This window comes from Dipodomys spectabilis, unplaced genomic scaffold, assembly GCF_019054845.1.
Source record: "Dipodomys spectabilis isolate Male_0828 unplaced genomic scaffold, ASM1905484v1 ptg000148l, whole genome shotgun sequence".
NCBI classification, from domain to species: Eukaryota; Metazoa; Chordata; class Mammalia; order Rodentia; family Heteromyidae; genus Dipodomys; species Dipodomys spectabilis.
Genome location: NW_024870825.1, coordinates 2,427,599 through 2,553,866, shown reverse-complemented (window position 1 = coordinate 2,553,866; position 126,268 = coordinate 2,427,599). Strand labels below are relative to the sequence as shown.

Sequence of the window (126,268 nt, the reverse complement as noted above, 5' to 3'; positions counted from 1 at the left end):
AGAGCAACTTTAGCCTTACTCAGGAGGACTTGAGCATTCCCTCTGCCTTGCTCCCTATTTCTGTCCTCAGAAAAGCACAGCAAAATCAACCACAAATACGATAAACTTGAAATACTTTAAAAAAAAAAAAGTACACAAACTAAAACAGTCTCTCAATATAAAGTCGGCTCTAGAATTGATTTATCAGCATTTCTTACTGCAGAGTGAGACTGGTGAGCTCTGAGGACTGGTCCTGTATCCACTGCTTTCTTAGCAACCATTAACTGTAGCATCTGCTTCCGGTACTTGCTCATGATAAGCTCTAAAGCATCCTGGTGTTCCTCCAGGGAAATCCACAGCTCTGACAAAATAATAAAGCACAATGGTAGTGATGTCTGCAAGAGAGCTCACACAGCCAAGCATACTAGGAACACTCCCAGCCTCCAAACTAAACAGTTGGGAATTTTATGAAATCACACGAGTTACTTTTAATTCAAAGCAGTAAGTCAGAATTTAAGTCCACAACAATACACAAGCCTATATAAAAAAATAACATTTTAGGAGAGGCAGCCTAGTTAGAATACATGGATTCTGTGGTTAACACTCATAAGCAACTGATCCTTCAACTTTTTCCAATCCTGTTTTTCTTTTCCAGTGTTGGAGACTGAATCAGGGCCTCATTCTTGCTAGGCAAGTGCTGTGCCACTGAGCTGCATCCCACTGCTGATCCTATTTCTCACCCGCATTGTGTAAATACTTGCTTTGTCTACCTTGAAATGAAGACACAAGAACCTAAGCAGAAACTTAGTGGAATGATAGATGTGAAAGCTGTAAGCGGATATACAACTATTAAATCATTATCAGCTCTAAGAATATATATATATATCTGAGAACACAATTCTGCTTTTCCATCTTGCAAAAGACTGCATAAAACTTTTAATCTTAACTACAATTTGTATTCTAGTATTTAAATTCTGAGTCTTTGAGAATAGGAACTCTTGTTATGCAAGCCTCCACCTTAAAAAAAATTCATCCAGCTGGGTGTCCATGCCTTACACTTGTATTCATGGCTACTCAGGAGGCTGATATTTGAACCATGGTTCCAGGCCAGGAGGAAAGACCATGAGACTCTTTATCTTCAACTAAGCACAAAGAAGATGGGAACTGGAGCTGTGGCTCAAAATGATAGAGCACTAGCCTGGAGCAGAAAAGCTCAGGGGCAGAGCTGGGGCCCTAAGTTCAAGCCCAGGCCTGGCATGCATGCACATATGCATACTAAGCCATATGGGATGTGTGTGAATGCGAAGCAGTCAGATAATCATAACAGTGACAGACATAGTTATTAAAATGCATCTAAAATGCACTAATCATAGAATGCACATTTGTGAACTGTTTAGGCAGTTTTGCAACAACTTTTAAACTATTGCCAGATACGGAAGGGGGAAAAAAAGCCCAATAGGTCTCACTAACCTCTATTTTCCTGCTGCAAGTCTCTAATCTGTGTGTTTTCTTGGGACAGCAGAACGTGAGGTTTGTATTTGGCTGTGTCTTTCACGTCGGATGTATCCTCTTGATACTGGGTAGACAGACGGGCAGACAGAAGAGCGTGGTAAAGAGCCAAGGTGGAAGCACTGGGATGGAACTGATGGGCGTTGATGGGAAGTGGTAGGCGTGCTGGGGACCAGGGCCGGTCACGGCCGAGCCCACCGGGTCCCCGCCGCCGCCGCGCCGCCCCCGCCCCCGCCCCCGGCGCACGGGCACCGGCACTCGGGCCCCCGCCCGACCTGGTCCGGAAGCGACGAGCCCGCCTCCCGCATGGCGGCCACTCGCCGGTGCAGCGCCGCGGACTGGTCCACCAGGGACTCCGCGGCCGCGTCGTGCTCCCGCAGCCTCTCCAGGAGCGTCTTGGCGTCCGTCAGGATCTTCTCGATGGTGCAGCTCATCGCGCCGAGCCCAGCAGCCCAGCCCTGCTCGCCGACGTCAGACCTCCGCACCCCGGCTCAGCGCTCCACGCGTCACTTCCTGGACCCTTCGAAAGGCGCTTCCGCAGTCGGGGTTGCGCGTGCGCAGAGGCGGCTTGCCCTTCCCTGGGCGACCCCGGGACACGCGCTGGACCTAGATGGGAGGGTTGGTTGAAGGACCTGTTCTGGCACAGGGCTTAGTTTCTTAGGATGTGTGCGGGTGCAGCCTTGGATGTTTTGGTCAAGGCTACAGTTCTACCACTTGAGCTACATCTCCACTTCCGGCTTTACGCTGGTTCATTGGAGGTGAATCTCCTGGATGTTCCTGCTTGGGCTGGCTTCCAACAGCTACCCTCTGAGCCCAGCCTCCCGAGTAGCTGGGATGAGAGGGGCAAGTCATTGATGCCCAGCTCACAGCGTACTTTAATAGTAGATTCTCAGCAAACATTCCCTACCCCAAACCTGTTGTCCTGACCATGATATGGGTCGTCTACTACTAAAGGAATGCAAAGATAAAAATTTTTTTTTTTTGTCGGTTGTGGAGCTTGAACTAAACATTTCCTTTTAGGTAGGAAATCACACTTATATACCTAAGGACTGACTCATACTCTATTATCCCAGGCGAGAAACCAGGTGTGTGGACATGCTTGATGCAGGTAGGACAATCTGACCAAAGCCTGGTTGGAAACATTCCACTGTGGGCCTAACTGAAAATCCCCACCTCCTTCAGCCCTAATAGTCTTTAGATAACCTCTGTTTCCTTGCTCAAACTCCATAAAAGCTTAACTCCAACCCTACCTCCTTGCACAACCTTCATCCCCTGAAGGTTGCTGCCCGTTGCTGCTGTGTCTCCATAAACAGTCCTGGCCTGTTGAGAATCGAGTCCACCCTGTTCTTTCTCCTCCAGTTTTTAACATATATAAGTAATGATATGCAGGACAGAATGTGATGAGAGCTGGGAAGCTGGGTGCTGGCAGCTCACACCTGTAATCTCAACTGCTCAGAGGATGAGATCTGGGGAGTAAGGTTCAAAGCCTGCTTGAGCAGGAAAGTCCCTGAGACTCTTTTTTTTTTTTTTTTGGGTCCGGTTGTGGGGCCTGAACTCTGGGCCTGGGCGCTGTCCCTCAGCTCTTCAGCTCAAGGCTAGTGCTCTACCACTTGAGCTACAGCGCCACTTCCGGTTTTCTGGTGGTTTATTGGAGATACGAGTCTCACGGTCTCTCTTGCCCGGGCTGGCTTTGAACCACGATCCTCAGATCTCAGCCTCCTGAGTAGCTAGGATTACAGGCGTGAGCCACCAGCGCCCAGCCCTGAGACTCATCATCTTCAATTAACCACCAAATATCTGGAAGTAGAATTGTGGCTCAAGTGTACAAAAACCTTGCTCTTGCAAGGTTTTTCTGCGAGCACTCTACCACTAGAGCCACAGCTCCACTTCCAGCTTTTTGGTGTTTAAGTGGAGATAAGAGTCTCAGGGACTTAAATCTTGGGTTGGCTTCAAACCCAGTCCTGGGAGTGCAGCCTCTTGAACTGCCATGATTACAGGTGTGTCCTTGGGGGCCTGTTCTAGGTGTCCTGCGGTGGTCTGGGGCCCAGTCCTCTCCCTGTTGCTCCTTTCTCTGCTTCCTGGCTGCCAGGGCAGGAGCGCCTCCACTCCCCACCATGACAGATGGATATGTCACCAGTCTAGCTAACTCTTCTCCTGAGGCTGTCTTCAGTCCTGCAGGCACAGAGATAGAGCCAACTAATGGCACTTTCGTTCCATTCCACACAGGCGGTGACAACGCCTTTAGATGATTACATGGCGCCCAGTGCTCTGCACACACGCACACGCACACATTCTTTCTGGGGCTGGAGCCAGGGGTGTCTGACCCGTCCCTGCGCGCAACCCACCAGTGTGCTCCGTGCCTCGCCCGCCTGGCCCACCGTGCGCGTCCACGCCTGCCCGCCGTGCGCGTCCACGCCTCACCCGCCTGGCCCACAGTGTGCATCCGGGGCCGCCTGCAGAACGTTGGTCAGCCTGGGGGGTGTGGGGAGGGTGTATAATGCGAGAGTATCGCGAGACGTCGCGGTCTCGCAGGGGCTGGCCCGGACCCAGCCGTTATTTTTGAGGCTAACCGTCGCGCTGCCAGCCGCCCTCAGCTCTTGGGAGCGCCGTTCGTTCCCCGCCCTTTCCGAGGCCCGAAGCCGAGGCCTGTGGCAGGCCGAGGCTCGCGCGGGTCTCTCATGTCCCGGTAGTGGGCAGCCCGCGCGGGCCCTGCGCCGTGCTTCCCGCTGGTTCTTCGAAGGTGAGGGCAGGCATCCAAGTTCCTTTTCCTAAGATGGAACCCGGAGCGGGGCTGCGGGGCTGGGAGGGAGGGCGGCACGAGGGCAGCAACGAGGACCGCACGAGGGCGGCACGGGGGGCCGGGGCGGCGCCTGGGGCCGGGCGGCGGGGCGGCCCCGCGTGGTGGGCCCCTCGGACGCCGGCGGACGGGCTGCGGGTGTGTGAGGCCCACAGTGCTGCCGCTGGGCGCGCGGCCTGGGGGGTGGGGGGAGCGGCGGGCGGGGCGGCGGGCCCGAGGCCCGGGGCCCGCCGCGACGCCAGCACCTTCATTTTATAAAGCCTCTGCGCGGTTCTCAGGTTGCAGTTACAACGCTGCCCACCGTGTAGCGACACCAGAGAAAAATGGAAAAGCAAAAGCCCTTTAAGCTGTTTGTGCCGCCAAGACTAAGCAGCAGCCAGGTGTCCGCTGTGAAACCTCAGACCTCGGGTGGAGAGTCCAGCTTCTTCAAGGTAATTTCATTTTTTTGTTGGTCGTGGGGCTTGAACTCAGGCCTGGGCGCTGCTCTTCAGCTCAAGGCCAGCGCTCTACCACTTGAACCACATGGCCACTTCGGGTTTTCTGGTGGTTAACTGAAGATGAGTCTCATGGACTTTCCTGCCCCTTTTTTGAACCTCGGTCCTCAGATCTCAGCCTCATGAGTAGCTATGATGACAGGTGGGAGCCACTGGAGCCCGGCTTTCGTAATCCCCTCCCCCCCACCAAAATAATACAAACATAACTGCTGAGCTTTACTGTGTGTACATATCGTTTACTTAAATACGTTGTAACAATCTCTGGAACTCTGTATATAGTAGGACCTGTTTACTTAAATATACCTTCTTTCCTTAAAAGGTTCGAGGCCATTTATAAGATACATAAAGTAAGATAGGAAAATTTCCGAAGAATTGGACAAATGCTGACATGGGCAAAAATTAGTGTTCAGAGTGAGTTTCAGGTTTTGTCCAGTGCTTCCTGGGAGACAGGATAAAGAGGAAAACCCACCTATAAAAGTGAAGCTTTTACCAAGTTTCTCAGGTGAAACAAAGCTTTTGATACCAATGATTTATTTTTAAAAATTCCTTGTGTATTTATATTGGAGGCAGGATAATGCAGGTTGTTGTTGTTGTTGTTTTGGTCGGTTGTGGGGCTTGAATTCTGGGATTGGGTGCTATCCTTGCATTCTCTTTTTTCTTTTTTTTTTGGGTCCAGTTGTGGGGCCTGAACTCTGGGCCTGGGTGCTGTCCCTCAGCTCTTCAGCTCAAGGCTAGCGCTCTACCACTTGAGCCACAGCGCCACTTCCGGCTTTTTTCTTTTTGCTTATGTGGTGCTGGGGAATCGAACCCAGGGCCTCATGCATTGCAAGGCAAGCGCTCTACCACTGAGCCACCTTCCCAGCCCTATCCTTGCATTCTTAAGCTCAAGGCAAGTGCTCTACCACTTGAGCCACCCCACCACTTCCGGTTTTCTAGTGGTTAATTGGAGATAAGACTCTCGGACTTTTCTGCCTGGGCTGGCTTTGAACCGTGATGGTCAGATATCAGCCTCCTGAGTAGCTAGGATTACAGGCCTGAGTCACCGGTACCCGGCAATGCAGTTTTGTTTTTTGTTTTTGTTTATTTTGTGTACTGGTCCTGGGGCTTGAATTCAAGGCCAGGGTGCTTGTTCTTGAGGGTTTTTGCTCAAGGCTAGCACCTTACCATTTGAGTCACAACACCCACCACTCTGGCCCTTTGGTGGTTAACTGAAGGGTCTCGCTGACTTTTCCTGCCTAGTCTGGCATGAAACTGTGATCCTCAGAGATCTGTCTCCTGAGCAGCTAGGATTACAGGTGTAAGCTACCAAAAGTATTTTAATTTATATGTTGTAGATTTATTTTTGTCAATTGTGGGGCTTGAACTCTGGGCCTGGGTGCTGTCCCTGAGCGCTTCAGCTCAATGCAAGTGCTCTACTGCTTGTGCCATAGCACCACTTCCAGTTTTCTAGTGGTTTATTGGAGATAAGAGTCTCACAGAGTTTTCTGCTTGGGCTGGCTTTGAACTGTGATCCTCAGATCTCAGCCTCCTGAGTAGCTAGGATTACAGGCATGAGCCACTGGTGCCCGGCACTGTCCCTGAGCTCTTTAGCTCAAAAACCAGTGCTCTACCACTTGAGCCACAGCTCCACTTCCAGTTTTCTGGTGGTCAAGTGATGCTAAAAATCTCACAGACTTTCCTATCTGGGCTGGGATCCTGATTTGAATCAGGATCCTCAGATTTCAGCTTCCTGACAGGTGTGAGCCACCTGTGCCTGGGAGATTTCTTTTTTAAATTGGTGCAACAGCTAAGATAGATATTTAAAAATTTATTCAGAGCTGGGTATGGTAGCACAAAACTATAACCGAACACAAGGGAAGCAGAGCCAGAGGATTTTATAAAAGTTTCAAGCCAGTTTAGACTACATAGAAAGATCTTGTCTTAGTCACACTCCAAATGGAAAACAACTGAAAAAATGATATTAAATGAAGACAATTTTTAATTTGAGGGAAAGATCACAAGGAAATCTAAGGAAACTATTTTATGCTATTACCTAGTAAAATTATTTTTGAATATCTAGAGAGCTTGTGTTAAATAATTTATAGCTATATATTAGTTATATATAGTTTAGATTTTTTAAAGTGAATATACTTTGTTTTAGCATGTTTTATTTGCATATCAAAATAGTGTGTCTGAGGGGTTGTGTGTGTAACTGGAGTCTGAACTTAGGTGTGTGCTAGGCAGGTGCTATGTTCCTAGCAATTTTTAATTTTTTTTGTTTTTTTATTTTATTGTGAAAATACCACACAGAGGGGTTACAATCACATGAGCAAGGTAATGTGTACATTTCTTATCAAGCATTGCTGCCTCCTCCTTTGTTTCCCCTTTCCATCCCTCCCCATCTCCCCCCTTAATTGGTTATTTTTGAGATAGTGTCTCTATTCATGCCTGAGCTGGTCTGTACTGTGTAACTGGGGATGGGAGGCTCATGCCACTATGCCCAGCCTTTAGTTTAGGACATTTTTGCCTAGCTATGCCGCTCAAACAATTCTCCCATCTCAAGTAGCTAGAGAGCTTTACTGTGTGTAAAGCAAAAGCCTTAAAATTATAGTGGCTTCTTTAAGCAGATAAGTAGATACTTATTTATATGTTAACACCGCTAGGTTTCTAGGTGGTTTGGAACAATATATTTAAGAACTTTATATTTCCAGAATTTCAACAAATGTATTGAAGATGAATTTGGTTTTCCATTTGCAATGACCAGTATCTCCAAAAATGGGAAAACTATTGATTCAGGTAAGAGCCTAAGAGAAGCAATGTATTGGTTTACATAGAATCATCTTATTACGTATTTTGCAATTATTGAAAACACAATATAATAATTGATGTCCTTCACTTAAAGCTAGACATAATGATACAAAAATGAAATATTGGCATATTTAATAGCAGTTGTCTCTTTATCTTGCAGATCCTGCTTTACAAAAGCTTAATCTTTTGCCCATACTTGAGAAGGTCAGTTAAGCATAACATGTGTAGATATGATTGCTTATTTGAAGAAGAAAACAAAAGTCTTTAGTTGTTGTATTATTTGTCTAGTAGTCTTATGTATTTTGCTCTTATTTGGAAAGTCTTACACATATTTTCTTATAGAAAATACTCATATTTTTAGGTTGACAATTCTGGAAGTTGCCACTACCAGGAAGGACTCAATGACTCTGATTTTGAGGTCAGATTTCCCATTCTTAATATTCTCATATGTGGAGTATCATACATATCTTTCTTTTCAGGCTTCCAAATGATTATTTGGCTAGTTTTTTAAAAAACAACTTTCTTGCTGGATTCTTGTGGCTCATGCCTGTAATCCTAGCTATTCAGGAGGCTGAGTGAGATCTGACGATCACAGTTCAAAGCCAGCCCAGGCAGGAAACTCTGTGAGACTCTTACCTCTAATAAATCACTCAGAAAACTGGAAGTGGCACTGTGGCTCAAATGGTAGAGTGCTCACCTTGAGCTGAAGAGCTGAGGGACAGCGCCCAGGCCCAGAGTTCAAGCCCCACGACCAATAAAAAAAAAAAAAATTCTTCCTTTCTTCTGTTTTTCCTTTCTTTCCTTCCTTATATACAATATACATAATAAATAATCCATCATTTTATATATATATGTATATATATCAGCCACTGTTGTGGCTAATACATAGTATAATAATTTAAAATTTTGGAATCTATTCATATTTTGATGACAAGTAGATATCAATCTACCCCCCCCAAGAAAAAAAAAAGTAGGGATTGGAGGGGAAGCTCAGTGATACAGTGCTTGTGTTAGAGCCCAGTCCTGCAAAAGCACAAAATAAACACTCAAAAACTAAGAAAATCCTCTGGCCTTTACAATATAATGTGAAAATTAAAAGAAAGGCAACACATCTGAGTAAAACATTTGTCTCAATGAAAGTCATATTTTCTGTTCACTATTTTCTTGTCATGTTTTAAATTTCATATTCTTGACATTGTTTCTACAAATGTTTCAAAACTGTTGTTAACATATAACATGTCTTGCAGGGTGATTTAGTTTTTTCCTCAGCCATATTCTTTTATTTCTAACTACTAGTCCAGTGACCAGTAGCTTTTTTTTTTTTTTGTTGTTGTTGGTTATGTAGGGCTGGGACTCTGAGCCTGGGTGCTGTCCCTCAGTCTTCAGCTCAAGGCAAGTGCTCTACCACTTGACCACAGTGCCACTTTTGGTTTTTGGTGGCTTATTGGAGATAAGAGTCTCACAGACTTTTCCTCCCTTGGCTGGATCCTCAGATCTCAACCTCCTGAGTAGCTAGGATTACAAGCATGCGCCACCAGTGCCAAGTCACCAGTAGCTTTACTGGAGCAGCTAGTACTGCCTTAATAGTTTACAGAGTTAATCTAGTTTTTATTATACTGCTAGAGCCTAAGTGGATTGGAGAATTGGTCACCATTATCTTAGGATATTTTTTGATAGGCAGTTGTAGTTTGATTTTATTATAATTTTGAAAAATTAATTTTGAAAACTCATTTTAATAGAATTCAGAGCCAATGAGCAGACTGTATTCAAAATTGTACAAAGAAGCTGAAAAAATAAAAAAATGGAAAGTGAATATAGAATCTGAATTGAAGCAGAAAGAAACAAAATTACAAGAAAATAGGAAGATAATTGAAGCACAGCGAAAAGCCATTCAGGAACTACAGGTATAATGAAATTCTAAATTGTAAATATAATAATATATTGTAAATATTATATATTTCCAGGTAGGTTAATATTGTTTCTGTGATAGGAATTTCTTTTCTTTCTTTTATTATATTTTTTGGGGGGTCTGGTCGTGGGGCCTGAACTCTGGGCCTGGGCACTGTCCCTCAGCTCTTCAGCTCAAGGCTAGCGCTCTACCACTTCAGCCACAGTGCCACTTCCGGCTTTTTTTTCTTTTTGCTTATGTGGTGCTGGGGAATTGAACTCAGGGCCTCAGGCATGCAAGGCAAGTGCTCTACCACTGAGCCACCTTCCCAGCCCCTGTGATAGGAATTTCTTTTGTCCTAGTTCTGGGACTTATGTTTGCTCAGGTTTTTTCCATTCATGGCTGGTGCTCTACCACTTGGGCCATGTCTTCAGTTCCAGATTCTTTTACTGGTTAGTTGTAGATAAATTGTGCCTAGGATTTGTATACCCAGGCTGGCTTCAACCTCAAGATTCAGATTTCAGTCTTCTCAGTGGGTAGGATTATATATAAATATAAAAGTTTTGTGATGGGGATTGTGAAAAGAGTTTCATATTAACATTTGTGATTCTGGGGTGTGGACGTAATGCCTAGTACCTGACTTTAGCCAAACCCTTAATCATTTTTACCTTATTTTTCAGATAGTATCTTACTCTCAAGTTTTTTCTAGACTGATCACAATCATCCTACTGCACAGCTGGAAGTACAGATGTGAACTACCACACCCAGCTTTGTTCTTTGAGATAGGGTCTTGCTAACATTTTAGATGGAGGCTAACCTTTAAGTAGCTAGGATTACAGGTGTGAGGTAGCACACCTAGCTACAAGGTTAGGGATTTTAATATTAATTTTAATATTGACAATTGTGGTTTATCTTTTAGGAGTGAGCATAGGACAAGTTGCATAAAACAAGGCAAAATAGAGAAATAAGTTGTTTCACATAAAGACTGATTTATTGATAGTAATTTATTGTTTAAATTTTTGTTACGCATGTTTTACTTGATATAACTGTCTTGGCATTATATCAGAATAGGATATTTATGTATTTAACTTTGAAACTAGTTAGTTAACTAGTGAGAAAATTCAAAATTTAGATAAGTATTACTTCAAAGTATTAGTGGAGAGATAACATTGCATTAAAATTGCTTTTTGGCTGGGGCTGGGAAGTTGGCTAAGTGGTAGAGCGCTTGCCTTGCATGCACGAGGCCCTGGGTTCGATTTCTCAGCACCACATAAGCAAAAAGATAAAAAGCCAAAGTGGCGTTGTGGCTCAAGTGGGAGAGTGCTATCCTTGATCTGAAGAGCTGAAGGACAGCGCCCAGGCCCAGAGTTCAGGACCCATGACCGGACTCCCCCCCCCCCCCCCAAAAAAATTGCTTTTTGGAAATTTTATGATCATTCAGCAAATTTTAGATTGATGAAAATGAGACCAATATTCTTAGAGTATATCCATATTCCTATGGCATACCAACATTCTTAAGGTATATTCAAGGCTATGACTTAAAGTTCCTCTTTGTACAGAAATAATTCTTACAGACTATTGTAGTATGCAAAGAAATGCTGCTTAATGACTATACTTATTTATGTTGCTAAGCAAAATGTGAACTATTCTTCTGTTTTATAAATTAGTTTGAAAATGAAAAAGTAAGCTTGAAATTAGAAGAAGAAATTCAAGAAAATAAAGATTTAATAAAAGAGTAAGTAATAATGAATTTGTAAACTTATTATAAATTAAAAAAAAGTTTTCAAAAATTTATTGAGCTATATACTGTCAATAATTTTTACTTGAGTGCTATGGAGAAAGGAGGACATACCCATTCTACATTCCAGGATTTGGCAAACTGGTCATTTTAAAATTTGAGATATCAGGAAAACTCATTGCTTACTATCAAAAAGGTGATTTCAATTCTTTGTGTATATAACTGACTCACTATGTATGTTATTTGTTTCACTAGGTACAACAGTTGAAGAATAGAGCTCAACTTAATTTCAGATTGATTCTCATTCTGAAATTCCTGTTGTTGCAAAAGCGACAGCTCATTTCCCCATAAAAAAATTTGAAAACTAAAATCTAACGGCTGTATAATTTATAAATGTTTACATATTTTTCATATTTTATATATAACAATATATAGTTATTGTATATTATACATTACAACAGATGATACTAATATAAATTTTACATAATACTATATACAATATTTAGTTATATGTAAGTGTATGTAATATAATTATTACATTATATATAATGCATATAATATGTACTAATCACATACATGTCATGTTATAATATATTCTTGTTATATAATTATAATCTTATAAAATATGTAACAATATATAATATGTTATATCGAGTATAGAAATATAAAAGTACATAAATATATAAAAATTACATGTAAATATACAAATATAAGTGTATAAGCATCTAAAATATATGAATGTGTTATATAAGTACATAGAAATATAAAATATTACATAGTAAGTACATGAATATATGTTGCATATAAAATATATGTTATAATGTTTATTCTGTGTATATTATGTGATGTATATATTTATGTATATTATGTGTATATATTTTTATATATATATCAGTAACTTCACCAAGAAACAAGAGGTTTAATAGTTACACAATTAATGTCTCCTTAAGAAATGATCTTATTTTTGGTTTTGAAAGTTAGACCTCTAGAACATCTTTGGGTAATTAGTAAAAGATAAATCAAGCTCTCCTTTCACTATTTCTCCTTAGGCAAATCTGGAATGTTTATTTATTGTAATTTGGGTAGACATTTCTTAAGGAGTTGTTACTTTTCCTTAAAAACATAACATTTACTGAATTATGTTTGGTAATAGTATAGTTTATTTTTCTTCATTGTTACATGTGATATGTGATATTTACAAATTTATGAAATAAAATTGTTATAATTATAGTTCAATAATGTGATTTTTTTCCTTGAGATCAGCTTGTACTTAGGCAAAATTTTTCCTTATTTCAGGAATTATGCTACAAGGCATTTATGTAATCTACTCAAAGAAACCTGTGCTAGATCTTCAGAAAAGACAAAAAAATGTAAATATCCTTTCTGTTCTATGTGGTTTTTAAAAAATCAATTTATTGTTTACTCAGTCAGTGATGATGACAGGAGAAGAAATTGGAAATCATTTTGATGTGAACACATGTCTTTTTTTGTTGTTGTTGTTGGTCATGGGGCCTGAACTCTGGGCCTGGGTGCTGTCCCTCAGCTCTTCTTTTTCTGCTTATGTGGTGCTGAGGAATCGAACCCAGGGCCTCATGCATGCAAGGCAAACACTCTTCGACTGAGACACCTCCCAGCCCAACATGTCTTGAATGATTTCTTTGTATAAATTAGTAACTAGTATTCTCCTGAGTTCTGTCCTTTCTGAAAGCTCAAAATGCTGTTTAAAAGATAATATATTTCAAGAGTAATATAGTTGGCATTTGTAGTTGCTTCTCATTTTAGTGAAAAATTTTTTGGGACTGTTTTAAGTACAAGGAAATTGAGTAAAAAGGAAGAAGACATTTGGTTATGCTGAATGAAATCATGTGTTGTAATGTATACTTCTGATCCTGTCTAGTGAGGAGGTGAAGATTGGGAGAGTAGAGTTTGAGACTGGCTCTTGGCAAAAATGTACCCATCTGAAAAACAACTAAAAGCAAAAAGGGCTTCAGGCTTTGAGCCTATTTCAAACCAAACCCTGGGACCACTCTCTGCCACACAGAAAAATGAAATTACTGCTAGGTGGCTATGCTGAAGGCAAGGTTAGCCATATAATGTAAAATGATTGACATTTGAGTCAACAGTGGATGCCATATGTGATGTTGGGCCCATAAATTTATTTATTTATTTATTTTATTGTCGGTGGTGGGGCTTGACCTCTGGGCTTGGGCGCTGTCCCCACGCTCTTTAACTCAAGGCCAGCGTTCTACCGCTTGAGCCACAGTGCCACTTCCGGTTTTCTAGTGGTTTATTGGAGATAAGAGTCTCAAGGAGTTTCCTGCCTGGGCTGGCTTTGAACTGTGATCCTCAGATCTCAGCCTCCTGAGTAGCTAGGATTACAGACATGAGCCACTGGTGCCCTGCCTGGGCCCATAAATTTATAATGGAGTTAAAAAATTCCCATCTCTTAGTGATACAATAGGGAGATTGGTGTAAATAAACCTACTATCACTTGTTTCAAAATATATCACATTTTATTCAGTAGATAATAAATGTTGTTTCTTATTTCTTCTGCTTTAAAAATTATTTTTATCTTTAGTTGTACAATGGAATTACCATTGAACAAAATAGTATATGAATATATGAATACAATGAATATTTATCAGTGTCATCCATTTCATCATTCTTGCTCATCCCTCCCAATCCCACCCCTTCTCTCAATTTTCTCAATTTTGTAGAATATGCATTGAGTTTTGTGATTGCATCACTCCCCCTTCCTCTCTGTCTACTCCCTTCACCTTGATCCCATCCCTACTTATGAGTACTAGATTCTTGGCTTACTATGCATTTAATAATTTATTTTTTTTACATTTTATTTACTACCTTTTTTGCAGTACTGGAAATTGGATCTGGGGGCCTCATCCATACTTTTCATTTGTACTTTTATTTTTATTTTTTAGTGTGTTGCTAATTTTATTTGCCTAGGTTGGCCACAACTCAACTTTGATTTTTTTTCTTGGTAATTAATTGGAGATAAGTATCTGTAGTACTTTCTTGCCTAGGCTGGCTTCAAGCCATAATTTTTAGATGTCAGCCTTTTTTTTTTGTCAGTCATGGGGCCTGAACTCTGGGCCTGGGTGCTGTCCCTCAGCTCTTCAGCTCAAGGCTATTGCTCTACCATTTGAGCCACAGCACCACTGTGACTTTTTCTGCATATTTGGTGCTGAGGAATTCAACCCAGGGCCTCATGCATGCAAGGCAAGCACTCTACTACTGAGAGCCACCTTCCTAACCCATCTCAGCCCTCTTAAGTAGCTAGGATTGCTGGTGTGAGCCATTGGTGCCCAGCTTTCCTAGTGTTTTGTTGAGAATTTTTATATCTGTTCATCAGGGACTGTTAATCTTTAGATTTGTTACTGTGTCTTTAGCTGGTTTTGATAACAGAATAATGCTAGCTTTATAGAATGAATTTGAAGCTTCAGTTTTTGAAATAATTGAGAAAACCTGGTATTTTGTAAAAGGTCTGTAAAATTTAGCAGCAAAGCCATATTTGTGCATTAGCTTTTCTTTGTTGGGAGACTATATTTTTTAATTAATTTCTTTTTTTTTGTTTGGTTGGAGGATTTTTATTTTGTCAGTAGTAGGGTTTAAATTTAGGGCCTTGTGGTAGGTAGGCAGTTACTCTACCACTTTACTCATGCTTACATTGGTTGGATACTTTTTTTTTTCCCGTCAGTTGTGGGGCTTGAACTTTGGGCTTGGGCGCTGTCTTTGGCTCTTCAGCTCAAGGCAAGCGTTCTACTGTTTGAACCACAGCACCACTTCCAGTTTTCTAGTGCTTTATTGGAGATAAGAATCTCACAGACTTTTCCTGTCTGGGCTGGCTTTAAACTGTGATTCTCAGATCTCAGCCTCCTGAGTAGCTAGGATTACAGGTGTGAGCCACCAGCACCCGGCTTGGTTGGATACTTTTTATTACTAATTATATTCCTTGTTTTGTACAAATTTTTGTCTGATGCTTAGAAATTTGTTTCTTCTAAGTTTTCCTGTTGTTGGTATATAGTTCACAGAAGTCCTCTAAAATATTTTGACTTTTTCTTTTTAGCATACTGAAAGAGTAATCAATTTTGTGTAGAAAATCAACTTTTTGCTTTATATATGTACATATATGTATATATATATAAGTATATATGAATATATATATATACACACATTGTGTGTGTGTGTGAGTTGGTGTACCGGTGTGCAGGTGTGCTGGTCATGGGGCTCAAACTCAGGGCCTAGGGGCTGTCTCTGAGCTGCTTTTGCTCAAGGCTGATAGTGCTATGCCACTTGAGCCACAACTCTACTTTCAGGTTTTTTGGTAGTTTACTGAAGCTAGAGTCTCACTGATATTCCTATCCTGGTTTTGAACTGTGAGCCTCAGACCTCAACTTCCTGAGTGATTAGGATTACAGGTGTGAGCCACCAGCACCTGGCTTTGTATTGGTTTTTAAGTCTCTGTTTTATTTTTGTTTTGATCTTTATTATTTCTTCTGATTTTGAGTTTGATTTGTTCCTGCTTTTCTAGTTCCTTGAATTACACCACAGCGCTTAGCTTCCTTAATCTTTTTTTCTTTTTATTTAAACACAGGAATTTCTTGCTGTATACTTCCCTCCTAGTAATATTTTTGTTAAATCTTATGGGTTTGCTATGTTATGTTTTCTTTCTTTTGTTTCAGAGAAGTATCTAATTTCTCTCTTTAATGGTCAGTTATAGGACTTGAACTCAGGGCCTGTGTGCTGTCCCTGAGCTCTTTTGTCCAAGGCTAGTGCTCTACCACTTTGAGCCAGAGTGCTACTTCTGGTTTTTGAGTTGTTAATTGGAGTTCAGAGTCTCACAGGGACTTTTCTTCTTCTTTTTTTTTTTTTTTTTGGGTCCGGTTATAGGGGCCTGAACTCTGGGCCTGGGCACTGTCCCTCAGCTCTTCAGCTCAAGGCTAGCGCTCTACCACTTGAGCCACAGTGCCATTTCCGGCTTTTTTCTTTTTGCTTACGTGGTGCTGAGGAATCGAACCCAGGGCCTCATGCATTGCAAGGCAAGCGCTCTACCCCTGAGGCACCTTCCCAGCCCCGGACTTGTCTTCTTGAGCTGGCTTTGAATCATGGTCCTTAGATCTCAGTCTCCTGAGTAGCTAGGATTACAGGCATATGAGCTACCAGTGGGTGGCTTTATTTCCCTTTTTAATTTTTCTATAGGCCAATAAATTGGTGTTTAATTTCCACGTGCTTTTTACAATTTCTGTAGTTCCTCCTGTTGAGTTTTGGTTTTATCCTATTGTGAGGATAAGATGATGTGTTTGATTTTTGTTGGATTTGAGATTTGTTGTGTAGTCTTAACATGTCCTGAAAATAGTGCATGTGTTAATGACAAGAATGTGTGTTCTGCGGTCTAGTATAACTCTAAAGTTCTTTATTCATTTTTTGGACCCTGTGTAGTAATGAAAGTGAAAGTGTAGTGTTAATATTCCTATTAACTAATAATAATAAATTAATACTAATATTGTTTGTGGTGTTCGAGATTGAAGTCCTGGCAAGTTAATCACTTCCTTTAGAAAAGAAGATATAGGGGCTGGGAAGGTGGCTCAGTGGTAGAGCGCTTGCCTTGATCTTAAGAGCTGAGGGACAGCGCCTAGGCCCAGAGTTCAGACCCCACGACCAGACCCCCCCAAAAAATTAAAAAAGTAAAAAGGAAGATATAGGGTCGGTGCCGTGGCTCATGCCTGTAATCCTAGCTACTCATCTGAAGAATCATAGTTCAGAGCAAGCACTAGGAAGGAAAGTCCATGAAACTGATCTCCAATTAACCACCAGAAGTGTCGCTGTGGCTCAAGTGGTAGAGCACTTGCCTTGAGCAGAAGAACTTATGGACAGTGCCCAGGCCCAGAGTTCAAGCCCATGAATGACAAAAAAATGGGGGAGGGGGTGGCGCTGGGAATGTGGCTTAGTGGTAGAACACTTGCCTAGCAAGGATGAAGCCCTTGATTCAATTTCTCAGTACCACATACACAGAAAAAGCCAGAAGTGGTGATATGATTCAAGTGGTAGAGTGCCAGCTTTGAGCAAAAAGAAGCTTCGGGACAGTGCCCAGGCCCTGAGTTCAAGCGCAAAGACTGGCAAAAAACTCCCACAAAAAACAAAAAAGGAAGATATAGGAGAGATTGACTTCTGTAACTTGCAACCTTGGTATGTAGTTGCAGGAGTTGTTAATTCTTATGGATTTTGTTCATAGAAAATGCCATATGTGACCAAAGAAAGATTCTTTCTTCCCAGTTGTATATCTTTTTTTTTTTTTTCTGCCATGACACTTGAACTCTGGACCTGGATGCTGTTCCTGAGGTCTTCAGCTCAAGGCTAGCTCTCTACTACCTGAGCCCCAGCACCACTTCCAGTTTTCTGTGGTTAACTGGAGATAAAAGTCTCACAGACTTTCCTGCCTGGGCTGGCTTTGAACCACAATCCTCAGATCTCAACCTCCTGAGTAACTAGGATTACAGGTGTGAGCACCTGGCTGGAAGTTCTTTTCTGTTTCTACTTTTTTTTCTTATCATGAAAAGTTGTTGGTTTTTTTTTTTTTTTTTTTTTGGGTCCAGTTGTGGGGCCTGAACTCTGGGCCTAGGTGCTGTCCCTCAGCTCTTCAGCTCAAGGCTAGCGCTCTACCACATGAGCCACACCGTCACTTCCAGCTTTTTTCTTTTTGCTTATACGGTACTGAGGAATCGAACCCAAGGCCTCAGGCATGCAAGGCAAGTGCTCTACCACTGAGCCACCTTCCCATCCCCAGTTGTTGGATTTTTTATTTTTATTTACTTTCTTATTTATTTTATTTTGTGATACTGGAGATTGAATCCAGGCCTTGTATATGCTAAGCAAGTACTCATCACTTGAGTCATGCCTCCAGTCCTTCCTAATATTGACTGACTGGCCTTGAACTTGAGATCCTCTGCCTCTTCCTTTTGAGTAGTGATTTTGTTAGCCTGTATTGTGATGGAATACAACTATTTTTAAAATTTTAGTAAGTAGTTATATAAACATGTTTCAATTCCATGCAGAATGCAATAATTTTAAATGATGAACTAACAAATACTTTAAGTCTCACTTGGGTATGATACATAATTATTTTTATAAATTATTCAGTTTGATTTGCTAATGCTTTGCTGAACATTTTTGCATTTAATTTTCTTTGTATAAGATAGTGTTGGTGGGCTGGGAAGGTGGCTCAGTGGTAGAGCACTTGCCTTGCATGCATGAGGCCCTGGGTTCGATTCCTCAGCACCACATAAGCAAAAAGAAAAAAGCCGGAAGTGGCGCTGTGGCTCAAGTGGTAGAGCGCTAGCCTTGAGCTGAAGAGCTGAGGGACAGTGCCCAGGCCCAGAGTTCAGGCCCCACAACTGGACCCCCCCCCCAAAAAAAAGATAGTGTTGGTGTTATAGATGGAGTTATGATATATTCTTTTTGCTTCCATCTTGTGAAAGAAAGATGGTTGAAAAGTGGCATAGTTTTTTCTTTAAACATTGGCAGACTACAGAAGTGAATCGAAGAAGCATTGTATATTGTTTGAAAAAGATTAATGTTGCTTAAATTTATTGAACAGATTTAGGCCTATTATCTTTTTATGGTTTTGGCCATTGTTTTTTGAAAATTATTTGATCTCATCAACATTATCAAATTTGTGGGCATAGAGTTGTTTGTAATGCTTTTTATTATCCTTTTAATATCCAAAGAATCTGCAATGATACCATTCTCTTTTTGTCCCACATTTTTATAGCACCAATTAGTTGTACAGGGGATTTTTCTTTTGACATGTCCATGTATACCTACACATGATGTACCTTGTTTAGACTCACCCTCCTTTACTCTCCCTCATTGCCTCTACCTTCTTCCCAGACTAATTTCAGCAAGCTTCATTGGTCCATTTTCACAGGTATATGTGTAGTATTTTGACCATATTCACCCACCTTCACCCTCTTAATCCTCTTAACCCTCCCATAGTACCCACCCCAATAGCACTTGTTTTATATTCCTGTCATTTATTTTTAGGTGTTAGGCTAATTGTTCAAAGAAGTATTTCACACACATGTATATGTATGAAATTTGTAATCAGATTGATTACTCACTTTCCTCTCCTCCTATCTGGTATCATTCAGCAGGTGGCAGTACATTTTGTTAGTGACATATTTTCTTTCTTAGTCTGACCAAAGTCTTACTTATTTTTTGATCTTTGGAAAGAACTAGCTTTTGGTTTCACTGATTTTTTTTGTATTGATTTTCTGTTTTTAAAATATAACATTCAGTATTGTTCTTTTCCTTGCATGCTTTTGCTCTGTTTCATAAATTTTTATAAGCTATGTTTTCAATGTATTATATTTTACTTTTTTGTGGGTTCAAATCCATGGTCTTTGTATATTAGGCAAGCACTCTACCACTAAGATAAACCATCATTTAATTCAAAATATGTAGTTTATTTTTAAAAATATTTTTTCAATTTTTCCTGAGATGTCTTCCTTGACCTGTGTCTTATTTGGTAGTGTCTATATTTTGTGATTGTATTTTGTGAACTTTTTATTGTCTTTCTTTTCTTTTTCTTTTTTTTTGGGTCCAGTCGTGGGGCCTGAGCTCTGGGCCTGGGTGCTGTCCCTCAGCTCTTCAGCTTAAGGCTAGCACTCTACCACTTGAGCCACAGCGCCACTTCCGGCTTTTTTCTTTTTGCTTATGTGGTGCTGAGGTATCGAACCCAGGGCCTCATGCATGCAAGGCAAGCGCTCTACCACTTAGCCACCTTCCCAGCCCTTTTATTGTCTTTCTGTTTTTCTAGTTTAAATCCACTGTGGTCTGAGAACAAACATTTGTATGGCCTCTGTTCATTTATATCAATATGCCTCTGCCTTTTTGTTGTTATTGTGGGGCTAGAACTCTGGGTCTGAGTGCTGTCCCTCAGCTCTTCAGCTCAAGGTGAGTGCTCTACCACTTGAGCCACAGTGCCACTTCTGGTTTTCTGGTGGTTTATTGGAGATAAGAATCTCACGGAACTTTCCTGCTTGGGTTGGCTTTGAACTGTGGTCCTCATATCTCAGCTTCCTGAGTAGCTAGGATTACAGGTGTGAGCCACTGGCAGCCACCCAGCTGTCTCTTTTTGAATGTTCCATGTGAACATTATTGTTAAAATAGTCATAGATGTTCAGTTGACCTGGTGGTGGTCAACTGTTTCCTTCCTTCCTAATTTTATGCCTATAAGATCTGTCGGTTTCTATTGGAGAGATGTTAAAGCATCCAGCTACATTACTGGATTAATTTATTTCCTTACAGTTCTATCAGTTTAATTACATATATTTCATTTCAATCAATATTATATGATCAGAGGCACAGTTGTATTTTTATTGTCTTTAAGTAGTTCTACAAAGGCGTTGCCATTCTGTTTTGATCAGTGTTAGCACTTTCAACATTCTATTTTTTTTTCTGTATCTGTTTCCCCACATCTTTAATTTTGACAGTAATTGATAACTATATAACATTACTTTTGTACATAAGGAACTTTTTCAGTATGTTTATTTTTTCTTTTGAAGAGTATAATTTCTAAATTTCTTAAATACCAGATGGGATCAAAATTGCTTTTAATGGTATTTTTTTTTTTTTTTTTTTGGGTCCGGTCGTGGGCCCCAAACTCTGGGCCTGGGCGCTGTCCCTAAGCTCTTCAGCTCAAGGCTAGTGCTCTACCACTTGAGCCACAGCACCACTTCCGGCTTTTTTTCTTTTTGCTTATGTGGTGCTGAGGAATGGAACCCAGGGCCTCCTGCATGCAAGGCAAGCACTCTACCACTGAGCCACCTTCCCACCCGCTAATGGTATTTGTAAACACTCAGAACTGAGTTAGGTATCTCAGTGCCCTTTATTAACATAGAATTTTAACTTTTCTATGATATTTGGAATATTTTGTCATTGGTACCATGTTTTAAAATTTAATTTTGAAGTTCTGAAATTAATTTCAGATGAATATGAACGGGAAGAAACCAGACAAGCTTATATGGATCTAAATAGCAACATTGAGGTAAATGTTAGTAAAAATCTAAATAGTTTGAAAAGAATTTCTAAGCAGTGTATAGTATAGCTACAAATATATGGATAACTCTTCTTGCTATAAAGATGATTGCTTGTTAGTAAATGATTGAATTCTGAAGTTTCTGTATTGAGTAATGTTTTGTCACAGCATCCTTTTATTTACACAGGAGTGATACAATTTAACTTACCAAATATTTGGTCTTGAGAAATGTAAAAGTATTATTAATCTGTAGTGAGTTCTTTCTTGTCTTTGTTCTCTGATATCCTATTATTCACCATTTTGCTTTCTCTTATAGTTATTCTTTGCTTTTTTTGTTGTTGTTGTTGGTTGTGGAGCACGAACTCTGGGGCTGGATGCTGTCCCTCAGCTCTTCAGCTTAATCAAAAGCTCTACCACTTGAGCTACAGTGCCACCTCCGGTTTTCTGGTGGTTAGTTGGAGATTATAGACACATGAGCAAGCTGTTTGTTCAGAGTTACAAGGTTTTGATTATTCATAATTTATATGTAAAGATTACATGTTATAATGTATTAATATTCTCAAGTTTGAAGGAAGATATTTAAAAAAGTCTCTGAGTCTTAAAAGTTAAACTTTATATTCCAGAAAATGATAATAGCTTATGAGGAGCTTCGTGTGCAAGCAGAGAATTCCAGGAAGGAAATGCATTTGAAGTGTAGGAATTCTGCTTAATTTTTATATTACTTTGCCACTTACATTTTACTAGATTTTTATTTATCTTTTGTATCTTATGCTTCATATCCTTACTACTTATATTTTGTATTGTCTTTTTTGTAGCACCTCAAAGTTGTAGAATTTGTCAGGAGTAAATGTTAAAATATTATTAAAAGTATGTTATGGCTTTGTTTTTGTTTAGCCAGTCCCTGAGCTTCTTTTTGCTCAAGGCTAGCACTCTACCACTTGAGCCATAGTGCCACTTTTGGCTTTTTCTGGTTATGTGGTGCTCTGGAATTGAACCCAGGGCTTCATCCATGCGAGGCAAGCACTCTACCACTAAGCCACATTTTCAGCCCTGTGTTATGGCTTTGATCGGTGATTTTTTTTTCCCCATGGAATAAGTCTTATTATAGTTTTGTGTTTATTTTTTAGAAGTATGGTTTGTTTTTATTTTTTTGCTAAAACTATACACCATAAACTATATCAAAACTTGTTAATTAGTTGTTATATTAAGTTGTATATATGTGCTATTATAAGAATTGTGGGGTATATGTAAATTCATTGTTTTACTAAATGTTTAAGACAAAAGTACCAGATTGGCTCATTAGAAAATTTTGAGGTTTAATATAGTTTCAAGATAAATTATGCATAATCTTTAAATTTTGTTTGTAATGGAAAAGTTATACAGTTATGTTAAGACCATGACATATTTTATTTTTAAAGTAAAGGAAAATTATGAAAAAATGCAACACCTTGAAGAAGAATTTAGGAAGGAAGTAAATGACAAAGAAAACCAGGTATTAAAAAAACCTCAACTAACTTCTATCTCTCTCTCTTCCTCTCTCTTTCTTTTGCCAGTCTTGGGGCTTTAACTCGGGGCCTGGGCACTGTTCCTGAGCTTTTTGCTCAAGTATAGCACTCTACTACTTGAGCCACAGTGCCACTTCCAGCTTTTTCTCTTTATGTGATACTAAGGAATTGAACCCAGGCCTTCATGCATCTTCATGCATGTTAGGCAAGCACTCTACTGCTAAATCACATTCCCAACCCTCAACTATTTTTTTTGGGGGGGGAGTTCCGGTCCTGGGGGCCTGAACTCTGGGCTTGGGCGCTGTCCCTCAGCTCTTCAGCTCAAGGTGAGCACTCTACCACTTGAGCTACAGTGCCACTTCTGGTTTTCTGGTGGTTTATTGGAGATAGGAGTCTCACGGTCTCTCCTGCCCGGGCTGGCTTTGAACCGCGATCCTCAGATCTCAGCCTCCTGAGTAGCTAGGATTACAGGCGTGAGCCACCAGCGCCCGGCTTAAATTAACTAAACTTTTTTGATCAGCTAATACTTGTGTGCATTTATAAGGTACAGTATAATGTTTTGGATCATGTACATATTGGGTAGTAATCATTCAGGCTAATTAACATATCTATGACAAATTAAACAAAATAATCAAATAGTTGTATAAGGTGTTTCAATTCAGCATACCAGTTTGTGTGTGTACTGTGTCTTGATCATTCTCATCCTTCTCTCATCTATCTCTTTATTTCCTAGTTCTATTTTCCTATTGAACAATTGAATATTATGACTGTTATGTGCCCACCAGTTCTCTTTTCATTCATCTCCTTCTCTCCCCTTAATCCCCAGTCCCCATGATCAAGGCATGTTTCAACTTCCTGGTATTCATTTTGTTAAAACTGTCAGTTCAAAGAGGATGGAAATAAAATCCATTCCTGCATATGCCATAGTTTAAATGTATATGAATATGGCCATGTATGTAGTTTCATATATATTTGTATTTCAATCTAACTTCCACATTCCAGAACCTTACTTAAGTCAATACAATTTTTTGCAGGTCTATCATTTCATTGCAGGTGACATAGTATTATTCTTTGGATACATGTTTTTCTGATCTATTCATTATTCATAGTGCAGGCTATAGTGAATAGTGTAGCAAAGAATGTGTTTGCTGGTGCCTTTATTGTAGCCTGGCTTGCAGTCTTTTTTTTTTTTTTGTCAGCCATAGGGCTTGAACTCTGTTTGAGCACTGTCCCTGAGCTCTTCACATAAGGATAGTGCTCTACCACTTTGAGCCATAGCACCACTTCTAGTTTTCTGGTGGCTAATTGGAGATGAGAGTCCCTGGAACTTGTTTGCCCACACTGTTTTTGAATCATGATTCTCAGATCTCAGCCTCCTGAGAAGTTAGGATTACAGGCATGAGCCACTGAGGTCTGGGTAACAATAAAAATTTTAGAAACTGAAATTAGAACTACTCTATGATCCAGCAATACCAGACTTGGGCATTTATCAAAAGACTTCAAGTGCCAAGCAATGGTGAGGATTGCAGTTCAAAGCCAGCCTGAGCAGGAAAGTGCATGAAATTCTTATCTCCAATAAGCCACCAGAAAACAGGAAGTGGCGCTATGGCGCAAGTGGTAGAGTGCTAGCCTTGAACTGAAGAGCTGAGGGACAGTGCCCAGGCCCAGAGTTCAAGCTCCATGATTGACAAAAATATTGTTATAAAGGTGACAAAAATATTGTTATAAAGGTGATGTACAGAGGGGTTACAGTTACATATGTCAGGTAAAGAGTACAGTTCTTTATTGGACAACTGCACCCCCATCCCTCCTCTCTGTTTTTCCCTCCCATCCTCACCCACCAAATTGTATAGTTCATTTTCAGCATAATATCCAGTGAGTACCACTGCTGCATTTGTTCACCCTGTGTCCCTCCATTTCTGTGCGATCTACCCTTATACTTCCAAAGACCTATAAACAAACAAAAAGAAAACAAAAACAGCAAAAAAGAAAAAAAACCTCATTTCTATTTCCTGGAGTTCATCTTGATAAATACTGTTTGTATGATTAGATGCATACATGCATTGTACCTTTCTGTTCCTCTCGAACAGTATCTTCCTTTGGTCTCTTCACACTGTCTGTGAATGCCTAGAGTCCTGTGTAATTTCTTGTGTCCCAGTGTAGTTTAGATCTAGCTTCCACATGTGAGAGAAAGGATATATTATTGTTTGTCTGTCTGAGCTTGGCTTACCTAACTTAACATGATTTGTTTTTACTTGCAGATGACATAATATTCTTTCTAATGGATGTGTAAAAATCCCATTATATGTAGGTACCACATTTTTTGGATCCACTCATGTTGTAGGGAATCTGGGCTGTTCCCACAACTTGGCTATTGTGAATAGTGCAGCAGTGAATTTTAGTTTTTTGAAGTATCTCCAAACTGCTTTTCTTTTCTGGTGTATTATTGGAGATAAGTTTCACAGACTTTTCTGCCTGGCTGGCATTGAACTGTGATCCTCCCATCTCAGCCCCCTGGGTAGCTAGGATCACAGGTGTGAGCCACCGGTGCCTGGCTATTAATTTATATTCTTTTAAAAAAATTTTTTTTTTGGGTCCGGTTGTGGGGCCTGAACTCTGGGCCTGGGCGCTGTCCCTCAAGGCTAGCACTCTACCACTTAAGCCACAGCACCACTTCTGGCTTTTTTTTTTCTGTTTATGTGGTGCTGAGGAATCGAACTCAGGGCCTCAGGCATGCAAGGCAAGCGCTCTACCACTGAGCCACCTTCCCAGCCCAATTAATTTATATTCTTACCAACAGCATGTTAAGTTTATTTTTTTCCTTCTACATCTTTGCCAGCATTTGTCTTTTTTGTTGTTGTTGTTGGTCGTGGGGCTTGAACTCTCGGCCTGGGCACTGTCCCTCAGCTCAAGGCCAGTGCTCTGCCACTTGGGCCACAGCGCCACTTCTGGTGTTTTGGTGGCTTATTGGAGATCAGAGTCTCACTGACTTTCCTGTCAATTTGGGTTTGAACTGCGATCCTCAGATCTCAGCCTCTTGAGTAGCTAGGCGTGAGCCACTAGTGCCGTATTCTTTAAGTGGCTGTTCTAACTGGAAATGGAATCCCACTGTTAATTTGATTTGTGTTTCATTTATGGTAATGGATGTGTTGAGTATTTATTCATGTATGTATTGGCCATTTGTACTTTTTCTGAGAAACGTATTTAGCTCCTTTATCTTTTTATTAATTAAGGTACTAAGTCTTTGGTGGTTTAATTCTTTTGAGCCCCTTGTATATTCTGGTTATTAGACCTTTGTTAGACCTATAGCTGGCAAAATCTTCTTTCTTTCTTTAGGCTTTTCTTTTTAATTTAGTAACTGTCCTACACTATACAGAAGCTTGATGCAATCCAGTTTACCATTTTTTCCTCCTATTCTCTGAGCCCTTGGAATTCTGTTCAGGAAGTTTCTGCCTAAGCAGGTAAATTCTGGTGTTTTCTTAATCATTTTTGTACTCTTTTCAAGGTTTCCGGTCTTATACCATGACACCTTAACTTTTATCATTCTTTATAATGGGTACATTCAAATTGTGCTCACTGTTCTTAGTTATGTAATGCTATTGTTTTTGCAAACCCTTTGAATTTCTGACTATACAACAAATTTCTATGTGAGAATTTTAATATACATACTCAAATAGTAAGTCTTTTAAAATAAGCAATTTAATTTTTTTTTTTGGGTCCGGTTGTGGGGCCTGAACTCTGGGCCTGGGTGCTATCCCTCAGCTCTTCAGCTCAAGGCTGGTGCTCTTCCACTTGAGCCACAGCGACACTTCTTGCTTTTTTCTTTTTTTTTTATTGTGAAAATACTGTACAGAGGGGTTACAATTACATGGGCAAGATAGTGAGTACATTTCTTATCAAGCATTGTAGCCTCCTCCTTTGTTTACTCTTCCCATCCCTTCCCAGCCTCCCCCCCACCCCACGGCCTCAGCTTTTTTCTTTTTGCTTATGTGGTGCTGAGGAATCGAACCCAGAGCCTCATGCATGCAAGGCAAGTGCTCTACCACTGCGCCACCTTCCCAGCCCTGCAATTTAATTTTTATTGACTCATATGCACTTATAGAATGTTAGCCTTTTTGGCATTTTACTCAGTGAATCTTCTTTAGTATTATCAGTTTACACTGCTGTTAAAATATATCATTTTATGAGAAATTTTCTTCCGACTGAAAGTCCTAATAGAATACATTATCATGGTCACTTAGTTACCGAGTGTGTGTGTGTGTGTGTGTGTGTGTGTGTGTGTGTGTGTGTCCTAATAGAATACATTATCATGGTCACTTAGTTACTGTGTGTGTGTGTGTGAAAGTCCTAATAGAATACATTATCATGGTCACTTACTTACCATATGTGTGTGTGTGTGCGCGTGCGTGTGCGCGCACATGCCCGCGCTATCACTGACCTTTTTTTCTCTTACTACTGCTGTACTCCTTGAGCCACAGCTTTTCTCCTAACCTTTTGGTGATTCATTGGAGATAACACAGTCTCATGGATTTTTCTGCCCAGTCTGGCTTCAAACTGCAATCCTCAGACCTTAGCCACCTGACTAGTTAGGATTACAGGCATGAAATATGCTATCCATGATGTTAATGAAAAGAAGCCAACATATCAAGTTGCTAATTTCTGTTTCACACAGTGGAAGACTTAAAATCATAAGTCTGTATTTTCTATTTTTGCAAGGATATCAATTTCAGATTAATAGCATGTCAGAGTGCTAGCCTAATACAAAAAGAATCTCAGGGACAGTGCCCAGGCTCTTAAGTACAAGCCCCAGGACTAGCACAGAAACAGAACAAAACAAAAAACAAACCAACCAGATAAAAACCAATAAAAAAAAAAAAGAGTCTGAAAACGCTTACTAGGTTTTTGTATAGAACTTACAGTTTCTTTTTTTTTTTTCCTTCTTTCTTGTTCAGGCTCTTTAGTATCATTATTTGCTAGAATATGTTCTGGGCTTGTCAAATTCTTGCCTGGGAATATAAACTTGGCTCATGACATTATGAAGCAGAGTTAGCAAGGTAGCTAAGTCCCACTAATATCTATGATAACTTTTTCATTCTATTCTTTGTCCCTATGCCTCCTCATGTCTGGAATATCCATGTTTAGAGATTATCTCTTTTTTTTGATGTGGTCTGGTGATTGAACTTAACATCTTGCATATACTAGGCAAGTGCTTGTTCTACCACTCAGTATATTTCTAGACCAATGCACTTTTAGTTGATATTCCTGGGTCTCTTGCAAAGACAGGAGTAGTATTCAGTTTTTAACTATATTAGGAGTCTGGAGTCTTGAATGAACCTAGGGGAATTCCGCAGTTTTTTATAGACTTCATCTTCCTTATACTTATATCTGTTTCATACCTGTCTTGTGTAGTCTCTGATTCTTCCATTATACTGTAGTTCTTTGGGGATGAGTTATCTTGTGTGTTATTATTATGTTACTATATAGATTCTTTCTTTTTCCTCTTTCCTTTTTTTTGGTTGTGGGGGCTGAACTCTGGGCCTGGGTGCTGTTCCTCAGCTCTTCAGCTCAAGGCTAGCACTCTACCACTTGAACCACAGTTCCACTTAAAGCTTTTTCTCCTTATGTGGTGCTGGGGAATTGAACCCAGGGCGTCATGCTTGCAAGGCAAGAATTCTACCACTGAGCCAGCTTCCCAGCCCTTATAGATTCTTTTGTAATTGAAATTTTTTCCATTCCTTTTAACTGCTTTCCATCTTTAGAACTTAAACTTTTTTTTTCTTTTTTGTTGGTTGTGGGCCTGGGCGCTGTCCCGCAGCTCTTCAGCTCTAGGCAAGCATTCTACCACTTGAGCCACAGTGCCACTTCTGGTTTTCTGGTTGTTTATTGGAGATAAGAGTCTCACGGACTTTCCTGCCCGAGTTGTCTTTGACCCAGGATCCTCAATTCTCAGCCTCCTGAGTAGCTAGGATTACAGGTGTGAGCCACTGGCGGCCTGCCTATAACTTAAACTTTTGAGAATTAATTTTTTTGTTAATTCCCCCAAGATTGATTTAGGTGTTCATTTCCTAATACCTAAGTCATTTTTGTTCTATCACTATTAATATTTATTTTTTTCTTTTCACTATTAATACTTAAGTGTAGCTACTTGTCTTCCAAACCAGGCTGTGAATTTTGTGAAGGTGAATCATATCATCTATACTATATATATCATACCAGTTTTTTGTTTATTCACTTGGTAAATGCTTATTATACAGCTTGAATTGTATGACATCTGAAAAATCATATAAAATATTTAAAAGAGTAACATGAGGGGCTGGGAAGGTGGCTCAGTGGTAGAGTGCTTGCCTTGCATGCATGAGGCCCTGGGTTCGATTCCTCAGTACCACATAAGCAAAAAGAAAAAAGCCGGAAGTGGCGCTGTGGCTCAGGTGGTAGAGCGCTAGTCTTGAGCTGAAGAGCTGAGGGACAGCGCCCAGGCCCAGAGTTCAGGCCCCACGACCGGACCCCCCCCCCCCCCAAAAAAAAAAGAGTAACATGATAGGAAGAGCTGAAAGTGTCATATTTTTATCTCTGTGATGTTTACATTTATTTCATTTCAGGTATCACTACTATTGATCCAAATTACTGAAAAAGAAAAGAAAATCAAAGACTTAACATTTCTGCTGCAAGAATCCAGAGATAAAATTAATCAGTTAGAGGAACAGATAAGTAAGAATTTATAATAGAAAATATAAGTGTGTCTTATGTATTGCTCCTTTTTAAACTATCAATATAGTTTTAGTATTTACTAAATTTTTAAATATAATCATGAAAATCAAACATAGTACAAACTACTAGCTAATCAGTGCATGTATTTTTCTTTTCTTTTCTTTTTTTTTTGTTGGTCGTGGAGCTTAAACTCTGGGCTTGGGTGCTGTCCTTGCACTCTTCAGCTCAAGGCCAGTGCTCTACTGCTTGAGCCACAGCACCACTTATGTTTTTTAGTGGTTTACTGGAGATAAGAGTCTCACAGACTTTCATGCCCGGGCTGGCTTTGAACCACGATCCTCAGATCTTTGCCTCTTGAGTAGCTAGGATTACAGACGTGAGCCACTGACACCCAGCAATATTTTTCTTGTTATGTTCTAAATCAAAAGTTTTTATACTTTATAGTGTTATAATCCTCACCCTGGGTTGGATCAGCTAGGGGAAGGCATGATAGAATCACTTTTTTCCTTTCCCATACTTTAAACCTTCAGAGTTTACATAATATGCTCCAAAAAGACATTTATTAATTAGTTTTTCAAGTTGTTTTTTTTTTTTGGGGGGGGGTCCGGTTGTGGGGTCTGAGCTCTGGGCCTGGGTGCTGTCCCTCAGCTCTTCAGCTCAAGGCTAGCACTCTACCACTTGAGCCACAGCGCCACTTCCGGCTTTTTTCTTTTTGCTTATGTGGTGCTGAGAAATCGAACCCAGGGCCTCAGGCATGCAAGGCAAGCACTTTACCACTGAGCCACTTTCCCAGCCCCAAGTTTTTTATTAGCACAAAATACATTATTGGTTGATTGATTACGGTGCTAGGGATTGAACCCAGGACCTTCTACCTGCTATGCAAGTGTTCTACCACTGAGCTATATCTTAACAATTTTATGTATTTGTGAGGAGCAATGTGATATTTTGGTTCATATACATATTGGGTTATGATCAACTCAGGTAACTGCCAATTCTATCACCTAAACTTTCATAATTTCTTTGATAGTTTCATTCAAATTCTTTCTTGTTCACTGATACATTCCACACATTACTGGGTGCATATGGATTTTAAAATGTTATATATTATTGCTGAAGTTTTTTGTTTATCATTATGGAGTGATTTTGTTTTAATAATACTATTTGTCTTAAAGTGTTTTTCTGGTATTAATGGAGCTATGTAAATTTTTTCTGGCTTTATTTTTCTTGGATGAATACCTAAAGGTATAGTTTTGGAGTCTTACGTTAATTGCATGTTTACTTAAGAGCTTTTTCAGGTGGCTGTGACATTTTATATTCTCAACAGCTATGTGTGTCACCTGTTTGCATCTTCTTAAGACTGGTAGCAACATGTTTAGCTATTTGGATAGGTGTCAAGAGTCATCTCATGATTTTTTTGGCTTTCCTTTTCATGATGGCAGAGGATGTTGAATATGAATTTTTCCTCTGATGGAACATCTCTTTATGTATTTTGCCATGTTCTTTTTTGGGGTACTGGGGCTTGGACTCAGGACCTGAGTGTTGTCTCTTGGCTTTTTCATTCAAGGCTGATAGTAAACCACTTGATCCACAGTTCCACTACCAGCTTTTTACTGGTTAATTGGAAATAAGAATCTTACAGACTTTTTGTCTGAGATGGTTTTGAACCATGATTCTCAGATCTCAGTCTCCTGAGGAGGTAGGATTACAGATTACCAGTGCTGGGCTCCAAAACATACTCTTATAAGAAATGAAGCAGCACATGATGTATGTATGCTACAACCAGACAGTGATATGAAGCAAAAATGAGGGATAGTGATATATGAGCAAAAGTAAAGAAAAGGTGTGTATGTCTTTCGGGTATGTATTTTAATTATAAAATTATTTAAAAGGTTTGAAAATAATTATTTTGGGCTAAAGGCATGGCTCAAATGGTACAACATCTACCATTTTTTTATTGTGAAAATACAGAGGGGTTACAGTTACCTGAGCAAGGTAATGAGAACATTTCTTATCAAGCATTGTTGCCTCCTCCTCTGTTTTTCCCCTACCATCCCTTTCCTCCCATCTCCTCCCATCCCCCCCACAGGTATTTGTTTTCTGTTAAGTGTTACCTGTTTGTCAATTTCTGTTTTAGGATTACTGGATGAAAAATTAAAGGAATCAAATGAAAAGAAGCATTATTTAACATCAGAACTGGAAGATATTAAAATATCTTTGCAAAGAAGTATGGTATGATTTAAAACCTTAACACTGTGTTGTAAGGCCAACACTGTCAGCAAATACCAATATTATGTACAAGAATATACTAAATGTTTATTTATTAGCTATGTGTTATATAAAACACATAAAAAATTTAATTAATTCACATGACTAAGTGCCAACAGAGTGATTCAGACTAGCAAGTTTTATATGAGATTTAGAAATTGAGAGAGCTGGATGGATTGAATGGGCTATTAAGTCTCAACAGAAGGATTTGTAATTGGAAGTAGAGGGTAGTGGGGGAAGCAAAAATATAAAAGTAGATAAAGTTAGCTCTTTTTGGTTTTTGGATCATTTGTTTTGTACTATATTTCATTTAGAGTTCTCAAAAGGCTTCAGAAGAAGATTTACAGACAGCAACAAAAACAGTACATCAGCTTACTGAAGAAAAAGAAGCTCAGATGGAAGAATTTAATAAAGCTAAAGCTGCTCATTCATTTTTGGTTTCTGAACTTAAAACCACAATCTGCAAATTGGAGGAATTACTGAGAACAGAACAGCAAAGGTACAAAAGCTGAATTTAATAACAATATTTGTAATATTCAATGCCATTTTTGTTTATTGCCAACCATTGTGCAATTCCATACCTGTAGTTTTAGCAAGTTGTATAACAAGTGTCACCTTCCTTTATAAATCTGTATTGCATAAGCATGAAAAGATATAAATGTAGGCATTTTCTTTTTTTTTTTTTTTTTTTGGGTCCAGTCGTGGGGCCTGAGCTCTGGGACTGGGCGCTGTCCCTCAGCTCTTCAGCTCAAGGCTAGCACTCTACCACTTGAGCCACAGCGCCACTTCCGGCTTTTTTCTTTTTGCTTATGTGGTGCTGAGGAATCGAACCCAGGACCTCAGGCATGCAAGGCAAGTGCTCTACCACTGAGCCACCTTCCCAGCCCATAGGCATTTTCTGTCATAGTTCCCATGCCTAGTTTTCCATAGAGTCAAACTAAAAAGAGAAGTTCCTGAGTATGATGAAGTGATTTGACTTCTTTATTTATACTATGGGTATAGGAATAATTTATAGACTTAGGACATTTCTTTACTGGGGTCTGTAACGTCTCTGATTTAAAAATTTAGAAAATATGGGGCTGGGAAGGTGGCTCAGTGGTAGAGCGCTTGCCTTGCATGCATGAGGCCCTGGGTTTGATTCCTCAGCACCACATAAGCAAAAAAAAGAAAAAAGCCGGAAGTGGCGCTGTGGTTCAAGTGTTAGAGCGCTAGCTTTGAGCTGAAGAGCTGAGGGACAGTGCCCAGGCCCAGAGTTCAGGCCCCACGACCGGACTCCCCCCCCCCAAAAAAATTTAGAAAATATCCTGAGATAAAGTAGATTAGTACTCTATATAGTTAGTTGTTATTGTGAAAAAATTGGTTTGCATTTCATATAAACTCTTACTTTTCATGATTTCCATGAAGGAAATATATTAAAGTGTGTTAGGAGACTTCAATAGCTATTTTGTCCTTTTGGCATAAAGCTTGGTGGAGGGTTAAGATAAACAGATTTTTGTCTTGAGAGAAATCAACTTGGTACTTTACTCCAACTACTTGTGTATGATGAGGGAAGAAAAGATTGGGTGTTGTTATTGTTGTTCCAGTGCTTGCCTAGCTTTTTTTACTTCAGGCTAGCATTCTACCAATTGAGCCAGCTTTTTTGCTGGTTATGATGGAGATAAAGAGTTTCATAGACTTCTCTACTCAGGCTGGCTTTGAACATTGATTATCAGATCTCAGACTCCTGAGTAGCTATGATTACCATGTGAGACATCAGTGCTTGGGAAAAGGTAGCTTTTTTAGCTTTTCCCTTTTCTCCCTCTCTTCTCCCTCTTTCTTCCTTTTTCCTTTTTTACCCTCCTGTTCTTTCTATCCTCCTCCTCACCTTCTCCTTTCTCTCACCTTGCTCCTTCTTCTTTCTGCTTCTTGCTCTTCCTCCTCCCCCTCCTCCCCTCCTCCTTCTCCCCCTCTTCTTCCTTCTCCCCCTCCTTCTTTCCCTTCTTCCTCCTCCTACTCCTCTTCCATCTCCTTCTTTATTCTTTCCTATCCTCTTTTCTCTCTCTTTTCTTTCTCTTCCTTCCTTACTCCTCCTCCTCCTCTTTTCTTGACACTACTGAGGATTGAAGTTTTGGCCTCATGCTTGCTAAGCAACCATTCTACCACTTGAATTACATTCTATATCGTTTTGCTTTTTTGTGTTTAATTTTTTTTAATTTTTATTATCTTTAAGTAGTCGTACAGAGAAGTTCCAATTCTACAAAACAGTATATAAATTCGAAGTGTAGGACAACATTGTCCTCTCACTTTTTTCTTTTTTTTTAAATTGAGATTAGGTGATTACATAAATTTCACATAATTCACAGTATTGTGGAATAGTGATATTTAGTTAAAGTCACAAACACATTTTAACCTTCACAAGGCAATTTGTCATTATCATGGTCTATAAAGTTTGTGAATTCTACGAGCTTTGACAACAGTTATTTCTTCCACATCAGGTGATGTTTACATTTCTTTCCTTTTGCTTAGTGTAGGCTGTTTCCTCTTTCCTCTCATTCCTCCCTTCCCATCTCTGTCTTTAGGTTGCTTAGTTCATTTTCATCTATGTCCAGTGCAGATGATGGGCCCCTCTGTTGTATGTTTTCCCATTTCCCACTGATTCTGTGTCCTCCTAGCTTCCCTCCGTTGCATGCATATATATACCATGTATGTGGTCAAGAACATGGAGTCATTTAGCAATGATACCACAAAATGAGGTGTTTACTTTGCCATATCTCCATGTGCCATTTGTCTCTTTGCTCTTGGTTTACCTTGCTCAAAATGATTCTCTCTAGTCCTATCCATTTCCCTGCAAATGCCATTATTTTGTCCTTTCTAATGGCTGCATAATATTCCATTGTATATAGGTACCACAATGTTTGGATCCACTCATCAGTCGTGGGGCATCTGGGTGTTTTTAAAAATTTTTTTGGAGCACTGGTGGCTCATATCTCTAATCCTAGCTACTTAGGAGGCTGAGATCTGAGGATCATGGTTCAAAGCCACTTCAGGCAGGAAAGTCTGTATGCCTCTTATTTCCAATTAAATCATAGAAAAGCCAAAAGTGGGGCTGTGGCTCAAGTGGTAGAGTGCTGGCCTTGAGCAGCAGGAGCTCAGGTTCAAGCCTCAGGACCAGCAAAATAAAAAAAAATTTGCGGGGTGGGGGTGGGGGGATAGTTTCATGCTTTTGCCTGGTTCATGAATTATGATCCTTCTACTTTAGCCTCCTAAGATTATAGACATTTATCCCATTCTTGACTCTAATCTTATATAGTCTTGATTTACTTCTCCTGGCAATTTTTCAGATTTAAAAATTGTGAAGTTAACTTAGATTCATCTGTTCGAATAACCTTTGTGTAAGGAATTTTCTAGACAAGTCAATAAATTACACATATTGTCATATTTTTTTCCTAAGGTATACTTTTGTGTAATATAATATATATATATATATATTCATTCATATATTAATATGATTTCCAGGTAAGAGATATTAACTAGGCCTTAAGATTTTATGTAGATATAATTAACAAATAATTATGTATTTATAAGAATTATCTTTTTTTTTTTTTTGATCGTGGGGCTTAAACTCTGGGCCTGGGCGCTGTCCCTCAGCTGTTCAGCTCAAGGCAAGCGCTCTACCGATTGAGCCACAGTGCCACTTCTGGTTTTCTGGTAGTTTATTGGAGATAAGAATCTCAGGGACTTTTCTGCCCAGGCTCACTTTGAACCATGATCCTCAGATCTCAGCCTCCTGAGTAGCTAGGATTAGAGGCTTGAGCCACTGATGCCTGGCTATAAGAATTATCTTTTATTTAAAAATGTTATACACAGACATAGTACTTACTAAAATGTTTAATAACTTGGTATAAAGATAAGATATATCTTTAAGATATACCTTAAAATATGTCAATTGCTTCATTATAACAATTTTAGTAGATGGATTCTGACTGATTATTTTACATCTTAAACTAACAAGGCTGGAAAAAACTGAAGATCAACTGAAAATACTGACCATGGAGCTTCAGAAGAAATCAAGTGAACTGGGTAAGACATAGAGAATAATGTGTATTTGATAATATTAAGTATAAAAAATTGAATATGGAATATTGCCACTTTATGATGCAACTTATAGATGCCTAAGAGATGTTTGTATTTTTTTTCCTTTTTTTTGTGCCTTTTTATAGTGCTCTTGGGTTGTTAACTCAGTCTGGTGCTTGCTAAGCAGGTGTTCTTCTTAAGCCACACCTCTAGTCTTTTTGACTCAACCAGCCTGGACTGTGATCCATTTGTTTATGCTTCCTAGTCATGTGCCACTATTCTTCGCTTTTTCTCTTAGTATCATAGACTTTTTGCATAGACTGACCATGAACCATAATCCTCCTGCTCTCAGCTTCAAGTAATCGATTATAGTTATGATTCACTGGACCGAGTCCTTTTCCCTTATTTTAGTATTCAGAGGCCTTAGTAATTTTCGGTGAAAAATGCCTGTTACATTTTAATTGATTTTCCCCCCTTTTTATTGGCTCAATGCTATATAATCTTGACTAGCCTCAAAGTTGCAATCCTCTTGCCTTCACTTTTTTTTTTTTTTTGGTGGTCATGGGGCATGAACTCTGGGCTTGGGTGCTGTCCCTGAGGTCTTCAGCTCAAGGCTAGTGCTCTACCACTTTGAGCTACAATGTCACTTCTGGTTTTCTGGTGGCAAACTGGAGATAAAAGTCTCATGGACGTTCTTGCTGGGGCTGGCTTTGAGCCACGATCCTCAAATCTCAGCCTCCTAAGTAGCTAGGATTGCAGGTGTGAGCCACCATTGCCTGGCTTGCCTTCACTTTTAATTGAAATTTTTTTCATTGGTTAGTCATACTGGATTATAAGCTACTTATTGGAAAATTTGATCTGTGTTATCAAAATATATTGTTAATATTCAGTAGCTTCACAGCTAAAAAAGAAATTGAGTAATTATTGTCTGAATTTAGGACCATGTAGTTAACTAATTTGAGTAGCCTGTTATAATTTCTACAAATGGAGGGAATTACAAACATTCAAAATGCTTTTCCAGTGTCATTTAAGGTGTTCTTATAAATTAAATTTCATGAATTGATAGACATTTTGCTAGAATATATTAGTAATTTTTAATCTTGTTAGCTCTTAATACATGTGTAATTAAAATAATTACTAGCATTGCATATTTGGAGTGTTTGCTTAGCATTCAAATATTGTTTGAATTCTTGAACCATGTTTATGCATTTCTTTTTGTAATGCTGAATTTTTTACTCTAGACTAACCCTTGACCATGGACAATTGTACTATCAAAATAGAATAATTTTGTTTTAGTTTACATTAGAATTTTTAAAATACATTCATTACATAATTTTAAATTTTCTTTCAGAGCATAAACCACTTTTGAAATCATTGCATATATAATTCTTTTAAAATTGTTGAATGTTGTAGACTAAAGAATATCATTTGTTAAAATATCTTTGATATTTATAATAAAGAATTATTGAATTGTACACTAGAGAATAATTCTGATCTTTGGTACTTATTTGTAAGTTTAGCATAATGCTGAAATTAAATGGCTATTGTTTATCAAATTCAAATGACAAATTCAGTTTTATGATATAATATTCTCATAATAGAGTCTATACATTATGAGACGTTTGGATATGAAATTCTAGAGATGTGAACAGTTCCTTGTATTTTTTTAGCATTGTTTTAGATGCTATGGGAACATTTAGAAGTAAAATACTCTGTTCTTGATAAATTTCTATTTATTATGTGAGTTTTGTAATGTTGTCCAAGGTGAGGGAGTGAAGAATTACATTAGGGCAAGGAAGAAACTAATAAAACTCCATGTTTTTTAGACTTTTTTGTTGTTGTTGTTCGGTTGTGGACCAGAACTCTGAGCCTGGGTGCTGTTCCTCAGCTCTTCAGCTCAAGGCTAGTGCTCTGCCATTTGAGCCACAGTGCCACTTTCAGTTTTTCTGATGGTTTATTGGAGATTAGAGTCTCACGGATTTCCTGCCTTGGCTGACTTTGAACCTTGATCCTCAGATCTCAACATCCTGAGTAGCTAGGATTATAGGTGTGAGCCACCAGTGTCCAGCTAGGCATGTTTTATATATATGTGTGTGTATATAAAATTTTCTCTCTCTAACACACATATGTATATAGAAAGTTTTTAGTTTGTGATGGTACTGGGGCTTGCACTCAGGGCATGGATGTTGTCCTTCAGCTGTTTTTTTTTTTTTTTTTGGGGTCTGGTCGTGGGGCCTGAACTCTGGGCCTGGGCACTGTCCCTCAGCTCTTTAGCTCAAGGCTAGCGCTCTACCACTTGAGCCACACAGCGCCACTTCCGGCTTTTTTCTTATGTGGTGCTGAGGAATCGAACCCAGGGCCTCGAGCATGCAAGGCAAGTGCTCTACCACTGAGCCACCTTCCCAGCCCCCTTCAGCTGTTTTTGTCAAGGCTGGTGCTCTACTACTTGAGCCACAGCTCAAGAGATTTTGGGTGGTTAATTGGAGATAAGAATCTCATGGGGGCTGGGAAAGGTGGCTCAGTGGTAGAGTGCTTTCCTTGCATGCATGAGGCCCTGGGTTTGACTCCTCAGTATCACATAAGCAGAAAAAGCTGGAAGTGGTGCTATGGTTCAAGTGGTAGAGCACTTGACTTGAGCTGAAGAGCTGAGGGACAGCACCCAGGCCCAGAGTTCAGGCCCATGACCGACCCCTCCCCCCAAAAAAGAATTTCATGGACTTTTCTACTCCAGCTGGCTTTGAGCTTTCCTCCTTAGATCTCAGTCTTTTGAATAGCTAGGATTACAGGTGTGAGTCACTGGTTCCTGTCTGCAAATAACATATTTATCTTACAATTTTGCATAAAGTATATCTTTGTATTTCAAAATTTTGGTATGCTTGTGGTTAATACTCAGGTTTCTTATTTACATAGGTGTGTTAAGGCTGACACCAAGAGTATCCCAAAATATATGGATGATAGGACTGAGAAAAGACAACGGAAAAGAGATTTTAAAAGTAGACTTTAAAGTATAGAAAGGAGCCTTTGGATAGTTGTAGAAGGTGATAGAATGTGGAAAAGAATAATGACTTCACATTAATTTACTTCTTTAGCTCACAGTATCTCAAACCAGAAAACTTGAGAATATTCTGCAGATTTTTCTACCTTATGATTTACTCTTTTTTTTTTCTTTTTGCTGGTCCTTGGACTTGAACTCAGGAACTGGGTGCTGTCTTTGAGTCTCTTTGTGCTCAAGGCTAGCGATCTACCACTTGAGCCACAGCAGCACTTCCAGCTTTTTCTGCGTAATTTATAGGAGATAAAAGACTCACAGACTTTCTTGCCTGGGCTGGCTTGAAACTGTAATTCCCAGATCTCAGCCTCCTGAGTAGCTAGGGATACAGGTGTGAGCCACCAGCACCAGGCCATAATTCACTTTTTTTTTTTAAATTGTGAAAATACTGTACAAAGGGGTTACAATTACATGGGTAAGATAATGAGCACATGTTTTTTTAAATTTTATTTTATTTTATTTGTGAACATACTGTACAGAGGGGTTACAATTACATGGGCAGGATAATGCATACATTTCTTACCAAGCATTGCAGCCTCCTCCTTTGTTTACCCTTCACATCCCTTCGTATCCTCTCCCCACCCCTGTCCCCCCCACCAAAGTTGTAAAGTTCGTTTTTCGACATAACGACTTGTACATCTCATTGTTGCAATGGGTCCTACTGTATCCCTGTTTTAACGATTTGTTTTTTCCCTTCCCCTCCACATATACCAACTTCATATATAGTAAAAGCAGGGGTTATACCATGGAGGAGGGACACACAAAGCAACAAAGACATAATCTTATAAATGTTAGAAACAATCGCATGAAAGATCTCTCTCTCTCTCTCTCTCTCTCTTTTTTGTCAGTCCTGGGGCTTGAGCTCTAGGCCTAGGAGCTGTCCTTCAGCAATTCAGCTCAAGGCTCATGCTCTACCACTTGAGCCATAGCATCACTTTTAGTTTTCTGGTGTTTTTTTTTTTATTATTGTGATTAAGTGATTACATAATTCCCCAAATTTCACAGTATTGTGGGATAATGATGCTCATTTAAAGTCACAAACTCATTCTAACTTTCCTGGAGCAAATTGTCTAGCACAGTCTATAACATATAATAGTGTACACATATACACCATACATGTGATCAGCAGCATGGGGTTATTTAGTAGTGGTTTGCCCAGATGAGTGGCAGTTCTTTGTTTCTTAAGTCCTGTTAATTTCGTCTTATCACCTAACATTTTGGATTTAACATCCACTTATCAGGGAGACCATGTACCATTTGTCTCTTTGCTCTTGGCTTACCTCGCTCAACATGATTTCTTCTAGCTCCATCTATTTCCCTGCAAATGCCATTGTTTTGTCATTTCTAATGGCTGCATAATATTCCATTGTGTATAGATACCACAATTTTTGGATCCATTCATCTGTGGTGGGGCATCTGAGTTGTTTCCATATCTTAGCTATTGTGAACAGTGCTGCAATAAACATGGAGGTGCACATGTCCTTGTATATTGGTTCCTGTTGTTCAGGGTAGATGCCTAGAAGTGGTATGACTGGGTCATAAGGGAGGTCAATATTTAACTTTCTGAGGACCCTCCAGACTGCTTTCCAAAGTGGTTGTATAAGTGTACATTCCCACCAGCAGTGTAATAGGGTTCCTCTTTCTCCACATCCCCTCCAGCATTTGTCGTTGGCTGACTTGTGAATGTGGGACATTCTGACTGGGGTAAGGTGGTATCTCAGGGTTGTCTTTATTTGCATTTCCTTCACAACCAGGGATGGTGAACATTTCCTCATGTGTTTCTTTGCCATTTTTATTTCTTCATCTGAGAAGTCTCTCTTTAGTTCCCTTGCCCATTTAGTAATTGGTTTGTTAGGTTTGGGAGGGATTAGTTTCTTGAGTTCCCTGTATATACTAGATATTAACCCCTTGTCTCATATATTGCTGGTAAATATTTTTTCCCAATTGGTTGTCTTTCTAGCTTGGTTGTGATAGCTTTAGCTGTGCAGAAGCTTTTTATTTTAAGATAGTCCATTTGTCGAGTCTCTCTCCAATTTGTTGTGACCCTGGGACTCTGTTCAGAAGTTCCTTCCTGTGCCTATAAGTTCAAATGTCTCTCCTACTTTGTCCTGCGGTAGTTTCAGAGATTCAGGTTTAATGTTAAGGTCTTTAATCCATTTTGAGTTGATGTTGGTGCATGGTGATGGGCTGGGGTCCACTTTTAGTTTTCTGCATGTGGCCGCCCAGTTTTCCCAGAACCAGTGGTTGAAGAGGCTGTGTTTCTTCCATTGTATGTCTTTGACTCCTTTGTCAAATATCAGCTGAATATAGGCCTGTGGATTTATTTCTGGATCTTCTATTCCATTGGTCTTTGGGTCTGTTTTTGTGCCAGTACCATGCTGTCTTTGTTATTATAACTCTCTAGTAGAGTTTGAATTGTTTTGGCTATTCTAGGTCTTTTGTTGTTCCATATGAAGTTTGGACTGTTTTCTGTATTTCAGTGATGTATGTCATTGGGATTTTAATAGGAATTGCATTGAATTTGTATATTAATTTTGGCAGTATTACCATTTTCACTATATTAAGTCTGCCTATCCAAGAGCATGGGAGGTCTTTCCATTTCCTAGTGTCTTCTGCAATTTCTTTCTTTAACTTTTTATAGTTTTCATTAAATAGTTCTTTTACATCTTTGGTTAGGTTAATTCCTAAATATTTTATTTTTGGGGAGGTTATTGTGAATGGGGTTGCTCCATTTATTTCCCTCTCTGCTTGTACATTGTCAGTGTACAGGAAGGCAACTGATTTTTGTGGGTTTATTTTGTATCCTGCTATTTTGCCGAAGTGACTTATGATTTCTAAAAGTTTGGGGATGGAGTTTTTGGGATCGTGAAGGTATAGTATCATGTCATCTGCAAAAAGGGATAGTTTAACTCCTTCTTTCCCTATATGGGTCCCTTTAATGTCTTTTTCTTGCCTTATTGCCCTGGCTAAGGGTTCCAGTGCTATATTGAAGAGGAGTGGAGACAGTGGGCATCCTTGCCTTGTTCCTGATTTTAGGAGAATTGGTTGTAGCTTTTCCCCATTAAGTATAATATTGGCTATTGGTCTGTCATAAATGGCTTTTATTGTTTTAAGAAATGTTCCTTCTTTCCTATTTTCTCCAGAGCTTTTAGCATGAATGAATGTTGAATTTTATCAAAGGCCTTTTCTGCACCTGTGGCGATAATCATGTGAATTCTTGACTTTGGCTCTGTTGATGTGATGGATTACATTTATTGACTTACGTATGTTAAACCATCCCTGTGTCTCTGGGATGAAGCCTACCTGGTCATAGTGTATGATTTTTTTTATGTGTTTCTGGATTCTGTTAGCTAGAATCTTGTTAAGGATCTTTGCATCTGTGTTCATCAAGGAAATTGGCCTGTAATTCTCTTTTTTGGTTGGGTCTTTGCCTGGTTTGGGGATGAGTGTGATATTGGCTTCGTAGAATGAGTTTGGGATAGCTCCCTCCTTCTCTGTTTCTCTTAAGAGCTTGAGGAGTATGGGTATTAGTTCTTCTTTAAAGGTCTTATAGTATTCTGCTGTGAATTCATCTGGTCCTGGGCTTTTTTTTTGTCGTTGTTGGAAGACTTTTGATTGCTTCCTGTATCTCGTTGTAGGATATTGGCTTATTTAATTGATTTACTTCTTCTTTGCTCAGTTTGAGCAACTTGTATTTCTCTAAAAATGCATCCATTTCTGCCAGGTTTTCTTCCTTTAGAGAGTATGACTTTTGAAAATAGTCCGTTAAGATTGTTTGGATATCTTGGGTATGTGTTGTGATTTTTCCCGTGACATCCCTAATCCTGTTATTATGGGTTTCCTCTCTTTTTTTAATTAGTCTTGCAAATGGTCCATCAATTTTATTTATTTTTTCAAAGAACTAGCTTTTTGTTTGGTTAATTTTGGCTATTGTTTTCTGATTTTCTAATTGATTAATCTCTGCTCTTAATTTGGTTATCTGGCTTCGTCTAGTAACTTTAGGTTCCAGTTTTTCATGTTTTTCTAGCTGTTTTAATTGCAACATGATATTATTTACTTGGTCTGTCTCTATTTTCTTGATGTAGGCACTGAGGGCAATAAATTTGCCCCTCAGGACTGCCTTTGCTGTGTCCCACAAGTTTCTTTGTGTGGTGTTTTCATTTTCATTGAGTTGTAGGAAATTTTTTATTTCTTTGATCTCTTCCATTACCCAGGCATTGCTAAGAAGTGTGCTGTTCAATTTCCATGTATTAGAGAAATTTCTGCGTTATGCTTTGTTATTGAGAACTAGCTTGATCCCACTGTGGTCAGATAGGATACAGGGGATTATGTCAATCCCTTCGTATTTGCTTAAGTTCCTTGCATGAACTACGATATGGTCTATTTTGGAGAAAGTTCCATGAGCTGCTGAGAAGAATGTGTACTGTGTTGTTTTAGGGTGAAATACTCGGTAGATGTCAGTTAATTCTGTTTGAAGTATGGTCTCACTTAATTCGGTAGCTTCTTTGCCAATCCTCTGGTTGGTAGACCTGTCCTTTGGTGAGAGTGGGATGTTAAAGTCTCCTAGTATTATCGTATTGGGATCTATTTTATTCTGTAAGTTTGAGAGTATTTGTTTAACATATTTTGATGTACCAATGTTTGGGGAATATAAGTTGGTGATGGTAATATCCTCCTCTTGGATTGTTCCCTGTATTAATATGTAGTGTCTGTCCTTGTCTTTTTGTATTGATTTTAATGAAAAGTTTATTTTGTCAGGTATCAGGATTGCTACAGCTGCTCTCTTACTGGGGGCATTTGATTAGTAGGTCCTTTTCCAACCATTCCCTCTGAGTTTGTTTGTATGTTTGGCTGAGAAGTGGGTCTCCTGAAGGCAACAGATGGATGGGTCATGTTTTCTGATCCAATCTGCAGTTCTTTTTCTTTTGATTGGCGAATTAAGCCCATTAATATTAAGAGATAGTATAGAGAGATACATTGTGGTCCCTGTCATTCCCTGTTTTCCTCAGTTTTTCTTCTTTCCTTTTCTCCTATGCTTGCTCAGTTAGACTTCGATTAATGCCTGTCTGGGTGCAGGTCCCAGTTCCTGGTTGCTTTCTTCAGGTTGTATTCCCCCTCTTAGTATTCTTTGTAATGCTAGCTTAATGTTGATGTATTCATTTAGTTTTTCTTTGCTATTAAAAATTTTCAGTTCTCCATCGAATGTGAATGCTAGCTTTGCCAGGTATATCAGTCTGGGTTGGCAGTTATTGGCTCTCAGGGCTCGTATGGTACTTTCCCAGGCCTTTCTTGCATTCAGTGTTTGTTTGGAGATATCTGCAGTGATTCTAATTTTTTTTCCCCATTGTAGTATAGCTCCTTCTTCATTTTTGCTGCATGCACGATTGTTTCCTTATTATTCAGATCTATCATTTTTACTATAATGTGTCTAGAAGTGTTTCTCCTGGGATCTTGCTTGTTAGATGTTCTATATGCTTCTATTATGTAGGTAAGATGTTCTTTTTTGAGATGGGGAAAATTTTCACCGATTATCTTGTTGAATAGGTGTTGCATTCCCTTGCTTTGATATTCCTCACCTTCATCCACTCCAGTTATATGAAGGTTAAATTTCTTAGCATTATCTGCTTGCTCTTGAATTTCTCCTTGGCATAATTTGAGTGATTTTTTCCATATCTGTAATTTTTTGGTCCAGTTGGTGTATTCTGTCTTCTGTATCTGACACTCTACATTCCATTTCGTTCACTCTGTTAACTGTGGCTTCCATTGTGGTTTGCATGGAGGAAATGGACTCCTTTATGGATTCGATGTTGGTTCTCAAAGTACTGATCTCACCTCTTAATGAGGTATGTACTGCCTCTATTTTGGCATTTATCTCACTTCTTAGTGATGTATGTACTGCCTCTATTTTTGTGTGTACCTCGTGTTTGAGATCCTGCATCTCTTTTGATAGTTCGCCCCTGTGTTCTTTCCATTTCTGGCCTATTTCTCCCTTTATTTCTTGAGTCATTGCCTCCAGCATCCTTGGATGTAGCTTTTGTCTTCCATTCCTGCTTTGCTCCCACTGGGGCTCTCCCCTGGGTGGCTGCTGGATATTGGGGAGCTTGCTATCCTGGGTGTTGATAAACCTTGTAATTTTTTTCTGTGATTTTCACATGGGGATTCAGGGATTATTGGAGACTAATCTGAAATTTTGTTTTGGTGTGTCTGTCTTTGCTTGGTTGCTTTTTCTGTATTGGTAGAGAGAGTCTGTACCTGATCTGGGTTCTGTTGGGGGCCAACCTCCAGCTGCTGGTCTGACCTACATAGGATTCTTGGCATTCTGCTGTAGATCACTGGCAGTTCCTGCCTTTGGAAGGGTTGAGCAGCTTAGACTGCTCCTGTTTGCTCCTACGGGTGCTCTTGGCAAGATCAGATGTGCTGGATACACTCTCCCAGAAACTGGAGTCTGCTATGGGCTCCTGATGATTTTTTTTTTGTTTTTTGTTTTGGCCGGTTGTAGGCTTGAACTCTAGGCTTGGGCACTGTCCTTCAGCTCTTCAGCTCAAGGCTGGCACCCTACCATTTGAGCCACAGCACCATTTCTGGCCCTTTCTGCTTATGTGGTGCTGAGGAATCAGATCCAGGGCCTCATGCGCCCAAGACTAGCACTCTGCTGCTGAGCCACCTTACCAGCCTGAGCTCCTGCCTACTATCAGGTGCTGGCAGCCTGTGTTGTCCAATTCCCAGCCTAGAATATATATGTCGGGTTCTGGTGGGGTTGGGCTTCTCTTGTCCTGAGTCCCGGGGTCTTTTGTTGTCACAGGCATGCTTCCCAGGGAGTGCAGTTCCCTGTTTTTCTCCTTCTGCTGAGGCGTATGCTCAGCTTCTCACTTCAGTTGGGAGGAGTTGGTTGTGTTGCTCAGGCACCGGATCCCCAGGCCTGGTCCCAGCCCCCCACCTGGGGCATGCCGGTTGGGCCTGTGCTGCTGTGTATACCAACTAGGTTATGCAGTCTGGGGTACACAGTTCAAATTTCTTCTACTGTTGGGTGTCTTGACCCAGGGGCACTGTTCCTGGCTTGGGCGTTTAAGCTCCCTTCCAGGGGCGCTTTTGTTCTAGCCTGGCCAGTTGAGTGTGCTCTGCGGGCTGGTGGAGCTCTCAAACAGTTCCCAGTTTTAGTGAGTCCTGTGGTCCAGGTGTTGGGGTAGGGAGTCTGGGTCAGGGTCTGGGTTTTCCCACCAGCTCTGGTCTCCCTTGAGGGATACACTGTCCCCTGCAGGGTACTCACCCTGGAGCTAGTTGTTTCTGTATGATGTAGGTCGTTGGTTGCCGTTGCAATCAGCGTTCAGTTGGGGTGGTTGCGGGCTGAGCTGGGCGGTGGTGGCTCTGTGTGATTCTCTTCTATCTCTGCCTGGTCCGCACTACGGGATGGGCCTCTGGCCTCTGCCCCAGGGGTGGGGGGCCTCTGTACAGGTTCTGAACGCTGGGGTTTGTCTGTTTGCACTCTCATGGATCAGCACCAGTTCCTTGCAGGTCTTCTGCTCTGGTGTTCTGTGGGTGACCAGTGTAGCTCTGGGGCTCCCGTCATGGGGCCGAGTTCTGGGCTCAGAGGTTTCTCCGTTTGTCGCAACCGACAGGTCTGACACCGGTACCTCAGGCGGCTTCTGCGTGGTTATCTTCAGACAGCCCCCTGTGTCTCTGGGACTCTGCAGCCTTCTTGTAGGTTCTAAGCCCTAGGGTTTGTCTCTGTTTGTGCTCTCTGGATTCGTACCAGTTCCTTGCAAGTCTTGTGCTCTGGTGTTCTGTGGGCATCCCATGTAGCTCTGGGGTTCCCGCCGTGGGGTCAAGTGGCTTTGGCAGGATGGAGCCTCTTTGCTCGAATGGAGAGTGAGGAGTGAGGGTGGGATCTTGGTGCAGACTCCCAGATGGTAGGTTTCTCTGTTCAATCAGCAGGTCTGCAGACCAGCGGCTTCTGCATGGGTGATCTGCAGGCAGACCCCTGTGTCTCTGGGACTCTAGCAGCCCCTGCTGGGCTGGCTGGCCACTGCTTGTGGGGGAGGGGTCTTCACGCTTCTCTGTTCTGAAATTATTCTTTTTCTCTCTTTTTTGTTATTTTCCACCTCCTGACTTTCTCTGGGTGTTCATCTTTTTGTTGTTGTCGGTCTCTTGGGGAGATTAAGCGTTGGAACTCAAACACTCTTTTTGGTTGGGGAGAGCTGTGGCGTTTCCCTACTGCCCCGTTGCCATCTTGGTCCCCCACTTTTAATTGGCATCTAGTATTGCTTCTGATTCTTTTTTTAAAAAATTATTTATTGTTATTTGTAAAGGTGATGTACAGAGGGGTTAGTTATATAAGTCAGATAAATATTACATTCCTTTTGAACAATATCAGGCCTTCCCTTTTTCTCTCCCAATTTTTCTCTCCTTACCCACAGTTGTATAGTTCATTTTCAACATAGTTTGTAGAGAGGTTACTGCTGCCATTTATTCACTATTTGTCCCTGTTTCTGATTCTTAGTATCTTTTTTTTTTGGGGGGGGGGTCTGGTCGTGGGGCCTGAACTCTGGGCCTGGGCGCTGTCCCTCAGCTCTTCAGCAAAAGGCTAGCACTCTACCACTTGAGCCATAGCACCACTTCCAGCTTTTTTCTTTTTGCTTATGTGGTGCTGAGGAATCGAACCCAGGGCCTCAGGCATGCAAGGCAAGAACTCTACCACTGAGCCACCTTCCCAGCCCTGATTCTTAGTATCTTACTTATAAGTTGAAACTAATTGAAGAGCTTCTTCTCTTAGAGGTCTCAGAGCTTTTTTTTTTTTTTTTGTCGGTCGTGGGGCTTGAACTCTGGGCCTGGGGGCTGTCCCTCAGCTCTTCAGCTCAAGGCGAGTGCTCTACCACTTGAGCTACAGCGCCACTTCCGGTTTTCTGGTGGTTTATTGGAGATAGGAGTCTCACAATCTCTCTTGCCCGGGCTGGCTTTGAACCGCGATCCTCAGATCTCAGCCTCCTGAGTAGCTAGGATTACAGGCGTGAGCCACCAGCGCCCGGCCAACTCAGAGCTTTTTTCATCTTCACTGACCCTGAATAGTTCAAATCCAGATAAATTATGTTTTTTTGCTATTAGAATTTATACACATTCTTTTAGCTTAGGTAATAATTGTGAATAACCCAATGGAACACAGAATGTTAAATTAGCCATCAAACCACTCTTTCCTTCTACCTCACTGCATATATTTAGCAGTTTGTTTGATTTGCTTTTACTTTGTAACTTATTATTTTATTCCCTGGTTATTCTCTGCATTTGTGCAAATATGTGTGTATACACACATATGCACTTTTCCTTATATCTGCTTTTAATTTTATGGGATCTAGGTGAGAATATAGAAACATACTCAGTCCATTAACTTTAGTCATTTTTTTTTTTATTTTTTTTGGGGGGTGGTGGTGGTGCAGGTCCTGGGGCTTGGACTCAGGGCCTGGGCACTCTAGTTGAGCATCTTTTTGCTCAAGGCTAGCACTCTACCACTTTAGTCACAGCTCCACTTCTGGCTTGGTTTTTGGAGTTTAGTAGAGGTAAGAGTTTCACAGACTTTCTTGCTTGGACTGGCTTCAAATTGTGATCTTCAGATCATGATTTAAATCTTCAGCCTCCTGAGTAGCATTACAGGCATGAACCACTGGGTGCCTGGCTTAGTCCTTAAGTTTTTAAAAAATATATTAGTGGGCTGGGAATGCGGTTTAGTGGTAGAGTGCTTGCCTAGCATGCACGAAGCCCTGGGTTTGATTCCTTAGTACCATATAAACAGAAAAAGCCAGAAGTGGCTCTGTGGCTCAAGTGGTAGAACCATTAGCCTTGAGCACCAGAGAGGCTCAGGGACAGTGTCCAAGCTCTGAGTTCAAGCCCCAGGCCTGGCAAAAATAAATTATTTTCATCTAAAATGAAATTCTTTGTTTAAATAAACTTTGCAAGTGACAAGTTTTTCTCTTAGATTATGAATGGGCATTATATATTTTATTGGTTTTTCTTTAAACATCATAGACATTATTACAAGTTCTTTTAAATATTTAGACTGAAATTTTTCAATAATTCTGTTGTATGTCCAATTATTAATAATGGTTAATGGTGAGCAAAACTATGTTTCAGGCCCTATACAAACATTCAGGTTATAGGTAGATATAAGAGGGAATTTTGTAGGTAGTTTAAAATTTAAGAAAAAAGGATAGGAGATTTAGTCTGAACAGACCTTTTAATTTATTAGCATAATGTCCTACTCAGAAGTACAGAAAAGCATTGCAAAGCACTATTTTTTAGGGTGGCAGGGAGGAAAGGTGTTACAAAAGAAAGTAGGACTTAGGGAGGAAACAGGAAATGAACATAATGCAAGGTCTTGGTAAAGTAAAAATAGTAGAATGTTCTTAATATCAAATCTTACCAAGCTTCAGATGATAAAGACAGAAAATTACATTGTAAAACAGCTATAATTGATATTTGAGATTATAATTTTGTTAACATAAGGGAGATAGGCAAGTTAATACAATTCTATTATTTTTATTAATATCATAAGGATTCAAGAAAATGTCCAGTTAACTGGAATTTGAAAAAGTGAGAAATCTGACATATTGAATGAGCAGATAGATTAATCAAATATTTTTGTTTTATATTCAAACAGGGTGTTGAGGTGTAGTAGGAGAAATCAAAATTTTTTCTACTTAGAGTTGGTATATATTAGTAATGGTAGTTAAAGTCTCTGAGAAATTGGGGGTAAAGACACACATATAGACTATATTTTAATATATTTTATGTAGCTCATTGCATATTTTGCTTTATGAATTTGAGGCTCATTTGGCTATGGAATTAACCTTATGGAAACATTGCTATTAATATTTATCAGCTATTACTATTGAATTGTTGGGGGGTTTTTTTGGTCAGTTGTGGGGCTTGAACTCTGGGCTTGGGCACTGTCCCTGTGCTCTTCAGCTCAAGGTGAGCGCTCTACTGCTTGAGCCACAGCACCACTTCCGGTTTTCTAGTGGCTTTTTGGAGATAAGAATCTCACGGACTTTCCTGGTCGGGCTGGCTTTGAACCGCAGTCCTCAGATCTCAGCCTCCTGAGTAGCTAGGATTACAGGTGTGAGCCACCAGCATCCGGCTTACTATTGAATTTTTTTGAGACTGTGTCTCACTATATATCTCAGGCTGGCTTCAAATTCCTGATTCTTTCACCTTCATCCTCTGATTTGCAGGAAGGCACCATTTCTTTCAGCTGTGCATTATTACTTTTGCATAGTTGATTTGAAGTTACTATATGTTTATTCCAGGCTTATATGTTCTACTTATATTAATCTATCTCTTTATTTTTTCCCTTTCAGAAGACATTATTTCTTCTCTTTGATTTCCTACTATTTTAATCTAGCTTTTAACATATTCATATTCTTTTGCTTATTTCAGAAGAAATGACTAAGTTTAAAATTAACAAAGAAGTAGAATTTGAAGAACTGAAAAAAGTCTTGGTAAGTATATAGTTTTAAATATATTTTATATATATATATATTATAAAATTATCTTCCAAAATAATACTGAGTTCACTGACTTGGGCTCTTAAAATATGAAGATTTTATACTAATTTTAAGCTAAAATATAAAAATACATTTGGTTTTAAACCTACAGCCATAATGTAATAATTTTTTTACGTGTGGTTTTTGGGTCAAAATATATAATGTTGATGGCACATTTAAATAATGGCTATGCAGGTAGTTAATAAATATTAAGTATTTTTGGTTGGTAACCAGAGTAGATAGTGCTTAGTAGTGTACAGTATTAAAAAGTTTTATAAATAAAACAGAATTACGTCACAAAATAGTTATGTTGATCTTTGAGTTCAAAAAGATTTCTTAATACCTTGGAGTTAGGTACAAGGTTTACTTGGAGATAAGAAAGAAATTTCTAGGAACTTGAAATGAGAAATTGGAGTGTCCAAATTGGATTTTGTTCCACAAAGATTCAATTTTAAAAAAGATATGCAACGTATTTATTCAGTACCTATTTTTAGTATTCATGTAGAATAATATTTAATGATTTTGTAGGATAAGGCTTCATTATAGTTATATTAATTACAGTATATTTTTATTAATATCAATTATATAATTGTTATATAATTGAACTATGTCATCACCGGGGCCTCACTCCTTCCTATTCTTTTTTTTGTTCTTATCTTTGATTGGAGGCTTGAACTCTGGGCCTGGGTCCTGTCCCTGAGCTCTTTTTGCTCAAGGCTAGTGCTCTGCCACTTGAGCCATTGTAGCACTTCCGCCTTTTTTTTTTTTTTTTTTTTTAATTGGCGATTAGAGTATCATGGACTTTTCTGTCTGGGCTGGCTTTGAACTGCAGTTCCCAGATCTCAGCCTTCTGAGTAGCTAGGATTACAGGTCTGAGCTACCAGTGCCCTGCTTCCTTCCTGTTAAGTTGAGATACCCACTAAGATTTAAGCAGGACTAGTTTAGGGATGGAAATAAGGTCAGTTCTTCTCTGAGATGAGAATATAGCTTAGTGTTAGAGCACCTTTGTAAACTATGAAGTTTCAGGCTTTAATCACTATCACTGCATAAGGAAATAGATAAAAACAATTGAAAAACTATAAATAATTATAACAACAATACTAATAAAAAGGAAAGAGAAAAATAATACTAGAATTAATAATAGCTTTGCCAACATTTGCATTCTCTCGTATATATATATATATATATATATAAATATATATATCTCGTATATATATATATATATATATATATATATATATATAAATGTACATATATTTTTTTTGGTCTTTTTGATAGTCATTTTAAATTGGGGTCAGATGACATCTCTTACTGGTTTTGATTTGCATTTTCTTTGTGATTAGACTCAGCATTTTTTCATTATTTATGTTTTTTTCTTGAGTTATTTTCTTAGCTCTTCAGTTCTTCCCTTTCAAATTCATTTTATTTAGTTCTAGGTGTTATTTTTTGAATATTTAGGGTTAAGGACTTAAATTCTCTAATTTACTTGACACAATGAGCTATTTTAGGAACTAGGTTAATTCAGAATCATTTCATAGGGAAAAATGGGAATAAAAACTAGAGATTTTAGAACACTTGAGAAAACTAAGGAAGTGATGACAGCTCTCATTAGTTTTTTGCCATTTATCATGTGAAAGAGGAATTAAACATACATGACTATGGAAGAAAGAACAGTGAGTATTGCATGATACATTTAGGGAAACACATTTTAGTATACTATAAGGATAAAGGAGGATTGATGTGGTAGGGTGCTAGCCTTAAGCAAAAAAAAAACAAAAACAAAAAACAAACCTTAGGGGAGTGCCCATGAAGTGAGTTCAGGAAACACACACACACACACACACACACACACACACACACACACACACACACACACACACACACACACACACACACACACACACACACACACACACACACACACACACACACACACACACACACACACACACACACACACACACACACACACACACACACACACACACACACACACACACACACACACACACACACACACCACCCCCCATCTCCCCCATCTTTATTCCAGGGCTCTATTAAATTCTTTGTCACCATACTCATTTTTTGACTTTGTTAATAAAGGTTTATTTTATCTTTAAAGGAATTTTAGCCAAAAGGAAGCTTACAATTTTCTTTGGGCAGTTTAATTATTTTCAAAATATCTGAAATTTGGATCTCACAATTTGCCAATATTTTTAAAACAGGCAGAAGATCAAAAGCTGTTAGATGAAAAGAAACAAATTGAGAAGATTGTTGAAGAATTAAAAGGAAAAGAACAAGAACTTACTAGCCTGCTGCAAACCAGAGAAGTTTGTTTAAAGAAAAAAATTTGTTTCAAATGTTATATTAAAAGTATAGATTTATGGAATAGATTATGGGGCCGCTATTTGATTTGTGAAATATTTTTTGGCAAAATTCTATTTAAAAGTATATATTCTGGCTGGGCTCCAGTGGTTCATGCCAGTAATTCTAGCTATTTAAGAGGCTAAGTTCGGAGGATAATATTCACGGTATTATTTCAACTTGCTGCAAGTTTTGAAGATTTTTAAAGTAATGTAGTTGAAATTTAGCCTTTATTAAGGTAGATTCTTAATTTATAAAAATTTTATAGGACTTGTATTATTTTTTTTTATTGTAAAGATACTATAGAGAGGGTTACAGTTACATGAGTAAGGTAATGAGTACACTTCCTCTTGAACATTGTTACCCACTCCATTGTTTTCCCCCTACCATCCCCTCTCTCCTTCCCTTCCCCGAGGTTCTTTTTTTTTTTTTTTGATTGTGATTAAGTGATTACATAATTTCAAAGTTACAAGTTCATTCTAACTTTCCTGGAGCAAATTGTCTATCACAGTCTGTAATATATAACAGTGTTAACATGTTATATACCATATTTGTGATCAGCAGCATGGGGATATTTAGTAGTGGTTCAACCAGATGAGCGGGAGTTCTTTGTTTCTTAAGTCCTGTTAGTTTTGTCTTATTACCTAACATTTTGGATTTAGCATCCACTTATCAGGGAGACCATGTATGTTTGTCTCTTCGTTCTTGGCTTACCTCGCTCAACATGATTCCTTCTAGCTCCATCCATTTCCCTGCAAATGCCATTATTTTGTCATTTCTAATGGCTGCATAATATTCCATTGTGTATAGATACCACAATTTTTGGATCCATTCATCTGTGGTGGGGCATCTAGGTTGTTTCCATATCCTAGCTATTGCGAACAGTGCTGCAATAAACATGGAGGTGCACGTGTCCTTGTATATTGGTTCCTGTTGTTCAGGGTAGATGCCTAGAAGTGGTATGACTGGGTCGTAAGGGAGGTCAATCTTTAGCTTTCTAAGGACCCTCCAGACTGCTTTCCAAAGTGGTTGTTTAAGTGTACATTCCCACCAGCAGTATAATAGGGTTCCTCTTTCTCCACATCCCCTCCAGCATTTGTCGTTGGCTGATTTGTGTATGTGGGACATTCTGACTGGGGTAAGGTGGTATCTCAGGGTTGTCTTTATTTGCATTTCCTTCACCACCAGGGATGATGAACATTTCCTCATGTGTTTCTTTGCCATTTTTATTTCTTCATTTGAGAAGTCCCTCTTTAGTTCCCTTGCCCATTTAGTAATTGGTTTGTTAGGTTTGGGAGGGATTAGTTTCTTGAGTTCCCTGTATATACAGGATGTTAACCCCTTGTCTGATATATTGCTGGTAAATATTTTTTCCCAATTAGTTGGTTGTCTTTCTAGCTTAGTTGCGATAGATTTAGCTGTGCAAAAGCTTTTTATTTTAAGGTAGTCCCATTTGTCGAGTCTCTCTCCAACTTGTTGTGACCCTGGGACTCTGTTCAGGAAGTTCCTTCCTGTGCCTATTAGTTCAAGTGTCTCTCTTACTCTGTCCTGCCGTAGTTTCAGAGATTCAGGTTTAATGTTAAGGTCTTTAATCCATTTTGAGTTGATGTTGGTGCATGGTGATAGGCTGGGGTCCACTTTTAGTTTTCTGCATGTGGCTGCCCAGTTTTCCCAGCACCAGCGGTTGAAGGGGCTGTGTTTCTTCCATTGTATGTCTTTGGCTCCTTTGTCGAATATCAGCTGGCTGTAGGCCTGTGGATTTATATCTGGATCTTCTATTCTGTTCCATTGGTCTTCGGGTCTGTTTTTGTGCCAGTACCATGCTGTCTTTGTTATTATAGCTCTGTAGTAGAGTTTGAAGTTCAGCATGGATAGCCCTCCCATATTGTCTTTATCCCCTAGAATTGTTTTGGCTATTCTAGGTCTTTTGTTGTTCCATATAAATTTTTGCACTGTTTTCTGTATTTCAGTGATGTACGTCATTGGGATTTTAATAGGAATTGCATTGAATTTGTATATTAGTTTTGGAAGTATCACCATCTTTACTATATTAAGTCGGCCTATCCAGGAGCATGGGAGCTCTTTCCATTTCCTAGTGTCTTCTGCAATTTCTTTCTTTAACTTTTTATAGTTCTCATTAAATAGTTCTTTTACATCTTTGGTTAGGTTAATTCCTAAATATTTTATTTTTTGGGAGGTTATTGTGAATGGGGTTGCTCCCTTTATTTCCCTCTCTTCCTGTACGTTATCAGTGTATAGGAAGGCAACTGATTTTTGTGGGTTTATTTTGTATCCTGCTATTTTGCCGAAGTGACTTATGATTTCTAAAAGTTTGGGGATGGAGTTTTTGGGATCGTGGAGGTATAGTATCATGTCGTCTGCAAAAAGGGATAGTTTAACTTCTTCTTTCCCTATGCGGATCCTTTCAATGTCTTTTTCTTGCCTTATTGCCCTGGCTAAGGGTTCTAGGACTATGTTGAAGAGGAGTGGAGACAGTGGGCATCCTTGCCTTGTTCCTGATTTTAAGAGGATTGGTTGTAGCTTTTCCCCATTAAGTATAATATTGGCTATTGGTCTGTCATAAATGGCTTTTATTGTTTTTAGAAATGTTCCTTCTATTCCTATTTTCTCCAGAGCTTTTAGCATGAATGAATGTTGAATTTTATCAAAGGCCTTTTCTGCATCTGTGGCGATAATCATGTGATTCTTGACCTTGGCTCTGTTGATATGTTGGATTACATTTATTGACTTACGTATGTTAAACCATCCCTGTGTCTCTGGGATGAAGCCTACCTGATCATAGTGTATTATTTTTTTTATGTGTTTCTGGATTCTGTTAGCTAGAATCTTGTTAAGGATCTTTGCATCTGTGTTCATCAAGGAAATTGGCCTGTAATTCTCCTTTTTGGTTGGGTCTTTGCCTGGTTTGGGGATGAGTGTGATATTGGCTTCGTAGAATGAGTTTGGGATAGCTCCCTCCTTCTCTGTTTCTCTTAAGAGCTTGAGGAGTATGGGTATTAGTTCTTGTTTAAAGGTCTTATAGAATTCTGCTGTGAATCCATCTGGTCCTGGGCTTTTTTTTGTTGGAAGACTTTTGATAGCTTCCTGTATCTCATTATAGGATGTTGGCTTATTTAATTGGTTAACTTCTTCTTTGCTCAGTTTGGGTAACTTGTAATTCTCTAAAAATGCATCCATTTCTGCCAGATTTTCTTCCTTTAGAGAGTATAGCTTTTGAAAGTAGTCTGTTAGAATTGTTTGGATATCTTGGGTATGTGTTGTGAATTTTCCAGTGGCATCCCTAATCCTATTAATATGGGTTTCCTCTCTTCTTTTTTTAATTAATCTTGCCAACGGGCCATCAATTTTGTTTATTTTTTCAAAGAACCAGCTTTTTGTTTGGTTTATTTTGGTTATGGTTTTCTGATTTTCTAATTGGTTAATAATCTCTGCTCTTAATTTGGTTATCTGGCTTCGTCTAGTAGCTTTAGGTCCCATTTTTTCTTGTTTTTCTAGCTGTTTTAGTTGCAACTTGAGATTATTTACTTGGTCTGTCTCCATTCTCTTGATGTGGGCACTGAGGGCAATAAATTTGCCCCTCAGGACTGCTTTTGCTGTGTCCCACACGTTTCTTTGTGTGGTGTTTTCATTTTCATTGAGTTGTAGGAAATGCTTTATTTCTTCTCTGATCTCTTCTGTTACCCAGGCATTGTTAAGGAGTGTGCTGTTCAATTTCCATGTATTAGAGAAATTTCTGCGGTATGCTTTGTTATTGAGGGCTAGCTTGATTCCACTGTGGTCAGATAGGATACAGGGGATTATGTCGATCCCTTTGTATTTGCTTAAGTTCCTTGCATGAACTACGATATGGTCTATTTTGGAGAAAGTTCCATGAGCTGCTGAGAAGAATGTGTACTGTGTTGTTTTAGGGTGAAATACTCGGTAGATGTCAGTTAATTCCGCTTGAAGTATGGCCTCACTTAATTCGGTAGCTTCTTTGCCAATCCTCTGGTTGGTAGACCTGTCCTTTGGTGAGAGTGGCGTGTTAAAGTCTCCTAGTATTATCGTATTGGGATCTATTTTATCCTGTAAGTTTGAGAGCATTTGTTTGACATATCTGGGTGCACCAATATTTGGGGCATATAAGTTGATGATGGTTATATCCTCCTCTTGGATTGTTCCCTTTATTAATATGTAGTGTCCGTCCTTGTCTTTCTGTACCGATTTTAATGAAAAGTTTATTTTGTCAGATATCAGGATAGCTACACCTGCTTTCTTACTGGGGGCATTTGATTGGTAGATCCTTTTCCACCCCTTCACTCTGAGTTTGTTTGTATGTTTGGCTGAGAGGTGGGTCTCCTGAAGGCAACAGATGGATGGGTCTTGTTTTCTGATCCAGTCCTCAGTTCGTTTTCTTTTAATTGGCGAATTTAGCCCATTTATATTAAGAGAAAGTATAGAGAGATGCATTGTTGTCCCTGCCATTCCGTTTTCCCAAGTTTTTCTTCTTTCCTTTCCTCCTGTGCTTGCTCAGTTAGACTTTGAGTAATGCCTGTTGGGGCAGTCCCAGTTCCTGGTTGCTTTCTTCAGGTTGTGTCCCCCCTCTTAGAATTCTTTGTAATGCTGGCTTAATGTTTATGTATTCATTTAGTTTTTCTTTGCTATTAAAAGTTTTCAGTTCTCCATCGAATGTGAATGCTAGCTTTGCCAGGTATATCAGTCTGGGTTGGCAGTTATTGGCTCTCAGCGCTCGTATGGTGCTTTCCCAGGCTTTTCTTGCATTCATTGTTTGTGTGGAGAGATCTGCAGTGATTCTATTTTTTTTCTCATTGTAGTATAGCTCCTTCTTCATTTTTGCTGCATGCAGGATTGTTTCCTTATTATTCAGATCCATCATTTTTACTATAATGTGTCTAGAAGTGTTTCTCCTGGGATCTTGCTTGTTGGGTGTTCAATAAGCTTTTGTGATGTAGTTAAGATGGTCGTTTTTGAGGTGGGGAAAATTTTCATTGATTATCTTGTTAAATAGGTGTTGCATTCCCTTGCTCTGGAATTCCTCACCTTCGTCCACTCCGATTATGCGAAGGTTAAATTTTTTAGCATTTTCTGCTTGCTCTTGAATTTCCCTTTGGTTTAATTTGAGTGATTTTTCCATATCTGTCACTTTTTGGTCCAGTTGGTGTATTCTGTCTTCTGTATCTGACACTCTACCTTCCATTTCATTCACTCTGTTGACCGTGGCTTCTATTGTGGTTTGCATGGAGGAAATGGATCCCTTTATGGATTCAATGTTGGTTCTCAGAGTACTGATCTCACCTCTCAATGAGGTGAGATCAGTATGCATTACCTCTAATTTGGCGTTTATCTCACTTCTTACTGAGGTTTGTGCAGTTTCTATTTTTGCATCCAACTTTTGTTTGATATCCTGTATCTCTTGATAGTTCATCCTTGTGCTCTTTCAATTTCTTTTTTTTTTTCTTTTTTTTTTTTATTGTAAAGCTACTATACAGAGGGTTACAGTTACATGAGTGAGGTTATGAGTACACTTCCTCTTGAACATTGTTACCCCCTCCATTGTTCTCCCCCTACCATCCCCTCCCTCCCTCCCCTCCCCGAGGTTCTTTTTTTTTTTTTTTTTTTTGATTGTGATTAAATGATTACATAATTTCAAAGTCACAAGTTCATTCTAACTTCCCTGGAGCAAATTGTCTACCACAGTCTGTAATATATAACAGTGTTCACATGTTATATACCATATTTGTGATCAGCAGCATGGGGATATTTAGTAGTGGTTCAACCAGATGAGCGGGAGTTCTTTGTTTCTTAAGTCCTGTTAGTTTTATCGTATCACCTAACCTTTTGGATTTAGCATCCACTTATCAGGGAGACCATGTACCGTTTGTCTCTTCGTTCTTGGCTTACCTGGCTCAACATGATTTCTTCTAGCTCCATCCATTTCCCTGCAAATGCCATTATTTTGTCGTTTCTAATGGCTGCATAATATTCCATTGTGTATAGATACCACAATTTTTGGATCCATTCATCTGTGGTGGGGCATCTAGGTTGTTTCCATATCCTGGCTATTGCGAACAGTGCTGCAATAAACATGGAGGTACACGTGTCCTTGTATATTGGTTCCTGTTGTTCAGGGTAGATGCCTAGAAGTGGTATGACTGGGTCGTAAGGGAGGTCAATCTTTAGCTTTCTAAGGACCCTCCAGACTGCTTTCCAAAGTGGTTGTATAAGTGTACATTCCCACCAGCAGTGTAACAGGGTTCCTCTTTCTCCACATCCCCTCCAGCATTTGTCGTTGGCTGATTTGTGTATGTGGGACATTCTGACTGGGGTAAGGTGGTATCTCAGGGTTGTCTTTATTTGCATTTCCTTCACCACCAGGGATGATGAACATTTCCTCATGTGTTTCTTTGCCATTTTTATTTCTTCATTTGAGAAGTCCCTCTTTAGTTCCCTTGCCCATTTAGTAATTGGTTTGTTAGGTTTGGGAGGGATTAGTTTCTTGAGTTCCCTGTATATACAGGATGTTAACCCCTTGTCTGATATATTGCTGGTAAATATTTTTTCCCAATTAGTTGGTTGTCTTTCTAGCTTAGTTGCGATAGATTTAGCTGTGCAGAAGCTTTTTATTTTAAGGTAGTCCCATTTGTCGAGTCTCTCTCCAACTTGTTGTGACCCTGGGACTCTGTTCAGGAAGTTCCTTCCTGTGCCTATTAGTTCAAATGTCTCTCCTACTCTGTCCTGTAGTAGTTTCAGAGATTCAGGTTTAATGTTAAGGTCTTTAATCCATTTTGAGTTGATGTTGGTGCATGGTGATAGGCTGGGGTCCACTTTTAGTTTTCTGCATGTGGCTGCCCAGTTTTCCCAGCACCAGCGGTTGAAGAGGCTGTGTTTCTTCCATTGTATGTCTTTGGCTCCTTTGTCGAATATCAGCTGGCTGTAGGCCTGTGGATTTATATCTGGATCTTCTATTCTGTTCCATTGGTCTTCGGGTCTGTTTTTGTGCCAGTACCATGCTGTCTTTGTGATTATAGCTCTGTAGTAGAGTTTGAAGTTCGGCATGGATAGCCCTCCCATATTGTCTTTATCCCCTAGAATTGTTTTGGCTATTCTAGGTCTTTTGTTGTTCCATATAAATTTTTGGACTGTTTTCTGTATTTCAGTGATGTACGTCATTGGGATTTTAATAGGAATTGCATTGAATTTGTATATTAGTTTTGGAAGTATCACCATCTTTACTATATTAAGTCGGCCTATCCAGGAGCATGGGAGCTCTTTCCATTTCCTAGTGTCTTCTGCAATTTCTTTCTTTAACTTTTTATAGTTCTCATTAAATAGTTCTTTTACATCTTTGGTTAGGTTAATTCCTAAATATTTTATTTTTTGGGAGGTTATTGTGAATGGGGTTGCTCCCTTTTTTTCCCTCTCTTCCTGTGCATTATCAGTGTATAGGAAGGCAACTGATTTTTGTGGGTTTATTTTGTATCCTGCTATTTTGCCGAAGTGACTTATGATTTCTAAAAGTTTGGGGATGGAGTTTTTGGGATCGTGGAGGTATAGTATCATGTCGTCTGCAAAAAGGGATAGTTTAACTTCTTCTTTCCCTATGGGGATCCCTTTAATGTCTTTTTCTTGCCTTATTGCCCTGGCTAAGGGTTCTAGGACTATGTTGAAGAGGAGTGGAGACAGTGGACATCCTTGCCTTGTTCCTGTTTTTAGGAGGATTGGTTGTAGCTTTTCCCCATTAAGTATAATATTGGCTATTGGTCTGCCATAAATGGCTTTTATTGTTTTTAGAAATGTTCCTTCTATTCCTATTTTCTCCAGAGCTTTTAGCATGAATGAATGTTGAATTTTATCAAAGGCCTTTTCTGCATCTGTGGCGATAATCATGTGATTCTTGACCTTGGCTCTGTTGATATGCTGGATTACATTTATTGACTTACGTATGTTAAACCATCCCTGTGTCTCTGGGATGAAGCCTACCTGATCATAGTGTATTATTTTTTTAATGTGTTTCTGGATTCTGTTAGCTAGAATCTTGTTAAGGATCTTTGCATCTGTGTTCATCAAGGAGATTGGCCTGTAATTCTCCTTTTTGGTTGGGTCTTTGCCTGGTTTGGGGATGAGTGTGATATTGGCTTCGTAGAATGAGTTTGGGATAGCTCCCTCCTACTCTGTTTCTCTGAAGAGCTTGAGGAGTATGGGTATTAGTTCTTCTTTAAAGGTCTTATAGAATTCTGCTGTGAATCCATCTGGTCCTGGGCTTTTTTTTGTTGGAAGACTTTTGATAGCTTCCTGTATCTCATTATAGGATGTTGGCTTATTTAATTGGTTAACTTCTTCTTTGCTCAGTTTGGGTAACTTGTATTTCTCTAAAAATGCATCCATTTCCGCCAGATTTTCTTCCTTTAGAGAGTATAGCTTTTGAAAGTAGTCTGTTAGAATTGTTTGGATATCTTGGGTACATGTTGTGATGTTTCCCGTGGCATCCCTAATCCTATTAATATGGGTTTCCTCTCTTCTTTTTTTAATTAATCTTGCCAACGGGCCATCAATTTTGTTTATTTTTTCAAAGAACCAGCTTTTTGTTTGGTTTATTTTGGTTATGGTTTTCTGATTTTCTAATTGGTTAATCTCTGCTCTTAATTTGGTTATCTGGCTTCGTCTAGTAGCTTTAGGTCCCATTTTTTCTTGTTTTTCTAGCTGTTTTAGTTGCAACATGAGATTATTTACTTGGTCTGTCTCCATTCTCTTGATGTGGGCACTGAGGGCAATAAATTTGCCCCTCAGGACTGCTTTTGCTGTGTCCCACAAGTTTCTTTGTGAGGTGTTTTCATTTTCATTGAGTTGTAGGAAATGCTTTATTTCTTCTCTGATCTCTTCTGTTACCCAGGCCTTGTTAAGGAGTGTGCTGTTCAATTTCCATGTATTAGAGAAATTTCTGCGATATGCTTTGTTATTGAGAGCTAGCTTGATTCCACTGTGGTCAGATAGGATACAGGGGATTATGTGGATCCCTTTGTATTTGCTTAAGTTCCTTGCATGAACTATGATATGGTCTATTTTGGAGAAAGTTCCATGAGCTGCTGAGAAGAATGTGTACTGTGTTGTTTTAGGGTGAAATACTCGGTAGATGTCAGTTAATTCCGCTTGAAGTATGGCCTCACTTAATTCGGTAGCTTCTTTGCCAATCCTCTGGTTGGTAGACCTGTCCTTTGGTGAGAGTGGCGTGTTAAAGTCTCCTAGTATTATCGTATTATGATCTATTTTATTCTGTAAGTTTGAGAGCATTTGTTTAACATATCTGGGTGCACCGATATTTGGGGCATATAAGTTGATGATGGTTATATCCTCCTCTTGGATTGTTCCCTTTATTAATATGTAGTGTCCATCCTTGTCTTTCTGTACTGATTTTAATGAAAAGTTTATTTTGTCAGATATCAGGATAGCTACACCTGCTTTCTTATTGGGGGCATTTGATTGGTAGATCCTTTTCCACCCCTTCACTCTGAGTTTGTTTGTATGTTTGGCTGAGAGGTGGGTCTCCTGAAGGCAACAGATGGATGGGTCTTGTTTTCTGATCCAGTCCTCAGTTCGTTTTCTTTTAATTGGCGAATTCAGCCCATTTATATTAAGAGAAAGTATAGAGAGATGCATTGTTGTCCCTGCCATTCCGTTTTCCTATGTTTTTCTTTTTTCCTTTCCTCCTGTGCTTGCTCAGTTAGACTTTGAGTAATGCCTGTTTGGGGCAGGTCCCAGTTCCTGGTTGCTTTCTTCAGGTTGTGTCCCCCCTCTTAGAATTCTTTGTAATGCTGGCTTAATGTTTATGTATTCATTTAGTTTTTCTTTGCTATTAAAAGTTTTCAGTTCTCCATCGAATGTGAATGCTAGCTTTGCCGGGTATATCAGTCTGGGTTGGCAGTTATTGGCTCTCAGGGCTTGTAGGGTGCTTTCCCAGGCTTTTCTTGCATTCATTGTTTGTGTGGAGAGGTCTGCAGTGATTCTAATTTTTTTCCCGTTGTAGTATAGCTCCTTCTTCATTTTTGCTGCATGCAGGATTGTTTCCTTATTATTCAGATCCATCATTGTTACTATAATGTGCCTAGAAGTGTTTCTCCTGGGATCTTGCTTGTTGGGTGTTTGATAAGCTTTTGTGATGTAGTTAAGATGGTCGTTTTTGAGGTGGGGAAAATTTTCATTGACTATCTTGTTAAATAGGTGTTGCATTCCCTTGCTCTGGAATTCCTCACCTTCGTCCACTCCGATTATGCGAAGGTTGAATTTTTTAGCATTTTCTGCTTGCTCGTGAATTTCCCTTTGGTTTAATTTGAGTGATTTTTCCATATCTGTCACTTTTTGGTCCAGTTGGTGTATTCTGTCTTCTGTATCTGACACTCTACCTTCCATTTCATTCACTCTGTTGACCGTGGCTTCTATTGTGGTTTGCATGGTGGAAATGGATCCCTTTATGGATTCAATGTTGGTTCTCAGAGTACTGATCTCACCTCTCAATGAGGTGAGATCAGTATGCATTACCTCTAATTTGGCGTTTATCTCACTTCTTACTGAGGTTTGTGCAGCTTCTATTTTTGCATCCAACTTTTGTTTGATGTCCTGTATATCTTTTGATAGTTCATCCTTGTGCTCTTTCAATTTCTGATCCATTTCTCGCTTTATTTCTTGAGTCATTGCCTCCAGCAACCCTTGGATGTAGTTTTTGTCTTCCATTCCTGCTTTGCTCCCACTGGGACTCTCCCCTGGGTGGCTGCTGGCTTTTGAGTTGAGCTTGCTGTCCTGGGTAGTGGTAAACCTTGTGATTTTTCTCCGTGATTTTCGCATGGGGGTTCAGGAGACTGCTCTTCAATCTTGTTTTGGTGTGTCTGTCTTTGCTTGGTTGCTGATTCTGTATTGGTAGAGAGAGTCTGTGCCTGATCTGGATTCTGTTGGGAGCCTATTTCCAGCTGCTATTCTGACTTACTTAGGATTCTCAGCTCTCTGCTGTAGCAATTCCCGCCTTTGGAAGGGTTGAGCAGCCTAGACTGCTTGTGTTTGCCCCTGCGGGTGCTCTTGGGAAGATCAGATGCTCTGGATGCACTCTCCCAAATACTGGAGTCTGCTATGGGCTCCTGATGTGTTTTTGTTTGTTTGTTTTGGGTTGGTTGTGGGCTTGAACTCTAGGTTTGGGTGCTGTCCCTCAGCTCTTCAGCTCAAGGCTGGCACCCTACCATTTGAGTCACAGCCCCACTTCTGACCCTTTTTGCTTTGTTCAGGTGCCGGTCCCCAGGCCTGGTTCCGGCCCCAGCCTGGAGCGCGCTCGTTAGGCCTGTGCTAATGTGTATACCACCTAGGTTATGCAGCCTGGAGGACACAGTTCAAATTTCTTCTACTGTTGGTAGTCTTGACCCATGGGCGCTGTTCCTGGCTTGGGCATTTAAGCTCCCTTCCAGGGGCGCTCTTGCTCTGGCCTGGCCAGCAGAGTGTGCTCCACCGGCTGGTGGGGCTCTTGAACAGTTCCCAGTTTTAGTGGGTCCTGTGGTCCGGGTGTTGGGGTAGGGAGTCTAGGTCAGGGTCTGGGGATTCCCTCCAGCTCTGGTCTCCCTTGAGGGATTCACTGTCCCCTGTTGGGTACTCACCCTGTAGGTCGTCAGTTGTTGTTGCAATCCGAGTTCAGTTGGGGTGGTTGCGGGCTGGGTTGGGCGGCCCCCTGCCGGGTTGCTGCGATTGCGATTGGGCGGGTGGTCTGCCGACAGGTCCCTTTGTCGCGCTGCTGGTGCCGGGCGGCTTTGGCGGGATGGAGCCTCTCCGCTCCGGTGGAGAGTGATGGGTGGGGATGGGATCCTCGTGGAGACTCCCGGCTGTTAGGTTTCTCTGTTCCTGGCGATCCGCTGTTCTGCAATCCGGTACCTGGTGATCTGCAAGCAGCCCCCTGTGTCTCTGTGGCTCCGGCAGCCCCCGCCGGGTGGCTGGCCGGCGGCTTGGCGCACTGCCGCGCGGCCAGTAAAGGTTGGGGGAGGGGTCTTCGCTCTTCTCTGTTCTGAAATTCTTCTTTTCCTCTCTTTCTTTTTTTGTTATTTTCCACCTCTGGTTTTTCTCTGAGTGTTCGTCTTTTTGTTGTTGTCGGTCTCTTGGGGAGATTAAACGTTGGAACTTGAACTCTCTTTTTGGTTGGAGAGAGCTGTGGCGTTTCCCTACTGCCCCGTCGCCATCTTGGTCCCCCCTCTAAACTTAATTCTTTTTAAAAATGTAATGGTTGGGCTGGGAAGGTGGCTCAGTGGTAGAGTGCTTGCCTTGTATGCATGAAGCCCTGGGTTCGATTCCTCAGCACCACATAAATAGGAAAAAAAAAAGCCCAAAGTGGTGCTGTGGCTCAAGTGGTAGAACACTAGCCTTGAACTCTGCTCTTTCAATTTCTGATCCATTTCTCGCTTTATTTCTTGAGTCATTGCCTCCAGCAACCCTTGGATGTAGCTTTTGTCTTCCATTCCTGCTTTGCTCCCACTGGGGCTCTCCCCTGCGTGGCTGCTGGCTTTTGAGGTGAGCTTGCTGTCCTGGGTGGTGGTAAACCTTGTGATTTTTCTCTGTGATTTTCGCATGGGGTTTCAGGAAACTGCTCTTCAATTTTGTTTTGGTGTGTCTGTCTTTGCTTGGTTGCTGATTCTGTATTGGTAGAGAGAGTCTGTGCCTGATCTGGGTTCTGTTGGGAGCCTATTTCCAGCTGCTATTCTGACTTACTTAGGATTCTCAGCTCTCTGCTGTAGATTGCTGGCAATTCCCGCCTTTGGAAGGGTTGAGCAGCCTAGACTGCTTGTGTTTGCTCCTACGGGTGCTCTTGGGAAGATCAGATGCTCTGGATGCACTCTCCCAAATACTGGAGTCTGCTATGGGCTCCTGATGTGTTTTTGTTTGTTTGTTTTGGGCTGGTTGTAGACTTGAACTCTAGGTTTGGGTGCTGTCCCTCAGCTCTTCAGCTCAAGGCTGGCACCCTACCATTTGAGCCACAGCACCACTTCTGACCCCTTTTGCTTTTGTGATGCTGAGGAATCAGATCCAGAGCCTCATACATCCAAGACTATCACTCTATTGCTGAGCCCCCTTATCAGCCTGAGCTCCTGCTTACTATCAGGTGCTGGCAGCCTGTGTTGCCCAATTCCCAGCCTAGGGTATATGGGTGGAGTTTTGGTGGGGTTTGGGCTTCTCTTGTCCTGAGCCTCCAGGTCTTTTGTTGTCACAGGCGTGCTTCCCGGGGAGTGTTGTTTCCTGGTTTTCTCCCCTCTGTTGAGGCGTATGCTCAGCTTTTGACTTCAGTTGGGAGGAGTTGATTGTGTTGTTCAGGTGCCGGATCCCCAGGCCTGGTTCCGGCCCTGGCCTGGAGCGTGCTCGTTAGGCCTGTGCTGATGTGTATACCACCTAGGTTATGCAGCCTGGAGGACACAGTTCAAATTTCTTCTACTGTTGGTAGTCTTGACCCAGGGGCGCTGTTCCTGGCTTGGGCATTTAAGCTCCCTTCCAGGGGCGCTCTTGCTCTGGCCTGGCCAGCAGAGTGTGCTCCACCGGCTGGTGGAGCTCTCGAACAGTTCCCAGTTTTAGTGGGTCCTGTGGTCCGGGTGTTGGGGTAGGGAGTCTAGGTCAGGGTCTGGGGATTCCCTCCAGCTCTGGTCTCCCTTGAGGGATACACTGTCCCCTGTGGGGTACTCACCCTGAAGCTGGTTGTTTCTGTGTGGTGTAGGTCGTCAGTTGTTGTTGCAATCCGAGTTCAGTTGGGGTGGTTGCGGGCTGGGTTGGGCGGCCCCCCGCTGGGTCGTTGCGATCGTGATTGGGCAGCAGGTCCCTTTGTTGCACTGCTGGTGCCGGGCGGGGCTTTGGCGGGATGGAGCCTCTCCGCTCCGGTGGAGAGTGAGGGGTGGGGGTGGGATCCTCGTGGAGACTCCCGGCTGGTAGGTTTCTCTGTTCCTGGCGATCCGCTGTTCTGCAATCCGGTACCTGGTGATCTGCAAGCAGCCCCCTGTGTCTCTGGGGCTCCGGCAGCCCCCGCCGGGCCGGCTGGCCGGCGGCTTGGCGCACTGCCGCGGGGCCAGTAAAGGTTGGGGGAGGGGTCTTCGCTCTTCTCTGTTCTGAAATTCTTCTTTTCCTCTCTTTCTTTTTTTGTTATTTTCCACCTCTGGTTTTTCTCTGAGTGTTCGTCTTTTTGTTGTTGTCGGTCTCTTGGGGAGATTAAGCGTTGGAACTTGAACTCTCTTTTTGGTTGGAGAGAGCTGTGGCGTTTCCCTACTGCCCCCTCGCCATCTTGGTCCCCCCTGACTTGTATTATTTTTAAATTAATCTACTTTATTATTTTAGTCCATACACAGTTATGTTGTAGCTTTTTTATTATAATAAGGTCATCTTAAGTTATTCAATTCTATTTGAGGGGTTGGGAAGGTGGCTCAGTGGTAGAGCGCTTGCCTTGCGTGCATGAGGCCCTGGGTTCGATTCCTCAGCACCACATAAGCAAAAAGAAAAAAAAGCTGCAAGTGGTGCTGTGGCTCAAGTGGTAGAGCGCTAGCCTTGAGTTGAGGAGCTGAGGGACAGCGCCTAGGCCCAGAGTTCAGGCCCCACGACTAGACCCCAAAAAAAAAAAAATGTTATACAATTCTATTTGATTTCATTGGTTAATATATTTTTCCTTTGTAATGTAACATTTTAGTAAATTAGCTACTTAGGTGGATAAAAAGTATTTCATAATACATAAAAGTCATTTCCCAGGTTGAATCTCAGAATATTAAAACAGAGTTTACTTTATATCATTTGTTAATGCTTTGGAATTAAAATGGTTATCACATTAGGTCTGCTTATATTTAAATACATGACATCCTGGCAAATTTTTGCCAGATACGTGATTTGGCATACTAAGTGTGATTATGCTTTTTAAATGAAAGCTTGGAAAAAGACTTGTCATAGAAATATAATTTATTTTGCAGAAAGAGGTACATAATTTGGAAATACAGTTAGCAGCACTTGCAACAAGTGAGCAGCATTGTTTAAAACAAGCTGAAGATCTGAAAACTGAGCTTGAAAAAGAGAAGTATGTTTTCTATCTCTATATAAATAGTTTAATCAATTACTAAGCTTTTTTGTAATAATAAATTAGTAAATTTTTTCACTATATGAATAAATGAAATTGAAATTTCATTTTGTTCCTAAAGATTAAAATAATTTTATTGCTAGAGGAAGTATATATCATTCCCATAAAAGGATACATATAATAATAAAGTTAAACCATGTAGATCAAGATACAGTTATCCACTGGGAAGGTGGCTCAGTTGTAGAGTGCTTTCCTCGCATGCATGGATTCGATTCCTCAACACCACAAAAGCAGAAAAAGCCAGATGTGGTGCTCAAGTGGTAGACCACAAGCCTTTAGCTGAAGAGCTGAGGGACAGCGCCTAGGCCCAGAGTTCAGGCCCCACTACTGACAAAAAAAACAAACAAACAAAAAACCAGTTATCCATCCCTGCATATTCATTGGGATTGTTTTCAGGACCTCCAAAGATACTAAATTTGCTGATGCAGATATAAAATGATATAAAATATGTTGACAACCTATGCATATCCTGTCATATCTTTTAAATAATCTCTAGATTACTTATAGTATCTAGTATGATGTAGATATACCATATAAAAGTTGTACTACTGGGCTGGGAAGGTGGCTCAGTGGTAGAGCGCTTGCCTTGCATGCCTGAGGTCCTGGGTTCGATTCCTCAGCACCACATAAGCAAAATGAAAAAAGCCGGAAGTGGCGCTGTGGCTCAAGTGGTAGAGCTCTAGCCTTGAGCTGAAGAGCTGAGGGACAGCGCCCAGGCCCAGAGTTCAGGCCCCACAACCGGACCCAAAAAAAAAAAAAAAAAAGTTGTACTACTGTATTATATGGGAAACAATTACAAGTAAAAGAAGTCTGTATATTCAGTACATATGTAGTTTTTTCCTGAATATTTTTGATCTGTAATTAGTTGATTCCATTAATATGAAAATCATGGACAATGCGGATTAACTGTATTTCATTTTTGGGTATATTTACTTTCCCATGGAAAAAAATCATAATTTTAACTGATTTATGTTACTTATGGTATATTTGCTTTTCAGTTTTCATTGCTTAGCAAACAACTTGATTTTTCCTTGAATTTCAAATAATATCAAGTAAGAAGAGAGAATAGTAGCTCCTAAAATTTTATTGTAGGGCCACATATTACTCTTTCTTCATTTATGATTGGTTTGGCTGCTAGTGATAACAATAGTAGTCTCTCCCAGTATATCACATTTTGAGAGCCAGGTGCTGGTGTTTCATACCTGTAATTCTAACTACTCAGGAGGCTGAGATCTGAGGATAGCATTTCAAAGCCAGCCCAGTCTGGAAAGGCCAGAAGTGGAGTTGTGGCTTAAAGTGGTAGAGCACTAGCCTTGAGGCACTAAAGCTTAGAGTGAGCAGGCCTTGAGTTCAAGGCCTAGCACACACAAAAAAATTGTTTAGAGACCTTGTATGAGCAGGGTTTAGTGTTGTGTATAAATATTAAAGCCATTTTTATTTCAGTGAAAGTAATTAAAAGTAGTTCATGCTTCATATAGTATTCTAGTCAAATTATCAGAAATTTAAAAAAAATTCTAAGGTAGACTATAAGAAGTATATATATATGTTATATATATTTATATATAATATATATTATTTATATATATAATATATATTTACTTTTTATAGTTTATGAGAAGTATATTATGTATTTATATATTACATATATATTACATATTTATATATCATATATTATATATATTTATATATGTTTACTTCTTATAGTCTACCTCTTAGAATATATACATATATATATATGGGGAAAGTAATGTATTCTTCAGAATTTGTTGAAAACTATGCAAACAATTGTATTGTTCTTTGGAATGACAGGATGCGTGGGAATGTGGGGAATATGCAAAGAAACACTGATATTTTGAAAACAGTATGGAAAACTTCAAATAGTTACAAAGTAAAGGGAATAAAATAATATGTCAAAATGAATCTTTCACCTTGCTTTGGGAATTATTGGCTAATGACCAGTCTTGTTTTATTTATACTTCTAGCTGTTCTAAGAATATTTCAAATATCACATCATTTCATACATAAGTATTTTAATGTAATATATTTTTTAAAATAGACTTAAGAATACAGAATTAACTGCAAGCTGCAGCAAGCTTTCATTAGAAAACAAACAAATTGCACAAGAAGCAAGTGACAAGACCCTAGAGCTCAAGAAACAGCAAGAAGATATTAATGTGAGTTGACATATTACTAGTGACTTTGTTTTCTTACCTTTAAAATTTGGAAGGTTTAGAATATATGGCCCTGTGAAGATGCCTTCAGTTGTAAAATATCTGTGCTTTCAGGTGTAAATTGTCTGTGTTTTTTTTTCTTTTTCTTTTTTTTTATCCAACTCCTGGGCATGAACACTATCCATGAGCATTTGTGCTCAAGGCTAGCACTCTCCCACTTGAATCACAATTCCACTTTCAGCTTTTTGCATGTGTGTTGTCAGTAGAAAAAGTAATATTAGAGGTTTTGAGATTATGTCTGCCTTGGTGGAAAGGAATACATCAGAGAACAATGACATTGACTTTGGCTTTAAAAGATGAATTATGAGTTTAGTTAAGTAACAATAAAAGTGAAATGTTCCTTGAGGCCCAAATAATATAAACAAAGAATACAAGGCTCAAAGTAGCTTTGTGAAATAAAACAGGTTTTGCTAGGTGCTATACAGAGATTTTTAGGGAAATAATAACATAGCTGGATACTTGTAGCTCACACCTATAATTCTAGCTACTCAGGAGACCTGAGGATTGTGTTTTTAAGCCAGTGTGGATAGGAAAACCCATGGGACTCTGATCTCTAATAAAGCAGTCAAAAAACCCTCCAGAAATGGAGTTCTGACTCAAGTGCTAAAGCGCTAGCCTTGAGCAGAAGCTCAGGGAGTGTTCAGGCCCTGATTTCAAACTCCAGGACCCGTACAAAAAAAGACTGCAGGATAGGGTGGAATTATCCAAAATAAACTATTTTCTTGCAATATATATAACTAAATACATTTTATGATAATAGATAAAAGTATTAAATATTTCTTTTTGTTGAAACAAAACAGTTTAAACAATGATGATTATCTCTTTAGAATACCAAAAAGCAAGAAGAAGAAATGTTGAAACAAATAGAAAATCTACAAGAAAAAGAAACACAATTAAGGCAAGATTAATCATGAATTGGCCTTTTTGGTCTTTAAAAGATTTTTATTATCTTTTCTGATAAGTTACTATAAGGTTAATTTAGATTAAATATGTTGAATATTGTATAAAATAAAATTAGACTTAAATTACTGTATGAAATTCTGACAGGTAAATTATAATAATGTCTGTTTCATACTTTATATTGAAATACCTAGTGCAATTAGATGAAAATTAATTTTAAAGCATTACAAACTTTCTGATTCTTTATTATTTAAGGTATATAACCATATCTAGAAAATTTAGAAAAAAATCTTAGTTATTTCTAATTACATCAACTATTATAATATTTGAATATTAATGCTCACTATTTGGCCTTTGCTTATAATCACTGATAAGCAATTTTATATATGACTCTTCCAGTAATATTATTTACTAAACTGGGTACTGGTGGCTCATGACTGTAATCCATAGCTACTGAGGAGGCTGAGATCTGAGGATGGTGATTTGAAGCCAACTTTGGCAGCAAAGTTCGCGAGACTCTTATCTCCAAAGAACAACCAGAAAACTAGGAGTGGCACTGTGGCTTAAAGTGGTAAAATTCTAGCCTTGAACATAGCTCAGGGACAGCGCTCAGGCCCTGAGTTCAAACCCTATAAACAATCAAATTTTACTAAATAATATTTTTTATTATTTTATTGTAAAGATACTGTACAGAGGGGTCACAGTTACATGAGTAAGATAATGAGTACATTTCCTATCGAGCATTGTTACCCCTCCTTTGTTTTTCCCCTAGCATCCCTTCCTTTCAAACTTACTCAAATGTATTTAAATATCTGGACAAATGATGTTTAACTTTATGACACTTAGTATTTAAATTAATACTAAACGTCATTTATATTTATAATAAATTAGCATTATGTTTAATATAACTTAGTTACATTTACTTATGTTAATATTTGTTATTGATTTGTTATATTCAATATCTACTGATAATTTAAAACAAACAGTGAATTGTTCTAAGGATTTGTAACTTTTATATTTTGGATAGGCTTTAGAATTCTTTTTTTTTTTTTCTTTGGGTCGGTCATGGGGCCTGAACTTTGGGCTTGGGCACTGTCCCTCAGCTCTTCAGCTCAAGGCTAGTGCTCTACCACTTGAGCCACAGCACCACTTGTGGCTTTTTCTGCTTACGTGGTGCTGAGGAATCAAACCCAGGGCCTCATGCATGCGAGGCAAGCCTTCTACCACTGAGCCACCTTCCCAGCCCTGAATTATTTTACTATTGTGAGTGGAAAATTTTCAATTATACAATTCATGAAAAATTACCAAACTATGAAAACCAAAGCCAACAAAAATAATAGTCCTTAAAAACCTCAGAAAAAAAGAAAATGAAGATATAATTTGGATTATAATGATTCTCATTTGTATTTTAACAGGAATGAACTGAAATCTGTGAAAGAAGAGCTAAAACAGAAAGGAGATGAAGTTAAGTGTAAATTGGACAAGAGTGAAGAAAATGTATGTTACATTTAACAATAGATTGTAATATCAAATATCTAAAAATAAGTGACATTGTTTAGCTCGTGATCCTAGGTACTATCATAGGCCATTATTACTGAAAGCAATAGACAAAATTGGATTCATATGATCTGTATCTGCAAGTAATAATTGTATAATTCTAGGTTTATTTTAAATGTTCTATTTAATGCCAATTTATATTTCTGGGTTAAGTAAAAGGCTTTTGCTGTGGTAATACAGCACATATTCTGAAAAGTTTGTATTGAACTTCAGGGAATTTTTCCCCAAGTTCAGATAGCAAGATTTTAAGGACGAATGTCATGAAACTGGGATAGTGCAAAGTATGTGATGTGACTATACACTATAGAACATAGCATACAGAGTTGGAGAAAATCATGACAAAATACAAAGCTAGATTTTGAAGGCTTTGTGTTCATTCATTCAACAATTATTTTTTAGTTCCCACTATGTTCCAGGCATTGTTTTTGGTACTCATTTCAGATTTTATTTGCTTCAGTAGGCAGTAGTGATGAGGTAAATTTTTATTGGGGAGATAGTATCTTTTAATATTTGAAAATGAAGTAAGAGAAGAAAGATGCTGGAATAATTCGGAATATTATTCAAAATAATCTTGAAATTTTTGGAAAAAATCTTGGAGAAGACTCTGGCCCAGTTTTCTTATTATTGAGCTACTATATGTGGATAAGGGGATATAGTAATCTGACAAGTTTGAACTGTAAACTCACTCCTGGAGTCAGTTAGCCCCTGTCACACTAAATGAATCAACAGAATTATTGTGGCTTTACAGTAAAGGAACCCTTGCAAAGAAGGGTGCTGGACAGACCAAAACACTGGTATTTTGTATAGATGCTGTTGGAGCCCATAGAACATTTAATTTAAATTTAAGTCAAGGAAAGCTTACTAGAAATGGCACTCAGTTCATTTAGATTTATAGGAATTAGTGCAAAGTAGAGAGATGGACAACAGTGTAAGAGGAAGAATACTCCTGGTTTGTTTTGTTTTGTTTTTTGGTCAGTCATGGGGCTTGAACCCTGGGCTTGGGTGCTGTCCTTGTGTTCTTCAGTCAAGGTGAGCACTCTACTGCTTGAGCCACAGCACCACTTCTGGTTTTCTAGTGGTTTATTGGAGATGAGAGTCTCACGGTTTTCCCTGCCCAGTCTGGCTTTGAACCGCGATCCTCAGATCTCAGCCTCCTGAGTAGCTAGGAATATAGGCGTGAGCCACTGGCACCCAGCTTTCTAGTTTGTTTGTTTTTTTTTAAAGCACATTATATGGACAGCTCCAAATTAGAGATCATAGTATATTTATTGTGGCTGAATATATAGGAGTAGCTAAAGGTAATGTTAGTAGTGGAGAGAGAGAGAAAAGATGGTGATGGATAGAGGTAAGACTGGAGAGATACGTGGAATTTACTCTAGAGGAGTGTTGTTTAAATCCATATAAGTTGAGTTTAGGAGTATGAAGCTCATATTGAAGAGATTGTTTTTGAGGATTGTTATATTTATACTGTAGAAAGCTACAAAACTACTAAAAAATAATGAAATAATTTTTTGAGGCTTACAACAAATGGGCCAAACACATTTTTTATTTTTTTTTGTTGTGTTATTTTACTTAATTGGAATTTGTTGTTGTCCTAATTTTTCAAATTAAGAAATGAACCTCCATGTTGTCACCAGTGATTCACACCTGTAATCTTGGCTAAGCAGGAGCCTGAGATGGGAGTATTATACTTTGAAGCCAGCCTGGGCAGGAAGGTCCCACGAGACTCTTGTCTTCAATTAACCACCAAAAAAGCAGGGAATAGAGGTGTGGCTTAAGTGGTAGGAGTGCTAGCCTTGAACAAAAGCTCAGGGACAGAGGACCAGTACAAAAAAATGAAAGAAACCTCCAAAGGATGGCTACATGACTACAAGCAAAAGAGCTGGATTTTAGTCTTTATACCATCTTTCCATCAGAAAAGCTGGTTTTGTTTTCTTTCAGCTTTTCATTTATTAGTTAAAATCAACTTGGAAAAATGAACTTAATATACAAAATACATGGTATGTAATTAAATGGTTAAAAATTTGTATCAGAAGCTACATCAAAGCACTAAGCCTGGTGTTTTAATAGGGAAAAACCTGAATTTGATGTTCAGTATAAATCCAAATCATCTTATTAAAAATTGAAAAGTGCAATTTATTTTGCTAATGTAGAAAATATTGATGATAATGAGTTAAATGAAATTGTTAACTTATTACAACTTTACCTGGTTGAATTTTACCTTACCTATTGAAACAGGTTTCTAGAAAGAATTCAAGTTATAAATATTTTTAGATGATTTGTTTGACATTTACTCTTTTTTTCACTACATTGCCTTAGTTCAGATATTTTGTATTTTATATCTACCAAATTTGAACATCAATCTCCTCCTCTTTAAAGTAGATAATATATATCCTATGTATCTCATTGGATTGTTACAGGATTATAAATAACAAATATTTGTAAAAGATTTGAGACATAAACATATATAAGAAATTTTTAAAATTTAAGATAAATTTGGTGATGCTGATAAAATGATGCAAAACGAGTTTGAGCTAAGGTAAGAATGATGAATGTTGGCATATAAATTTAATATATGTACTGATTTCTTTTTTTTTTTTTTTTTTGTCGGTCCTGGGGCTTGAACTCTGGGCCTGGGCGTTGTCCCTCAGCTCTTCAACTCAAGGCGAGCGCTCTACCACTTGAGCTACAGCGCCACTTGTACTGATTTCTTTTTAAATGGACAGATAAATGTCATGTGAATGATATACAAAGTAATATACCATATATAGGCAAAGTAATATTTTGAAGTGTGTATATATTGTAATATAATTAAAACAAGCTAGTTAAAGTATCATTGCACATACAATATGATTTTTTAAAGGACATTAAAATAAGCTGGGAGAGCTGAGAAATGTTTTTATGAAAATATAATACTTGAATAACTTAATTTCTAAAAGAAGAAAATATAAAGGTTAACATTTTACATCTGATGTCAAATACTATCTTTTAGGCTCGAAACATTGAATGTGAAGTTCTAAAAAGAGATAAACAAATGAAGATATTAGAAAACAAGGTATTTTCAAGTTTTAAAAAATTACTTTGGGAGTAGGGGACTTTTGTAACAATGTATGTGTAACTGAATTCTGAGGGTCTAGACTCTATAGACAGTATAGAGTCTCTAGACAATCTAGACTCTATAGACAATATAGGTTCTATATTGTCTATAGAGTCTAGATTGTACAAAGAAATCTAAATTCTCTTTTTGGAGTTTTTGAGATAATACAGTACTTTTATTTTAGATTTCTTTGAAAATACTGCACATTCATTGTTTGAATGATCTCAACAAACTCTTAGCTTTTTCTTCCCTTCCTCAAAATTTCATAATCTAAGCAGCTACTTTCATTTGTGGATATCCTTAAAATGGCGATGTCCCTATATAAATAATTCCTAGATATTGCTTCCATTTTTATAATCGAGATTGTTGCAGAACAGTGTATGCTGTCTTCAAGAGTTTTCACTTGCCTGGCTGCCATCTTAATTTACTTCTTCTTTCTCTAATCTCACTACAAACTTGCCTTAAATTTGACTTTCCATATAATGTCTTCTGGAAAATACAGTTTAATTTCTGAAGTTCTGATTTCAAATAATAAATAGCATTTTCTTTAATCAGAAGGTTCTGGTAAATAAAATACATATATAGAAATTGTTTAACTTTTGAGAATTTCTGGGCATTCTGTCAAATACATTTTAAATGCCTTTTAATTTTTGCATGTGTGTATGTGTGTGTCAGTACTGGGTGTGAATTCTCAACCTGGGGTCTATCCTTTAGTTTTCTCTCAAAAGGCAGTACTCTATCACTTGAGCTATATTTCTACTTGTGGAATGAACTTTTTTTTTTTTTTTTGCTAGTTGTAGGTTTGAACTCAGCACCTGGATGCTATCCCTGAGCTTTTTTGCTCAAGACTAGCACCCTACTACTTGAGCCACACATCTATTTCTAGTATTTTGGTAGTTAATTGGAGATAGGAGTCTTACGAACTAACCTGCTCAGGCTGGCTTTGAACTGCAATCCTCAGATCCCCTGAATAGCTAGGATTATAGCCATGAACTACCAATGCTCAGCTGAAATGAACTCTTAATAACAAAAATGAGCTCTAGTTTTGAAAATAATTTAAATTTAAAAAGGATACAAATTTTTTTTTGTTGGTCATGGGGCTTGAACTCAGGGCCTGAGTGCTGTCCCTGAGCTCTTTTGCTCAAGGCTAGTGCTCTAGCACTTTGAGCCACAGCTCCATTACCAGATTTTGAGTGGTTAATTGGACATAAGAGTCTCATGGGAACTGTTCTGCCTGGGCTAGCTTTGAATGGCAGTCTTCAGATGTCAGCCTCTTGAGTAGTTACGATAACAGGCATGAGCCACTAGTGCCCAACACTTTATAATTTTTATTACCTTCCACAGAAAATATGATAGGAAAGTGGCAGTCATATCATTTTAGTAAAGATGCGTACATCTTGGGGGACTCTAATAATGATAGTTATAAAGATTTTTATTGTTATTATAAAGATTATATACAAAGGAGTTACAGTTACATACATACAAAGAGTACATTTTCTGGACAATTAAATATATATTATATATATATATATATATATTTTTTTTTTTTTTTTTTTTTGTCGGTGGTGGGGCTTGAATCTGGGCCTGAGCGCTGTCCCTCAGCTCTTCAGCTCAAGGCTAATGTTCTACCACTTGAGCTACAGCGCCACTTCCAGTTTTCTGGTGGTTTATTGGAGATAAGAGTTTCATGGACTTTCTTGCCCGGACTGTCTTTGAACCACGATCATCAGATCTCAGCCTCCTGAGTAGCCTGGATTACAGGCATGAGCCACTGGCACCTGGCCAATTAAGTATTTTTTTAAGGGCAAACTTGGCAGTAGAAAAATAGTTATTGGAAGGAGTAAAAAGTTTGACAAGAAATGCAATCACTATCTTACTTATGTAATTGTAACCCCTCTGTACATCACCTTGACAATAAAAAAAAAATTTAAGTAGTTATCAACTTCAACTCTTTCTTCTTTTTTTTCCTAGTCCCGGGCTTGATGAACTCAAGGCCTGGATGCTGTCCCTGAGCTTCTTTTTGCTCAAGGCTAGCACTCTACCATTTGAGCCACAATATTACTTCTGGCCTTTTCTGTTTATGTGGTACTGAAGAATCAAACCCAGGACTTCATGCATGCTAGGCAAGCACTCTACCACTAAGCCACATACCCAGCCCTCAACTTTAACTCTTAAGGGAAATAAATTTTGATGCTCTGAAGAATAGAGGACTAAGAAATACAGGCAACATTGTGCTCGCTCTGGCGAAGTAATACTTGGATGATATATCAGAGTTTTGTTTTTTGTCCCTGGAACTTAAATTAGTGAGCATTTGTTTGACTTGCTTGCTCATGACTGGTGCTTTATCACTTGAGCCATGTCTCCTCCAACCTGGCTTTTGTTTTGTATGGTTAATTGGAGATGAAGTCTCAAGAACTTTTCCACCCAAGGTGGCATTGAACCATGATCCTCCAGGATCTCAGCCTCCTGAGCAGCCAGGATTATTGGGTGTGAATCATCAGCACCAGAGTCAAAGTGATATTCTTTAAATTTGTGCAATATTTATTTGATAAGGTGAATAAATAATTGATTTTTCTGTGCATTAACTTTTAAATTTTACTTAAATTTTGTATTGGTAGAAATTCCAAATAGCTCCTTTTCAAATCTGTTTACTTGTCTTTTATGGTTCCCTTAGTTACAAGTCTTTAATTTCTTCAAATATATTAAATATATCTATATTATATTCTGTATCTGGTAATTCTGATACCTGATATCTTTTCAGGTCTAATTCTATTGTCTGTCCATTCTTCTAGCTTTTACCACTTGAGCCTTATTTTTGGTATTTTCCTGAGCCCTTGGAATTTTGTATATAGGAATTCCTTTAAGACTGTGTTGAAGTTTATATCCTCTCCGAAAGTTTTCCTTGTGAGCACTTTTTCTTTTTCCTTTTTTTTTTTTTGGTCGATTGTGGGACTTGAACTCTGGGCCTGAGCACTGTCCTTCAGCTCAAGGTGAGCGCTCTACCACTTGAGCCACAGTGCCATTTCTGGTTTTCTGAGTGGTTTATTAGAGATAAGAGTCTCCTGCCCCAACTGGCTTTGAACCGTGATCTTCAGATCTCACCTTGGCTTTGAACCGTGATCTTCAGATCTCAGCCCCTTGAATAGTTAGGATTACAGGTGTGAGCCACTGGTGCCCGGCTAGGACTGTTTCTTTTGAAGGTTCTGTATAAGATTGAATTCTTCATTTGCTTTTGCATTCGTCACCGGTTTTGCCTTGGATAGGTTCAAGCTTTAGTGTTAGCCCAAGCCTACTAGTCTCACTTTACAGTGGTAATTGAAAAGAAACAGATTCCTTGCTTTCTTGCCTTTAAAAAAATATTTTCATTAGATAGATAATTCTGAATCTGAGTGGCTTTTCTACAAAAAAGAAAATACTGTTTTAAAAATTTAAAAACACACTCTTGCCTTCTAATATGTTTGTATTAGTCAAGTAGGTATGAAAACATTATATATATAATTATATATAACTATGAAAACATGATTATATATATTATATGTAACATTATATATTATATATATAAAATTATATATAATAGGGCTGGGAAGGTGGCTCAGTGGTAGAGCACTTGCCTTGCATGCCTGAGGCCCTGGGTTCGATTCCTCAACACCACATAAGCAAAAAGAAAAAAGCCGGAAGTGGCGCTGTGGCTCAAGTGGTAGAGTGCTAGCCTTGAGCTGAAGAGCTGAGGGACAGTGCCCAGGCCCAGAGTTCAGGCCCCACGACCGGACCCCCCAAAAAAAATTATATATAATGTTTTCATACCCATATATATATATATATATATATATATATAGAGAGAGAGAGAGAGAGAGAGAGAGAGAGAGAGAGAGAGAGAGAGGGGGAGAGCCATTTCTTCCCTAGTTTGTTTTTGAATTGTCTAAAAGAGACCTTGTTGGCTTGAGATAGGTAAGTCACTTATTTCTGAGCACATAGGTACACATTGTAATCTAAGCACTGGAGAGGCTGAGGTAGGAACATATTGAGTTCCAGGCCAGCTTGAGCTAGCTACATAGTGAGACTTACACTGTCTTTAAAAAAATACTTGAAAAAAAGAAACAATAGTGTTGTTTAATTCAGTGTTTTAGAATTTTAGGTGATTATGACCTTATGTGAGTGTTACAAGAAAAATATTGAGCAGTGTTTTTTGCTAATGGAGAAGATTTAATTATTTTTATGAAATTTCTTTTGTTGGAAATTACAATAATTTATATATGTATGATATTTTAGGCTCGTTAGAAATCTGCTTTTATGATATTTCAAATGTTTCTTCAAGTAGTAACTTTTAATTCACTTCTGCATATGTGTACATAGATGAAATAGTCCCACAAATAAAATATTAGAAAACTGTTTAATCCAGGTACCAGTGGCTCACACATGTAACCTTATCTACTCAGGAGGCTGATATGTGAGGATCATGGTTCAAAGTCAGCCTGGGCAGGAAAGTATGTAAGGCTCTTATCTCCAATTGACTTGAACTCAGGATCTGGGTGCTGTCCCTGAGCATTTTTGCTTAAGGCTAATGCTCCATTTCTGGCTTTTGTTTGTAGTTTATTAGAGATAAGAGTCTCATGGAGGGGCTGGGAAGGTGGCTCAGTGGTAGAGCGCTTGCCTTGCATGCCTGAGGCCCTGGGTTCGATTCCCAGCACCACATAAGCAAAAAGAAAAAAGCCGGAAGTGGCGCTGTGGCTCAAGTGGTAGAGCACTAGCCTTGAGCTGAAGAGCTGAGGGACAGCGCCCAGGCCCAGAGTTCAGGCCCACGACTGGACCCAAAAAAAAAAAAAAGAGTCTCATGGATTTTCCTGCCCAAGCTAGCTACAAACCATGATCCTCCTGAGTAAATGGGATTATAAAAAAAAACGAGTCACTGGAGCCTGCTTTAGTTTGTATTTTAATAAGAGAAGTTGGAGGATATATAGAATATCATGTTATTTTCTTCTTCCTAATAACCTAGTAGTCTGTCATGAAAAAGGGAGAATAATGAGTAAGGAAGAAAACTAATAGTTATTCTTACCTCTGGCTGCTGCTTTTTCACAATAGCATAATTGATAATATGATTAGGCTCTTTGATCAAGAGACATACTTAAAGTGGTTGAATTCATATGGTCTTCATGTAGTTGTAAATGTTGAGGATTTCTTTACATTTATGGAAGAGAAACCTCATTGTACAGTTAATAAATGCTAGTAAAAATTTCCAAAATTTTGGGGCTGGGAAGATGGCTCAGTGGTAGAGCGCTTGCCTTGCATGCATGAAGCACTGGGTTCGATTCCTCAGCACCACATAAGCAAAAAGAAAAAAGCCAGAAGTGGCACTGTGGCTCAAGTGGTAGAGCGCTAGCCTTGAGCTGAAGAGCTGAGGGACAGCGCCCAGGCCCAGAGTTCAGGCCCCATGACTGGAACCAAAAAAAAAAAAAAATCCAAAATTTTAATTTCAAATTTGTGTTAGAATGTTTATTAAGATAATTTTTTACATAATTTTTACAGTAATGGAATTCTTTAACAGCATGATGTTTTAAGTGAGCCTGTCTTACTTTATGTAATATTAGTATGAAGTTGCTCATTTTGACTGAAATATTGAATAAAATTCAGTAATTTCTTATAATTTTTCAGTATAACAATTTAAGAAAACAAGTTGAATCTAAAACAAAGTGTGTTGAAGAACTTCATCAGGAGGTATGTTTATAAATATTCTCAAAAACCTGTATTTTCACTATAGATTTAGAGAATAATGCTTTCATTTCCATTAGTAATTTAATTCTGTATCAGTAACACTATAGGAATCACTTTAGAACTAAATGTGATTATTTTAAACTTTTAACAGAATAAGATGTTGAAAAAAAAGAGTACAGCAGAAAGCAAGCAGCTGAACGCTTATGAAATAAAGGTACTGGACATTTTTATTCTTTTAAATACTAGTATATACATGAAAATTTATCATGTAACAGTTACTTTCAGTGATTATTTGTTTGGATTGAGAGTATTAATACTGTAATATTGTAATAGAAAGCCTATCTGTAATTTTGCTGGATTAGAATCATCTTGTCAATTTAAAAGTAATCCTAGTTACTCAGGAAGCTGGAATCTGAGGATCTTGGTTTAAAGTCAGCCTAAGCAGGAAAGTTCCTGAGACTCTTATCCCCAATTAACTACCAAAAGTGGAGCTGTGGCTCAAGTGGGAGAACACTGGCCTTGAGCACAAAAGGCTCAGGGACAGTGTCCAGACATAAGTTTCAGGACTGGCACCAAAAAGAAAAGAGTGTGTACATTCTTTATTGGGTGTGTAGTGTATTTTTTCTCATACGATGAAAAGTGTGATTTAATAAACTTGGGGAGGAGCTTGGAGTCTAAATTAGATAACCATGGTGGTGTATGCCTAGAATCCCAGTTTCTCAGGAGTCAAGAGTAGGAGGATTACAGTCTGAGGCCAGCCAAAGCCGAAGCATGAGACTCTATATGAAAAAAACCTCCAAAAAGCAGAAGGATTGTGTATCAGGTGACCCATCAACTTTGTAGAAAACAAAGCCCTAGAATGTAAGCTTATGATGCCTAAGCTGTATTTTCCCTAACTCTTTAAATGATTGCCACTTAATACTAATCATCAAGCAGTTTGGAGTCTTAAATGGCAACCTTGCACTTGCTTGACTGGCACTCTACCACTTCAACCATGTCTCCAGTCTGAAAGCAGTAAATTTTTGTTGTTGTTCTTCAACTCCTCCCCCAACCTTTTTGTTTTTGAGGGGTAATGTGAAGACTTCTCACGATTTCTGCACTATTTAGTGTTCTAACAAATACTGCTCACAGATTTTTCTCTACTATCTTACCATCTTGTTGTTGTTGTTGTCAGTCACAGGGCTGGAACTCAGGGCCTGAGCACTATCCCTGGGCAAAAACTCAAGGCTAGCTCTACCATAACACCACATCCCATTTTCTGATAGTTACTTGGAGATAATGAGTCTCACAGACTTTCCTTCCCTGGCTGGCTTTGAACCATGATTCACAGCTCTCAGCCTCCTGAGTAGCTAGGATTATAGGTGAGAGCCACTAGTGCCCCACTTTCATCAATTCTTACTATTTTTTTTTCATTTAGCACAAATTTTAATGATATTCTAAGAAGCCCCAGAACTTTTACGATTTTTTTTGTTTTTACAAATGGATGTGAGTGACATCTCATTATAGTTTTGATTTGCAATGGTTAGTGAGTGATATTAAGCATGCTTTGATGTGTTTTTGGCCACTTGTGTATCTTCTTTGGAAATTGTGCCATTAAATCCTTTCTCTTTTAATCAAGCAGATTGATTTTCCTTTTCTTTCTTTTTTTTTTGCCTTTGCTTATTTTTAAATGCTCATCTCTTCTATTATTGTTTTAATAATTAATGAAATATTATGGATATGTGTCATTTGTCAAATAATTGTTAGTGTTTTCTATTTATATGCATATTGTTTTTCTTTTCTTTCGTGTGTGTCTGTGTATGTGTGTGTATGTGTATGTGTGTATGCGTGTGCAAGCACATGCGTGCCAGTCTTGAGGCTTGAACTCATGACCTGGGTGCTGTCCCTGAGGTTTTCTGTTGTTGTTGTTGTTGTTTTATACTCAAGGCTACTAGCACTCTACCATTTGAGCCATAACTCCACTCCCAATGTTTTTTAGTTAATTCTAGATAAGAGTCTCACAGACTTTCCTGCCCATGTTGGCTTCAAACCATGATCCTCAAACTCCTGAGCAGTTAAGGTTACAGCTGTGAGCCATTGGTGCCCAATTGCCTATTCCCTCCCTCCCTCCCTCCCTCCCTTCCTTCCTTCCTTCCTCCCTCACTTTCTCATTTCTTGCTTTGACTGGTACTCAAATTTGGTACCTGCTGCTTTCACTCATTGACCAGGACTCTACCAACTGAGCCTTGCCTCTAAACCCCTATTGATTTTCTTAATGGTACCTTTTGATACATAGATCTTTCAAATTCTAATGGACTAATTTATCAGATTTTTATGAATATTGTAAAGTTTGCTATAAGAAATCTTTACTGACCTCATGAAGATACTAGTTTCTTTTTTTGGGGGGAGGGGGGTCAGGTCGTGGGGCCTGAACTCTAGGCCTGAGCGCTGTTCCTCAGCTCTTCAGCTCAAGGCTAGCACTCTACCACTTCAGCCACAGTGCCACTTCCGGCTTTTTTTTTCTTTTTGCTTATGTGGTGCTGAGGAATCAAACCCAGGGCCTCAGGCATGCAAGGCAAGCGCTCTACCACTGAGCCAACTTCCCAGCCCTAGATACAGTTTCTTTTGAAGATTTTTAAGCCAGGCATTGGTGGTTCATTCTTGTAATCCTAGCCATGCTGGAGGCTGAGATATAAGGATCATGGTTCTGCCAGAGCAGAAAGCCCATGAGACTCTCATCTCCAATTAAGTACTTAGAAAAAGCCTTAGATCTTGGCCGCCAGTGGCTCACGCCTGTAATCCTAGATACTCAGAGGCTGAGTGAGATCAGAGGATCATGGTTCAAAGCCAGCCCTAACCGGAAAGTCATGAGACTCTTATCTCCAATTAACCACCAGAAAACTGGAAGTGGCACTATGGCTCAAGTGGTAGATTGTGTTTGCCTTGAGCTAAAGAGCTGAGGGTCAGCCCCATAACTGACCAAAAAAAAAAAAAAGCCCTAAAAGTAGTATTGTGGCTCAAGTGATAGAGTGCCTGCCTTGAGCACAAAGAGGCTCAAGGACAGCACGTAGGCCTAGAGTTCAAGCCCTGGGATCTGCAAAAAAAAAAAAAGAATGAATTTAAAATTTAAGATTTTATAGTTAAAATTAATTTTAAATATGCTTAGGTATCTGAAAACAAAATGTATCTTATGGTGGTTGGCTTGCGTGTTCCATTAGCAAGAATACTTATATTATTTTTGTATGCTTTTTAATTCTGTGTTTTTAAATGTCTTTTTCTTATATTTTGTTAGCTACTTAATCGAGATGTGTTGAAATACACATGATTTTTGTGGGTTCCTATTTTTGTGGGTTTGTCAGTTTCCTATTTTAAGGCTACATGAATGAGTGATAATTACTTACGAATCATAAAGCTTTTTTTTTTTTGGTTGTGGCTCTTGAACTCTGGGCTTTGTGCTGTCCCTGTGCTCTTTAGCTCAAAACCAGTGCTCTACCACTTGAGTCACGGCGCCACTTCCAATTTTCTGGTGGTTAATTGGAGATAAGAGTCTCATGGAAGGGCTGGGAAGGTGGCTCAGTGGTAGAGTGCTTGCCTTGCATGCCTGAGGCCCTGGGTTCGATTCCTCAGCACCACATAAGCAAAAAGAAAAAAAGCCGGAAGTGGCGCTGTGGCTCAAGTGTGGTAGAGTGCTAGCCTTGAGCTGAAGAGCTGAGGGATAGTTCCCAGGCCCAGAGTTCAGGCCCCACGACTGGACCCCCCCCTTCCTCCCCCCCCCCAAAAAAAAGAGTCTCGTGGACTTCCCTGCCTGGGCAGGAAACTGCAGTCCTCAGATTTCAGCCTCCTGAGTAGCTAGGATTACAGGTGTTAGCCACTGGCACTCAGCTTCTTAAATAATTTCTTGGACCCAGAAATTCCAATCTTAAATATATGTTATAGGGAAATTCTATATATTTGCCCCAGGAAATGTTTAGATGAACACTTAAAGTATTAAGTATATATAATAAATATATAAATAAATTGTACTATATTCATATTATGGAACACTACAACCAGAAAAAAGGAGTGAACTTTATTGATATAAATAACTTGAATATGCTGTTGAATATAGAAAGACTGAAAATACACATGCTGTGAAAACATTTGTTTAAAGTTCAAAACAAGTATTACTTGCAGGTAGATATTTGTGCAATAAAACTAGAAGAACAGAAAATAGTGAATATTTATAAATAATTAAGATGTAAACTTTTGAGGAGAGAGGGGTAAATAATAAAGAGGGTCACTCAGCACCTTTATCAATATTGGTAATATTCTGTGCCTTAAAGTTATTGGATAATTCATAGATACACAATACAACCCGTTTTATTGTGAAATCACTTAGCTTCCTGTCCCTGCTATATATATTTCTCCCCAGTTCTAATTTATTCCTAAGATAAAAGTTAATTTGGAGAGTAGATGCTAATTCAGGACCCCCCTTTCTCTCTTTTATAATTAATGTTTTTGGTTTTTATTTTGCCAGTCCTGGTGTTTGAACTCTGGGTTTGGATGCTGTTTCTAATCTCCTTTTGCTCAAGGTTAGCACTCTACCACTTCTGGCCTTTTATGTGATTAATTGAAAATAAGAGTCTCACAGACTTACCTGTCGAAGCTGGCTTTGAACCATGATCCTCAGATCTCACCCTCCTGAGCAGCTAGGATTATAGGCATGAGCTTATAATTACTGTTTTTGAAGCATAGTTATACAACTTAATGATATTTATGCACAAAATATGCAGAAGTAATATGCTTTTTCTTAGAAGGTGTGTGTTTTAGTAGGGTGCTGGTAGCTCATGCCTGTAATCCTAACTACTCAGGAGGCTCAGATTGCTGTTTGAAGCCAGCCTGGGCAGAAAAGTCCCCATGAGACCTTTATTCCCAATTAACCATTCAAAAAGTGGAAGTGGCACTGTGGCTCAAAGTGAGAGTGCTAGCGTTTAGTAAAAAGAGCTCAGGGATAGTGCCCAGACTCTCAGTTCAAGCCCCAGAACCAACCAAAAAAAAAAAAAAAAAAAAAAGAAAAAAGTGTGGCTTTTCTATCCATTTGATCAGTTAATTATGGTCATAAGACATATGGAACTGGTTCTAACCAATTTAAATGCTGTTAAGTTCAATAAAAATATGTTTGCATTTGCTTACTTTATATTGCATGTCAAGACTTTTAAATACATATTCTAAGGGATGAGCTAGGCTTTGTGAAAAATGAAGCACATCTCACTTTGAGAAATTACTATGAATAAGTGACATTTGAAAATTAAGAAAATTTGGTCCTGTCCCATGGTTTCCCTTATTTGCAATAACTAGTATATGTTGGAGACAAGCAGAAACGGTCAGATAAGTTGACGTTAGGCAAAATGAACCCCAAGATAAGGACTCAAATGTTTTTTTCTTTCTTGCTATTGTTTCTAACATATTTATAAGATATTTCTATGTCCCTTCCCCACAGTATAACCCGTTTTCACTGTATCACTGTATTTGATGTTGGTATAATTTGTGGAGGAGAAGGGAAAAAACAAATTGTTTAAATAGGGATACATGGGGCTGAGAAGGTGCTCAGTGGTAGAGTGCTTGCCTTGCATGCATGAGGCCCTGGGTTCGATCCCCCAGTACCACATAAGCAAAAAAGAAAAAAATCTGTAAGTGGCGCTGTGGCTCAAGTGGTAGAGTGCTAGCCTTGAGCTGAAGAGCTGAGGGACAGCGCCCAGGCCCAGAGTTCAGGCCCCACGACCGGACCCCTAAAAAAAATAGGGATACAGGCGTACCCATTCCAACAATGAGATGTACAAGACGTTATGTCGAAAAACAAACATTACAGCTTTGGTGAGGGGGGCAGATGGGAAGGGATGGGAAAGGGAAACAAAGGAGGAGGCAACAACGCTTGATAAGAAATGTACTCATTACCTAGCCCACTTAATTGTGTGGTATTTTCACAATAAAAAATTCAGAAAATTATAAAATGAATATGGAATACGTTCAAGTAATCCACAACATGCACTAACATTCATGGTTTTTTTCTTAAAGATCAGTAAATTAGAGTTAGAAGTGGAAAGTTCAAAACAAAAATTTGCAGAAATGACTAACAAGTACCAAAAAGAAATTGAAGACAAAAAGAAGTCAGAAGAAAATCTTTTGGGAGAGGTGGGTTCTAAACTTATTCTATGAACTGAGGGCATAGCTCAAGTGAGGACACTCCTCCATGAAGTTGTTGACTTAGTCCTCAAGAAAAAAGAACTTATTTATTATACTAAAATACTAGACTGGATATTTGTCAACATTTAAGGAAGAAGATAATAAAAGTTGTTTTGAAATTGTGATTTTAGAAAAGTTTTAACAAATTTGTATTTTATAGAAGATAAAACTATCATTCTAAAAATTTAAATATTTAGTAGCATAATATGGGAAATGCTAAGTGTTTATAATTTCACTAGATAAAACACCCTAAAATAAATTGAAACTGTTGAATTTTTACTTGTCTTTTTTTTTCTAATTTTTTGACGTTTGACTTTTGTGTAAGTACAGCACATGCTTTTTACTTTTGGTTTCAATTTTTTTTTTGTGCATCAATTTATTATTAACTTCTTGTGTATTTGATAGGTTGAGAAGGCAAAAGTAACAGCTGCTGAAGCAGTAAAATTACAGAAAGAAATTGATATACGATGTCAACATAAAATTGCAGAAATGGTAGCACTTATGGAAAAACATAAGGTAGGTAATATTAAAAACTATAAATTCAAAATAATGTTCTGATTTATCAGAGGAAATTATTCTCCATATAACCATGACTATTTTGTGTGTGTATGTGTATGTGCCAGAGCTGGAGCTTGAACTCAAGAATCTTGCACTGTCATTGGACTTTCTTGTTCAAGGTGGATGTTCTACCACTTGAGACACACCTGAAGTATGGCTTTTTGGTGGTTAATTGAAGATGGAATCTCAGACTTTCCACCCAGGCTGGCCTTAAATGTGATCAACCAGATCTAAGTTTCCTTAGTAGCTAGGATTACAGGCATGAATCACTAGTGCAAATCTCAATAGTGATTAGTTAGAATCCTTCTGATCTCTATTTCTCTAAGTTTAGATCTTAACCATTGAGTTTGAGTATCATTTTATTGAATAAATTTCTCTCTCTTTTTTTTTTTGCCAGTTCTAAGGCTTGAACTCAGGGCCTGAGCACTGTCCCTGAGTCTCTTTTGCTCAAGGTTAGCACTCTACCACTTGAGCCACAGTGCCATTTCCGGCTTTTTCTGTTTATGTGGTGCTGAGGAATTGCAACAGTTTTGTGCATGCTATGCAAGCATTCTGCCACTAAGCCACATTCTCAGCCTGTAAGTTTCTCTTTAACACCAGTAGTAGATAGAAATAATATTTTTTTATTCTTCTGATACCAGCTTGAACTCAGGGGACCTGGAACTATTCCTTAGCTTTTTTACCTAAGGCTGGTGCTTTACTATTTCCAGATTTTTTTTTTTTTTTTTTTTTTTTTTTGGGTCCGGTCGTGGGGCCTGAACTCTGGACCTGGGTGCTGTCCCTCAGCTCTTCAGCTCAAGGCTAGCGCTCTACTACTTGAGCCACAGCGCCACTTCCAGCTTTTTTCTTTTTGCTTATGTGGAGGAATCGAACCCAGGGCCTCAGGCATGCAAGGCAAGCACTCTACCACTGAGCCACCTTCCCAGCCCCCTATTTCCAGATTTTTGTTTCTTGTTTTTTTTGTTTTTTGTTTTTTTTCTGTGATTACTTGGAGATACAATTCTCATGGTCTTCTTGCCTAGGCTGGCTTCAAACCATCATCCTTACATGTTGGCCTCCTAAGAAGTTAGTGTTACAGATGTTGAGCCATCAGCATGTGGAAGAACTAATCATTCTTTCATGAAGTTTTCTAGTTCTCTTACACTTCTTTTAGGGGGCAACAATGGGGTTTGCTCTCAGAGTTTTTATGTGCTCTACTACTTAAGCTACTCCTTAACTTAACTTAAGCTACTCCTTAGTTATTTTTTAGCTAGGGTTGGCTTTTTGATGTTTTTTGTCTTTGTGAATGTCCTCTGGTTTTTATTGTCATTTATAAAAATTCTTTTAGGAAAGTAACCCTAATTTCCCTCAAGATTTGCAGAGGAAGTATGTTATACCAATTTATTCATTTATAAAAAAAATTGCTAAATGTAACATTCTTTCTCTTTTTTCTTTTTCTTTTTTATGTCAGTTGTGGGGCTTGAACTCTAGGCTTGGGTGCTGTCCCTATGCTCTTTAACTCAAGGCGAGTGCTCTACCGCTTGAGCCACAGTGTCACTTTTGGTTTTCTGGTGATTTATTGGAGATAAGAGTCTCATGGACTTTCTTGCCCAGGCTGGCTTTGAACCCTGATCCTCAGATCTCAGCCTCCTGAGTATAGGATTACAGGTGTGAGCCCCAGCACCCAGCTTAAATGTAACATTCTTTTTTTTGGGAGGGGGGTCTGGTCGTGGGGCCTGAACTCTGGGCCTGGGTGCTGTCCCTCAGCTCTTCAGCTCAAGGCTAGCACTCTACCACTTGAGCCACAGCGCCACTTCTGGCTTTTTTCTTTTTTTTGCTTATGTGGTACTGAGGAATTGAACTCAGGGCCTCATGCATGCAAGGCAAGTGCTCTACCACTGAGCCACCTTCCCAGCCCCGAATGTAACATTCTTATGAGGCAAATGCTAAGCAATTTAAGAAATAATTTAAACAATATCATAAACTAATAGATTACATATTTTAGTCCAGTGCAATTTTTAATCCATATTGATACACAATTGTCTTGCCTTTGGTTGTGGTTACCTCTTTAAGACAGCTGGAAAGTCTTTCTGACTTGACTCTAATAGTTTTTAATAATAATGATATAATTTTCTAGGTTTATCTGGTATTTTCTGCTCCAAATTTGGAATCAAACACTTTTCTAAGAAGTCCTGTGTTTCTCATACATATGTATGTATATATGTGTGTATGTATATAAAGAAATATATATATATATATATTAAATTTTTTATTTTTTAAACAACAAAAGGTTTAAAGCAAAACTTGTCACAAAAGAGAGAAGTAGTGCCAGGTATTGTCTCAGGTGACCTTTTATAGCCCTCAAGGTTTTGAGGATATTGCTGCCTCATAAGGTAGCTGTCCATCTCTTATATTTTTTAAATGAAGAAATTCAATGTTTCCAGTTGAAAAGAGGTAATTTCTTGTTCTTTGATTAGGTTGTTTCCAAGATGGTGGTTTATCTTTCACTGTTTAAGTTACTTAAATGAAAAAATATATAATTCAGAAACTAAAATACATATATATATGTAATATATATACACACAATATATAAACATCCTTTTCTTCAAGTATTAGAATACCAATATTAAGATATAAACTATATATAAACTATATATACCTAAAATGTTTTCTTTAATACAGCACCAGTATGATAAGATGGTTGAAGAAAGAGACTCAGAATTAGGACTATATAAAAGCAGAGAACAAGAACAGTCATCAGTGAAAACATCTTTGGTGAGACACAGAACAAAATATAAGTAAAACCCAATTTTTAGAATATTAGCATGGCTGATAGTAAAGGACATTATGTAAAATACATCTTATGCTACGGTATTACATCAGAAAAACACTAATAAAACTTCTCATTAAGTGTTTTTCAATTTTCTGAAATTGTGGAACAAGTTCTTTCCAACTGAAACCTAATAAAGTCCAGTTAACATGTAAATTTGAAACTTTGATGGTTAGGAATGGAGAACAAGATAGATTTGGAGAAGAGGAGGAGAGATATTCATACATTAAATCCTTTAAGAAAACCTAAGCTGGATGCTGGTGGCTCACTGGCTCACACCTATAATCCTAGCTCACTGGCTCACAACTCAGGAGGTTGATATCTGAGGATCATGGTTCAAAGTCAGACTAGACAGGAATTTCGTCCCTGAGACTCTTATCTCCAACCACCAGAAAACCGGAAGTGGTCCTGAGGCCCAAGTTAGAACACTAACCTTGAGCTGAAGACCTCAGGGACAGTGCCCAGGCCCAGAGTTCAAGCCCCATGACTGACAAAAAAAAGAGAAAACCTTAAAAAACTTAATTTTTTTTTTTTGGTCAGTTGTGGAGCTTGATTGAACTCAGGGCCTGAGTGCTGTCCCTGAGGTCTTCAGCTCAAGGTTAGCGCTATACCACTTGAGCCACAGTGCCGCTACGAGTTTTCTGGTGGTTTATTGGAGATAAGAGCCTCACGGACTTTCCTGCCCGGATTGGCTTTGACCTTCAATCCTCAGATCTCAGCCTCCTGAGTAGCTAGGATTACAGGTGTGAGCCACGGGTGCCCTGCTTAAAAACTGAATTTTTAAGTTAAGTCTACTTATGTCCAGTTAGCAACCTTTTATATCTATAAATTTTATTTTTATTTAAATTTATTTTTCAGTACTGGGGTTTGAACTACAAGCCTTGGGCTTGTTAGGCTGGTGTTCTACTTTTGAGACATGCCTTCAACACTGTTTTACTTTAGTTATTTTTCAGGTAGAGTCTTACTTCTATCCCTATCCATTCCCCCAACCCCCAGGGCTGATTTGTGACTACAGTCTTCCTGCCTATAGCCTCCCACATAGCTGAGATCCCAGGCACTGCTCCACTGTGCCCAGTTCATTGATTGAAATGTGGTCTTGTTCTTCTCCCATGTTGGCCTTCAGCTACCAACTTCCTGATCTTTCCTTGTCAAGTAGTTGTGATTTTACATGTGAGCCCTCACACTTGATGTAGATTTTTAAAAGATGTTTTCTGAGTGGAAGTATGTCTTTATTGATCTAAATTTCCTTGAAGCACTAATTTACACTTTAATTGTCTTAAGGAACAATAAGGAAACCCTTCATGTTTCTTTTTCTTCAGGAGAATGAGCTGTCTAATATAAAAGATGAACTTCTGTCCATGCAGAAGCAACTTGAAATAGAAAGAGAAGAAAAAGTAAGTATTGTGACATTATAATTAAAATAATTGTATTTGGTGCAACTATTCATTTAAAATGTGGTCATATTACAAAATAATTTGATAAATTTTGAGAATGAAAAATAGACCTTTCCCTATTTGCTTTTTTAAAAATATGTATTTAGAGCATTATTTCATTTTTTTAAAAAGCTAAACACATATGAGATTATACACTTTTTTTTCTGGTACTGGTTGCTTGAACTTGGGGCCTGGGTGCTGTCCCTGAGCTGTTTTGGTAAAGGCTAGCACTCTAATACTTGAGCCACAGCTCAACTTCTAGCTTTTTGTGATTAATTATAGTTAAGAGTCTCTTTGACTTTTCCTGCTCAGGCTAGCTTTGAATTGTGATCCTCAGGTCTCAGTCTCATGAGTGGTTAGCATGATAGGCCTGAGCCACTGGTGCCTGGCTCATGCTTTTTTTTTTTGTGCCAGTCCTGAGGTTTGAAATCAGGCTTATGTCCTTCAGCTTTTTTGCTCAAGGCTAATTTGAGCCACAGCTCCACTAATAGCTTTTTGGTGGTTAGTTGGAGATGAGTCTCATGGACCTTCCTGGCTTGCTTAGAACCATGATCTTCAGCTCTCAGCCTCCTGAGTAGCAAGGATTAGAAGTATGAGGGCACATACACTTTTAAGATTAAAAGTGCAAGGCTGCGGGCTCGGCTCTACTACTTAGTACAATACCAATTTATGAAATGTAAAGTCCAATAGTGACAAGAAATGCCTTTAAATCTAATATGGCTAAGAAGTATTATTTCACATATTAAAATGTTCATATGTTTAGTGTGTTTCTGAGCTATTCAAGGTTTATGTTTGTAACATTTTGCAGTTTGCAAAGTGAATGACTCACACTGCAAAATAACCAGTTTTCTTTTTGCTTTCTGTATGGCAGGTACTGTGCTGTGTGCCCTACTTGTGTCTAATTTTACCCTAAAATAACTTATTATTGTCTTCATCTTTACAGAAGTTAGACTATTTATTCAAGATAAAATAGAAAATAGAATGACAGGGCTGGGAAGGTGGCTCAGTGGTAGAGCGCTTGCCTTGCATACCTGAGGCCCTGGGTTCAATTCCTCAGCACCATATAAGAAAAAAGAAAAAAGCCGCAAGTGGCGCTATGGCTCAAGTGGTAGAGCACTAGCCTTGAGCTGAAGAGCTGAGGGACAGTTCCCAGGCCCAGAGTTCAGGCCCCATGACCGGATCCCCCCTCCCCAAAAGAAAATAGAATGACAACTGTTTCTTTAGTCACTCTACGACAACCTAGATATCAGAATTTCAGTTTCAAGGCTATGGACTTACTAACTTTGGTTTTTGTACTTAATTTCTTTCATCCTCTCCATCTGTGGAAAATTTCACCTTTTATTTTACAAATATGAGCTTATTGTAAAGTATTTTTATAATATTTTTTTCTTTTCTTTTTTTTTTTGGGGGTCTGGTCGTGGGGCCTGAACTCTGGGCCTGGGCGCTGTCCCTCAGCTCTTCAGCTCAAGGCTAGCGCTCTTCCACAGCGCCACTTCCGGCTTTTTTCTTATGTGGTGCTGAGGAATCGAACCCAGGGCCTCATGCATTACAAGCCAAGCGCTCCCAGCCCATAATATTTTTTTCTTAAAATGATTATTTCACTCTATATTTCCATTATATTACAAGCTTTTAAAAGGCTAGATTATGTGTTATCTTTGTTTATCTTTTATCCAAGCCAAAGATTTTGAAATTTTGATGTTTTCAGTAAATTTCAAGAAATTACTAAATTGCTTTCTCTTCACCTATTATAATAACATGGATGACCTTTATCCTGCTGTTTCAGTGGAGGAATTATTATTTTTTTTGGGGGGGGGGGTCCGGTCGTGGGCCTGAACTCTGGGCCTGGGAACTGTCCCTCAGCTCTTCAGCTCAAGGCTTGCGCTCTACCACTTGAGCCACAGTGTCACTTCTAGCTTTTTTTTTCTGCTTATTTGTGATGCTCAGGAATCGACCCAGGGCCTCATGCATGCAAGGCAAGCGCTCTACCACTGAGCCACTTTTCCAGCCCCTCAGTGGAGGAATTACTGTGTCTTTTTATGTTCTGATTACACCCTGAGCAACCTTTAATTTTTACTCTTTAATTAATACAAATAAGACTTCTACCATTGAAAATATTTTAAAATCACTACCTGTGCTTTAAGCACTCTTTTGGGATTAGCTTTTTTCACTCATGATTGCTTGGAAATTTCTGTGAGTTATCATTTCATTACCAAGCATTATTATGGTATGGATATACCTACCACTGTTAATTTAAGCGTTCATCTAATGAAAGACATCTGGTTGTTTCCTGTTTTGAGCTGTTAAAAACAAAACAGCTATGAACATTTACGTGTGCAGGTCTTAGTGTGGCTTAGAGTACAGGTCTTTTGGTCGTGGGGCTTGAACTCTGGGCCTAGGCTCTGTCTGCAGCTCTTCAGCTCAAGGAGAGCACTCTACCACTTAAGACACAGCGCCACTTCCGATTTTCTAGTGGTTTATTGGAGATAAGAGTCCCATGGACTTTTCTTGCCAGGGCTGGCTTTGAACTGTGATCCTCAGATCCCAGCCTCCTGAGTAGCTAGGATTACAGGCGTGAGCCACCAGCGCCCAGCTGAATGTAACTTTTTATCTCTCTGAAATAATAGCCAGTGATTGTAGTTGCTAAGTTGCATGGTAGTGTTAGATTCGTTTTATAAGAAACTGCCAAATTCATTTCCAAGTAATGGTACCATTTTACGTTCCCAGCAGCAGTATATAAGTGATAGTTTCTCTGTGTGCTTGTCAGAAGTCTAATGATGTTATAGCTGTTTGTTTTCCCCCAATGCCTACTTATTATCTACTTACCCTGTTTTATGAAATATGTGTTCATATATCTTATCCATTCTTTAACTAAATTTTTTTCTACTTTGAATTTTGAGGATTCTATTTTAGGGAATACTGATGTTTGTACTCTGGACCTTATGCTTGCTAGACAGGTGCTGTAATACCTGAGCCATGCCTTCAGCTCCTTTTGCTTTGGTTCTTTTTCAAATAAAGCCTTGGGCTTGCTTGGCACTCAGTGCTTCTATTATGATTCTCAAATAGCTGGAATGACAGGTATGCAGCACTAAACACAACTTTTATTGGTTGAGATGGAGGTAGGTTTTATGATCCTCTTTTTTCCATGACTTTAGCTGGGGAGAAAGATGGTAACCATTGTCTGGAGAGGGCCTTCTTGGGATATCCTTCAGAGAGGAGGAATGTCATGCTTTAACATAGTGAACAGCAGAAGGGCAAAGAGACAGAAGGGGTCCATGTACACCCCGTTGTTAATGTCATTTATTTTACCTATAATAGGTTAGCCTTTACTGACACTTTGATCTTCCAGAGATGCCATCTGTTAACTCTGCCACTATAACCAAATTGTGAGTTTGGGAGAGAGCAGATACTCAAATCAACATTGGACAAATGGTTTACAAATATAGTAATTTTGATTATCTACAGTTTCACTTATCCATTGTCACATGTGGTCCAAAAATATTAAATAGAAAAATTCCAGAAATAATGAGTAACAATTATTAATAATTTGTGTGTTTAAAGTTCCGCATCACTGGAATAGTATACTGGAATCTCATGGTATACCCATTTTTTAAAATCTTTTGTCTATTTGCTTCAGTCAGTGTCAATTGATAGTTGTATTGTGACCATTTTGTTTTGTATATTCCATGTATTTTATTTTTAATTCTTCATTGACTTCAGTTGAGTGACTTTCTGCTATTATGACTTAGTGGTAGAGTGCTTACCTAACATGCATGAAGCATTGGGTTCAATTCCTCTGTACCATATAAACAGAAAAAGACACAAGTGAAGCTGTAGCTCAAGTGGTAGAGTACTAGCTTTGAGCAAAAGAAGCTGAGGGACAGTGCCTAAGCCCTGAGTTCAAGCCCCAGGGCTGTCCAAAAAAAGTTATTATATTAGTAATTATAGTTACAGATGTGATATATATTTTGTTTTGAGCTGTTCTTGTATTTCTAGAATAATCCCCATTTGATCATTATATATTTTTTAAAATATGGTATTAGATTTTTTTGTCGGTCATAGGTCTTGAACTCTGGGTTTGGGCACTGTCCCCAAGCTCTTCAGCTCAAGACTAGCACTCTACCACTTGAGTCACAGTGCCACTTCCACTTTTCTGGTGGTTAATTAGAGATAAGAGTTTCATGGACTTTTCTGCCTGGGCTGGCTTTGAACTGTGATCCTAGATCTTAACCTCTTTAGTAGCTAGGATTACAGATGTGAGCCATTAGTACCTGGCTTGCTAATTCTTTTGGAGATAGAATCGAGTGAATTTCTGCCTAAGCTAGCTTTGAAATCTTCCAGATTTCAGCCTCCTGAGTAGCTAGGATTACAGGCATGAGTCACCAGTATCTGTCTTTACTAGTTAACTTTATATTTTGAAATAATATATTAGCACTTCCTCCTACTTCATCTTTTCCCCATCAAGATATAATTTGGCATTTATTTTACTATATAATATAGTCAAGATTTATAAAAATACGTATTCCATTTTTAACCATGATTACTGTGTCTGTTTAACTTGATATTCATATTTACATTTAATATTTATGTTTAATGTGTAGTTTTTTAGTTGTTAATTTTGATCTCAGTTAATATGATAATTACCATTTTTACCTATATACTATGAAGTAGCTTACCAGATGACCCCTAGTTAACTTCGAGTTAAAATATATTGACTTCCTTACAGTTTCATAGTTTGATTTCCTTTCCCTTCCTTTGTCATTTTCCTTCCACTCCTTTTCCTCTTTCTTTTCTCCTTTCTTTTCCCTTTTACTTTCCCTACCCTTCCTTCTTCCCTGCCCTTTCCCCTTTCCTTTTCTTCTTTTCTTCTTTTGTTTTCATTTTCCTTTTTCCTTTCCCTTTCCTTCTTGACATGCTAAGGCTTGAACCTAAAGCCTCTCCCACACTAGGCAAATGCTCTTTGAGGGGACTTTGCCTAGTGATTGAAGTTTATTTACTATCTTCATATGAACAGCGAGTTTCAAGGTTTTCTAGTTGATCATTCCAACTGTCAAATCTCTCTATGGTCAGAAACACAGTGAGGATATGTCACTTGCTGAATTTACTTATTCAAACTGTTTATCAGTATCTAAAGAAATGACCACAGTTTTTAGGTTTTGGAAAGCTCATGAAAAATAGACAGATTAAATGTTGTTTGTCACCCAGCTCTGCTCTTCTTTCACTTTTAACTGGTAAAAAATAAGCATAACATTATAGATCTCTAAGAATCAGTATTTGCTAAAGCAATTTTTAATAATTCATGAGTCTCAATATTTTTGTTCCCAGAACACACATTCTAGGAAGGATGTGATAAGGGTGAGTTATTGCAAGAGTTTGTCCATAAAGACCCCTAGGCTTTCTTTTTATTTATAGTCTGAAACTTGGTCGCAGGGATGTTGTTCTCTCCTCTGGTGGCTCAAGTTCATCTCTCTTTGCCAAGCCATGCCGTAGGTACATTTCATATATTCAGATTATATACAAACTTTAGTAATACCTATTTCTGAAACTAAGAGCTCTTGATCTATTTGCCTGATACCTTTCCTATCAGCAAAAGATAAAGAGATGGGCAGTTATAGAAGATGGTTTCTTCCCTCTAGAATCCAAGACATTCTGAGAGTTAATGAAATATTGCACGTTTAGTAAATACACTGTCCTAGAAGACAGCATTCCAGCCCAGTAGGTTTGAGTTGATCCTAGTTTTCATAACCAAATATCAACCATTATGGATGACAGGATACATAATAGTAACAGCAATACATATATTAAGTCAGTTTATTGCCAGCTTCTTTTTTTGATTAGTTGAGTTCTTTGGTTACTAGCAGTATTGTAGGAGAAGTACTTTGTATACGCACTGAAAATAGATATAGACATAGGCATTATGAGAAAACAGACATTTTAAAAAATGGTACTGAGGTTTGAACTTAGGCCCTTGTCCTTGAAAGGCAGGACTTCTACCATTTAAGCCATGCCTCCAGCCCTGGCAACATAAATTTGATTATTTGAAGTTCTTGGAAAATTTCCCTTCTCTGAAACTTTTTATGGGTTGCTACTGGGACTAAAAGTGTTCTATTGATGATTGTCATATTACATGCATATTCCATTTTCATTTCTGTAGGTCAGGCTTAAATTTTCTTTTTTCTTACTGAATAAATCTTGTAGTTTAGTATATAACACTTGCTCCTCTGACTAAGTTTTCTTTGATTTTTATTTAGACTCTTTCTGTATACACACTATTCTTCAGTAAAAGTTCATTTTATAAATAAGCTGAGAGTCAGCATTTAAGATACTTAATCTTACAGATAACACACTAGAAAACAGAATAATAAAAAATATTTAAAACCAAATAACTGATGAATGGAGATATGGAGGTTGGGTGAATATAGTTTTAATATTCAATGTATATATGTAGAAGTGGAACCTTGTACCTTTGGGGAATGTGTGGGATTGGCAGAGATGAGGCAGAATGATGGAAGGGGAGATAATGATCAAGATGCATTGTACTCATGAAATTACACATGGAATTGAAACTCCTTGTACAACTACTTAAAATAACTAAAAAATTTCTATAAAAAGGAACTAATTTTTTTATTATTTTAGAAGATTGAGACAGATACTTTTTTGGGGGGTTCATGGGACTTGAACTTAAAATGTGGGTGCTGTCTCTCTACCACTTTAACTACATCTCTACTTCTGGTTTTTTTTGGTGATTAATTGGAGATAAGAGTCTCATAGACTTTTCTGCCTGGGCTGGCTTCAAACATGATCCTCAGATTTCATCTTCCAGAATACCTAGGATTTATAGCTGTGAGCCAAAGGCTAATTGCTTTTTTAAAAATATTTAATAGAAAAGATTTTAGTATGAAGATTCGTTATTTATTATTATAGTAATGATGATTTTGTATGTGTTAAATATTTAATAGGAAAAACTGAAAAGAGATGCCAAAGAAAATATAGTCATTCCAAAAGAAAAAGTAGACAAGGTAAGAGTTTTATGTAATTTTGTTCTTGTGATAACAAATTTACTTTATAACATTTACTTAGAAATATTTTTGTTCGTAAATAAGAAGATAACATATATAATTTTAGTTCTTAAATTACTTCACACTGTTGATTAATTCTCAAACATTAGCCAGAATTTTCAAAACTCTTTGTCCTTTAGAGATAATTTTAGTCTTTATAATTCTTTCTATAGTATCATCTTTTCTCTTTTTTTTTTTTTTGTCAGTCGTGGGGGCTGAACTCTGGGTCTAGGCACTGTCCTTCAGCTCTTCAGCTCAAGGCTAGCGCCCTACCACTTGAGCCACAGCGCCACTTCTGGCTTTTTCTGCTTATATGGTGCTGAGGAATTGAACCCAGGGCCTCATGCTTGCAAGGAAAGCACTCTACCACTGAGCCATCTTCCAAGCCTGTATCATCTTAAATTAGGTACATACTCCTATGTATTCCCTCTGAGAAGTTTCTCTATGTAAAGGTAATATACTTTGATTAAAAATTCTCATGCAGCCGGGCACTGGTGACTCATGCCTGTAATCCTAGCTACTCAGGAGGCTGAGATCTGAGGATCAAGGTTCAAAGCCAGCCCAAGCAGGAAAGACCGTGAGACTCCTATCTCCAATAAACCACTAGAAAACTGGAAGTGGTGCTGTAGCTCAAGTGGTAGAGCGCTTGCCTTAAGCTGAAGAGCTGAGGGACAGCGCCCAGACCCAGAGTTCAAGCCCCATGACTGACAAAAAAAAAAAAAAAATTCTGATGCTGCCGGGTGCTGGTGGCTCACGTCTGTAATCCTAGCTACTTGGAAGGCTGAAATCTGAGGATCATGGTTCAAAGCCAGCTGGGGCAGGAAAGTCTGTGAGACTCTTATCTCTAATAAACTACTCAGAAAACTGGAAGTGGTATGCTGGCTCAAGTGGTAGAGCTCTCTAGCCTTGAGCTGAAGAGCTGAGGGACAGTGCCCAGGCCCAGAGTTCAAGCCCCATGACCCACAAAAAAAAAAAATCTGATGCTGGCTGAGGATATAGTAATTGTAGAGCATTATCTAACACACATACAGGCCCTAGGTTTGACCTTTAGCACTTCCAAAAATATTCTAAAGTTTATATTTAGATTTCTGCCACTTGAGCCACAGTGCCACTTCAGGTTTTCTGGTGATTAACTGGAGATAAGAGTCTAATGGGCTTTCCTGCCTGGGCTGGCTTTGAATTGGGATCCTCAGATCTCAGCTTCCTGAGTAGCTAGGATTACAGGTATGAGTCACCGGCGCCTGGCTTCTATTTTGAGTTTTTGTTTACTGTGGGTGTTCTATCACTTGAGAAATACCTTCAGTCTTAATTTGAGTTTTGAGAATACTGAATAAATGAATTTTGTTTTCCTGTTTCAATTCTGAACCAACTGAGATGAAAGATTCTCAAAACAATATTTATTGTTGATAACCAATATTGGATAATATGGTTTATAGCCAATAACAAGAGAACCTATATCCTACTGTGGACTGAACTCAGGACCTTACATGTGCTAGAAGAGTTTCTTAAATCCTAAAATACTAAATTAGACAGATTTACCTATTTTGTCATAAGTAGACCTTGACCTGAGATAGACCTACCTTCATGATAGCCTGTTGTTGTAAATTTATGGATAAAGAAACAGGGCAGATAACTGCTCTCTCTTGTGTTTAAGAGGAGGAATAAGAAAGGGACTGTACTATCTGTATTTGTCTGGTGTTTCCTTCAAGTTTTACCAGTCACTTGAAGTCATTATGTCTCCCTAAGGAAGCAGTGAAAAGTTAGGAATGTTATCCTAGTGGATCATGGAAAGGAAACATGTAAGAAAGCTCCAGATATGGGAAGAAGACTCTATAATGATTTGATAAGACAGGATTTTTGAAGAAGAATTGTAATTTGACCAATATTTTGAAAATAAGTACAAATTATAGTCTTCTCAGTCCCCACACACGTTATGATTATAATCAAACTGAAAGTGAGAATCAGCATGGTTTTGGGAACAGCTCACTTGTTAGGCCCAGTTTTGTAACATTTGATTTTAAAGACAGAGAAGAAGGACATATTGAACCTATTAGAGAATATTTAGTGCTTTCTTGTCTCAGATACAACACTAAGATACTTGAAAACATTGTATTTGAAGAAATTATCATCATAATAAAATAAACCAACAGGACTATAGTCTTAGTGATTGATAAAGATAAGTAAATTGTTTAAACACTAATATTCTTTTATAAATGTAGACTCTATTACTGAGATGTTTTAGTTCATATATAATTCTGTAATAAATATAGTATAACAAAAAATCTTTGTGTCTGTTATAAGATATTATCTGCTGTCTATATTATCTGGGATGTTTGGATAGTATATGTGTTTAAACAATACCGGTTGCTCATGCCTGTAATCCTAGCTACTCAGGAGGCTGAGATAGGAGGATCATGGTTCAAAGCTAGCCCAGGCAAGAAAGTCCGTGAGACTCTTATCTCCAATAAACCACCAGAAAACCGGAAGTGGTGCTGTGGCTCAAGTGGTAGAGCACCCACCCACAACTGACAAATACACAACAAAACAAAACCAAAGACATGAAATACAACTAGGTCACTTTTGGCTACACTACTGAAATATCACAGTCATTATATAATAGTCATCAAGTTTATCAAGTGTTTATGACTTGGGATAAGATACTTCTTCATGCCATGAAATAAGAGCGTTATGATACTAAAGTCCATGAGATAGTTTTTGTTTAAAAGTTCTGTGTATATTTATGACTGGTAGTATAACATTCATAAAATATAATTTGAAAGGGAAGGTGTGTTTCCATGATGGCTATAATTATGTAAAGGGATAAGTATTCTCCAGTGTGGGATGAGAAGGGTCTTATTAGGCCATCAGGTAAATGTCAGTTCCCTGACATAACCACAAGATGGTGATACAGCAACTTTAAATTGCTTTTCTCAGGCCTACAGTTGGAACCTTCAGCTTGTCATGTTTGAATGTTCTAATTGTAACTCCTTACAAATCCAGGAAGCAGGAAAAGAATTACTTTTATTAGAACTGTGCTATTAAGGATGATGTAGAAATATGTAGGGAAAAGGATACAGAAATAGAACTTTGAAGAAAGGATACCAAAATTTATACATGCTGGAAAAAATGAGTCATTTCATAATTACTAGAACTAGTCAAGAAAGCTACAAATCACTTTGTTTAGCTTCTTGGTTTTATAAAGATGAATAAATTTGAGCCTGCAGATGCTTGGATATTTAAAGTTAGCTAGCAAAATATTTAGAAGTTATCTAGGTAAATAATTAGATATTTATATATCTAGTAAAATATTTAGAAGTATTTTTCCAAATAGTCATACAGACATATAATCTTGTACTTTCATATCTACTATTTAAAATCAGTGTAAATACAACCACCAACTTTGGGAATGTGTGAGTGTGTGTTACATTCTTTTAAATAAATGATTGCCATAATTGCACTTATGGAGATGACAGTGACCAAAGAAGAGGCAAAATAGAAAGTAATAACATAAGTTTCATGTAAGATTCCATTAAGTCAATTGTTACTAGATTTGAGGGTCAGATATGTAACTCAGTAGTAAAGTGCTTGTCTAGCACCTCGCCTATAACTAACTTTTACTAAAAATCTGGGTTAGGTGGTAAAGAAATGAGTATACAAAGTAGAAAAAGGATGAATGGAAATGAGTTGAAATAATGTCAGTTATTTAAAAGTTCAATTTGTTTATTTTTAGAATCTACTACTTGAGCTATGTCTCCAGCTCTTTTGTTTTTATTTGTTATTGAGATAGGGTCTCATGACTTTACCTTGGCTAGATTCAAACTCGAGATCCAGCTAGGCACCTATAATCCTAGCTACTCAGGAGGCTGAGATCTGAGGATCGCAGTTCAAAGCCAGCCCAGGCAGGAAAGCCCGTTAGACTCTTATCTCCAATAAAGTACCAGAAAACCGGAAGTGATGCTGTGGCTCAAGTGGTAGAGTGCTCACCTTGAGCTGAAGAGCTGAGGTTCAGTGCCCAGGCCCAAGTTCAAGCCCCATGATCGATAAAACAGCAACAAATTCGAGTTCTGTGGCCTGTGCCTATTGAGTAGCTGGCTTCTCATTATTTACTATGATTTCCCCCGTTTTTGAGCATAAATGAGGCTGCTGAAATTGAGAGGGAAGAAAGGTAGAGAGGAGGATTAAATGAGGAGAGGGAAAAGAAAGAGACTAGGGAGAAAGGGAGGGAGAAATAGAAGGAGGAAAAAAATGAATGAAAACATAGGATGAAGGAAATTATTCTGTGGGTTTTAGGCCATTAGAATGAAGGATAGATTGAAGTTGTTTTTTTTTTTTACCACAGGAGATTTTTTTTTAAGAATCTTCAGCTTCTGATCAATAGATAGTTGAAATCTCACTTGTTTTAACAGTAGCTTTGTGAATATAAGCAGCAGTGGATACTATATACATCTTAAATGGACTCTGATCAGTAATACATCTGGAATTAAATTCTAGTTCATTTCAGTCCTAATACTACTAGTTATTTTACAGAAGTAACTATAACCATTAGGAGCCAGACCTGATAGTATAAACCTGTAATCTCAAAACTTAGACTGAAGCCAGGCTCCAGTATCTCAACGCCTGTAATAATAGGATCTTGGTTCAAAGCCATCCTAGGCAAAAAAGTCCATGAGACTCTTATCTCCAACTAACCACCAGAAAACCGGAAGTGGTACTGTGGCATAGGTGGTAGAGCGCTAGCCTTGAGCTAAAGAGCTAAGGGACAGCACCCAGGCCCAGAGTTCAAGACCCATGACGGACAAAAAAAAACGAAACAAAACAACTTAGACTGAGGCAGGAGGACCTGGAGTTTGAGGTAAGTCTGGGCTACATCATGAGACCCTGTCACACAAATCAAACAATAAAATTAATGATGGTTTTATTCACTTTTGTTTGATTCAGAAAACACAGACATATGCACTGGAATCATCTAAAGTTCCTTACCAGAAATTTGATTCTAAAGCAACTCCTCCACAAAATATATCTCGAAATTTTTCATCAGTCGACCATGGCAAATCCAAAGATAAAAGAGACTATCTGTGGAGTAAAGGCAATTTATCTTCATCATTACCAAAGGTTCGTTGCTAAAATTTCTAAGATAGTAATTTTATAAATAAAAAGGTTCTGGTTTCATGAATCTATACCTAATAACATATACACATATGAATCTACTGAGTGTGAAATGCTTTCATTTTTTTTTAGTTCACACAACTTATTGGTATCTTGAGCTGATATTTATCAGTATAATAACTTGCAGTAACTTGCTGGTCATTCATTTACCAATGCATAAATCTAATGTGGGAAATCAGGTTCTGACTTGATGGTTAACATTGTTATCCATTTGCTCCTTTTACTCTTTATCTGACCCCATCTTGCTAGAGTCCTTTATTTTGCAGTCATCTTGGAGTAGATAGTACAAGCAAGGTGACTTAACATTAGCTATCATCCATATGTTTGTTAAGCTCTAGTGAACCTCCATGACCTTGCCATGCCAAATAGCTGTGCAGAATTTTCTCTTTCTTACATTGTTCTGCTCTTGGCCATTGGTAGCTTTCTAATTTCCATTTTCTCTGCCCAACTAGAAACGAAGCTAAACAACTTGGTTTTCTAGGTTCATATCCTTTTAGGGATTGAGATGTCAGTCTCTTCTTTTTGACACCTTTATAAGCCCACTCTTGGAGTTCCTGATTCACTTCTCTTACAAGTTGAAGTGAAAAGTATTTCAATTGTGTGGCAGTGGGGGTGCGGGGGGTGCATGGGTGCCAGTGCTGGGGCTTGAACTCAGAGCCTAGGCACTTTTTTACCTTTTTGCTCATGGCTAACACTCTACCACTTGAGCCACAGCTCTACATCTGGCTTCTTGGTCATTAATTGGAGATAAGATTCTTTCAGGCTTTCCTGCTCAGGCTTGTTTTTTGAACTATGATTCTCAATCTCAGCCTCCTGAATACTTAGGATTACAGGTATAAGCTTCCAGTGCCCTCACAGTATGTATTCAGTTTGTCTTTACCTACTACATTGAAATTTCATGCTATTTTTTTTGTTTCCTTAAAGTAATTGGGAATGGAAAAAACTGCATCTGAGAGATTGTTTTCCTGATTTCTTTCTCAGGCTATTTGTTATTGGTGTAGAGAAAAGTTATACAGATTTTTGCATGCTGATTTTGTAGTTTGCTACTTTGCTTGAAAATGTTCGTCATATCTAAGTGTCTTCTAGTGAAGTCATTAGGGTATTTTAAGTATGCAATCATAAACTGTGCAAAGTGGAATGATTTGACTCCTTCTTGACTTACTTGTATTCATTTATTTCGCCTTATTGCTCTGGCTAAGAATTCAAACACTGTTGAATAAGAATGGAGAGAGGCAGCACCCTTTTCTTGTTCTTTAGTGGAAATGTTTTCAAGTCTTCGCTATTTGGAATATGTTGGCAACAGGTTTGTTCTACATAGTCTTTATTATGTTGGATTATTTTCCTTGTGTTTTTAGTTTTTCCAGGCTTTTATTATGAAAAGGCTTTGAATTTTGCCAAAGGCTTTTCCTGCATCTATTGAGATGACTCTGTGATCTTTTTTTTTTGGTCGGGTGGTGAGGCCTGAACTCTGGGCCTGGGCGCTGTCCCTCAGCTCTTCAGCTCAAGGCTAGCACTCTACCACTTGAGCCACAGCACCATTTCCGGCTTTTTTCTTTTTGCTTATGTGGTGCTGGGGAATCGAACCCAGGGCCTCATGCATGCAAGGCAAGCACTCTACCACTGAGCCACCTTCCCAGTTCCAACTCTGATCTTTTAACCTTGATTTTATTTGTTATTATATTTATTTGAGAATGTTGTGTTATCCTTGCATTCCTGGAATAAATCCATCTTGAGCATGGCTTATGAACTTTATAATGTGATTTTTCGATTCAGTTGTTAGGATTTCATTAAGGAATTTTGTGTCTGTGTTCATGAAGGAAGTTTATCTATAGTTTTCTCTCACTCTTTTTTTTTTTTTTTTTTGTCTTATCCAGTTTTGGCTTTAGTGTAATACTGGCCATTGGATGAGTTTGGAAGCATTCCTTCTCTTTTTCTCTCTTTTTTTCCTTTGTTGGTCTTGAGCCTGGGCATTGTTCCTGAGCTCTTCAGCTCAAGGTGAGCACTCTACCAAGTGAGCCACAGCTCTACTTCCAGTTTTCTGGTGGTTTATTGGAGTCTCAAAGACTTTCCTGCTTGGGCTGGCTTTGAACCACTATCCTCGGATCTCAGCCTCCTAAGTAGCTAGGATTACAGGGATGAGCCACCGGTGCCTGGCCTTCTCTTTCTTTTTTATGGAATGGCTAGAAATGCATTAGTGTTTGTTGTTGCTGGTGTGTGTACTTGATCTTGTAGTTAGGGCTGCATGCATTTCGTTAGTTTGCTTGTTTTTGGCTTGCACTCTACCAGTTGAGCTATGCCTTCAGTATGGCATTTCATTGCCTAATTGGAGATGGAGGCTAAAGAGTAGTTTGGATTAAAGGTGTGAGCCATTGGAGCATGGTGTTGTTTAAATGTCAGAATTCAGCCTTGAATCCATGTTTCTGAATTATTCTCTTTGTTTTAGAGACTTATTATTGCTGCAGTGTCACTACATTTAACTTTTTAGGTTGTTTGTATCTCCTTGGTTCAATTTTGGTAGGTCATATATGTCTAGAAATTTATTCAGTTTTTTTTCTAGCATTTCCAATTTGAAAATAAGTTTCCAAAAATATACCCTAATGATTTTCTGGAGTTTAGTGTTATCTACTGTACTCCTTTCATCTCAAATTTTACTAATTTGTATTTTCTGTTTCCCCCTCCCTTTTGGGTTAGTGTAGCTAAAGATTTGTCAATCTTATTTTCTTTTTTAATGAATCAATTCTTTGTTTCATTGTTTTCTTTGTATTTTTTAAGTCTTCATGTCATTAATTTCCACTCTGATATTTATTATTTCTTTCATGTAGTAATTATCATTGACCTTTTCTCACTTTTTTTAAAGAGCTTGAAGTGCATCAAATTATTTATTTGAAATCTGTCTTGATTTCTTTTTTTTTGTGCTGGTCCTGGTACTTGACCTCAGGGCCTGGGTGCTGTCACTGAGCTTTTATGCTCATTGCTAGCACTCTACCACTTGAGCAATAGCTCCACTTCTGGCTTTTTGGGGTTAATGGGAGATAAGGGTCTTGCAGACTTTCCTGCCTGGCTTGGCTTTGAACCATGATCTTCAGATCTCAGCCTCTGAGTAGCTAAGATTACAGGTGGGAGCCACTGGTGCTTGGCTGATTTTTTGGGGGGGGAGGGGTCTGGTCGTGGGCCTGAACTCTGGGCCTGGGCGCTGTCCCCAGCCCTTCAGATCAAGGCTAGCGCTCTACCACTTGAGCCACAGCGCCACTTCCGGCTTTTTTCTTTTTGCTTATGTGGTGCTGAGGAATCGAACCCAGGGCCTCATACATGCAAGGCAAGCGCTCTACCACTGAGCCACCTTCCCAGCCCTGGCTGATTTTTTTTTTAAGGTGTACATTTGTGGTTATAAATCTTAGCTGTATCCTTTGCTACATCCCTTTATCCTTATATCCCTTTATTCACAATCTAGCGATTTTGTTTTCTTTTTCATTTGATTATAGGAATTTTGATTCCTAATTTCCTCAAACCACTGATTATTCAAAGTATAGTATTCATTCTCCATGTTTTATTATATTTTATGTAGTTTCTTGCTGCCGATTGATGGTTTTATTATATGATACAATATAAGAAATTCATTTTAAAAAGATCTGCTTTATTCCTTAATATGTGCTCTGTATTGGAGAAAATTCTATGGGCTGCATTCCATGGATGTTGAGAGGAATATTCTGTAGATGTCTATGAAGATTGTATGCTGATTTTTTTGGTCTCCATTGATGAAAGTGAAATCATTCACTATTACTGGCTCCAGATCTAATGTTCCTTTATTTTATGAAAAAATGTACATACCAATACTTGATGCATATATATTTACAGTCATTATATCTTCTTGATGGATTGTTCCCTTTATTAATATCTCTTTTGACTAATTTGGGCTTAAAATCTGTTTTGTCAAATATCATTATGGCTACTTCTTAGTTTTGAATTCCACTTGCTTAAAATACCATTTTCCATCCTTCACTGTCAGTCTGTTTCTTTGCCAGTCAAAGAGTTTTGTGCAGAAAGCAAATAGTTAGATCTTGTTTTTAATTTATTGTACCTCTTTTAACTGGAGAATTGACATTTATTTACATTATCACTAAAACCATAATGGAAAGATTCTGGACTTAACCGATTAGGGTTTAATTGCCACCTGTTTTTGGATGTTCGTTTCTTTACCTAGATTTGGAGGTTATCTGCTGTAATTTTATTGAGTAGGTTTTCTATGTCTTTATATCTCAGTGCCTTCTTCTATACCACAGAGTCATATATGTAGTCTTTAACATGTCCTTGAGGTCCTGAAGATTATGATCATGATATTTTCTTGACTTGTCTTCAACCTCTTATATCCTTTCTTCTGCTTGGTATAGTCTACTATTGATGCTATTCAGTTTTCACTTGATTTGCTTTTGAAATTTGTTGTTTACAGTCTCTATCTCTTTAATTCTTCATCCAAGTCCTGAATTAATATCATTATATCATCCATCTGCCATAATAGCAGAAATGCTAAAAGAAACCAGATAAATGTAAGAAAAACCAATTAAAGACAGCTAATACACAATCAATAAGCACAGAAAAGTGGTAAAAGTAATGTAGACTGAACTGTGAAGTTAAATATTCATAAGGTAGCTAATAATAAAAGAATGATATGAAGAGGAAGAAGGGAAAGGGAAAAAGAAATATGAGCAAAATTAAGAAAAAAGGAAAGGAGGAACAAAGAAAAAGAATGAGAAAAAGGAGTAGGGAAAGATTAAAAATCCAGTTAAAAAAATAAAGAAAAGGGGCTGGGAAGGTAGCTCAGTGGTAGAGCACTTGCCTTGCATGCCTGAGGCCCTGGGTTTGATTCCTCAGCACCACATAAGCAGGAAAAAAAAAAAAGCCAGAAGTGGTGCTATGGCGCAAGTGGTAGCGTGCTAGCCTTGAGCTGAAGAGCTGAGGGACAGTGCTCAGGCCCAGAGTTCAGGCCCCACGACCGAACCCCAAAAAAAAAAAATAAATAAATAAATAAAATAAAAAAATAAAGAAAAAAAGACATATACTTAGGTGCCAATGGCTCAGGCCTGTCATTCTAGCTATAAAGGATCATGGTTGTTTTGTTTTGTTTTGTCGGTTGCGGGGCTTGAACTCTGGGCCTGGGCGCTGTCCCTCAGCTCTTCAGCTCAAGGTGAGCGCTCTACCACTTGAGCTACAGCGCCACTTCCGGTTTTCTGGTGGTTTATTGGAGATAGGAGTCTCACGGTCTCTCCTACCCGGGCTGGCTTTGAACCAGGATCCTCAGATCTCAGCCTCCTAAGTACTCTGGGTCTGGGTGCTGTCAGCTCAAGGCTAGCGCTCTACCACTGGAGCCACAGTGCCACTTCCGGCTTTTTCTGTTTATGTGGTGCTGAGGAATCGAACCCAGTGCCTCATGCTTGCAAGGCATGCACTCTACCGCCGAGCTACCTTCCCAGCCCCATCATGGACTTTTCTTATGATCCTTGTATCTCAGCCTCCTGAGTAGCTAGGATTACACAGCCACGTGCCACCAGCACCCAGCTTTATTTTGTCTCTTTGTATACTACTTTTTCTGTCTTTTTTGGCATAACTCAGGAAAGAACAAAGAAAGTGAATTTGTGTGCGTATTATGTGTTAGTACCAGGGCTTTACTCAGAGACTCGAGCTTTTGCTTAGCTTTTTTGCTCATAGCTGAGTCTCTACTGCTTGAGCTATACTTCCCAGACCAGTGCTATGCTACTTAATTAGAGATAGGATCTTGTTGGAATTTTTCTCAGACTGTGAACTATGAACCTCACATCTCATAAATAGGTTTACAGATGTGAACCTCTGGCCCCTTTTATTTTTTGGAAGAAAGAGTATTTTTAGTATCAAAAACATCTGAATTAATTTCTGTTAAAATTTCTGCTTCATTATTTGCTAGAAATGGAGATTTCTTATTGCTCAAAACTCAAATTGCCTTGAAATGATTTATTAATAGGGGGCTTGAACTCAGGGCCTGCACGTTATCCCTGAGCTTCTTTATGCTCAAGGTCTAGCACTCTACTGCTTTAAGCCACAGTGCCACTTCCAGTTTTTGAATGGTTAATTGGAGATAAAAGTCTCAAGGGGACTTTCCTGCTCTGGCTGGCTTTGAACCACAATTCTTAGAGCTCAGCCTCCTGAGTATCTAGGATTATAGTCATGAGCCACCAGCACCTGGTGATTTATTACATTCTTTTATATATATATATATATATATATATATATATATCTTTTTGTTAATATGATAATGTATTCCTTTTTGCTTTTGCATAGGTCTATACAGTGAGGACCCCAACCAAAATAAAAAAGCATCCAAGACAAGATAAGAATATACACATTGAAGAAAAAAATAAAAAGAGAAGAACAGTCTTTGACTTTGATACTCATTCAGACAGTTCAGAAAATACTGATCTCTTGGTAAAACAATTATAATTAGTACTTCTTTTCTGATTCATTATTTGAATTCTTTTTTTTTTTTTTTCTGTGCTGGTACTAGGGCTTGATCTCAGGACTAGTGGGCTGTCCTTTTACTTTTTCTGTCAAGGATAGTGCTCTGCCACTTGAGCCACAGCTTTACTTGCAACCTTTTGGTAGTTAATTGGAGGTAAGAATCTCATTGGCTTTTATACCTGGCTGGCTTCAAACCATGATCCTCAGATCTCAGCCTCCTGAGTAGCTAGGCTACCAGCATTTGGCTTGCATTATTTTTTTAATGTATATTTAGTGTATGTACAAGGTATACACCAATAGTGACATATACAGCAAACCTTTATTATAACACAGAACCCTTATACTTTTGTGGCATTTTTGAAAAATTAGGGTTATACTAGTCAAACAAAATTCAGAGATCAACAGATTCAATTTTAAAAACATGTATTTAACATTTGCTTTTGATCTCAAGACACAATTTGTTGAAAGTGAAAGGATGGAAAAAGTTTCATGTAGTAACAAAAAAGATCTGGTGTGGCTATATCATTATCAGATAAAATAGACTTTAAATCAAAAAGTATAATAGACAAAAAGTGTATATTAATGAAAGATTTGGTACAGCAAGGAAATAAGTCATTTTAAAACATTAACTTACAGGCTTTTAAAATATACAAGGCAAAACTTCATAGAATTGAAAAAATACACAATTTTGTAGTATTTTTTATTTTTATTTATTTTTGCCAGCCCTGGGGCTTAAAATCAGGGCCTGGGAATTGTCCCTGAGCTTCTTTTGCTCAAGGCTAGTACTCTACCACTTGAGCCACAGCGTTACTTCTGGCCTTTTCTGTTTATGTGGTACTGAGGCATTGAACCCAGGGCTTCTTGCATGCTAGGCAAGCACTCTACCACTAAGCCACATTCCTAATCCTGGAGTATTTTTTTAATATACTTACACCACTTGTAGTAATGGATAGAATCACCAGAAAAATAAACATAAGCAAAGTAAGAGAGGACTTGAGGGACACAACACTAGCAAACAGAACACTATCAAACAATAATACAGTGAGTACATTTTCTTATGTGCATTGGATATTCTCCAGACTGTATGCTACTCCACATTACAGATCTTGAGCATCTTTTTAAATACACCGTCAGCCAGGTGCCAGTGGCTCACACCTATGATCCTAGCTACTCAGGAGGTTGAGATCTGAGGATCGCAGTTCAAAGCCAGCCTGGGTAGGAAAATCCTTGAGACTCTTATCTCCAATAAACCACCAGAAAACGGGAAGTGGCGCTGTGGCTCAAGTGGTAGAGCAGTAGCCTTGAGCTGAAGAGCTGAGGGACAGTGCCCAAGCCCAGAGTTCTAGCTCCACGACTGACCCCACCCCCCCAAAAAAATGCACGTCATATAAAGCATTTTGTGCAACCACAATGAGATAGAATCAGTATGAAAATGATAACTAGAATGTAAAATTTATGGAAATCAGTACACTTTCAACGGATGAAAGATTTAGAGATCTTCTCTCTGATATGTGGAAATTAAATATAGAACACACTGGGATATGATAAATTATACGGTATTTTGGACACACAGAGTGTGTCCAAAAGAAGACACTTTTAGGAGACAAGCACAAAGGCACAACCCCTATGTTCCTCTCTATAAAATCATATACATACACATGTACTTATATATCTTAAAATGAACTTCAAGATAGGAAAACAGATCTCTTTTAAAAATATTTTATCTTTTGATGATTCTACCTTCTTTATGTATGGTATATTCACATGTATATCAGGGGTGGGAGGCAAGGGTACAGAACTCGAGGGAAAAAATGGTTAAAAATCTCAACAGTGGAGCTCACTGAACACTATTGAAAGTGGGTGGAAAGGGGATGAAGACTTTACGAAAGGAGATGTATTCATTTCCTGACTCATGTAATTGTAATCCCTCAGAACAGCACTTTTACAATAACAATAAAGTGAATTTTAAAAATATTTAGAGATGAAAGAAAAGAAAAACAATATACCAAAATGTATGGGATACAATAAAGCCAGTGCACAGAGGAAATTTGTAATTATAAATGTTTTAATTTGAAAAATACCTTAAATGAGCAGTCAAAACATTAGGTTGGAGTTTAGCCCAAGTGATAGAGTGCTTACTTAGTATGTGCAAGACCCTGGTTCAGTCCCCAACACTGAAGAAACTTTATGCAACTATAAGTGAAGAGAAAACTGAGCCACGCCTAGAAGAAGGGAAAAAATGGATATTGGGCAGAGATAAATTAGAAACTAGAAACAGTATAGTGATTAAGACACTCATTTTAGATCTAAAGACACAAATTGATTGAAAGTAAAAGGAATGAGTAAAATGTTTTATGCCAGCTGGGCTCACACCTTTAATCCTAGTTACTCAGGAGGCTGAGATCTGAGGATTAAGGTTTGAAGCCAGCCCAGGCAGGTTAATTGGTTATCTCCTATTAGCCACCCATAAACCAGAAGTAGAGCTGTGGCTTAAGTGGTAGAGTTCTAGCCTTGAGAACAAAAGCTCAGGAACAAGGCTCTTGCCCTCAATTCAAGGCCCAGAACTGGCACAGGAAAAAAAAAAAATCTGGTTTTTTTTTTTTTTTTTTTTTTTGCAAATTGAGTTGATTTCTATTTCTCCTTCCTTCCTTCCTTCCTTCCTTCCTTCCTTCCTTCCTTCCTTCCTTCCTTCCTTCCTTCCTTCCTTCCTTCCTTCCTTCCTCCCTCCCTCCCCCCTTCCTTCCTTCCTTTCTTTCTTTTCTTTCTTTCTTCTTTCTTTCTTTCTTTCCTTCTTTCTTTCTTTCTTTCTTTCTTTTCTTTCTTTCTCTTTCTTTCTTTCTTCTTTCTTTCTTTCTTTCTTTCTTTCTTTCTTTCCCTTCCTTCCTTCCTTCCTTCCTTCCTTCCTTCCTTCCTTCCTTCCTTCCTTCCTTTCTTTCTTTCTTTCTTTCTTTTCTTTCTTTCTTTCTTTCTTCTCTTTCTTTCTTTCTTTCTTTCTTTCTTTCTTTCTTTCTTTCTTTCTTGTTTTTGGTCAGTCCTGGGGCTTGAACTCTGACTCTGGGCACTGTCCCTGAGCTCTTCAGCTCAAGGCAGTGAGTATTGTACCACTTGAGCCACAGTGCCACTTCTGGTTTTCTGGTGGTTAATTGGAGATGAAAGTTTCATGGACTTTCTGCCCGGTCTGGTTTTGAACTGCAGTCCTAAGATCTCAGCCTCCTGAGTAATTAAGATTACAGGCATGAGCCACCAGTACCTGGCTTTGATTTCATTCTTGTCTTCTTTCATTTTTTTCTTTCTCCTCATCCCCTCCTGTTTCCTCCTTCCTTGTTCTATTCTTGTTTCTCATATGTAGTATGTTGATAAAGTTTCAGTAATACAGTGTTAATGATGGCAGTGCTAATAATATTTCTATTTTTCTTCAAGAGCATGGTTTCAGAAGAAGAGACATTTAACAAACTATATAATGATAACAATCCATCTGCTTCTCATCTTTGTGTTAGAACACCAAAACAGGTATCTTTTAAGTTTTATTTCAGAAAGCAAATTTTAAAAGCCATTAAAAAAAAATAACTATTTTACTTTGTATTTAGACTCCCTCATCTCTAACAACTCCTGGATCTGTGAAGTATGGAAGTCTGAGAAAAGTTCAAGAGAACCGTTGGGCTGTAATTAATAAAATGGATAGGAAGAGAAAACAAAAGGAAGCAGAAAAGTTATTTGGTTAATATCAGAAAAATCAATGTAATAATGTAGCTTAATATCAAATTTATAGTTCATGTTTAATTCTTTTACAGAGCTAAAATATACTTGAAATTGTGACTAAAATAATTTGTTTCTTAGTATTTTGTCTAAATGAAATAACTATATTATCTGAAAATTTGTTATATTCAGATTATATGATTGTATTTTGTTACTTTTGCTTGTATTTAATACTGAGTTTTCAAATCTTTACATTTAACCCTTGAATGCTAGACATGCATTATTGAGATCCATTCTTACTTTACTATTAAAATACATTGGATGTGAAGAAATGTCTCATTGATCCTATAAGGATATTGAATAGCTAATCATAATCTTAAGTTTTAAAAATCTTTTTTTCTCCTGAAATTTGTATGTGATCTGCCTTTTCTGGTGTTCTAAAATCTCTACCTATCAGCACTTTTCTTTTTCAAGATTTTAGAAGTTTTCTGATACTACTCTGTTGAATATGTTTCTTATGCTTCCTCAGTACTCATAAGTCACAAGTTTTATGAGTCTTCATATAAAGTCTTTTAATTGAGTCCTTAAGTCCTTACAAACTGCTTTAATATTTTCTTTCTTTCTTTTTTCCCCCTGTATTTTCTTCTGTCTTTAAAAGTCCAGAAATTCTGTCTGCTGTCTCATCTCTGCTGGAGAGGATTTTCACTTTACTTTTCATCTCTTGTCTTTCAGTTCAATTGTTTTTCAGGATTTCTTTTTTTGTTATTGTTTTTTGGTCGGTTGTGGGGCTTGAACTCAGGGCTTGGGCACTGTCCCTGTGCTCTTCAGCTCAAGGCAAACGCTCTACCACTTGAGCCACACACCACTTCCGGTTTTCTAGTGGTTTGTTTGAGATAAGAGTCTAACGGACTTTCCTGCCTGGGCTGGCTTTAAACCTTGATCCTCAGATCTCAGCCTGCTGAGTAGCTAGGATTACAGGCGTGAGCCACCAGCGCCAGGCTCAGGATTTCTTTTTATTGAGATCATCTTTATTTTTCTTGTATTGACTTCATTAGTTTATTTGTGACTTCGTGATCTCTTGGTATTTATCTGTATTCTCTCTGAGCTCATTTAACTCTTGTATTTAATTCATTTTAATTTTCATCTGTGTTCTCATTAAATACCTTTCTTTCTTTGTTTACTATTTCAGTTTGTGTGGCTGCTTGAGGAGGTCCTCTTCTACTTCACTGAAAATTCTTAACAGTCTTTGGAGCTCATTACACAGGGTTTCCTCTATTTTCTTGTTTTTCTGGCCTTTTTTGTATAGTTGTTTTCTGGAGGTGTTGTATTTCCTTTCTTATTTCTTGTTGTTTTACTTGGATTTTTCTTGGGTTTTACTCATTTGAAGACTCTTCGTTGTTTGGGCCTTCAGTTGTCTTCAGACAAGTGTCTTCGTGGTGGGTTATTTTCTATATTCTCACTGGGGAATGGGATATGATGAGGCAGATACCTTATATCCTTAGTGTGGCATATAATTCATTCATGAAGAGGAGTGTTGATATTATGAGTTGGATATCTGTGAAAAAGAAGACTTATAGGGTAAGAAGGATGAGGTGAGGCTAGCTACTAGTGAGAACAATGAGAAAAAAAAGGGAAGGAAAAGAAACCAAAAAATCAAGTAACCAACCAAACAAAAATCAAAACAATGACAGAAACAAAAGCTCCCAGTCAGTTTTCCATCCTTCGTTGTTAGTTCTTCAAAATGGTCCATACTTCTACTCTTACATCCCACTTTGGGATCTGTTTTGAACACATATATTACCATCTACTGGGAGAGGAAGCCTGTGTCTCTCTTGAGATTTCCTCTTTGCCTTGTTCAGGCTATACTGTGTGTCCTGGCAGTGCCACAGGGCAATGTAAAAGTTTATAAGTCTCTTATGGTGCTCTTCAAAGAGAAGAGAAATGGTCCTGATTTGTTGTTTCCACCCAATTAGCAGACATGTATCTGACCTTCTGCCACAGCTGGAATTCTCCGCTGGTCTGGACCACTCAGGCAGGTGTCCTTGGGAAGAGGTGAATTATATCAATGACCAGCCGGTTTTTTGCCATTCAGATCCACTGAGTTTGCAGATTGGCATGGGATGTGTTACAGGAATATTTGACAGCCCTTTTCCATGTTTGAGTGGAATTTGAGTGTGTTAACTGTTGTGAAAGTTGGTGCTGGCCTTTTACATGGTTTCTTCTCTTGTAGTCGCTGTTCTGTCATATGGAGCTTACCTCTTAGAGCCCTCAGGAAATGGCTGCCATATTGTATCGCTCTAAGCTGCTGGTCTTGTCTTTTCCCTAAGCTGGACTCACAGTTTTTAATATAGTTGAACTGTTCAGTTGGTGTGTCAGATGTGTGGGTCCTATTAGATATAAAAGAGAAAAAAAAGACCCAATACACACTGGGTGCCAGTGGCTCACAACTATAATCCTTGCTGCTCAGGGAGCAAGATCTGAGGACCACGATTCGAAGCCAGCCCGGGCAGAGAAGTCCCCTTGACACTCTTATCTCCAGTTAACCACCAGAAGGGCAGAAGTAGAGCTGTGTCTCAAAGTAATAGCGTGCTAGCCTTGAGCAAAAAAGTGAGGGACAATACCCAGACCCTGAGTTCAAAGGCCTACAACCACCACCAATAACAAAAAGTCCAATAAATGCATATGTACCCAGGTTTTTGCCTTATCACTAATGCCACTGCTATATCCTGCTTTGTTCCCACCCCCTTTTTTTGTTGAGGCCTGGGCACTGTCCCTCAGCTCTTCAGCTCAAGGCTAGCCCTCTACCACCTGAACCATAGCTCCACTTCAGGTTTTTTCTGCTAATGTGGTACTGAGGAATCGAACCCAGGGCCTCATGCATGTAAGGCAAGCACTCTACCACTGAGCTACCTTCCCAGCCTGTTTTCTCCTTTTGGAAGTTTAGGATTCAATCTTTTTTAAAAAAAAAAAATTACAGTACATGGTTTTCTTATACTTTGCCTGGCATCCTCACCTAAGGAGACACTGAGTTGTGATTATCAGCAGCCCATTTCAGTCTCCTTTTCCTAAATCTTGAGAGAATATTAATGGAGCATTACACTTCCAATTTTTTTGTGACAGAAAATTTCCAATTTTGTGACAGAAAGGCTATGGAAGGTACGACTGAAACACTTTATTAACCAAGTATTGTGTCTACTAAAGAGCCAAGCACAGTTATAAGGTTCTGTGAATATAACAAAGAGCAACCAAAAAGAAACCCTGTTTTCCTGAAGTTTACATTCCAGTGAGGGAAATAATACAATGATCAAATAAAAAAACATATTCATGAAATTACTAAAGGAAACAAAGTAGGGAGAAATAGTGGCGAATATGAAGGGGATTGAAGTTTTAGGTAGAGTAACCATTGAAATATTTATGATCTGATGAAAAATGATCCTGGGATTGTGTGGAGGAGCAATACTGATAGAAGGAATATCAGCAGGAACGCTCACAAGTGTAGATGCCTACTGTATCTGGAAGCAACGACTAGTGACCAAAAAAGAAGGGAAGGAGGAGAAGGCCATTTTGTAGAGCATTGTAGGCCACTAAAAGAACTTTGACTTTTATTCCAAATAAGATGTGAAGTTATTAATAGTTTTTGGCCCAAATAAGCCAATATCAGACTTATGAGGCTTTCATTTGTTTGTTTTTAGGCACAGTCTACATAGTCTAAGGTGGCCTCCAATTCACTTGTAGCTGACATTAGTGGCTCATGCTTATAATCCTTGCTATTCAGGAGGCTGAGATTGGAGGATCACAGCTTGAAACCAGACCAGTCAGAAAATATCGTGAGACTCTTACCTCCAATAAACTACTTAGAAAAAGCTAGACATAGTATTGTGGCTCAAGTGGTAGAGTGCTAGTCTTGAACACAAAGAGGCTCAGGGACAGCACCCAGGTCATGAGTTCAAGCCCCAGTTCTGGCAGAAACAAAAATACCTATCCCAGGCTGTCCTTGCACTTGGAATTCTTATGCCTCAGCTTTCTAAGTGCTAGGATTACAAGTGTATGATACCATGCTTCAGTCTGATTTAGGATCTATCTGGCTACTAAAGGAACACAAATTATTTTGGTAATGTGTATGGGAGATAGTAGTGACTAGAATAAGAGTAAGAGCTGCAGAATAAAGAAGTCAACTTTTAGATCTACAGTATTTGAAGATGAGATGTGATATGAGAGAAATGAACCAAGAATAATTACAATTCGGACAGAACAATGGAGTTTTGTACTTCTTAGGTTTAAATTTGCCATTAAATATCCAAATAGAGACAGTGAGTAGGTTGAGTGGTAAGTCTAGATTACTCATAAATTTGGGATTCAGTTGCATATTCGAGGCATCAGATTCAATGAGAACATGCATAGTCATTAAATGTTCCTTGCTAAGAGAGAAGAGAGGGCTGGGAAGGTGGCTCAGTGGTAGAGCGCTTGCCTTGCATGCATGAGGCCCTGGGTTCGATTCCTCAGCACCACATAAGCAAAAAGCTGGAAGTGGCACTGTGGCGCAAGTGGTAGAAGAGCTAAGGGACAGCGCCCAGGCCCAGAGTTCAGGCCCCATGACCAGACCCAAAAAAAAAAAAAAAAAAGAGGGAAGAATCAGATCAGGACCTGTCAAAGAATTAGCAGGAGAGCTGGTTTCCTGTAAATCAAGGAAGGAAATATTTCAAAGAGAAGAAAGGATAAAGTACATTAAATGATGCCCAGAGCTAAAGTATAATTAATGTATTTTTGATGTACTGGTAATTGTTAAAATAGTTAGAATGTTGAAGTAATTTAAGGAGAAAGGAGGAGAGGAAGTTGGAAGCACTTTCAAGTGAGTGTGAGAAAGGAAGTTACTTTCTATTTTTATTTTTAATTTTTATTTTTTTGGTCCAGTCGTGGGGCCTGAACTCTGGGCCTGGGCGCTGTCCCTCAGCTCTTCAGCTCAAGGCTAGCACTCTACCACTTGGCCACAGCACCACTTCTGGCTTTTTTCTTTTTGCTTATGTGGTGCTGAGGAATCGAACCCAGGGCCTCAGACTTGCAAGGCAAGCGCTCTACCACTGAGCCACCTTCCCAGCCCTAGGAAGTTATTTTCTAAAGGAAGAGAAAGGGTGGAGGCAGTTCCTACCAAGGGAACTAGGTTAGTAGGTTTCTATTTTAAGATAAAAGACTTGCTTGGTATTGGTGACTCACTCCTTGTAATCCTAGCTACTCAGGAGGCTGAGATCTGAGGATCACGATTCAAAGCCAGCCCCAGCAGGAAAGTTCCTGAGACTCATCTCCTATTAACCACCAGAAAACTGGAAGTGGTGCTGTGGCTCAAGTGGTAGAGCACTTCACCTTGAGCTGAAGAGCTGAGGGACAGCGTCCAGGCCCAGAGTTCAAGCCCCACAACCGACAAAAAAAAAGACAATAGCATATTTAAATAACTAGGGAAAGATTCAGGATAGAGCAAAGATTATGCAGGAGAGAAAGGAAAACATTTTTGCAAAATGTTCCACAATAGTAGACATGAGTGTACTGGCTATGGAAAAGTAGAGAATAAAGTGATTCAAGAAGGGACTAATCCCTGGCATCAAATCCTGCTGAATGGCAATACCTGAAAGCAGAAAAAATAAGTAATTGGATTTAGATTTGAGGTTATCTACTTTTCCTGACAGCAAGTAGCAAATATTTCATAAACAAATGAATCGCAGTTAAGCACTTAAAGGGGTGTTCATGTGAAGGGGTACAGAGAAGTAAGGGGTAATTTTATGCCCTTTATTCAGGCCTTTAGGAGGCTGCCAAGAAGAGATGAGTTTGAAGACACAAATTGGAGATCTATAGGTGTACAAATGAGGGTAAGACAAATTTGAACAAATAGTAATATTAGTACTGTTAGAAAAGCCAGGCTATCATCTCTTCATCTAGGAGTAGCGATTTTGGTATAGAAAAATGAACTTAAAACTTTGTTGTTTACAGTATTTTGAAATTTAAATTTTACAAAAGGTTGTAAAATGTGATCTCTTCTAATACCGTCATCCATCATATTATCTGAGAAAGACTGACTAGAACAGGATAAGGAAGGCTACTGTAGCTACTTTACAGTCCAGTAAAAGAGGGACGTTTCTTAGATTGAGAGTTTTAAGTTTCAGACTTTTGGATTAGATTTAATACATGTCCTAAGGAGAGTGTCATAACATGATTACTCTAGCTCATAATAAAATGTCTCCTACTTAATGTAAATGTAAACTAATGATGTCAAAGAGCAAGTTGCTTTGATTGTTATAAAGGTTAGAAATACATTATTCATTCCTCAGGCAGTCTGAATTCAGTATAATTAATAGTCCAGAGGTTGTAATAATATATTAAGAACTCCAGCCAATGACAGGTCAACCATTGGCTACAAATAGAAAATATCAAACAAGAAAAGGTAAGACTAACATTTATTTTGTGAAATCATAAAGCATCAAACTGAAGAGAATTGGAAAGATCATTTAGTGTCTGTAAAAGTAACTAAAATTAAGTGGTAGTTGTCAAAAATGATCTTTAATGGCTACATATAAACATAATTTCCACCCACTGCATAAACGTAACCAAATAATAAACCATTATGTGTTATATAAATAAAAATTGAAAAAAATTTTGATGATATATATTCTGCAAGTAAAATGTGCCTTACACAATTTTCCAGCAGTGACAAAAACTAAAGTGCAAATTATTTTGTCTTCAGTTTTTTTGATGGCACTTGGGCTTGAACTCAGGATCTAGGCAATTTACCACTTGAGCTACACCCATCTCTGTTTTGCTTTGGTTATTTTATTTTTTGTTGGTCGTGGGGCTTGAACTCTGGGCTTGGGTGCTATCCCTCAGCTCTTCAGCTCAAGGCAAGCGTGCTCTACCATTTGAGCCACAGAGCCACTTCCAGTTTTCCAGTGGTTTATTGGGGATAAGAGTCTCATGGACTTTCCTGCCTGGGCTGGCTTTGAACTGTGATCCTCAGATCTCAGCCTTCTGAGTAGCTAGGATTACAGGTGTGAAACACTGGCGCCAGGCTTTGCTTTGGTTATTTTTCAGATGAGATACCACATGTTTGCCTAGTGTTGGCTTCCATCTGTGATCTTCCTACCATTGTCTTCTACCACTGAACTCAGCTTATTTTTTGGGATGTAGTCTTGCAAACGTGCCCACATTTTTGCATAGTAATCCTCCTTATCTAGGCCTTTTGAGTAAACCACTGTGCCTGTCCTTTAATTTGATTTTTAATTTGTTTGAAATGCCTTTAAGTTCTTCTTTCTCATCTCTAAAATGGGATGATTATGACAACTCAAGGAAATGAGAAAGGTGGAAGGTGTCTAATACAGTGTTACCTTCCTTTTTTTTTTTGTTGGTTGGTCGTGAGTTGACCTCTGGGCTCGGGCACTATCCCTCAGCTCTTCAGCTCAAGGCGAGTGCTCTACCGCTTGACCCATAGAACCACTTCCGGTTTTCTAGTGGTTTATTGGAGATAAGAGTCTCACAGACTTTCCTTGCCTGGGCTGGTTTTGAACCATGATCCTCAGATCTCAGCCTCCTGAGTAGCTAGGCTTACAGGCAAGAGCCACTGGCGCCTGGCACCTTCCATTTTTAATGGTAATTTACTTCTGTTGCCTTCCTTCTCTTCTTCACCCTTCTCCCCCTCCTCTTCCTCATCTTTAAATTTCTCTTCATCCTTCTACCTTTTAATAGCATCCTGTATTTCTGTTGGCCAAATCTGGCAGCCTTAGTCCTAAGTATGTGAAAGTTGCACTCTGCCCAGAAAGTAATACTTCTAAGAACCTGTTTGTCCAGAGAAAGTTCACACATTGGATCCAAATAAATGAAATCTTTCTACCAATGTTTGAGATGCTGTTTTAGTTTCCTGAGAAGATAGGAGTTGATGTGCAGTAGAAGGAAAAACATTTTCCTTCTCCAGGTTCTCAGCTGGATTTCTGAATATACAGATTAATCTTACCTCTTTTCTAATGTATGAATGAAAAGCTATAAATGTCTTTGGAAAACACTGCATAAGTTACATCCCATGAGTTGGATATGTCATTTATTCATCCTTGTTCAGTTTTTCTAATTTCCCTATTTCATTTTTTATTTGACTTATTGAGTAGTAAACATGTATTTCTGACTTATTTTTGTGCCAGTACTAGGGCACGAATTCAGGGCCTCATACTCTTGCTTGGCTTTTTATTTTTATTTATGTTTTTGTTCATGGCTGGTGCTCTATCATTTGACCTGAGCCTCTAGTTCCTTAAAAATGCATTTTCATTTCCAAGTATATAAGATTAAGAAAATATATCCACTGTTGGTATTTAATTCTATTTTGGTCAGAGCTTGTATGGTATCTTTTTAAATTTTCAGGCTGAGCAAGGTGGCACATTATAATACTAGGTTTTGAAGAGGTGGAGATTGATTTGGCCTTTAAGGCCAGCTCAGGAAAAGAGTTGGCAAGACCGCATCTCAATCAGTAAGTCAGACGTGGTGGTATGCCATGGATATATGTGATAGATGGAAGATTACAGTCTAAGATTAGTCTTAGAAACATTCCCTCTCTACCTCCCCCCCCCCCCCATAAAACCCTGTCTCAAAAATAACTAAAGCAAATTAGGGTTAAATATGTAACTCAAGTGATAGAGCCCACCTGCTTAGCAAGTGCAAGGCCCTGAGTTGAAACCTCAAAAACCCCACCCAACCTTTTCAAGACTTGTTTTATGGCTCAAAATAAGTTAGGACACTAGGGTTAGTGTCCCAAATGGACTTGAGTGTTGATGTTCTGTTATTGATAGAATGTTTTATGACTACCAGTTAAGTAAGGATGGCTTATAATACTGTTCACAGTCTATATCTTTCTTTTTTTTCTTTTTTTGGTCAGTCGTGGCACGCCTACTTCCGGTTTTCTCTTATTTAATTGGAGATAAGAGTCTCACAGATTTTCCTACCCAGGCTGGCTTTGAACCATGATCCTCAGATCACCTTGTTCAGTAGGTAGGATTACAGGTGTGAGCTACCAGTGCCGGGATCAGTCTGTATCCTTTCTAATTATTTTTCATGTTTTTCTTTCATTTACTGAGATAAAAATATTGAAAATTTCAAGTATAGCTGTGGATTATACGCTATGGGTTTCTTATGTAGAGGCATTTCCAATTTAACAATAGAGATTTCTTGACTTTAGCATAGTGTGAAAGCAATACACATTCCATAGAAACTGTACCTCCGTTTCTAGAAAATTTCTTGGAAGTTTCTTTTTTTCCTGGGAGACGATATGTCATTGAGTGCTGTCTCCGGAAGCCTGAGCTTTGAGACAGCCACACAATCACATACATAAGTAACCAGTGCTATGAAGGGCATTGTGTTGCGCAGCTATGAGTTCTGGTAGGTTATGTGTATTCAACACATTGTGAACATACAGTATTTTCAATTTACAGTGAGTTTATTGAGATGTAACCCTGTGATGAGTCTCTATTTTGTATATTTTGAAGTTTGGTTTTAAGTAAAAGTACTTTCAGGATTGCTTTTTGTGGGGAGAAGAGGGTAACTGGAGCTTACACTTAGCTCCTGGGACTCTGTCCTTTACAGAAATGTCTTTTACAAATATTTTCTTCCAATCTGTGGCTAATTTCCTTGTTTTCTTGGCTTGTGAGGTATGTCTTTGTTTTCAGTGTTTGAGCTAGGGTTTTTGGCAATACTGTAGTTTGAAGTCAGGGCTTTGTGTTTGCTAGGCAGACACTCTTTTTATTTCTTTTTTTTTTTTTGGGTCCAGTCATGGGGCCTGAACTCTGGGCCTGGGCGCTGTCCCTCAGCTCTTCAGCTCAAGGCTAGCGCTCTACCACTTAAGCCACAGTGCCACTTCCGGCTTTTTTTCTTATGTGGTGCTGAGGAATCGAACCCAGGGCCTCGAGCATGCAAGGCAAGTGCTCTAGCACTGAGCCACCTTCCCAGCCCCCTAGGCACTCTCTCACCTGAGCCACAGTCCCAGTCCTGTTTTGATTTAGCTGTCTTGGTATTATTATTATTATTATTAATTGTTTTGATAACTCCCATCTTTTGAACTGCATCCCTCCTCCTTACTGGATGGGGTGGGATCTCACTGACTTTGCTGCCCAGGCTGGCTTCAAAATACAGTTCTCTTTATTTCCACTTCTTGAGTACCTGGGAAAATGGGTGTGAGCCAGTGTGCTTGGCCATGAACTTAGATTTGCAACATATATCTTCAGTGTACTAACATTTATCTTTAATTTTTTTTTTTTTTGGGTCTGGTCGTGGGGCCTGAACTCTGGGCCTGGGCACTGTCCTTCAGCTCTTCAGCTTAAGGCTAGCGCTCTACCACTTGAGCCACAGCACTACTTCTGGCTTTTTTCTTTTTGCTTATGTGGTACTGAGGAATCAAACCCAGGGCCTCACGCATGCAAGGCAAGCATTCTACCATGGAGCCACCTTCCCAGCCCCTCTTTAATTTTTATCACCTGATAATAGTGTAAGAATTATACAGAAATATATTTGCATTTTTCATTTCATCCTTTGTTCTATTCTTGACATACAGTTTATATCTGCATGTTTTTAAAATCCCATAATATTATATCATAATTTTTGCTTTAAGGTAATTCTTTTGTAATTAAAGATAGAGACAGGCTAGGAATATGGTTTAGTGGTAGAGTCTTTTTTTTTTTTTTGGTCGGTCGTGGGTCTTGAACTCTGGGCTTAGGGCTGTCCCTGCGCTCTTCAGCTCAAGACAAGCACTCTATCACTTGAGCCACAGCACCAATTCTGGTTTTCTAATGGTTTATTAGATAAGAGTCTCACGGACTTTCCTGCCCAACCTGGCTTTGAATTGTGATCCTCAGATTTCAGCCTCCTGTGTAGCTAGGATTACAGGCGTGAGCCACCAGCGCCTGGTTTAATGGTAGAGTCTTGACAGGCATTTGCAAGGCTCTAATCTCTAGCAGCCCAAAAAAAGTACAACAAAATAAATAAAAATTAAAATCAGTGAGAAGCATTTAAAATTTAGCCAGTTCAGTATCATATGGTGCATTCACAGTATTCTGCATAGTTCACAGTATTCTACCTAATTCACAGTATTCTCTCTAGTTCTGAAACATTTCCACCCTAAAAGGAAGCCATGTAACTATTAACTTCCTTTTTTTTTTTTTTTTGTGGTCACTTGTGGGGGCCTGGGCACTGTCCCTAAGATCTCCAGCTCAAGGCTAGTGCTCTACTACCTGAGCCACAGCACCAACTTCTGGTTTTCTGGTGGTTTGTTGGAGATAAAAGCCTCATGGATTTTGCTGCCTGAGCTGGCTTTGAACCATGATTCTCAGATCTCAGCCTCCTGAGTAGCTAGGATTACAGGAGTAAGCCACTGGTGCCTGGCTGCTCTTAGCTTTATTCCCCTTTTCTCTCAGCTGATTATACCCATCAGTCTCCTCTGTCTCTATGCACTTACCTATTCTATATATTTCATATAAAAATGGGCTGATGTATGACCA

The 126,268-nt window shown here is 38.7% G+C and overlaps 2 protein-coding genes across 2 annotated transcripts in view; one reads left to right on the top strand and one right to left on the bottom strand.

Moving 5' to 3' along the window:
• Sike1 (suppressor of IKBKE 1) overlaps window positions 1-1,992 on the bottom strand; it is a 9,006-nt gene extending 7,014 nt beyond the window's left edge. Inside the window, exons 1-3 of the mRNA XM_042692327.1 lie at window positions 1,764-1,992; window positions 1,450-1,555; window positions 198-340 (exon numbers count right to left, since the gene is read on the bottom strand). Of these exons, the coding sequence (XP_042548261.1) occupies window positions 198-340; window positions 1,450-1,555; window positions 1,764-1,922 (408 nt within the window). The 5' untranslated portion in view covers window positions 1,923-1,992. The remainder of the gene's footprint in view (window positions 1-197; window positions 341-1,449; window positions 1,556-1,763) is intronic.
• A 2,616-nt stretch (window positions 1,993-4,608) lies between these two features.
• Sycp1 (synaptonemal complex protein 1) lies at window positions 4,609-114,784 on the top strand. Its single transcript, XM_042692294.1, has 32 exons — window positions 4,609-4,716; window positions 7,470-7,554; window positions 7,727-7,770; window positions 7,928-7,984; window positions 9,306-9,470; window positions 11,122-11,189; window positions 12,489-12,562; window positions 21,197-21,255; window positions 21,870-21,939; window positions 22,665-22,738; window positions 29,351-29,459; window positions 31,594-31,688; window positions 32,039-32,223; window positions 35,716-35,783; window positions 50,251-50,312; window positions 52,583-52,687; window positions 67,697-67,800; window positions 69,917-70,034; window positions 70,919-70,989; window positions 72,407-72,488; window positions 75,541-75,603; window positions 81,295-81,357; window positions 81,506-81,568; window positions 87,388-87,504; window positions 87,961-88,071; window positions 90,775-90,867; window positions 92,242-92,316; window positions 99,312-99,371; window positions 104,349-104,522; window positions 110,886-111,029; window positions 114,483-114,572; window positions 114,650-114,784. The coding sequence occupies exons 1-32, from the start codon at window positions 4,609-4,611 to the stop codon at window positions 114,782-114,784; spliced, it is 2,991 nt and encodes a 996-aa protein (XP_042548228.1).
• Window positions 114,785-126,268: the final 11,484 nt, after the last annotated feature.

Excerpts from the sequence above, each read along its gene's own strand:
- Sycp1 (XM_042692294.1), top strand. The coding sequence starts at position 4,609 with ATGGAAAAGCAAAAGCCCTTTAAGCTGTTTGTGCCGCCAAGACTAAGC. Across the intron at positions 21,256-21,869 it reads ATCTAAATAGCAACATTGAG|AAAATGATAATAGCTTATGA; the intron begins GTAAATGTTAGT and ends TTTATATTCCAG. Across the intron at positions 35,784-50,250 it reads GAAGAAATCAAGTGAACTGG|AAGAAATGACTAAGTTTAAA; the intron begins GTAAGACATAGA and ends TGCTTATTTCAG.